At 41.9% G+C, this 144,179-nt stretch overlaps 7 protein-coding genes and 1 long non-coding RNA gene across 21 annotated transcripts; 4 read left to right on the plus strand and 4 right to left on the minus strand.

The window, feature by feature from the left end:
* The first annotated feature begins 518 nt into the window (after positions 1-518).
* On the plus strand, positions 519-5,815 carry LOC111841563 (secreted frizzled-related sequence protein 4). The gene is made up of 6 exons (XM_023807398.1): positions 519-1,420; positions 1,567-1,638; positions 1,720-1,785; positions 2,076-2,274; positions 2,615-2,678; positions 3,377-5,815. Exons 1-6 carry the CDS (start codon positions 976-978, stop codon positions 3,515-3,517), a joined length of 987 nt encoding a protein of 328 aa, XP_023663166.1. The 5' UTR covers positions 519-975; the 3' UTR covers positions 3,518-5,815.
* A 12,000-nt stretch (positions 5,816-17,815) lies between these two features.
* LOC111841589 (vacuolar protein sorting-associated protein 8 homolog) lies at positions 17,816-56,726 on the plus strand. Of its 2 annotated transcripts, XM_023807445.2 has the most exons (45): positions 17,816-17,933; positions 18,968-19,036; positions 20,706-20,875; positions 20,961-21,054; positions 21,827-21,859; positions 22,758-22,812; positions 23,439-23,563; positions 24,027-24,113; positions 24,394-24,461; positions 25,100-25,253; positions 25,341-25,391; positions 26,208-26,315; positions 26,498-26,575; positions 26,650-26,793; positions 27,120-27,191; positions 28,575-28,610; positions 28,702-28,792; positions 29,498-29,544; positions 29,690-29,779; positions 31,175-31,221; positions 31,685-31,907; positions 34,860-34,949; positions 36,036-36,081; positions 37,033-37,075; positions 37,231-37,303; positions 37,650-37,769; positions 38,580-38,648; positions 40,140-40,259; positions 40,717-40,773; positions 42,997-43,079; positions 43,605-43,689; positions 44,026-44,124; positions 44,609-44,701; positions 44,807-44,853; positions 45,102-45,249; positions 46,716-46,805; positions 47,057-47,111; positions 49,201-49,310; positions 49,448-49,529; positions 51,019-51,101; positions 51,442-51,522; positions 53,123-53,280; positions 53,387-53,537; positions 53,885-53,956; positions 55,243-56,726. In XM_023807445.2, the coding sequence occupies exons 1-45, from the start codon at positions 17,871-17,873 to the stop codon at positions 55,381-55,383; spliced, it is 4,101 nt and encodes a 1,366-aa protein (XP_023663213.1). In that variant the 5' UTR covers positions 17,816-17,870; the 3' UTR covers positions 55,384-56,726. The 2 variants fall into 2 exon arrangements, with proteins under 2 accessions (XP_023663213.1, XP_023663214.1); XM_023807446.2 differs by lacking the exons at positions 17,816-17,933; positions 18,968-19,036; positions 20,706-20,875; positions 20,961-21,054; positions 24,394-24,461 and having other exon boundaries at positions 21,828-21,859.
* A 73-nt stretch (positions 56,727-56,799) lies between these two features.
* LOC111841590 (probable G-protein coupled receptor 141) lies at positions 56,800-59,393 on the minus strand. 2 transcript variants are annotated; one of them, XM_023807448.2, is made up of 2 exons: positions 59,272-59,393; positions 56,800-57,807 (listed from the first exon to the last, which is right to left on the minus strand). In XM_023807448.2, the coding sequence occupies exon 2, from the start codon at positions 57,795-57,797 to the stop codon at positions 56,928-56,930; it is 870 nt and encodes a 289-aa protein (XP_023663216.1). In that variant the 5' UTR covers positions 57,798-57,807; positions 59,272-59,393; the 3' UTR covers positions 56,800-56,927. The 2 variants fall into 2 exon arrangements, with proteins under 2 accessions (XP_023663216.1, XP_023663215.1); XM_023807447.2 differs by having other exon boundaries at positions 56,800-57,819.
* A 5,825-nt stretch (positions 59,394-65,218) lies between these two features.
* On the plus strand, positions 65,219-67,257 carry LOC111841599 (uncharacterized; the record flags this gene model as incomplete). Its single annotated transcript, XM_072700447.1, has 2 exons — positions 65,219-66,468; positions 67,050-67,257. Coding segments are annotated over 2 exons (1,458 nt in total), but the record flags the coding sequence as incomplete, so codon positions are not given.
* A 6,751-nt stretch (positions 67,258-74,008) lies between these two features.
* On the minus strand, positions 74,009-83,134 carry mcur1 (mitochondrial calcium uniporter regulator 1). Of its 12 annotated transcripts, none has more exons than XM_023807506.2 (10): positions 82,723-83,132; positions 82,479-82,555; positions 79,520-79,624; positions 78,396-78,499; positions 77,818-77,919; positions 77,646-77,687; positions 77,465-77,536; positions 76,602-76,655; positions 75,416-75,530; positions 74,009-74,871 (listed from the first exon to the last, which is right to left on the minus strand). In XM_023807506.2, the coding sequence occupies exons 2-10, from the start codon at positions 82,534-82,536 to the stop codon at positions 74,816-74,818; spliced, it is 708 nt and encodes a 235-aa protein (XP_023663274.1). In that variant the 5' UTR covers positions 82,537-82,555; positions 82,723-83,132; the 3' UTR covers positions 74,009-74,815. The 12 variants fall into 12 exon arrangements, with proteins under 12 accessions (XP_023663274.1, XP_023663267.1, XP_023663275.1 ...); XM_023807499.2 differs by having other exon boundaries at positions 82,209-82,555; XM_023807507.2 differs by having other exon boundaries at positions 82,479-82,561.
* Positions 83,135-90,749: 7,615 nt separating this feature from the next.
* Positions 90,750-91,493, minus strand: LOC111841600 (E3 ubiquitin-protein ligase RNF182-like). The gene has a single exon (XM_023807458.1). It carries the CDS (start codon positions 91,491-91,493, stop codon positions 90,750-90,752), a length of 744 nt encoding a protein of 247 aa, XP_023663226.1.
* A 6,989-nt stretch (positions 91,494-98,482) lies between these two features.
* LOC111857343 (uncharacterized) lies at positions 98,483-100,412 on the plus strand. The gene is made up of 4 exons (XR_002841339.2): positions 98,483-98,593; positions 99,348-99,402; positions 99,519-99,633; positions 100,156-100,412. It is a non-coding gene; the product is annotated as an uncharacterized lncRNA (long non-coding RNA).
* Positions 100,413-130,322: 29,910 nt separating this feature from the next.
* Positions 130,323-132,691, minus strand: LOC111841610 (G-protein coupled receptor family C group 5 member B-like). The gene is made up of 2 exons (XM_023807479.1): positions 130,547-132,691; positions 130,323-130,456 (listed from the first exon to the last, which is right to left on the minus strand). Exons 1-2 carry the CDS (start codon positions 131,430-131,432, stop codon positions 130,422-130,424), a joined length of 921 nt encoding a protein of 306 aa, XP_023663247.1. The 5' UTR covers positions 131,433-132,691; the 3' UTR covers positions 130,323-130,421.
* Between the last annotated feature and the right edge of the window lie 11,488 nt (positions 132,692-144,179).

Genomic DNA, 144,179 nt, shown 5'->3' on the forward strand with positions numbered 1-144,179 from the left:
AATAATCTAGCAGGAACATGCTAGTTGACTTCAGTTTTATTAGCTTGGTAAAGTATAGGCCTACATGTAGAAGATATTGTGAATGTGAAAGGTATTCGGCAGCAATGAGCTACAGTTATTTTCTATAGAAGCCATACACAACAATGAATGTACACTGTACACATTAAGATTTTGCTGAGAAGAGTCAATGATTTATTAAATAAGACCTAGGCTACTTTAAAACTTGTTTGAATATTTTTCTTCCATTTAATTTTAATCTGTTACATTCTATACACATAACCTGTTAAACCCTTTGAATATACTTATTTTGAAGACATATATTACTTATTGTACGCTTTATTCTTCAGTATTGCACTTAAAATACTAGGCTATAATGCGTCATACTATATTGTATTTAAGACGACGTGTATTACAGAGTTCAGTTATTTTCCATGGCTTTGTGCGCCTGATCGGAATGACGGGAATCAGAAATACAGAGGAAAGCATGTCATGTGAAAGAGACCGCGTGTGGGAGTGGGTGACGGGCAGGGGCGTTTAAACAGTTCGTGTTTCCACCTTAAATGTTAATCCTAGCTGCAGATCTGACACATTGGTAGAAACAGGTACAGTGAGATAATCTGCAGGTCAGCGTTTACCAGAGATGATGAGAGTTTAACTTCGGACTGGTAACACTTGACAAGAGAAGGTATAAAATAACAAATTATGCAACCAAAAAGGACTGGGAAAGGACCCGCGTCACCAGTGGTGCTGGTATTCATCCCACGCTAAATCAAGTTGTGCAATTCCTGTAACAGGAGTCCTGTAAGCGCTCCCTTCAATCCAGACACATGAAATCGCCTTTATTTTACCTACAGACAATTTCGTGGGATTCATTGTAAGGGACACCCTGTACATGCGTGGACTGCATTGCGGGATCAACGAGCCTCTGACTGAAGATCCGTAGTGATTTGCTGCAGGTGACTAATCGGGATTGACATGCTGTCGATGGTGAACGCCGTTGTCTTTTTGTGGATATATGCTGGAGTGCTGTCCTACGGTGCACCCTGCGAGACCATTAATATCCCCATGTGCAAGAGCATGCCCTGGAACATAACCCGGATGCCCAATCATCTCCACCACAGTACGCAGGAAAACGCCATACTGGCGATCGGGCAGTATGAAGAGCTGGTGGACTTCAACTGCAGCCCAGCGCTGCGCTTTTTCTTGTGCGCCATGTACGCTCCAATATGCACCCTGGAGTTCCTCCACGACCCCATCCGACCATGCAAGTCGGTGTGCCAGACAGCCCGGGACGGCTGCGAGCCGGTGTTACGGCGCTATAACCACAGCTGGCCGGACAGCCTAGCTTGCGATGACTTACCTGTGTACGACCGAGGTGTCTGCATTTCACCTGAAGCCATTGTGACTGATTTACCTGAAGGTAAATCTCGTGACTTAACCGATGTAAGAAAAGACAGTATAATGATGCTTCCCAAAATCTACAAAACGTCACTCAAGACCTGTATCAAGACCTACAACAAATCGGTGATTTGATTTCTAACCGTTTTCCATACTTTCCCCCCCCAGATTTTAAATGGGTTGATTTTTCCAAGGATGGTACATTGGACCGACAACAAATTTCAGATTGCAAGAATCCCGGTGAGTTATCATCAAGTGTTGGGCCTATTAACTTTTTACGCACAATAAGTTAGATAAATAGCATGTATTGTTTTTAAACAGATCGATGCAAATGCCGAAAAATAAAAGCAACTTTAAATACATATATGGAAAAAAAGTACAATTATGGTAAGTACTCCCATTTTCTAAAGTCATAAACATATAAAATGACTCATGTGCCTGGTAGTTGGATTAAAATTACGTTTTTAAATAGTATTTCTTTATATAATTAGGCCTATGCAAAAAATAAACTATAATGAACTGAACCAGCATCCCGCGTAATGTTATTTTTGTATGACATTTCTGTATGCTTTTAATGATTAATTCAATCATAGGCGTTATTGCCCTAAATCTAGGATTACCAATGTGTGTAAATAAGTCTTCTAACGAAATGAAGCGCTATACCCTTATTCTTGCAGTTATCCGTGCAAAAGTTAAAAGTGTAACTCGAACCGGCTGCCAGGAGATTACAACAGCGGTGGAAGTGAAGGAAGTTTTCAAGTCTTCGCTCCCACTCCAGAGAGGAGACGTCCCTCTGATCACCAATTCCTCATGCTCCTGCCCGCAGCTGCAAGCCAGCCAGGAGGTTATCATCATGTGCTATGAGTTTCGCTCCAGGTAAGAGGCAGACATGCCTGCTTAAGGCTGTTTCACACGAGACGGGACACTGATTTCTCTAAACATGCAAATGACCACATTTTCTCCTTAATTCTAAGCCTCATGTTTCCTGATCTATTTCTTGAGGCAGTTGAGTTTAAAGAGTCAAAAACGAATTAAAAAAATCTGATCAGCCCTTTCAAGCGCCGCCGTCACGTTCATAAACATGTTTGCTACGTTTAGGGACGTTATTTTTCATGTTAAACTGGCCCGTTAATAAGAGTGCGGAATGCGCGCTTGAGTTGGGACCGATCATGACTGATAGTAAACTGGAGCATCCTGCGTGTCTCTGTTACTCCAGGCTGATGCTGCTGGAGGGATGTCTGGTGGAGAGGTGGAAAGACCAGCTTGTGAAAAGATACAAGGTGAGCCCTTTTTTCCACTGCAGTTTGGAAGAATGTGCAACTTCACAAGAAAATTAAGATGAATGACTGCTATAGACCTACATATCTCTTACATATACTGTACGTAGCTTATTACTGAAATTATAGTCATCAGTAGACCTGATTTTTTGAGAAAGAATTGTTTTAGTTTTGGTATAATAACCCAGTTATATGTAGCAGATATGCATCCTGAGTGTGTAGGTAAGAGGAACGAATTTCGTTTAAAGTTGATGCTTTATTGCCAGTTTTGCAATCGTTGCTTTACATGTTCTCACTATTACCCCCCTATTACCCCTAAGTACGCCTACTTAGATCGCTGCCTGCATGCCAGAATGATAGCAGCTTTTTAGTAACACTAGTGATGTGTATGGTAATATTAAACCCGGAGTGTTTTATGTGTAGCAAATAATTTAAAATGTTCCGTTTGACATAAGTCCATTTTATTGTGAATGGCCTGTAGGCAATAGATAATTCTTTGGCAAATAGTCGTTATTTTTATAATTGATGGTTGTTTTGTTGTAAATAAATGGAAAATCTTACATTTTTGTAACATTTGTAAATATTTTTAAAATAACAGTAAAACCTCACTCAACTTTAGCATTCTACATGTATAAGAATGGCTTGGAATGTCACTCAGAACAGTAATAATTGCTTGAGATTCTATTTTTCTTTCCGTGCAGCGCTGGGAACAACGACTGCAGGCGCAACATCACAAAGGCCCCAAATTCACCACGAAGGATTTGAGTCCATCCACAGGAAGCTCAGCAAAAGCCGGCAGAACAAAAAACACGCAGAAAGACGGCCGGCAGAGGAGTCCATGACTCTTTCTGGCATAGCAAGGATGAAGCCGGTATCCCCAAACATCCTTAGGCAATCTCACCGTTGCAGTAATCCCATTTATCAGCTAACAGAAGTTTGCACTATTCCTATACACTTACAATATTCATCCATAGTATATTCTTAGGTTTTGTAACGATAAGACAATGATTACTGTTACCACATAATGCTACAGTATATGTCGCCCGTGAGGGCCATTATAAACATTTCTTAACACTTATTTTTTATCATTTTTTAAATTTGATCTCTTGCTTTTAAGACAACTGTGTTGTTTAGCATTCAGACTGGTTTCTGTTGTCGACAGTAAAAAATATCGCTTATGGTTGAGCCTGAGAATACCCTACACCTTGATCTTGCAAAGCAGAAATGCACGCTTAGCACAAACTTTTCAATTTGATTGTTTATGCCTGGGCTCAGAAAATGCATATATATTTAGACTAGCTATAAAGTAAACATAGTGAAAGACAGAATGATTGTTGTTAGTGTGGTGTTTTGTACTGAATTTGTGGAAATCTCAGACCTTAACCATTTTTACCACTGTCCCTGGAGGATGCTAAAATTGTGTATAACAGCTTTTGTTATAAGCAATAATTATATTTCATTTTAAACTAGGGAATCAGAACAACCAGTCTTTGAATTAAAAATGTTCATACATATATCTATACTATTTACAATTACCTTCTGCCACATAAGGTTATAGAAATTCAGAGGCTTCAGTTTCTTCCTCAGAAGACTGAAACTATGTTTATTTTAAAAGAATACTTAGACACATTTTAAATGTGCATGAATGACATATTTCCACAAGCTAACGCAACTTGTAATTGCTACTATTTAATGCATAATTTACATTGCCTATTAACCGTGGTAAGTTTTTTTTTTGTTGTAATTATGTATTATCTATGTATTTTTATTTGCTTTTGCTGCTAAACAGTGAAGACAATGGAATTCATGTATTCCATTATGAGCATGCATTTATTTTTGTTTTCGTACTCGCGCATGTTCATTTACATATGAGCTTACAATTACCTTGATTGTTAAATAAGGTGGAGTCCTGCTAGAGTGTAATACTGGATGACTCCTGTCAGGAACAGATTAATGCAAAGGTTATCTTAGGGCAGGACTGCACTCCAGCCACCAGAAAAGACTCATACTGTTCCATTCAGACTAGTGTGGTGCTGAGGTATCACCCACCTTTATGACTGCATTCGGGTTCTCATCCCTGAGGTGGTTAGTCTTGTGGTGGGAGCAGCAGCGTGCTGGAATCAGCGTGTGATCTTTACCTCCTCCTCCTATCCCAGGGCCCTGGAACGCATCAGGGATTGATAGTTAAATCAGGAAAACCTGAGTATGCATGTTCATGTGAGATTAGAGCCCCCAGTTAAGTTAATCTACCCCCCAGATGAGTTAATGTACCCCTTACTCCAGTGCTGGCACCACATCCATATTGGCACTGCATTTTGGAGAAAATGCTTCCAGAATGATTTTTGTGAACTCAATCCAGCCACAGACAAGACAGGCTTGCTGAGCGAGCCGTCCAGCCGTGATCCTTGTGTTACGTTTGGACCTTTTGAAAAAGGGAGTTGCCATTTATTTGAACATTTAAAATGTTATGGCACATTATGCAATTCTGTTGCACAAGGAAAGATCTTCCATATGACTTTCTGATTTACATACGATGTAATACTCTGGTTCAGCTTACAGTGAAAATGGCTTATAGCAGAATGCTTAATTCCTGCTTCCATTTCAAACTCCCTGTTTTTTTTTATGAAAAATGATGCGTTTTGATTTTTTGTAATAATATAATCCACATTTGTTATACCACAAATAGACTATAAATAAAACACAGTAAATGGTATAAGCAAAATCCCATGGCAATATAATTTTTATATGCATCATAAATGACAGTTAAGGTGCCAGGATGAAATAAATGTTGACAAAATATATAAAGTCATATAAAGAGAGAAGAAGTAACTGTAACAATTCCAGTTAACTACACATGTATGCTTGTTATTTGTAATTTTAAAGAATTTTTAGCTACATTGATTTTAAAGCTGGCTTTATTGCATGCAAATGTTTTATACTTCGAACAAAACTGCTGGAACAGCTTTTTAAATGCCATTTCCCATTTTTTACAGTTTCTTGTAATTGTCTGTTGTTTCTACTAAAGTTCACATTTTTAAAAGTATGCTTGGGAAAAAAACCCTCATCTCCTCTCCTTGTTCATTCCTTCCATGGCTAAATTGGTGTAAACACTTTTGAAATAAAGCTATCTTGTATCAGTATTTGTTTTGTAACATTTTCACAGTTAAGCGAAATCAATCTGTTTCTCAAAAAGCATTTTGTCCAAGATTGTTTCTGTTGTTTCTGGATGGAGTCCTGCCAACATAAACAATGGAACCTTAAACTTCTTCAAAACGGAGACTTTGGCATAACGAATATAATTGAACACATGTGCTACTGCCGTGATTATAGACAACATACCTTAGCACCTTTGGAAGAAAGAGATATGAGGGCTCATTTTTTGGTATTCTAACCATAACCGACTTCTCAGAAGCCAGAACCATAACCATCCAGGTGCCTAAACATATAAAAATGTTTTTATAAGTCACAGAATTAAACAAAACAACGCTAAGCAAATGGGCCTCAGTGTATGAGTTTGCACTGGGATTTCCTTAGGTAGCGTATGCCGAGTTATAGATACTGTAAACAGGGAACAGCCAGGACTTTAAAAGGTACATGTATCCAGAAAAATAAGACAAAGAATGGCAAGATGCACTGCTAAACCATTGGTACTACTGAAAACTGACCATCTGAGCCTTCAGGGAACTATGATCATTGAGGCCTTACCCACAGCTGCCTCTGATTAACCCATATGACAGAACCACTATGAGTGAAGCTTTAGAATGGAAGCAGCAAGATAAAGGTTAGACTTGCAGTTCGATCTGCCAATCGCTCGTCCTGGACAGGGTAGTGGGTGTTACTGGAGCCTATTCCAGACAGCATAGGGCACAAGGCAGCATGGCATCCGGGATGCAACACCGGCCCATCACAGGGAACATACACAATATGTTATATTTAATTTAGACATTGCACTGTTTTTAACTTCTGCCATAAATAAGAAGACAAGACGAGAGAAGTGGAATGAAAGTTGGATTGTTATTGAGAATACAAAGCCTTTGTGCTTTTGTAAAGCATCTGGTTTTATTATGGGCTGGGTATGTTCTAAAGGAAAAAGGACACTGAAGTTTCTCCTAGCCTCTTTGGGAGACAGGCTGTCATGTAGATGATTAATTGGCACATTGTCAAAGACAAACTGAGCACGCAGACAGCAAATATGATTTAGGCTAGGATACAAGGCATGAACTGAAAGGCAGTATTCCAAAGACATTTAAGAAGCATAATGTCGCATAATTCATTAGTAAGTTCATTTAGGATACAGATGAACTGCACAAAAGTGTTACGGAACTAAATCTAATGAAGATGCATACAGTAACTACCAAACAATTAAGAACACGGTGTTCTATTGTAGTTTAAATATATCCATAACATTAATTGTAGCCAAATTTACTTACGCAGTTTCCTTGTTTTCCATTTAAAAAGGTCTTTTTAAAGATTTTTTTTCCTCTGAATTTTCTCTGACATTTTGGAGCCAACATATTCCTCTGTTGATGCAGTGTGTGGCTAAGTGGCTTAGCACTGACCTCCCATAACTAAGGTCATTGGTACAAATCCCGTCCATGCCAGACCGATTTCCCACAAAGGCCTTAAAATCCACTTTTTCCAGGGATTAGTTTTCTCAGTTGTACATTGCACTGGATAAGTTTATGCTAAATAGGTAACATGTCTAAGCCAGTGCTAATGCTAAAACTTAACTATTAGAATATAACATGAAAGAGGTTAATTGTGACAACGTGAAACTGCTAAAACCTTTTGCAGCACAAGCTGTCGCCATGTCATTCTATGGTGAGACCTCTGAAGATGCATTAACTGGCTCCTTGTTGAATTTTTCAGTCTCTTTCTCACAGGGGGTTTCTCTTGTGTGCATTATCTTCAGATTGGTTGACAAAGGCATTTCATCACTATGTGTATATACTTGGAAAACATTTTAAAGTATTTGTAATGTATAACATTGCTATCTGAAAGGTGTATTATTTTTTATTTATTTTATTTATTTTTTTACATTATATTTAAACTGATCATTTATATTTGGGGCTTGAAAAAATAAGTCCAGTGAAAAAAGGAAGATGATTTACCTTTACCAGATAATCCATTCCATTGCATCCATCCAGTTTTCATAACCATCAATCCAATCCCAGGATGCACAGCACATGTGGCAGAGTGCACCCTGGATGGGTTACACAGAAACACACAAGAAAAATCACTAATCTTAACGAAATCATTACATATTGGTTAAGACTGTGGGATTAAAGGGGCACCTTTCAAAGCCAATCACAAGGATCCAAGGGAAGAATGAAACCCACAGCTCAATAGATTAAATGCATCTGTCCCTGTAACATCCTATAATTGGGCACTACAGTCAAAGCAAAAGTCCAGTATGACCAAGGAGCTGACAAGCTGCAGAAAGGCCCATGGTAGCCAGAGGGTGTCTAATGCTTCTAAAGAGGGTCCATGGCCGAGACTGGAGAAAAATGCCCATGTGACAGCATCGGAACATGGATTTAGCCCAGTGCTCCTCAGTCTAGTCCTCAGGGACCACCCCCCCCCCCCCCAGACAGTCCACAGACAAAACACAACCAAACAATCAAGAACAAACCAAACAATCATGAACAAAACAAACAATCAAGAACACAAAATTCCTATCTGGGGGTCCCTGAGGGCTGAACTGCAAATTACTATATTTGCAAAAAGGGAAGTGAGAGAAAAAGTGTCTGTGGTCGAGATAAACACCCATCCATCTATCTATCTATCTATCTATCTATCTATCCATCCGTCCATCACCCATATTGCTTATCCTGTTCAGGGTTACTGGAGGCCAGGAGCAGGAAGCACAGGACACAAGGCAGGGGACACCCTGGATGGGATGCCAGTTCATCACAGGGCACAAGGCAGGGGACACCATGGATGGGATGCCAGTCCATCACAGGGCACAAGGCAGGGGACACCATGGATTGGATGCCAGTCCATCACAGGACACAAGGCAGGGGACACCATGGATGGGATGCCAGTTCATCACAGGACACAAGGCAGGGGACACCATGGATGGGATGCCAGTCCATCACAGGGCACAAGGCAGGGGACACCATGGATTGGATGCCAGTCCATCACAGGACACAAGGCAGGGGACACCATGGATTGGATGCCAGTCCATCACAGGACACAAGGCAGGGGACACCATGGATTGGATGCCAGTTCATCACAGGACACAAGGCAGGGGACACCATGGATGGGATGCCAGTCCCACAGAGGGTAAACACACACATACACACACATACACACACACACATACACACAGCTACCACACCGATGCTGTCCAACAGCAGTAAAGCTGAATCATGTGATCTAAGTGTAAAGCCTTATGTCATGTGAAACCTCCTCATCAGCAACACATCATCCAGACATTACTGTCCCTGCTGTGAAACGTGGCGTTTGCAGAATATTATATGAGGATCACTTTTATTTGTTTGGACAAACAAGGTTCCGAAACCCACAGTGGGATCAGTGTATTGAGGATGAAACAACATGAAATACTGTAAGAACAGTTATTTACAAACCATGCTTTGTCTGTCCGTCCATCCATCCATCCATTCTCTGATTGCTTGTCCTGGCCACTTTAAGGCCCCTGAGCAAGGCTCTGTGGCCCCCAAGATTGCTGTCACCTGCATATGTGTCTGTGTCTCATAGTGAGCAAGATGGGATCACTATTCTCTTCTATTCTATTCTATAATACCAGATGTGTTAGAAGATAAATACTGGTGATGTTTTCAAAACATTAAATTGATTTAAAAATCTGTTTAAATCTGGTAGCATATTACCCTAGACTTTCAAATGTAGTCAAAGACAGAACAGGCAAATATAGAACAGATAAGCACAAAAATTCCAAAGGGCTGAATATATCATACAGGCACTGCTGATTAAAAATGATTACAGGAACACACGCAAAGAAACACTGAATACAGAAAATAGGCCAGTGATCTTTGGCAAAATCGAGAAAGGGACTGCAAGAATTTACATAAAATTTAAAAACTAATGAAAATCATGAATTACGGATATCATCTTGATTTGCCTGGCTGCCCAAGTATATGACTTTAAAATGACAGGATGATAAATAGCATAGATAGACAGATTAAAAATCGCACTCACACAAGGGAACATAATCCCAAATGGATTAATGCAGAAAGGAAACACTTGTTCGTAACAAAAGTTGTCAAATCTGTTTCTTATTTAATATTGAGAGGTGGCTCACATTTGTTATGTTATGTTATGTTATATAAAGGAATTATATGTGAAAAATATATTAATAGATCATCTCTCCTTAATTCTAATCCAGAGGCAATCGTCATATAAAAGGAATGCTTAAATGCAAAAAAAAAAAAAAAAAAAACTGATTACGATGCTGTCATGTTTTGTTGCACATTCAATATTTAATGACCCGAAGAGAGCTATAAGTTGTCCAAAAACCAAAAACTTTTGCCAAGGTATTTTGAGGTATTTAGCAATAGCGTCATACATTGTTATACCAGTTTCATACTGTACACTGTTATAAGGCAATTCCAGGATTATGAAAGTGACATTCGAACTGCTATTGGCAGACAAAATGCCTCAGAGCATGGTAAAGTTTAGTATCGATGAGCCACTTTGCATATCTTTTCATGTATCCTCAAAATGCATATATTTAAATATTAGAAATACGTAACATTTTATCGGGGTAAGGATATGACATCAAACAGACCTTTGCATGGAATTGCCCTAAATTGCTTTCATTATGCTAGTAACATACCTACTTCCTTTAGCTAATCATATTTCTAACTTCTCCAATAACTGTGTTGCTGCAGAAGATTCTGGCTACATGTAAGTTGTGTCTTTGACTATGTTAACTCTGCATAATACAGTTGCTACAATGGAGCTGCTTCGGGTGTTTATCTTTAATCATACAGGAAAAGGTGTTCATGTTACACACAAACAATCATCTTCCCACCTTCCCATTCATCAATTGTGTGTAGGTGAAACTCTGACTGGGCTATTTATTAAAAGTGTGATGACAAGCCCTAACATATGAACATGTAAATAATGATAGCCCAACTTAACCACAGAGAATGCATCCCGTTGTACCATCAACTTACATTTCGTCACTTCTTCACCTTTATTTAGGGGGAGGTTTCTTCCTTGGTGGTTGGATATCTTCTAATAATACATCATCAAGTTTTATACATCCATCCATTCTCGGTACCCACTTGTCCTATTCAGGGTCATGGAGCCTATCCTGTAAGCCAAGGTTCAAAGTAGGGAGCACTGCAGGAGGGGGCAACAACCTATTACAGGGCAAACACTCACACATGCACACCTATAGACGATTCGTTAACTCCCATTAACAATAAAACATGCAGACCCCACCCACACTCAGCCAGGGCAGAGACTTGAATCCGGGTCCCAGAGGTGTGAGGTAACAACTCTAACCAGTGTCCCACTGCAACACCCTTACAAGTGTAATGGAAAGCACAATTATTGTTCAGAAAATGACAATGAATCCTTTAGGATTTTTGACAGTGACATTTCATTTTCATGTGAAAATTCAAATGCAATCTATTTACTATTTAAACAGTTAACAGCTGTTTCAGTTTTGGTGCTATAATTCCAAAAGTATTCAATGGATCTTTTTCAAGCTTTGATCTGGGGCTTATTTTATTTTGAAACAAACAGTGCTAAAATTTGAATGGCAGTTTCAGACACCCGATACATGATAACTCAAAAAGCATTTGACAGATATTTCTCAGATTTTGTACACATATTGACTGGGTGAATATCTGGAACTGGTCAAATTTTGAAACTGAATGCACCAAAACTGAAGCAGCTCCACTTAGTGGCAGCAAAGGGAAGGGAAATCAATATAGAAAACAATTTAATTGTGAACTTGAACACAGTTACTCTAAAAGTATTTGAGGGATCTTTTTCATACTTTCCAGGAACATTATATATGTGGGGTATGTTCCTTTTTGAGATAAATCATCCCAAAATTGATGCACTGAGTGGTGACACATAAAAAGATAGCTACAGAGCTAGATTTTTAATAAAAGCTTTTTTGGAGAGGTGAGTATGTATTGGGAGTAAAGACTATAGATGTTGGGGGGGGGGGGGGGGGTGTAGGAGGAGTAGTGAATTAATGGGGGGAGGGTTGATGGGGCCATTCAGGGAATACATTGTCAGTCTGATAGCAACTAATTTATAAAGCTTTCATTTTCACAGTTACATAATATCATCATTCAAACAACCTGAACTGCAATGTAGACAGGAAATGTAAAAATGCATGCATCTCCTCTTTTCTTATCTGTTTTTTTCTTTATTATTTTCTTAATACCACATTAAGAAGATTATTAAGTAATGGCACTAGAAAGAAAAATACATATAAGATTATAATTATTTAAAAAGCTGGACAAATGTAATGACTATGATTACCTTCTTGGTACGTTTTGATGGAATGATGGAGACTGTATGAGATTGTATGACCTAAGACTGCATCTTACAGCTGTTTAAAGGCGTTTATATTTGTTATATTTGTGCTGATTACTGAAAGAGAAACAGCTTTCCACGGATATTTATCTGCACTCGGTGAGATCCAGTACGGTGCAGTGAGTAGTTTGTGAATAATTAAGACCTTGGTGTAGCAAGTTAAACTTACGCAGCATATAAGAGGTGCTAGAATAAGAAACAGTAAAATTGTTAGCAGGTTTGGCTACCGATGGCATTCACACTCTGCATGCTAATTCATGAAAATGAACAATGTCATGCCAACTTCTGTGTAACATTTTCCCCCAAAGTTTCTTTGTCTTTTTGTGGATTTGGTGACCTCTATCACATGGAGACGTGCTGGTTAATAATAAGATTCTTCAAGACAAATCTGAATTGTGGTCATGGAACAGAATGAAATGTTTTCCAGAATATATGTATCACAAATGGATCAGCCTAGACAGAATAAGCAATTGGAAGATGGATAGTAACTTGCAGAAAAGCTCAACTAAGTGCATGAAAACTCTGCTAGAGGTTTTCCACGTGTTATTTTCAGATGTCAGACAGCACAAAGAGAGCACTGATGTATTAGTAAATCTGTTTGCTGTTGATGTGGATTCTCAGCTAAATGCCTTACAAATGGAGCTTGAAGTGCAAAGCCTAATTAAAAACAACATTCATAGAAAATAGCTAACATCATACAAAGCGTCTACCATCTTTCCCAAATCATCAAAATAATGGGTAAGACCATGTGTTGGTATTGAGTTATTACTGCAATGCTAAATATGTAGCTGCTCAGTCTCTGAAGCAAACATAAACAAGGTGGCCAAGCAGAACCATAACCACAGGAATCAGAAATTGATCTGGGAGGAGGCAGATTCCCTGACAACATTTTCATAATTAGATCCTGCTGGATAATTTAAAGAAACGCAGCCATGCCACAGTAATACAATCCTGCGACTAAATAAATAAGCACATTTACCAATAAAAGTATAACACTAAAGGAAATCAAGGAAAAGAGAGCTAGTGTTTTTAAAACTTGAAACAAAACGGTTAAGTCCACAAAAACAATCCTGAGAAATATGTGTGTCTATAAATCGGAGAGGTGGTTCTGAGAGATTCACACTAAGTTTAGACTTGAGATTTGAGCCGATATGAAGCACTACCAGTCAACCAACATAAAAGACAAGTATTTCAAATATATGACCTCAGACGGGACTTAGCCTTTCACATAAAACAGAACCTCCACAAATAGTCTGTTTTTTATTTGAAAAAGTGCAGAAAGACAGAAAGAGGCAAAATGTGGAAATGACCCCTTCTATGGTGGCAGAAAAAGCCAGTGTTTATGAATGAATATTTATGGACATTCAGATGTGGGGAGGCACTGAAAAAGAGGCAGGTGACTGTCGTTGTTCTCAGTCATTCGTTGCACCTGTTCACTATCCTGCTAGGCTATTTATACTGGAGCATCTGTTTTTGTTTTGTCAGTAAAAGCCATAGCAAGAGTAGGTTGTTGCTGCTACAGGCTGCCAGAACTACAAGCACTCTAGGTAGACAGCATTTTGAGTTTTGTCTAATGCCTTTGTTGTGTTTTCATTATGAATGGGGTTGTGTCCCTCTTAGAAAACAAAATAATGTTTAACAAATGGATTATGTTACAAATATTGCTGCCAATGGTAAGATTTAATACTGATGGGACATTCGGGTACAGAAAATGGATGGATGATGGGTTAAAACATAAAGTCAAATAATAAAATATACACTAAGGAGCCATAACATTAAAATCGCTGATAAGGTGAATTAAATAAAACTGATTATTGTGTTATAATGGCAACTCTGAAGGGTGCCATCATACATTAGCTAAATAAGTGAACAGTCAGTTCTTGAAGCTGATTTATTAGAAGCAGGAAGAATGGGCAAGCGTAAGGATCTGAGCGACTCTGAGAAGGGCCAGATTGTGATGACTAGACAGCTGGGTCAGAGCATCTCCAAAACGGCAGGTCTTATGGGGTGGTCCCAGTATTCAGTGGTCAGTTCCTACCAAAAGTTGTCCAAGGAAGGCCAACCAGTTAACCAGCGATAGGGTTATGGGCACCCAAAGCTCACTGATGAGCCCCATATGCATCAAGCTGCAATGCCACCTATCTATCATAGCCAGAATGAACTTTTTCAACAATTTTTACAACAGTATCTTTTCTGTGGGATCAGACCAGTCAGGCTAGCTTTCGCTATACACATGCATCAATGCATTGCGATGTGCAATACTACTAATAATGAATAATATATAGAATATGCCCATCTTTCCTTCAGAAAATATATGCATGTCCATGCATGCACGTCACCAGTTTCTCCATAGATTTCCACCAATCAGATGGTGGTGACGCAACCAACTCAGTTTAGTCACGGTTTAGGCCCTGCTTGTGTGGTTATATCTTGGGTATGACTCAGGCACAGCTCGCCTCATTTACAATGGAAAACCAATAGTTTGCATTACGGCTTGGGTACGGCTCAGTTCTTGATGGTAATGGAAAAGCACCATTACAGCCATAACTGCTCCTAATGACTTGGTGCTAGAAACCACAGGACACCTTCTGAGGTCTTGTGGAATCTATGGTATTCTGAGCATTCGTTTCAACATCCTAACCTGAACTCGTGCTTCGTTTTCAACCAGGAAGGAATATCATAATAATTGTTTGCTCATACTATTCTCACATTCGGGTATCAAAATATTGCATGTGGTAGCACAATTAAATAAATAATAATATATTTATCTAAGCCCAAAACCCAACACTTAAGTGTTGGTATCTTAAAATTAATTGGTACCTTGTGGTGGACTGCATCCCATCCAGGGTTTTCTCCTGCCTTGTGCCCTATGCTTCTTGGAAAAAGGCTTTAGGTTCACCATAACCCTGTAGCAAATAAGCAACTATGGAAAATGGGTTGGTGCTGACGTGATTATTGACATTACATTATTGTTGACATTGTTGTTGAATTACAATGGAATGAGCAGTGTTTTTTTTTCACTTGGGAACAACACAAACTTTTATCCTTCAAATCAGGCATAAACCAGCCCGAATGTCTGTTTACCACTGCAAAGTAGAGTAAGAGATCCTCAGATTCAAACTTCTGTTTCCTTTAGAAAACAAAGCAATTTGTAGAAATTGCACATGTGAAAAATCATAAACAATGTAGCATCACAGGTGACTGGGAGAGGCAGGAAGAGACATAGAGTGGATGGAAATAATGCTCTTTTATTAGTGTCTTTAAAAAGACACTTGAGTGTTCACACTGTTGTGCTTTTGCTGGCTCAGACTGAGCTCCTCAATCCTTTCACACCTCATTGTTGGACACTTATCATGTAGGTGGCCACTGCATTGGATGATGGGCAGGACGCCGGGTCAGACTTACCCAATCCAATATTTTCTTTGTGTTGTGATATTTACGAATTCAGTATCCAATAATTTGTGTAAAATGTGCAACAAAGGAGCATATTTAGTTCATGGCAAGCCATAAGGAGTTACTGTCACAGTAACAAAACAAAATGATAAACTAAAACCTTAGAACCATGCCTTCAGCATTTCAGTTACTTTTGTATATTTGTCATATTTACATATTTACAACAAACTGTATTTCATCTGGTCTTACATATTGGACTTATTTTTCAGCTTGTTTTCAAGGGTTGCATGTTTGTCTTGTGAGACTAAGCAAAACTTTTACTATCACATCACAGTACTAAACCCATTATGGTTAGCAATCATTCCAGGTTTAGACTGTATAAGACCTACACAATAAAAAAATCAAATACCTGCAAATTCGCTTTTTCCCTTTCTATTCAGCTGTAATCTGTAATGGTTAATAAACATGAGTTGTCGCATCCAGATTTCCTTTAGGGTAAACGGTCTGCCTTTTATTAGGGTAGCTGGTGTAATTTATCCTTTTAAATCTGGACCTTTTGTTTTCAATTTATTCTACATCAAAGAAACAAATGGATGTTTGGTTAATTAGGCCTAAATATATCGTTTGTTTGTAATTGACACATCTGACTGTCGATCTGGATGTCTTTTTTAACTGCCTTGATGAGAGAGAGAGAGAGAGAGAGAGAGAGAGAGAGACATTTGAATGCATTGTGCAGTGTATTTGATACACCGTTTATTTTACCATTAATTTTTTTATTGAAAATGAGAGGTGTGCTGTCAAAGGAAATGTACTGAAAGCCACACCAAAAATATTAAAACCAATCTTTTCATGATTAAGGAAGCCTAATAAGGTAACCAAGAGGTAAGAAACAAATTGGATGATAAATAATTGTTTTGAGGGTATTTCATGGCTGATTTAAGACACGGATCGGCACTGACCCGTCTAACATAAGACATAGGAACAGAAAGCTAACACAATCAGAAGGTTATCATTGAATTCAGCTATTTCATTCAGACCCATTTCCACAGGCGTATAAAATCAAGCACCAAGTGATACAGTCAGGTTTACAAACATTTGCGAATGAATTTCTGAAGTGCTCAGTGAATTCAAGCCTGCAAGCCTCACATCACCAAGTGCAATGCCAAGGGTCAGATGGAGGGGTGTAAAGCTGGGCTCTGGAGCAGTGGAAACGTGTTCTGTGGAGTGATGAATCACACTTCTGTCTGGCAGTCTGATGGACGAGTCTGGGTCTGGCGGATGCCAGGAGAACGTTACCTGCCTGACTGCATTGTGCCAACTGTAAAATTTGGTGAAGGAGGCATAATGACATGGGATTGTTTTTCTGGGGTTGGGATAGGTCCTTAGTTCCAGTCAAAGAAACTCTTAATGCTTCAGCATTTCAAGACATATGCTGTCAATTTTATGCTTCCAAACTTTGTGGGAGCAGTTTGGGGAAGAGCCCTTTACTGTTCTAGCATGATTGTGTCCCAGAGCACAGAGCAAGGTCCATAAAGACATGGTTGGGTGAGTTTGGTGTGGAAGAACTTGACTGGCCCACACAGAGGCCTGACCTCAATCCCATCGATCACCTTTGGGATGAACTAGACGAGCCAGGCCTTCACATCTAACATCAGTGCCTGAACTCACTAATGCTCTTCTGGATGAATGGGCAAAATTTCCCACAGACACACTCCAAAATCTTGTGGAAAGCCTTCCCAGAAGAGTGGCAGCTGTTATTGCTGCAGAGGGGGGATAAAATCCATATCGGTGCCTATGGATTTAGAATGGGATGTCATAAAAATACCTGTAGGTGTAATGGCCAGGTCTCCGAATACTTTTGTCCATATAATGTATATTTAAAATGGGTGCCAAGGGCGCCATGTAGAATAAACAAATCTCCTTACAGTCACACCCCCTCCACGTGCTGGTGTTCTATTGGCTGAAACAAAGGATTTTGCTCATGGCAAGGGAAAAAAAAATGCTTTGAATTACACGAATGCCAGTGAAAGATGCGAACTAATACATTAATTTAGGGAGGTTTCATTTAAGTAAATAATTTAAATAAGCTATATTCGTATAAGAGGCGAACTTCCAGCTACTTATCAGCACAGCCATCATAACATCCCGCACCAAATTTTAAAAGGTCTCTCATGGAGTCATGTGACCGCACCCAGACGGTCATGTGACCGCAAAGCGAAAGCAGCGGAAGGCGCTCGTGCACGAGACAGGCGTGTGATAATGTCGGGAATAGACGAAGAGCTGCGGCTCGTCTTGGGGACCGACTTGCCCGAAGTCCAGGAGGTAACTTAATGCCATACTGTACATTACCGCTCACCATTCTTAAAACCTCCAAAACTATCTACAACTGGAAACCCAACTTTTGGTTTTAAGTTAAGCTGGCACTGTCATTAAGTATGAACTCCAATCTAATGCTACTTCATGACAGTTTAGCGTTGAGCGCAATTAATGGACACCATTTAGGTATTGCTGAAATAGTGCCCAAACGTAAGCTAAAAGCATTATCTGAAAATAAAGAGAAGCGGGAAATCCAACTTCGCATGTAATATAGGAGAAGTGGAAAACGAAAGACATTTGCCGGATGTTTCCGCATAAAAAGTACACCATAAACAACTTAAGTGTAATTTCTAGAAAAACTACTCAGCGTTTAAGTGCTAGAATTGATATACATCACCCATATTTCACGAAGTATTTATATGTGTCATATTTATGAAAGGCCCATACGTCTGTATGTATTTGTGAGAAAAATGGCATAATCACCAATTGTGCCAGATGATTCTATATCATTATCAGGCACCACTCAGTTATTTTATTACTAATTACTGACCAGTTGTTTCCCAAAACATTACCAAGAGTGAGATATATGCAAGTTAAAACATTCTGGTGCAGCTCCCAGAATTTGCATTCTATGTAAATTGAGCAATCACTTTTTCCTTTTTGGGAACTTCTAATTCCTGCATAATTGTTATTTTGTATAGATGTAAGGTGCTTATTTTTGTATTGCGATTAATGAATGACAAGTTTATCTTAATGTAATTCTTTATTTGCATAATTAAGGAATCCTGTGTCTTGTGATCAGGGTAAGCATGATGTTTACATGCTGTTCAAAAACCTACATAAAAAGTGAGAAACTGAAATAAGCAGTCGACAATTTTATTACGGTCTACGTCTTCCTTGGGTATGGGTCATTTAAGTTGTGTGTTTTCATACAGTGCATTGTTCTCATCTAAGTGCCCGTTACAAACACAAAGTCTCAGTCATTATGTTTCAGTGCATCACACGCTTAGGACCTGGTTTGAAATTTCTGTTTCTTTCAGCTGGATGACCAGGAGTTTCAGATCCCACAAGTGGAGAATGTCCCTACCCTTGAGAGCATCTTGGATGAGGTACATTGAGCATTTTCACCAGTATAATGAAATGCACCAGACCTCCTTATGTTTTCTAATTGTGTCACTGCAGCATCACTTGGCTGTACAAAAATGAATGACGCTAAGATACAAATGATTACAGTAGTGCTGGTTTACTTTACACCAGTGTTTCTCAACCCAGTCCTCGGCACATTTTTGCTCCCTCTCATCTCCCAGTGTACCTGAACCAAACAATCAAGAGTGCCAGATACCTGGTGCAGGTGTGCTGAGGGGGAGCAGAAATGTGAACTACCTCAGTGTCCCCAAGGGTTGGGTTGAGAAACACTCGTTTACTCCATTCAAATAGGCTCATGTTTGTTCAGTGGTTAGAAGGTGCTCATAATTTACAGATATTTAATTTGCTAACAGTATTAGCCTGAGGGCAGGAGTGTTGCCTCACAAATTCAGGATGGCAGGGGTTTGAATCCTCCCATTCCTTGGTGTTCCCTTTCTCTGTTTGCCTGTTCTCTCCGTGTTACACAGGTTTCCCCTAGGGACTGCATTTCTACTAACCAAAGACATGCAGTTAGCTGAAATGGCATTCCTAAAGTGTTTGCATGTGCTTAGAATGGAATCATGTCCAGGGTTTTCCCGAGCCGTTCACTTTATGCTACTCCAGGCCCCGAGTGATCCTGCGCTAGGTTAGCGGCTGGGGGATGGATTTATGATTAGGCTGAACGTCAGAGCCAACATACCATCTCCAAAGTGGCACAGACATGCTGGCTAATTTAGGCTCTAGAGGTCATTTTGATGTACTCCTTAACTTTAGACAGATGGCAGTTATCCAAACAGACCTGCATGCATTCTTGAATATTTCTTTAAATCAGCATTTCCCAGTCACATTAAGAGCTGAGTCGTTAGGCTGCCTTGAGATGTGTGTGTGTGTGTGTGTGTGTGTGTGGTGTGTGTGTGTGTGTGTGTGTGTGTGTGTGTGTGTATGCACGCACGCATGTGTGCTCATGCACATTGTTGTAGTTGTTAGATTATGGGGGCCTGAAAGTGATTACAAACCTGTAATGTTTTATCTTGTGGGGAAATTTTTTCTCTCCCCACTAGGATAAACCTCAATTTTATAAAAATCAAAAAACTAAAAAAGCCAAAAGTCTTCTGTTTTGTTCTTTGGTTAAGGTGAGGGTAGGGGTTAAGGTTATAGTTGGGAGGAGGGTTATGCCTATAAAAATGAATGGAGAGTCCCCATAAAAATATGAATACATATACTGTGCATGTCCATGTGCTTGTAAAGGCAGTATCATTACTAAGAGTCTGCTCTGCTCAGATTTCACCAACAGCCATATTACACCCATCTGGCTTTAACCTTAGATATATTTTTCCATCTGATGTAGACTAAAACCTTGTTTCCCGTTTTTACCCGCTCATCTGTATGAGAAAACAGGAACAAAAGTGGTTATTTTGGTGCCGCATAATCACATTGATTATTGGTATATTACAATGAAAGTTACACATTTTCATGTCAATTTCATTTATTGTTCTTGATCTAATGGAACTCCATTCACTTACTTGTTTGTTTCCTTGACCTGTGGAACTTACTCTACTCAAGATAACATGATTAAACTGTGTGTGTGTGTCTGTGTTTGCACATGGCTATGGAGACATCACAAACATCTATCTCAAATCGCCCCTATGCCAGAATGCTGTCCTGGATGACGAGGCTAGCTTCTTACTGCCTGTTGACTTCACCATCCCCACACTGGATCCAGAGGAGTTGGATGCAGAGACAAAAGCTGCAGCGAAGCAGGAAAGTGATGAGGAACTTCGGGAGGAAGAGCATGGACTGATGCCCCCTTCACATTCTCAATGGTATAGGGCCGTCTCCGTCACGAGGCTTTAAGGTGTTTTTAGGGTCTTGTTTCCTAATGGTCAATCCTCATTCATTTCAAATTAGGATCAGAGATCCTTTGCTTCCAGTGGTTTCCCAGGATCCCGTGCTACAGATCAACACCCTGAGAGGCATCTCTGCCCAAATCGTCTCTGCTGTGGTGAGATCCCGTTGACCAGCTACACTTATGCTCCAAATAAGATTAATGCAGTAGTGCTGTGTAAAAGAAAACATAAATTATGTGCATCTGGATAGATTTCAGTGATAACTTGAAAAAGGAATATTTGAAGCTTGTACAGGTGCAGGTTAATTCTGATATGAGGGGTCTGTCTTGAGTAAATCCTTGGCCTCCTTGGCCTTATGAACAGATGCGTCCTTGTCTTCATTATGGAGCTGTAGACAAAGGAAGCATCCATAAAGAGTAATGTGTTAGTAAGACCTTACCTAGAACATGCAGTAAAGCATTGGCCAGCTCACCTAGCTTACCTAGAACATGAGGTAAAGCATTAGCAAGCTCACCTAACTTACCTACTGTAGAACATGCAGTAAAGCATTGGCCAGCTCACCTAGCTTACCTAGAACATGAGGTAAAGCATTAGCAAGCTCACCTAACTTACCTTGAACATGAGGTAAAGCATTGGCCAGGGAACTTACCGGGAACATGTACAGTATTGTTGATTCACCTAAAATAAAATGTTATTGTGCTGAAGAGTTGAATAGAGAGCCAGACAAGGATAGCACACAAGTACAAAAGGCACCAGGTTTGGACATAATCATAAAGTATGATTGAAAAGAAACCATCTGTGGACAAGCTGGAAATATTTACCTGCTGAGATGTTTTACGTTAGATAATGAAGTAATTATATATGTTCATCGCATGAACATGGACGGCATTCACTAAGAGGCCCGCTTTACTTTGCTCTAATTTCTAGGGCCGTTTTGATGACGGAGGGGCTTCTGCCTTGGTAAGGGCCGTCAGTGCCACAGAACGTACTCTATTCCATTTTTGATTTCTTGCATGTCACTAACACTATTTTGTCTCCCATTCATCTCATTTAAAGTCCATCATGAGTCATTCTATTTTAATTGCAAAAATTTTCAAAAAAAGTTTTTGCATCAGCATTTTTGATTTTGGTGGAATTTCACATGGGAATTATTCATACCTTACAAACCTCAGAAATGTTTTCATTTTTAAATTTCCCTTCGAGATATAGTCCCTTTTCTGTACCCCGAGTAGCAAAAAAAAAAAAAAAAGAAATAATAATAATAATTTTATTCAGTTTTCAGAGCTGTAACTTTTTTATCGTTAGTGTTGTGTCAGAATGTCTCTGTGTTTCCGATCACCAAACAAATTTAGTATAACACAAAGGACAACTTGAGTAAGCAGACAATTTTTAAAAGACCATTTGATTCACTGCAGGAAAAAAAATCCACCAACACTCATATCACCTATGTGACAAAGTAATTGCCCCCGTAAACTTAATACTTGGTTGTGCAACCTTTAGCAGCAACAATCAAAAACTTGCGGTTTCAGTGCAACACAAGAAAAAAAACAGATTGTTGCTCTGCTGGTTTCCTCTGTGTAGCTGGCACTCTGTCACCCTTGGGTTACAGTACGCCTCACTTTTCTGGGCAAGATAAGCACTTTAGTTTGACACTAATTTTGTACTGGCATAAAAATTTGCCCTTTAAATGTTTTCAATGAAGTCTTCTCCCTCTCTCTCTCTCTCACACACACACACTGTTTGTCCCTACAATGTAATGTAGACCTGTGCCACACACACATATTTGAATTAGTTTTACTTTTAAAATTGATTTATATTGTGTAGGTGGCTTCACTGTTATTTATGTTGTCTATTGTAGGCTGTCTGTGGGATTATCGCCGTGGGAACCACGACGGGACAGTTGCTGATTTTTGGTAACAGCTGCATCTTCCTGGTCGCCTAGCAGCACAAAGCTGGTTCTAAACAGTAACTCATTTTGGGGGTTATGACTGGAAATGCTGTATGTAACCCAAGGCAGAGCAGATATGTTTGCCACACACTTTTAACATTACCACACATGAATTGATAATCAGAATTGTAGAACAGTACAGAGGCAAGGAGTGAAACGGAGGCTGTGTGGCTCAGCAGGTTAGGACACTGTGCCTTTGATAGGAAGGTCACTGGTTCAAACCCCATGTTCAATGGAGCGATTTCACTGTTGGGGCCCTGAACGAGGCCCTTAACCCATATTGCTCCACAGACTGTCTGACCCTACTTTCAACTACATGTCAATTTGGATATAAAGCATCTGCTAAATAAATACATGTAAATGTAAAATGTTTAATGCAGGCAGTTTATACCTGTATATTTCAGTTTATTACCTTATCCATGCCTATGGACTCAAAAATAATTGAGGTTTGTGTGTGCATTAGATTCACAATTTAATTACTTGCTCTGATGTTAAAACTAGAATAATAATTGAGTGATGGTCCCTTGGCATCAGAGTGGGTTGCTGATACAGCACCTCAGGCTTAGGGCTCCTCTTCCCACCTGCCTTCAGATGCCAGTCAGGTGCTGAAGCTGTGCTTGGGGAGCCCGGCTCTCGGGGCGAAGCATGGAGGTGTATCAGCCCTGGGCTTTAACTCCGACAGCACCTGCATCCTCTGTGGATTTACCAAAGGACAGGTAACCCGTGTGCCTCCTCGGATCGACCAGACAGCATCCAGTAAGTTAGATAGTTATGGTCAGTTTGGAAATGCAGTCTGGTGCTCGGGGTCCCGCAGCCGGTGCACGTTTTTGCTCCCTGTCAGACAGTCCACATGTTTGCTGCAAGAATGTGAACTGTCTGTGGGTCCCCAAGGACTGTTCTGCTGCTCTACAATACCATTTCTCCACCAGTGGGGTACAACCCAAAAGGGTGGTGGTGATGTCATGGGTTGCGGTAAAAAAAACCCAAAATGTTCTATATACTCGTACTGCAGTATTTTTTGTAATTAAATTTGTTCCCAAATTTTTTTAATTTGTGTCATTACGTAATGACCAAGTACAGGTTTTCTGTAGAGTAGATGTCTATTCAGGTGTTTAGTATGTGATGTCAGGTCACATGAACCCCAACACGTCACTCAGAGTCTTGCACTAATAAATTAAGATTCTTCAATGGGACGTGGAGTCCGGAAAACTGCTGCGGAGCATCTCCAGTGTGGTTCCAGCGGGGAACGCAGTCCTTGCTGTCAAGGTGGGTCCTCCATTGCCACTTAAAAAGTTTTTTTTCTTGCTATAACAACAGCACTGCTTTGCAACAGCTGTTGATGCATGTTAGCAGGACAGTATCTTAGCGGACAGACATAGGCTCTTCCCATTGTTTCACAATGTTTATGAAGTCTAGCTTCACTTACGGAATCACTGGAGTTAAAATAGCTACCAGGGCTTTTCTGACTATTTCTGAATGGCCTGGCTCTGACACTGTGGTTGCATGGCTGTTAGCACGTAACCAAGCTGTTCCGCCCTGTGTCCAGTTCACCAGTGACCCCACCGTGGCCGTGTGCAGTGACAGTGCAGGCTCTGTGTTTGAGCTTCATTTCAAGTAGGTCCTTTTGTTTAGGGGTGGGGGGTGGGATGCATGTTGTTCAGTGCACCGTCTTCTATAGACTGCTTCTAGCGTGGGATTGCATGCATACTTGTATGTTCATCTGCGTTTGTCATTGCGAACGATTGGGATCCTGGCCATGGTGCCCCCCCTCTGCCCTTTGCGTGCCCCCCCCCCCCAATGATGGATGGATAAAAATTGGTCAACTCGCTGTTTTAGGTATTTTTGGGGCAGAGTGTAGCGATTTTTAGCTACATTCTGTCCACAAGTGGGGAAAAAAAAGAGTAAGAGTTTAGTTGTCATTCCTCTCCATCAACAATACATTCTCAGTTACACTCCGACACACACATGGACCATCCGGTTAACAGTGATAAAAACGAAAGTTGCAAACTGAGTGCATAAAATAAAGTGCTATACATAATTTATTTGTACACCATAAATACGGAAAAAAATCAGTTGCTAGCGATGATAATTCGGTTTCACCGAAACTGATCTAGAAACTCGGTCCAGTTCCTATGAGCACGATGTCTCTGGATATACTGCTGCGCTGATGCTGCTGATTCTTTATCAGAGCACTTTGTCAGAATGGCTTCAATAGACAAAATGCGGAGCTGATTATGTAGCGCCCTCTGCAGGCGGTCCTTGGGAGCGCGGACGTGGGATTCCCGCTGCTTGTTCAGCCATGAGAAGGGGACGGTGCGCTGCATCTCGCCACTGTGCCTGCGAGGTGATTTCAGCGCGCACCCTGCCGCACAGTGCCTCCTGCTGGCCATGGTGTCGCTCCGGAAGGTGGGGATGATCCTCCATCACACTATCTTCCAACCTTTTTGCGCAATTTCTGGGGTCACTGACTTTTTGCTGCCTTGTTTGCTCCAGCTTTTGATTGTCAGACAGAAGCCGGAGCTGAGTGTGATCCATGCATCTAAGGTAATGTCCAAAACACTCTCTGTGTGTCTCCCTCTTCTTTTCAGCTGTATTTTTAACTATGGAGTAGTAATAACCCTAAATTAACTGCTTTTTTTAACTTTACATGCCAAGATAAGGTAGCAATGGTCATATTTATTGATTAACCGATGACCTACACAACACACACACCACTCCATTTAATTATTTAGCCATTTTTAATATTCCACCTGCACTTTATCTGCACATTTATACTGTGGGCCCATTGCACGACTCCAGAATTACTGGCAATCCTTATGAAGATGAGTTAAACACTAATTTCGGTTTTGCAAATAGCCTGCCTCTGAAACGCAATACAACCGTGTCGTGAAAACTGTGTGAGTTTCTGCAAACTTAAATAATAATAATAAAAATAATAAGAGCAATTTATGTAAGGGGTTTTTCTACAAATTTTGAGGGAAATTTTTATTCTTATACGCATTGTTTATAAACCTCTTTGGGGTTGCCAATAATTCTGGGGTTGATTGTACTTGTTTACTCATTTTTTGTATTGCACTGCTTTATCTCACACTGACTTTCTTTGTAATCCTCCACTGTCTTGTCTTCTGTCGCACTGCTGCATCCTGATGCTGTTAATACCTGCAACTGTAGCAGAGGAATTTCACTCTGCTCCTCAGAGCATGTGATAATACTTGAAACTTGATAGCTTTGAAACTTCTAATCGTGAGCTTGCTCAGAAGGCTTAGTTTCCTGAAGAAAAGCACCATTCAGTGCGCCGTTAGGTGGTTCCCTTGCCTTTCGCTTCCCTGCTGTCTGATTGACTGACCCGATTCTTCATAGGCCCATGCTGACCGCGTCCCCAGCCTCTCCTGGCGTCTCCTGACTTTCAGAGACTCTGCGGACCCAGTGCTGGCTTTCTGCCAAGGTTGCTCTTTCTCTCTCTATCAGGTGAAACTTGGCAACTCTGATGTCGTGGCCGTTGGTGTAATGATTATGAGACTGATTTATAACTGTTAAGGATCGTAATTCAATTCAACCGAACATGTGAAATTGTTATATGCAGTGCAGGAAGCTATTAAGTAATGTCACAGAGATGTTTATTTGATTATGTTTTTCCTTTTGAAACTCAGGTCAGATTTGCTGACGAAGACCTGAAAGTGATCAAAATGATAGATTACAGTGTTCCGTTTGAAATTCTCAACTTTAAGGTGAGTGTTGGCCTGAGGGATGCTGACCTGATTGTGTGAATGAGGTTGAACGAGGTGTGGATTCCTTCTCCCAGTGGCTGAGCTCCAGCACTTTGCTGATCCTGGATACTGCCGAGAAGCTCCATGCCTTGGACAGGGAAACTGGGATGGCGCTCCAGGAGCTGCAGCTGGAGAACCTGCAGCTGGTCAGCACCTCCACAAAGCCCACAGGAGACCAGGTCAGGGTGGGAGACATTACTGGAAAACTGGCATAATTTGTATGATGCCAACAATACAGATGTTGAAATCCAACGATCTGTATTATTTTGTTGCATTTCCCAGTGTACAGATTCTCAGCAGGAAAGTACAGAGGCAATTTACCGTTGATTTCACATAATTATTTTTACTAAAACTAATACTGTAAGTCAGCAGAACAGAACATCTACACCTGCTTTTTTTGATGCTCTCTGGAGATGCATACAAGGATGCCGCCTTGCCTCTTGTTTTCTGACTTTTGTCAAATAGCTGTATGAGTTTTATTTATGAATAATTTTCTTATTTTCAGGCACAGCAAAAGCGTATAACGTACCAGTCAGTGTGCGCTCACAGTGGAAAAGTTCTCTTTCTGGGAGATAAGGTGATCTCAAAAGCCCTTTATTCTGGTGTAAACATGATATGAGGGAGGTTTTTTTTTTTCTTTTCTGACAAAAGCTGCCATTTTACTGGTTATTTCACCACCATTGTAAATTAAATCATGTTACACTCAGCCCCATAACACTTTTACAAACCCTCAGTGCATCATTCATGGAAAAAAGAGCAGAATAAAGCAGCAGGCAGAATTAGGGTTAACCCTGACTGTACTATAGATGCTTAGAATTTTGTGGATTCTGGGTGTGTAACAAGAATCACAGAGATGCGGATTATATCACTGTACAGTGAACTATATTTGTAAAATCTCACATTTTAATGTATAGTGTAAATTTGTTAATGGATTCCATATCTAATACATGCCTACACTATTTGGGGGGAACACAATCATTGAATTAAAATCGCAATTTAAAGTATCTCAAATTCTGACAATCAGCAGGGTGAATCATAGCTTCTGTTTCAGCGCTCAGACCAAAATTAGTGTCCATACAGTAATAAGTGACTTCATGTTCCTTTACTATAAAAAATACATATGAACCTATTGATCCCACTGCGAAATTCATCCATACAGTATGCAGTGCTCACAGAAATTCTTGGGACGCTTGCTTAAGTTAGTGAAACTGCAGCAAATGTATTGGTTTCATTACAAAGGTCCTTTGACAAGCAGTGTTTAATATCTGCACACACCTTCCACACAGACATTTTATTAAGTTGTCCTGATTTTTAGACTGACTCGTTTAGTTCTTTACTTGCTGTTTTGCTGCTAATTGCAGTTGTAGCCATTGACTTCCAAAGGACAGTTAACACAAATGTTTGGTGTCATTGCAGGGTTGTTACAAATTAAAAAGCCCCAAGTGAAACTGCTTATCAATGAACTCTTTAACTCGGAACAGCTCTGTTAGAACTGTAATTTGGGTTTCAATGTGTTACTATACTTGAAATTAATGTTTTTCACTTATTAACTACTAGTTCTTTCTAATGTGATATATATTTTTGTAAATGAATAAAGTAATGATTTTTATGAAACCACTAAATTTAAAATATTTTTTACAAGACTTTCCGTGAACACTATATTAACATTAAGCTGATTAGGTTGTGCACCTAAAACACCATTACAACCAATTAGATAATATAAATGTCATTGATGAGTGATTGAACGAGTCTGCAGTTTTTGACCTTTGAGGTCCCTGCGTGTGAATGTTCCGAAGAGTTTCTTCTACTTTTACCAATCTCTCTGGTACATTAATAGTAAGTTATTAGCGAATTGAAGAGAGACATAAAGTACAGCTTTCTACATCTGGTTGGTTTCATCTTTAATTTCTGATGTAGTTTTGCCCACTTGTAGCCTGATTTCAGCTTTTATCGTCAATAGGCAGCGCAGGTGGTGTCTTTGAAAACATGGGAAGAGGTAAGAGTTTCCGATTCGGCAACAGTTAAGTGTAGGTCTGTTAAGCGTGTGCTTACCTATCAGGCTACCCTTGTCCTCTCTCTTTCTTTAGAGATTGGATGATCTTGTGAGGCAGGACCGACACGGTGATTCTTTGGCTCTTGCCTGGAAGTTTTACGAAGGAAGTGCCAAGGCAGTAGTGGGTAAGTTACAAAACACTGGGTCAGCGTTGGCCTTGTTAATTAGTAAGCTGCTGTTTACACTGCCTGTTTTCATGTACAGAATGCTCAGGTCTAAGCTGGGAAATGACTACATTTAAAACAGGTCTTCCATTATGGAATTTAATTACCAATTTAGCAGAACTGTTGGTAAATATGTAACTAGCAGAAGAGAACATTTATTCAGTGTTTTATTCAGCAAAGGGAGATTGACCAGCCGTGATTTTTGGTCTGAAGGCACAATACATGCCCAACATCAGAGCATTCCTCAGATAAAAAATCATTTACAGACACAAAACTGTAGTCTTAGTTAACTTTCTTCAGTTGTAATTAAAACTCTACTGTGCAAATGTCTTAGATAGTAAAACGAAATGTTGTTTAAAGGATCTTCATGATGATGTAAAACTATGATGTCTCTCAAAGTGTGTCAACTTAGCCATTTCAAAACCTCTCCTAATGTCACCCCGGTATTTGCAGCAACCATACAATACAACACTGTATTTTTTGACTTGACCACTGCCCCACCTTAAATGGCTAATCAACACTTAATTAATTGAGTGGGTGGTGAAATTTTAACAAATACATAGAATGGCTGTGGTGCATCTGAGGAGAGGTTTGGGAACCAAAGCGGTGTTGACATAATGATTTACTGATAGTATTTTAGAAATGAATTATTCTGTCCTTTTTAAGGTCTGCCTGCAGAAACGAAACTGAAGGAGGAGGTAGTAGCATGTAAGGTAATTGTGTGTCTACCTCCCCATTTTGCTTGTTCTGGCTTTTTGTGTGATAATTATTCATCCTTTACTACATTTTGGCCTGTTCGCAATTATAGTTAGATAATATTGCCTGCTGGGGATGTGTATCGATGTGTATCTCCCTCAGGTGGGAAAGATACTGTTGAATTATGTGGAGTTCTTGCTGAGAAGATGTCCTGATCAAGGGAAGATACAGGTCATGGAGGGACACTTCCAGGTGCATTATGGGAATATTGTTTGGGAGTTCATCTTGTTTTTCTTTATGTCTGAATGTAATGCAGGATAGTCTAGAATTTGTGTTGCATAACATATTTTTCTAGATTTAAAACATAATGCAAAATGTTGGCTGCACAAATAATTATGGCGTCACATTCATGTCAAAAGTCACGAGCGCCATAAAACATACTCACAAATAAATTGTTATAATACACACGTGCATGTGTTAACTGCCCACTTGCAAGATATAAAGAAATGTTGCTTGTGTGATGTGACCTGTGCTCTCGAAGGTGAATTCTGCTCGCGCAAATCAACCTGACGTTTCACAGTTTGGGGGTGGAAACAATTCACACTCCTATGATTGGTCATACCGTTTCATCTCTAGTTCCAACCAAATTTCACAATAAGCAAATTGCTGTGTTGTGTGACAAAGCCATCTATCAGTATCACTTACATGTAAATCTTCAAGTGTCCCAGCCATTGTTCTGTCCACTGTGTTTTCAACTTCGGACTTCTTGTCAGGACTCAGATGTTTGAATTAACAAGCCTCTGGCAAAACCTTTTTTTCTTCTTTTGTTTTTGATTGTTGGAAAATTAATATTTGGTGCACTACCGTCATCTTCTGAAAGGGAGCGCAGAACAGGATGACCTCTGGCCAAACTGTATGCCTGTTCAGTTTAGGGAAGCTGTCAATCTAGGGACAAGGAGGTCCTTGTGGGTGTAATCGCATTGAAAGTGACCGATCATAGGAGGGCCAGGGTCTCCCTTGATTTCCGCCCCCAAATTCTCCAAAAGTCAGGTTAATTTGCGCAAGCAGAACTCTGCTTCGAGAGCACCGTTCACCTCGTGCAGGTGACATTTCTCACCCAGAGCTGCCTATACTGCTCTCAAATGCTGAATTTGTGCGCAAAGGACTTTCTTGCAAGTGAGCAGTTAATACCTGCATGAATTACATAATATTATTTACTCATGAGTATGTTTTATCGTGCCCTCGACTTTTGACATAAATGCAATGCCATAAATAATAATTAAGGTATAGACTTATAATAACTATTATTTAGTTTGTCTTATTTTGTGATGGACTGGCATTCCAACTAGGTTGTGCCCTGCCTCGGGGCCCATGCTTCTTATGAAGTGTTTACTCTGGCACTACACAGGATGAATGAACAACAAATCTAAAGAATGAATTAATGATTTTTACTATTGAAAAGAGACACAGCCAACACAGTAATTTTGTTATGTTTAAAATAAAAAATGTCCTAGGTGATCAGCTATGCTTAAACCTTTGCCTTTTATTTACATTCAGTACCAATTGCTTGTACAAAATCTTAAAAAAGTCTCACCTTAATGTAAAAACAGGACTTTATGTTTTGTACATTGCTTTATTTTACTTCAGAAAACACTTCCACTCTGTGTCACCTGCTGCATCAAGTTCAATAAAACGTGAGTATTCACTCTGAAATGACAAAGTACTCGCCAAGATTAAATATAATTGATAGTCAGGATTCCTGCCAGTGTAAAATAAACAGGTGCAGTATTAGTTAAATATTTAAGCAGGTCCACATCCCTTTTTATTAGTTATTTTTACACGTCAAGCTGTGTTTTATCTTCATAAATATATTTTCCATTCTCATAATAAAGTACATATTTCCTGACTGTGAGTGACAGGGGTGGGGCTACAGAGGCATTGGCCCCAGCTGAAAGCTCATTGGTCCCTGGGGTGTCCCTGCCCTTGTCACTCAATGATACAAAAAATACCATTGGCTAATGGTAAGGTTGTCCCCTCTGTATGAATTATGGACCTACTTATGCCCCCACCTTAAAAATCCTCGAATCGCCGCTGCTGTGAACTCCAAGCCTTGGGTATATTTTCTGCCTCCTTTCGCCTTACTGCGGCCTGCCTCAGGGAGGTGCTGTTCCGCGAGCTGTATGAGAAGCTGATGGACCACGTGGTGGCGCTCGGGGTGCTGTTCCAGTGTCTGGAGCCCCACATCATTTCTGGCAAGCTGAGCAGCATCCCAGCCCTTGTCATGAAGGACATGGTTGCACACTACAAAGACCATGGCATGACCGAGCTGCTGGACACGCTTATCCCTCACCTGGATGTCAGGACCCTCGACCTCCATCAGGTGAATATAGTAGACGAGTTGTGGTGGTCTAGGGTGAAGGACCCCTCCACAACTCAACCTTAACTCATACCACACCCTTTAGGACCTCAGTTGCCACAACACAGATGAGACCCACACAGCTGTTTGCTGAACTTTATTTGGGGAATTACAACTCATTTGTGGACTCTCACCTCTCACAAACTCCCCCCCCCCCCCCTCCCCCCCCAGAGACAACTTCCCACCCACTAGGCATGAAAAAGCAAAAACATGCGTCTTTAGTTTCAACCGCACACAGGTACACTTTACCACAACAAGTTCCTCCCCAGCAACAAGTAAACACCCCACTCGGCACTGCAAACCCACTCGGCACTGCAAAGCCACTCAACACTAGGTGACCTTAAGGCACTAGCAGGAAGGTATCTCCCCTTAGGGGGAGTAATCAGGTGAGCCTGTGCCCCACAAAGGATAAATATTAAAAAAAAAACATTAAATAAGGAGAAAAATCAGTTCTGGGCCACAGCTACCCTGCGTGGCTCCCAAAAATAATACATCAGAATAAACGAGTGCTGCCAAACAACACGGGCGGCCATCTTAAATACTCCAAGGCCCGCCTCTTCTCCTATCCATCACCTTGCCTCAGCCAATCACGACCAGGAGCACGCTGCAAGGTCCCACATTGCTATCCACGACACTGCCTGGGTAAAAACCAAAAAGCGCACACCACCCAAAAAAAAAACAAAATAACATAAATCCCCCCCTATTGTCGTGAGGACATGACAGAGTCACTGTCTTTTATGCCACCTTGTGTCACACACGGGTGCAGGGAGAATTTGCCAGAGGTGTAAAGAGTACCCGAAAACCATACTTGAGTAAGAGTACAGATACCTTACTGTATAAATTACTCCATTACAAGTTACAAGTCACCAATTCCAATAAGACTTGAGTAAAAGTCGTAAAGTATCCAATTTTAAAAGAACTTAAGTATTTTACTCGTACTGAATGTAGGCTCAAAGAACACCAAGAAATGTGGAAAACAAGGAACTATTTATTTATGAGGCTTTATTTCCTAATATAGACATTAAATTGAACACCTCAATGTTTCAAAATGGCAGAAGAAGAAAATAGAACAAAAAGTCAGTCTCAGTCAAACTCAAATGTTCAAAAAAAAGGTAAAACAATAAAAAAAACTAATAAAAAAACAAATTCAGAGCTGACTTTAATGGTGTTTTAAGGGCAATTCTTAAGGGCAATTCTTAAGGGCAATTCTTAAGGGCATTTCAAGCAAAAATGGAGCACTCATAGTAATAAAATAATGACTTGAATTACACCATGATAATTATCAATATCGTTTGATATGATCATGATAAAAATATATTTGCTATATCGCACAGCCTTAATGGATGCTACCACAGTGGCTTTGCTAACTAGCTAATAACTAGTAACCCATAGGAAGCAAGCTGAACAGTCGTTTGAGCAGACAGTAATATCTGATGACGCACAAAGTCTTTAAGTGTCAAGTCTTGTTAACTACATGGAAGCTATATTATCAGCAAGAAGGTCTTTATCTAGTTACCATAGTTTTGGTAGTGAGTCGGCTAGATAGTCAGCTAACTGATGGAAACGTTTAACCAGCAGCAAAACAACCACAAACAACCATGCGGGTCCCACAGTAAAATCTTTGTGCAGTAATTGACAGTCAATAGTGTGTCTAGCAGAAACATTAACAAACAAAATAATAAATAACAGATAGCACTGTTATTACACTGGGATACTAAAGATTTTTAACTTAATGACATAACAGGTACTACAACGATTCCGTTCTGCGAGTTCGCTTTGGCTTCCGCTTTAAGACGTGTTGGACAAGGGCGTGGCTTTCGCGGTACGAATGGGCCGGGTTGGATGTGGGCGGGGTTGGATGTCCAACCCCGCCCTCCTGCAGGCTGCAGCCAGACATACTTGAAGAAATTAGCCGTGGTAGATAAAGATCCTGACTTGTCGCACGCAATCACAATGTAGCGAGTAACGGTAAGCGTCCGTTCAAATGTAGTGGAGTAAAGAGTACATATATTCAGTCACAAATGTAGTGGAGTAGAGAGTAAAAGTTGCTTATATTTTTGATACTCAGTACAAGTACAAAGTAGCCAAAAAAATACTTAAGTACAGTAACGAAGTCCATTTACTCAAGTACTTTACACCACTGGAATTTGCGAATCAAAGGAAAAAATTCTCAGTATATGGGTGTGCGTCTGTGAATAATATATATATTTTTTGCAAACTGCAGCCTGGTTTTTCCCTGTTTCTCATGAGTGAAGGACTCGTTCCTTGCTTTATGTAACTTCAGTCCTGCTTCTAGGAGCCTGATATGAACTGTCCTAACAGTGCACTTCACATCTGCACTTAATGTTTCCCATTCCTTTTGAAGGTCACTTGATGGCATCCTCTGATTCTTGAGAATCTGTTGGATAAGTTAACGGTCGTCTCTGGCATTAGAAAGTTGCTTCCACCCTTTACCTGGCTGGTTTCTGGTCATTCCCAGTGTCTCCTGCTTCACCTTATCCTTCTGTACTGCTGTCTTAGAAATTGTGAACCTGGAAGCAACCTGCTGCTCAGTGTAACCTTCTGCCAGGAGAACCAGGATTAAACCAGGATTTAAAAATACAGATTTGTTTAAAAAACATAGAGTAGTTAACTTTGTTTAAATTATATTCTCATGTTATATTTATACTGCATGTACTTTTTGGTGAAATTAATTACAGACTCAGCATAAAGAAGTGATACAATTGTACATGAAGTCTGTAACACTTTTGTTATATAATGAATCTTGTCATGATTCTTTGCAAGAGTGAAACTGATCCTAAGACTGAGTCAATCATAATGTCAAAACTTGCAACCTATAGTTATACTAAATGTAAATGTGTATTAATGTGACACCCTAAGCCTTTGTGCTGACACAGTATGCTGGGTTCTTTTTAGGTTGTTAGCTTATCCCGAGAGCACAAGCTCACTGATGCTCTCATCTATGTGTTTAACAAAGGAATGAATGATTACACCACACCACTAGAGGTAAAGTATTTGCCGTCTGTTGATTCCACAATATTTTTGTGCAGTTTTCAATCTGGACAGATTGTGTTGTTGGCTGTAATCATATGTAGGGGGAGAGCGTGAGGGATGGAGCTTCTTAAAGTATGGAAAAAGTTAGGTGGGTCTCATTTGTCCCAAATAAATCTTTGCATCACTGTCCACATGTGGAATCTCGAGGTATGTCATGCTGTGGTGAAAAGCAGTTTTCCTGGATGAAACCTGTTGATACCCCTCAGTCCAGAAAAGCCCACTTCCAAGGTTTCTGGGCTGCACCACCGTTCAGTCACCATTCAATGTCTATTGCTATGCTTGGGTGACTGCCCGATATTGAAGAATCAATTAATTCTATGGAAAATTGTCAGGCCACGTCATTGTGGTGAGGTTGAGGTGCAGTTATGCAGGAGCAACAGCTTTTAAGCATTGAGATATTGTGGTAAGATTAGAATTATGAAGTTCCTGTTTATAAACCCATAATGGACACAGTTGTACCAAGAGACGAGGTACAGAGTGTGAGGAGACCTCTTTTGCATAAGGGCATATATTTCCTAGGTAAATAACCTGCGGAGGGGGTGCGTGGTTCTGTGGGTTTGGACTTGGCCTGTGAATGCAAGGTCACTGGTTCAAATCCCGAGGTTGGTAGAGTGATGTCACCCATGGGCCCTTGAGTAACGCCCTTCAGCCCAACTCCTCTAGGGACTGGGTAACCCTGCTTTCTTATGCATCACTTAGTGTAAAAGTCTTTGCTAAATAAATGTGTATTTTTCTTTTTTTTTCTTCTGAGGGTGCAGGGGGTACAATTGGTCAGATGAAAATGCTGTTTGACAATATTTAGTAAAATAAAATTTAATTATTTTAAAGTTTTATTTTTATGTGGCTTGAGTTAGTTCTATCAATGTGCAATAATAATTTATTGTAAGTGCATTTACTGTTCCTGTGGATGAATGACTGGCTAAGTTTTCTCACCTTCCACGCCCTTGGAGGAAAGCAAAATGAAAGCTGTTACAGCTCAGTCTTGTGGCTCATTTTGTGATATGTCGAGCTGAACTTGTATGGTTAACCGTTTGACAGGAGCTGATTTGCAGTATGACCCAGACATCTCACGCCGGGGCAGCAGGTAGGAGAAATGCACAAGCCGGTCACCCGTCCGCCATCATATCTCTTCGTCAGACCACTGATCTCCAAGCGCACTTTTATAGATTAGCTGTCTGCATTCTGAATGTCGCGTGGCCTGAGCATTGCAGGGAGATGGAGCAGGAAGTTGTTTACAGTTGTTTCAGTCATTGTGTTAAGTGTGTTGTGGGCTCGCCACCTGCAAGGCTCTTGTTTGTATGTATGCAGTGCATAGCAGGTCAGAGTGGCCAGCCTTCTTGGAGAATGAGGCACGGTGCTATAAAGGACCTCCTATGCACACTTGTATTACTGGGAGATTTCATTAACGCTTTACATTAACTGCACCTTCATAATGCCTTTATGATTAATTTGTAGAATATTCAGTGCACCTTCATAATGCACTCATAGAACACTGGTAAGCAGCATGTAAGTATGCCTTAATATCTTAACATAACAGCTTTAATATACGTTATTAACAAACATTATATCATTATGCAATTATAATGTTTGTTCGTATATAATGTTATTAATGTATATTAAAGCCATAATGGGTGCATTATGAAGGTGCAGTTAATGTAAAGCGTTACCCTTTAATGCAAACATGGAGAATGATGGAGATCCCTGTGCAGGCGTTATTGGGAGGAATCATTATTATATGACTTATTTGCTCCATATCTTGATTTAGTTCAAATGCAATAATTACCTGCTGTGTGTGAATTTCAAACTATGAACATCCGCTGTTGTTTTGATTAGTACATAAAGTTGATCCACAAACACACACACACACGCATGGGTTTGTAATTATATCTTTGTGGGGAAAAGTCAATGTTCCATTGAATCAAGAACAATAAGTTAAGCTGACATGAAAATGTGTAACTTTAATTTTGATCTATCTATATCAGTGTGATGATGTGACACCAAAATAACCACTTTTTGTTCTTGTTTTCTCATACAGATGAGCATGTGAAAGTGGGCAACAAGGTTTTAGTCTACATCAGGTAAAAAAAATGTATATATAAGGGTTAGAAACCATATGCACATATGGGCAGTACAGAATTTATCAGTGATATCGCCTTTACGCCCTTGTTGACATCATATTTGCTAGTATCTTCATGACTGATGGTCTGATTAGATGGCTGTCTCCCATAATTAGCTGCTGCCTGTCTGGCAAGGCCTACCCCTATGGCTTAATACTGCCCCCTATGGTGGAGACTGTAAAAACACAGGTAAGGCTAATATATTTCCGGTTATTTCCTTGTAGCTGTGTGGAATCTGCATTTAGAAGGGAGATTCTTTTCCCATACTACCAAAAATTCTTCATTAGCAAATCAAATCTGCCCGGCAGACATTCCACACAGTTTATAGCAGTAAAATAGGAAATGTTATTGATTTTAACTGATGAGAAAGCATTTTATTCTCAGTTAGAGCAGAGTCTTTGATTCTGTTTTGAAATTCAGGTGTCCGCTATAGCATGAATCTTGTGTGGCTGGCAGGTAAACAAGCTAAAACCTCTGCTAGGTTCTCAGGTCCTGTGACGGGTGCTGCTGATGTCCACAATCTTCTCCCCCCCAGGTGTTCACTTGCCTCACCAAAGTGTGGGTGAAGGATGTGGAGGCAAGCGAAGGACCATACCTGTTAATTCGGACGTTGCTTCAGCACAACACAAAGGAGTTCCTCAACGTGCTGTCGCTGGTGAGCGTGTGGCTGGGGTGGTGGGGAAATGACGTGTTTTCCAGTTTGAGTCCATGGTGCTGTGTGGTGTAGTTAAAGTACTGTATTGGCCCGATTACAAGACAACCCCAATCGTAAGACGACCCTCCACTTATTGGCAGCCATTTGAAGAAGAAAAAAATGTTTTTGGAATATCAAGCCTTACCTTAATAAAGATAAATAATGTTAGTTATTTAAATAATGTTATTTGACAAAAGCTTATAATAATCAGGAACCACAGTTTAAGAAGCAACCACAGGCAATCGCAAGTGCAATGACATTAATAATAACAATAACAGCAAAAATTCCAAAAAACAAATGCATTATTTGGGGGGGGGGGGGATGAATATTACAAGCTCCACAACCCTTGAGGTCACCCAATGTTTTCAGTGCAGCAGACCCACATGAAGAGGGTAAAAAATTGTGTTGTGGAGAAAGGTTCAGCCATATTAATAAATGACATGACAGCTCTTTTAAAATGAATGTCACTATATTTATTAACGGCCACTATCAGGGAAACCAACAATTAACACGACACTCAGTGACACACGCTACACATACACTCTGCCTGGGCTGCCAACTCCCACGCATCTAGTGTGACCCTCACGCTCACGCAAACCTATATTACAGTAAGCTTACCAAAACACTTTATATCGTATATGGCTCCATCTATTCCCTTTTTGTCTACACCCTGAATATTAGACACCACCACTTTTTCAGATGTATGTTAAGGAGAGAAAAAACATCATCTTATATTTGGGTAAACACTGTTTGTTTTTTAATGTTATCCAGGCATTTGAAGATCTGCAAGACAAGCAAGCAATTGAGTTTCATCAACGAGTGATAGACATACTTTTACAGGTGAGAATGCAAAACAAATATGTAATTCATTACTTTATTTATTACGTTTTTTTTTTCATTATCTAAGGTCTGCACATGGCCTCTAATCTGAGTAGATCTCAAACATTATAGATTTACATTTTTCCACAGTGTGTATTCAGTCATGCGTTGCTTAATGAGGGGGATGTGAGAGATGCATTTAATCAGGCAATTTCGTCATTGTGCGAACATCATTGAGTGTACTTGTACGGTCCTAGATGGTATAGCCTACTACACATCTAGCCTATATGGTATAGTTTAAATACTGATGAAAAGTGCAGTAATATGAATACCTAAACCACCAATGTAGTTTCAGTTTCAAGTATTGTGTACATAATTGTATGTGCCATGCTTTCACATGAGTGGCAGCTCCGTAGGCTTGCTTGTACTAGCATCACCACAAACATGTTATGTGGGAGATGATGTTTCTATGTGTGTTTCTATTTCTTTCAGCTCCATTGTAATATTATTGGAGCACTGTCACATACTGTATGTGGTCCATCGTTGACCAAAATCACCTGAACGTGTTAAATTTACTGTTACACAGCGGCACTGTTTAATTGTTGAATTTGATTGGCCAGAAGGATTTGGATCCAGTTTTTAGAACCACACATGCCAGCCAGGTGAATCAGGCAATTTCAAACTAATCACTTGCTTATGGTTTCGGCAATAGACAAGTAGTTCTACTAATAACTGTGTTTTTGGTTCGTAAACATGAAAATAATGCCTTTTGGTACAAATGTGTATGCCAAATGTGTGGTAACCATGGGTTAATGTCTTAATGTGCTTATATATATATATATATATATATATACACACACATACATATATACACATACATATATACACATACATATATACACATACATATACAGTATACACACAGTGGGACCTTGGTTCTTGAACTCATTAGAAACCGAATTTCTTAAAAGTCGAACCAACCAGTTCGAAAAAAAATTGCCTAGAACTCAATCTGAAACTCAGAAGTCAAACCGTGAACACCGACCTAAGATAACTTATACGCGCCGGGAAATGAGTCATGCAGCACGCCTCTCAGCGGAAACAAAGGGTAAAGCTTCAGTCTCAGCCTCGCATTAGCTGTGATAGCACCGTGCATGTTTACACTAACTGAATACATATATTTAGACAGTAAAAATACATTTAGACAATGATAGACAGTAACAGTAATTATTATTATATAATAAAATACATTTAAAAATAAATATTTCTTATTAATTATTTTAATATTAATAATAAACCATTAATACATTTAATTATAATAATATTGTCGTGCAAGCTGGGAAGGAACGGAGACAAAAGGCGCAGACATCAGGGTATCGGGGAATACGGGGTTTAATTACAGGTAAGGCATGCAAAACGCAGACGGACAATACAATGACCAGACTGGGGAAACAAACTGAAACTGCTGCCCTGACTGTTTCTCTTTGCTGAACATCTCTGGCCTTCCGGAAGGTGATGCTGGAGAGCACAGGCTTCAGTCCCTCTCAGATCGGGAGCCTTTTCACTTTCCTGGCCCGGCAGCTGGCCAAGGCCAAGGATGCCCTCTTTGTAAACCATCAGCTCTTCCATCAGGTGAGTCCTTATCCTCCCTTAATTCCTCTACTAATTGTGCATGTGATTTCCCAGGTAACCTGTATGTGTGATATTCCGATTGAGACATTTTTCGTTGTGTCGTGCATTTTTTTTAATTGTAATTGTTGTTAGATTAAAAGATTTGATTTTTTATAAATATAGTTTTGTACCTGAATTTGAAATGAAATGCACATGGATATATATAAAACATTGGTAAAATGTAGAAATTCTATGCAGGAAATATTTATTTTATAAATTATTTTATTACCTGAATATGTTATCTCATTGTTTTTAAATGTCTGGTGCATAATTCTTAGTTTTTATAATTAGTTTTTTTAGATGTGCTGTTGTCCTCAAGAATGGCAGGATGTTTTGGGTGTTCAATACCCTACTGGATAATATTCCTGAATTAAAGTTTCACACACACTATAGCACTCTGTCCTTCTTTCACACCAAGGCACTTGATTTTCTGTGTAACCCAGCGGATATGACCCAGCAAGCAGAAAGACAACAGGTAACAATAATACTCATGTTCTGCCACTTAAGCCGAGATTAAAATTACGAATGGAATCAAACACAGCTACAGTACACACATGATACTGCATGCTAAAGAATACATGGAAATTGGAATTGTAATGTGTAAAGATGTAATTACATAGGGGTGTGTGATATGGCCAAAATGTCATGTCGCAATATTTTTGGTGTGAATCACAATCCACAATATAAAGAGCAATTGTTTTTGTTTGCTTACAAACCAACCCAACTGGAATGTATTGTGACACCGCTGGGCCAGCTATTTAGACTTATCTGTTTGGCATACCGGTATGCTTCCGTGTGCGCCGTGATGAAGCCTAAATGTGCCGACCTTGTACATAGGTGCAGGTGTTTATGACTTGGTGCAGGTGTTTATGACTTGGTGCAGGTGTTTATGACTTGGTGCTGTAAATAGTACATGTTATAGCCGAGTTTTTCTTTGGAGTATATATGCTTGTTAGAGTCTGACCCCATGTGTGAGTGTCACGTTGACTCCCGTGTCTGACACGCTTCTGGTTTGACCTGGCAGTGAGCTGTCAGTAAAGGCGGAACTTTCGTTCTTAAAGAGGCGTCTCTCCATCTTAAAGCAATACTACCCATTTCTTGATAATGACCCGAAAGCTTCCCGCAGTACAGTATATAGTAATGTTAATCATTTGACCACTTAACCAACAATTCTGCCCTTGTATTATAATAATAAACGTAACTTTTGAGACCACTCTCAAAAGTCTCTGCAGTCATGTCAATTAAGTGCAGAAACTAATTTGCAGCAGAAGCAGTTTGATTTGGATCCGAAGCTGTTTGAGAGATGAATGAGTCTGGATGGTAAGATAGCAGCTCTCAATGGCACCACCATCCTTTGGCTAATGTGAACTGTGCGTGCAGCAAATCCAGCAGCTGCCGCTCAGTGCCGGCACCGGGCGTCAGTGCCTCTATTGCCCAGTGTATCAAAAGCGCTTAAGGGCTGATCCATCTAGCATTTCCAGCACTGTGTGTGGCTGTATTTTTAATTTGTTCAGTAATGATTTACCTTTTTAATCAGAATTGCACAATATCACATCACAATTATATGGTGCAGGTGGAACAATCACCAGGGCTTTAGATGACGGATGTAAACATTTGTCCGGACACTGGCTTTTCAGTACTTTACTGATGTTTCCTTACCCCCGCAATTTGGTAAGCAGAGTAGTAATGCGCTTAAAATTTTAATGTGTGTGTTGTGATGCCCAAAAGTTAGTAATCTATTTGATGTGTCCTTATGTTTAATAAACGAGTCAGACTGTAAACTGCATAAAGTACCGCCGTATCACCAATGTGTCTTTTACCTTATATACCATGTTTCTTCTTTCAAAAAATGCTGTGGCTGCTGAGCTGTCCGTTTCTTTACCGCCCATTCAGGGCTAATATATCACTTCCATGATATATGAAAGCAGTAGTACTTGGCATGCCCCAACCATCGAATTTAATAAACACAAGGAAACACCAAATTTATATTAGTTACTAACTTTTGGGCATCACAATATGCCTCTCATTAATATTTTAAGGGTACTACTAATCTGCTTACCAAATCCGTATAGTACCAAAAAGCTGGCGTCCGGACAAATGTTTATGCCACCACCTGAAGCCCTGGTGACTATTGTGCATCCGCCATACTGTATAATCGTGGTAATATCGCTATGTGATTTTGTGCAGCCCAATTTTAATATGCTTGTTGCATTTTTAGATGTTCAGCTGTTTTGTTAATCGTTTAATGGAAAGGATCAGTTGAAATATAGACTTTCTTGAAGAAAAGAGGAGGTGCTTTGCAGACTTGCGTGTTGGGCCTCCTCACACTTGTGTGCCTTGTGAATGAGGAAGCGTTTAGTTTACGTGATAAGCACAGTTGCATGGGTTTGACCTCCACAAGCAGCGGGGGCAACCTCAGTAGGCGTGCTAGATATCATCAGACCAGTGGCCCTTCTGTCCTTTTGTGACGTAAGGAGCCCAGTTCTGATCAAGCACGTGTCAGATTTCTGAGTGCTTCCAGTAACCGCTGCAGGTTTCCCTGTTAAGAAAGAGGCCGGTCCATCTTTCGAAATGGGGAAATTCCATATTAAAGTGACCTCCTGTCCCACTTGTAATGACTCAAGTTTAGGATGCATTTGCCCAGTCCTTATGGTAACTGCCACTTTTTGATCTTTGACCTTGGCTCCCGTGTGCCCAGGCTCTGCTGGACCTCCTGAGCGCCGGTGCTGCTGCCTACTTTGAGGAGTCCAAGCTGCTCTCCATGGCCGAGGCCGTGCAGTTGTGAGTGCCCTGAACTTCCTGGGTGTTTTTCTGTTAAGGCTAGAAGTAAACAGTTATTCCTTTAATATGGAGACACCAGCCCTGGATGCTCCTTTGCCAAAACCATCAGTCACACTGACTTTTTTCTTAATTTTTCTTAAAAGTTTTAGATGGTGTAAAACTTTACTTCGACTGAATTACTAGATGTATTTATTTTAGACATTTTTCCTCTTCTGGCTTCTAGTTTGATCATGTCCTTTAAAAGCTCCCCTACACATTATCTATTATAGTGCCTTATTGTACTTATTGACAAAACTGATACACAAGTACGTATTCACCAGTATAAAGGTTAAAATGCACGGTAATTTCTTGTTGTAACAGCACAAATACATACGTCTTTCAGGCGCATTCATGCTGTTATGAAAAGAAATGTCACAAATTTCTATCATTAGAGGAGTGAAAGCTGCTCTGCAGTAATGTGCGTTTCTATGTAAAAAAGCATATTCTCAGCTTTCACACTATATCACAACCTTTTTCTGTTTGTAGTTATCAGGTGTGTGAATTTCTGTATGAGCAAAAGCGCCTTTATCATCAGATCTTTGCCTGTTACCTGAAAGACCCTGCAAGAAAGGTATAGTATGCGTAAGAACTGCATTATGATGCCGTCATGTTGGTGTGCTTAACCAGGCCGTAACACATGTGGAGGATGATCATTACCTCATGTGACTTTGCATGCTGATGAACATCATGTGACAAGACAGTTTGGTTGGGTGACCTGTATAACTGCCTGTTTAAAAAGTAATGCTATTAAAATTTATTGTGGCTCTAAATATTCTGAAAAAATAGCTAACTGCTGTTAAAAATTTGGTTAAAAATGGCTTTCCTAAAGTATAGCCAGTGTAGTTTAATCAGCGTTTGTTTGTCTTGTTTTGTTTTGTTTATTTTGCTTGTTTGCTTGATTCACCAGGGTGAGACGCTACGATACTTGGATGACGTCATCAGCTCTGGTGAACTGACAGATGAGGAGAAGGTGCTTTTGCAGAATGAAATCATCTGCAACCTGCAAGTATGGCTTCTGCCCATCCGAGCTACCTTGGCTGGCTGGGTGTGTGTGTGTGTGTGTGTGTATGCGTGCGTGCCTGCGCACGTGTGCGTGCGCCCTGGGGTGGACATACTCTGCTGGATACCCAGGATGGACCTCCTTGGGCACAAGGAGATGGTTTTCAGAGAAAATATTTTCATGTTTCAGAGAAGTTTGTTATACTACTGTTAGCATTGTGTTTTTTCTGCAGTGGTCACAACAGTGTGAGTGAGCATTAGAGAATGTGCGTGAGAGAAATGGGTAAACATCTATTTTTTTCTTCACCCAGCTTCTGACTTATTTAAATCTGTTTCGTCATTTGTTCTTTTTTTTTTCTTCTTCTTCAAATACAACCCTGTAACGGTTTATCTGCTACTTGTAAAAGGGAAGGAATCGTCTGCTGTTTTGAGCACAGGTGCTCCTTGTGAACATGCCGCACGAGGCCATCCTCTGGAATCTCTGCCCACAGGAGCTGCTGGCTTTAGACCCAAGGCTCACCGCTTCCCTGGTCCTGCGACACCTCCAGAGCAGCGTCCCCCTCATCCTGGAAGTCCTGCAGCAGGTAGCTGACTCATCACTCCTTCTATACTGATTTCTTTTTGCAGCCTCGTTGTCCACCTGATTAAAACACTGCTGTCTCTTTACACTGTTATATTTTTACCCGTAGAACACCAAATCGCTTTTTGACTTTCTTCACGGACTGTTCAACCCTAGGTAGGATCCGTCCATCTGTCATATTTGCTTATCCTGTACAGGTTAATTAAATCATTAAAGTGACTTCACATCGACTCGTCTTTCTGCCGTTGTCTTTCAGGATCGCATTAATGTGATTTACTTCATATTAAAAAAAATTGTATTTTTTTTTTGGTCTTGCATTGTCTCATAATCTAAAGGGACAGTGTGAGGATCAAAATCAACCAATAAAGTATATATTTATACTTATTTCACGGTGTCTGGTACAGAGTGGATCCGTGGCCTTTTAAAGCCTCCAGCCTGCTGGACCACAGCTACCACGAGAAATACCTGGACATGCTGTGTCAGACTCAGCCAGACTGCGCCGTGGACTTCCTCAAACTGTCAGACACCTACAGGCCAGAAGAGGCAGTTGAAGTAAAACACCTAACCATCTTAGATTTTTACAAGCTATTTCTGTGCCAGTGCTCTGCTTAGAAGAGCTTTTTTTTTAGCACCATTGATCCACAGGTTGCCAGATATTTCATTTAATATTTTTCATATAATCCCTGAAGGAGGGCATTTTTACCTGGGGCAGCAAGGTGGCTGAATGGGGGCACTGTAGAATCACATCTCCGGGGTTTGAGGCCTGAATTCTGCCACTAGAGTTTGCACCTCCTCCCCTTATTTTTCTTTTGCATGGGTCCTGGGTTTGCTGCCGCATTCCACATGCAGTCACGTTAATTGGCATCTCTAAATCACCATTAATCACATGTGAGTGTGTGCAACGATGGGGATTGACATCTCTGGACTTTTCAAGGATTTTCCTCTAATTGATAGCGGAGTCTAATTAGCATTTTCATTAATTAAGTATTGTGTGCCTGCGTTGTTACCATAGTAAAAACTATGGTGAGCTGGATCCAACTTGCACAATATCCTGTTTTCGAAATTCTGTACCTTTAACCTCATCTGAGGCAGTTAAATTGACTCATGGGGGAATCCAGCTGTTACACCATAATGCAAGGTGCCAGAACATCACTAAGCTACAAGCCTTATGAAGAGCTTTGACACCCACCGACATACAGCCCACTCACAAGGCAGCCTCAAATAATTGACCTTCTCACCACGAGTCTCCCGGTATTTGGGGTGGGAGGCCCCTCTCTGCTCATAGATATCACAGTACTAGCTCACTCTTGCCTCATTTCTGAGCACCAGAATTGGCATTATGCAAATTTCTGTCTCAGTCCGGCCACTCTTCCCTTCACAGATCTTTCCTGTGTGGCCCAACCCTTTCAGGCTGTTGCGATCACGTCACGATGTAATCAGAATCATGTGGCGCATGCACAATAATCACCAGGGCTTTAGACGATGGGTGAAACATTTGTCCGGAAGGCAGCTTTTCAGTACTATACCGACATTTGGTAAGCAGTTTAGTAGTGTGCCTAAAATATTAATGAGATGCATATTGTGACGCCAAAAGTTATTAGTGATTTGTATCCTTGCGTTGTATAAACATGTCGGATTTTAAACTGCAAAAAGTGCCGCCACACCCCCATCTTTTTACCTTGTTTATCCCCAATATCTCCTCTTTCTAAAGATGCTGTGGCTTCTGAGCTGCTCCTTTCTTCACCGCCACTTCAGTCCTTATCATCTCCATTACATACTAAAACAGTAGCATGTGGCTCGCTCCGCTAACCGAATTTAATAAGCATATGTTGAATTTATACAGATTACTAACTTTTGGGCATCAGAATACACACGTCATTAATTTTTTTAGGCACAGTACTAACCTGCTTACCAAACTGAGGGCAGATTACACAGTTTGGGGGGCAGTGCGTGGCTCAGTGGGCTAAGCCTCTGATTGGATTGCAAATGGATGGATGGATATTTCCGTTTTTGCTCAGATAACTCGCAAACACAAGGTCCATGATGCACTGGCATATCTGCTGGAGAAGCAGGGAAAGACTGAAGCTGCATTCTCGGTGCTCATGGAGGTGAGGAAAGAATGTTTTAAAAAAAATAGAGGCAGGCTACTTCCTAATAAGTCAGTGTAATAATGAACTTCCATTGGGTGATGCATTGTGTTTAAGTCCTTTTCTTCCTATCAAGTCGGTCACACTAAATTAAAATAGGGGAGTTGTGCAGCTTTTATAAATTCTGTGTAGCTTTTGTGCATGTTTACAGACATAACAGTGTGTGGTTTGGGGCTTCCTGAGTCACCAGTTCTGCCTTTTTTTATCCTTAGTGTGTTAAAGTGGGTTTGCAGAACTCGCTGTGTCCTGACCTAGCGGATCGTGAAGGTGGGTCATGCCTGACGTTGCTTTACATGCTGCAGTTATTTTCATCCATGGTTGCCTGGATACTAAGTCACCTTACCTTCCTGTACAACTATATATACAAGTCTGAGGGGCTTTCATGAGTGTATGGGTAGTGCACATTTACCTGTATAAACTACATACTGATGTGTTCATGCTTATAACAATGCATATGTTAATGTTTCAAAAATCATTTTATGCTCTTCAGTACAAGTATTATACATGGGTGTGGCTTAGTTGGTTAGGCCTCTGTGCCTGTGATCAGAAGGTTGCTGGTTCGACTTCTGTCTTTGGCAGAATAGTTACATCTCCCTTAGACTCTTAAGCAAGGCCCTTAACCCCCGAAATGTCCCAGGGGATTAATGGATAAATGGCTGACCCTGCATTCAGACACCAGGCTTTGCTCTCAACTGTGTGTGTGTGTTTGTGTGTGTGTGTGTGTGTGTCTCAAAAAAGAGCATGATGGAATATGCCAAAAGAATCATTCTAATGTACCTGTACACAAATAAAGCATCATTTAATATCATAGTAAACATGGGTGTACCCCTGTACCCTGATAAAGGGTAGGGAATAGTTAGATCAACAGTAAAAGTTTAATTTTGGAACTTTAGGTTCTCAAAACTTTAGGTTCTCATAGTAGTTCTCAAGGTTTTTTTATCCCCCTGTGTCCAGGAAAACATGTTTGTGTCCTCCCCCAGCCTATGATATTGTTCCTATTGTATGCATTCTGCATACAGATTGCCAGAAATTGCCAGTGTTCATTCATATAAAAATATTTTATTTTGGTTACACTGACAAACGGTGTCATTTCACTTGAACATGATTCAAACAAGATTTCACTCCACTATGTCCAGCACTTTTTTCCCCTCAGTTTGACATTTCTCACAAAACTGAAGGTCAATGTTTATGAACAAAAAGACTGAACCTGAAGCCTATCTGGCAGATGGCTGAGAGGTTGGCCTCCGCTGGCAGGCCTCCGCTGGCAGGCCTCCGCGCCCAGTCTCGCTCACCTGAATACTAACAGCTGTGCCTCATTGTAGTTTCGCTCCTGCTTAACCAGTTTAGTCGGTTCCCTCTACATGAGGAATGAGTGATTATGTCTAGCGGTCAGTCCCCCTGCTTCCTCCCGAGTGTGAATCTACTCTTGGGTGGTCCTGTCTTCATCCATAATACACTAACATTAGGTGTATATTTGTGTTAGTCTCGTTAATCGTTTAGCCCAGTCTGCTTTTCATCACTGCCGAAAGGGATATGAATGAGTTCACATAGATTAAACATAACTATACAGAAATACGAAATGTCATAATCACTAAATTACATTGCTGTCACATGTCTAATCTATCATCCTGCAACCTGACGATCTTTAAACCAGGGAGAGTGAGAGAGTGAGAGACAGATGCTTCACCAATGTAGATGTTTCCCTTTTGTAGCAGCTTTTGCTTACTGGGGTTGTTGGCTCTGCTCTTTCACCCTTTTTGTTTGTTTTAAAACAGAATACATAAGGTCATATCTCTCATCTGCCGCCCTGCTTATCAGCTGGCAGTGGACAGTGGGCAACAGTGATTTTCATCTTCCGTCTGCTTTTCTGCATAATGCACGCAAGAGACGTGAAAGAAGTATAACTGCGGCATGTCCGCTTCATGGCGGAAATTCTTAGGGTGATGATACACGTGGCAACTGTTTTGAGCAATGTTATCAGGCAGTGTTGCTGAGCAATGTTATCAGGCAGTGTTGCTGAGCAATGTTATCAGGCAGTGTTGCTGAGCAATGTTATCAGGCAGTGTTGCTGAGCAATGTTATCAGGCAGTGTTGCTGAGCAATGTTACTTGGGCACTTTCCCATTAATATTGGGCAAACAATTGGTGGTATGATACAATACAGACAAACAATGCTAGTGGGGAGAAAGACATAGATGTTGGGTTTTAGTTTTCAAATCAAAGAGGAATCTGCTTCATTTTGCCTTTTTGTTAAAATGTGTGATGCATGGTTCTGATTCTGGAAGCCAACAGTCTTACTAAGTCAACCTTCCTGTATTTGAGTGATCCCTCAAATCATTGACCTTTGGTTCTACCAGGGAGTCTGGGTGAAGAGACTAACCCCTTTCAGGAGGTCCAGTCAGTGTTGCGTGATGTCATGGCCTTCCTACAGCGGGTGTCGGGCACTTTGGACAGCAAGCAAAGAGATGTGAGTGTCATTACAGTGTCTGAGCTTTGAGCTTCTCAAGCATGGAAATGAGACAGAAGTAATAGTGTGGTGATCATCTACCAGGCTCTTTTCATCATGGCATGTCTCCTTCAGAGTGTCGCTTGTTCTGTTTGCAGGACTTGTGGTTTTCGCTCCTCAGCTTTCTGCTGTCCCCTGCTGAGCAGGTACAGCGCCCCTTGTCGGCCGAAGTTGAGAGAGGTGAGTGGTTATACAAGGTGCAGGCTGTTTCCTGGCTGGATGTTGCAGATTTCACTCCTGCAGTGTTTTTTTGAGGGAACAGGTTATGAGACAGGCACATTTAGCATATAATTGTAATTTTCATTTAATTTAGCAGCAATTAGAATAGCATTTTGCGTAGATTTGAGCTTGGTGGTATGGTAAGAGTTTTTGCAAAAATGTAATTTTGTCCTAATCATATTCCGCAATTATTCATTAATTGTTTGATTTTCTTCCTCGGTAAATCTGAGGTCAATCCTCTAACATCCCTTAACTTCAAGCATGCTTGTTGGTACCAAGTTGGTTCATTAAGCTCTGTTCCCTAAAAACTTTCTTGGCCAAATATGTTGTCTTTGTTTGCCTTGATGATATTTTTTTTAAAGTGGTCCATAAAGTGGCACACCGCTCACACACACCTCTCACTCTCACCGCTCGCACACACCTCTCGCACACACCGCTCACTCTCACCTCTCGCACACACCGCTCACTCTCACCTCTCGCACACACCGCTCGTGCACATTGCTCACTCTCACCGCTCGCGCACACCTCTAGCGCACACCGCTCACTCTCACCGCTCACTCTCACCCGTCACACACCCATTCGCACCTCAGGGGAATTTGGTAACTTTCCTGGAGGTACATAAATCTAAATGAATAAAACAATGGCTCAATGTATATATTTACATTAGTTTTCCTCCATGGAATGTGATTAAAAACGTGTAATGCATGGCTTAATGCGCATTAACCCACACTTACGCATTTATTCATAATGACTGGCTTTTGATCTTAGCAGCTGGTAATTTCAAACTAACGGCTGGCTTATGGTTTTGGCCAAAGACTTCAGTTTAATTAAAAACATTTGCTTAGGTCTCAAATGAGAATTGTTTAATAGTAGTAGGCTTAGGCAGTTATCTTGTTTTTTGTACCATCCAGACACTATACTGCTGTATATGGTGCTTCGACAGGATTTTAAAACAATGCTATTCCAGCATTTCTACTAATAAATGTTTTTTGTTCATAAACATGAAAGTAACAGTTATCCTGTGTTCTTGGTTCTTTAGATCATGCGTCCTGGGAGCTGGGAGGGAGCAACAATACGTACTGTCTGGAGATACCCGTACACTGCATTGAGAAACACTGATCTGTAGCAAATTTGAAAGGAAATGTTTAGTATCTGTAAATTGTACCAAACCGACACATCATTAATAGTATAGATTGTCAGATGCTGTACCCTAATTCAGTGTTTCTCAGCCCAGTGTTTGGGGCCCGCCAGATGGTCTATGTTTTTGCTCTCTCCCAGCTCCCTGCCAGACAGTGTAAGATTTTGCTCCTTCCCAGCTCCCGGAAGCAATATGTGGATTGTCTGGGGGTGCCTGAGGACTGGGTTGGAGAACACTGCCCTAAGTCCTTGTCATGACCTTTGGGGGCAGGGACAGTTTACTATGTTATATTCTGTTCTCTTTGACCCACAGGCATTAAAAACCTCACCAAGGAGGTGATAGAAAGCATGACTTCCTATATCCCTCTAATGGACATCCTCCAGCAACTTATGCAGGTACTGTTTCTATGGGCAGCTTAGCCCACCATCTAACTGGGCTTTCTGGTTTCGCTAAATATTAAGGATGTGTTTGGGCCCTTTCTGTTACAGAGGAGTGAGGGGGTTTATAACTGTTATTATTGGATAATCCAAAGTCTGCTCTGCTTATGCTGACTTACATAGACCCTGGTATAAATGCCATGTTTGAATACTAAATGGATATGTACATACGATGATCCAGTTATTATTTTAAAGCAGTTGTAGTTGTGCATATTTTAACAACTCACACTGCCTCTGTGTGAAACTTACTGCACTGTAACAGACACATGTGGTCTTATCTGATCTGATTTGTTCTTAGGATTCGCTTCACAACGTCGGCAGCTACGGGGAAATGAAGACGTTGATTTCTGGCATAATTGATGCTTACGTCTATGAGAAAGTAAGCCAGTACCAGTTTGATAAAACTCTCAGCTTAAATGCCTCAGGCATGGGGGGTGTGCTTTCTCAAAACTTGTCTTTTTAGGTAATGGCATCTTATAATTAAACTAAATATATTGCTTGTTCCTTTGGGAACTGAAGATCCAGATTGAATGTTCTGGAAGAATGCTACCTCTATGTGATGTTGACTTGACAACATCTGATAATTATTCTTTATCAGATGCTGCAGACATGTTTGTTATTTTTCACATTGTCCTCGTTCAGTGGGCTGCTTGTTCAGGGTAAATATTTTAAAGAATTTTGCCTTCCATAAGTAGTTTATTAGCAGATGTCCTTAACTTCACCCAGACCTAGAAGTATGTATTGTCTGTTACTGAATTAGCTAACGGTCATGTTTGGTCACTAATTTAAATTTACCGATATCAGGGTAACTTAAATGAACATATTTACATTAGTCGCTACAAATATATTTGCAAATTTCCCCCTGGGATCACTAAAGTGTATCTTATCTTACAGAGGAAATGTGCCGGTATGTGAAAAAAAATATATTTAAACAACATTTGCAAGATGCAAAGCTGTCTTATGTAAATGGATTTGCGTTTGTCAGACAACCTTTATTTTATGAAGCAGTTTTTTCCTGTTTAAAAGACCAAATACTTTTTCCGTGTAGTGTGTTTCGGTTTCGACCATGTCAGGAAATGTATTCTTCTATTTTGTATATTCTGAACTGAAAATGATGTAAGTGAACCGCACATGATGAATATACAGTCAAGCCCAGAATTATTCATACCCCTGGCAAATTTTGACTTAAAGTTACTTTTATTCAACCAGCAAGTTTCTTCTTGATTGGAAATGATACAGGTATCTCCCAGAAAATAACAAGACGATGTACAAGAGGCATCATTGTGGGGAAAAAATATTTCTCAGGTTTTATTTACATTTGAACAAAAAGTGGCATGTCCAAAATTATTCAGACGCCTGTATCATTTCCAATCAAGAAGAAACTTGCTAGTTGAATAAAAGTAACTTTAAGTCAAAATTTGCCAGGGGTATGAATAATTCTGGGCTTGACTGTATGTACCATTACAACCCAAAAAAAGCCTGTGCCAACCACGTCCTTCGAAGTGTGCAGCCCCTAAATTGCTCCATAGCTATTTTGTCGTTCCTTAGCGAATATCTTTTCAAATGGTAGTACCGCTTATAATTCCACTCCATAATTTTTTCAACAATGTTCGCCTGGGATCGGTAAAGTTTGATTTCATTAAAGTTTATCTCCTTTTTATCTTATTCTTTTGTATAGTAATAATAGTAATAATAATAATAATAATAATAATAATAATAATTAATATGGTCTGGGTCATACTGTTATAAACTAAATAAGTCTTGGTCGGCCTGAAAATTTCATATGGCCATTTCCGTGATTGAGTTTGTCACCCTTTTTCTAGAATGTAAGTTGGAAAACATGGCATATCATCTGTAATAAAATGCTGTCTTCCCTCTGATGTACAACATTATCTCCCCTTTGTTTGAGAACATTACTTCACCTCTGTTGGAGAACAATACCATTTTCCTACCATCTTTTGTGTTTCCTGTGTATGTAGACCCTCATGGAGGCCACCAGTAGCCTTTACAGCCAGGACTTGCACTGGTATCTTTGCAGCCTGCGATCTGCGGTTTCACGTGGCCTTTCCCCTGCCCATCAGCGGTGTGGGGTGTGCACTCAGAGGTACAGCTGGGGGGCCCGGCTCATCGTTTTCAGGTGAGGCGACCGCAACCCACTGTTGACTTAGGCCAGCGTTTCTCATGCGACGTCACTCTGTGAAAGATCAGCCGATCTTTCATTCTGCCCCCATGCGCCGATGTAGCTGCGGCCATGTTTACCACTATGGCTGCCTTCAGAGCAGCCTGAGGCAGCAGGAGGCTCAGACGGAGCCGGAGTGGGCCTGTTTCAAGTGCCAGTCGCCTAAGAGGAAGTGGTTTCCCATCACAACTGAGAAGGCTGAACAAGAGTCTGAGGTATGTACACACTCATTGCAGTTAGTTCCCTTTTAAATTCTGATTACTCTCATTATGTAAAGAGGCCTAGCTGAATGGCTGAGAAAGTTACTGAAGCAGTTTCTAAAAGAGCTTATTAGACCGTTTGCACACATCGAAGACAAACTCAGAGTTGGTCTTTTATTTTTACCCATTAAATGGCTAGTATATCTTCTTTAAAGATGATCTTGGCACAAGTCTATCTAAAGCAGTTCAAATGATAATGTTATCAGTAGACTCTAATAAAAGTTTGTGTATTACCACTGTTTAAGGAGAAACACTCACCAGGCGTCGTTCTGCATTAAGCAATATCCTTTAACTTTGCTCAGATAACAGAGCTGGATCATGCTCAGATTGCAGCTTCGGATTCTCTGAAGAGAGCCTTCAAAAACCCTTCTCGGGTACGTCACATTTTCCAACCGTTTACTCCAAGCTTGAGTAGTTGTGCTTTATCTACCCTTAAAACCTAAGAAAATATGATGATGTTATTCCTCCATGAACTCCTTTCTCATATGTGAAGAATTGCACAATATATTTTTGTCAGGGTTAAAGGTCAGCTGAATGACATAGTTGTGCGTAGCAGGTGTCATTGCAGAAATAGCGACAAGGCGAGAGTCTGTTTCGGTCAGGTGTCTGGTAGGTCACTCAGTATAGTGTAATTTTTTGAAAAACAGGTATGTGATTTACATTTTTTTAGATATTAATAATGATAATAATAATAGTGATGGCATTACTCTTGTTGCTTGAAGCGTTGCAGCTAATTTCCATTATGCTCACACTACATGACTTTTGCTCAAATTTTCCACTCACCAACAATTTTTGGAGACGAAACCCCCAGATCGGAGGCAAATTGGTGTGCGATCTGTGCTGGCAAACTTGCGCTCAATCGCTTTGTATAAACTGTTTAAAGACCCGACCCAATGGAATCGCAGATGCCCATCAGATATTTAGCGTGCCAAATATCTTATTGCTGTAAGATTTTTATCATGCCTGATTATTATTATTATTATTATTATTATTATTATTATTATTATATATATCTTACTACTACTGTAGTGTGAAAAGTGTGACTGGCAATGAGTGCTGCGACGAGCAATAGCTACTGAAAGCGCGAGACATGGGGTAACGTGAAACCCAAGGGTTAATTTGCCGTGCATTTGTAAATGGCGTGCATATGTGTTGCCATCTAATTAAAATGTTTTAACAGTTTGTAACATGTTGACATTAGAATTGTGATTTTACAGTGTCATTCACATGTGTGGATTTGTGACAAAACATAATTTAGAGACCAGACTGACTCATCAGCGATTCCTCCCGGTGAACTACCTTGTAGTTTGTGAGCCCTGTCATTGATCAGTCATGTATGTGTAAACCACATCTTCAAGATTCCTGATTACAAAATGACAAGTTGTGTAGTGTGAATAGCGGTATAGTGATCTGATAACTTGGAAAATCATGGAGTGTAAACTTAGCTTAGCTAAACTTAGCCTTAGCAAGTTTTCATTTTTATTTTTTTTTTATTGAAAGGGGTCAGTCGCATGAATTGACTGATGTTTTTAGGGGATCTCAAAAAGTTTGAGAACCACTGCTGAAGAAAGTTTAATTTGTATATGTATCTGCCAAAGCCTGTGTTTCCTGATTTGTAAGACCTTTTACTTTTTTGTTTTTTGTTTTAACAAAACAACAGATTTCCATTTTGATGGAACTCACCGGACGAGAGATGTCTAGCCGGGATTCCTTCAAACAAAAGCCCGGCATCTTCCAACCTGGGATTAAAGAGCTGCCTGAATTCAAGCTGAATCTGGCTCCACCACCTTTGATAGACTAGGCTGGCAATATGTGGTGTGTTTTGGACCAGCAATATGGGAGACGTATATCAATTATGAGACATTTAATCCCTCTCTGTTTTGTAACACTAATGAGTTTAAGTGCCATATTGTAAAAAGAAAATGAAAATGATGTGTTTACAATAATAAAGTATCCATTTGTAGTACTATTTTTAAGGATCAGTTTATAATAGATTATATAGTTTATAAATTGTGGTCTACGAAGAAATGTAAAAACATGTAATGTGAAACATTTTCTTAGTAAAATGTGACAAGTGACCAAGTGGCACATAAAACAGATTAATTAATATGGAAATGAGAAGCAGGTATTGGACATTGTACAGTAATTTTAAACTGTATTTTAAATGTTGGTGACCTTAGCGTGATAAACAAAGAAAAATGTTTGAATATCCAAACACAGTTTAAACTAAAAAGTATTTAAATCAAAGTAAACATTTGCTTGTTAATTTAAGAGAAATTACACCAGTGACGATATGCAAAAATGTATGTAATAATTTATCAGTCTATAGGTCAGCAATGATGTGCTGGTCACGCCGCATGCCATAGGCAAATCAGCTTGGACCAGACTTCATTTTGGGTTCCCCATTATAGAAGAAAGGGTGCAGGTACTCGACAGGGGCAACTTCAATAATCTTCCATTTTGGCATGGCTGGTGGGTGTGCTAGCTGTGCATGTGTCCTCTGAAATGGGAGATGTTCCCCTGTCACATATAACACCATCACGAATACACAAAACTACATGCTTCTGTTTCAAAGTACTCTGCATTCCAAAGTATTGTGCAAAAAAAGTGATTAGTTATTTGAATCTTGCAATCCTTGCATTAGTATATGGAGCACAAAACATTCATAAGTAGTATAAAATGAGCTGCATGCATTGTTTTTCAAATCAGGCTTTTTATACATTCTTTTAAAAATAGTATGCTGAATGTGCTTAACATTAGGGAAATACGTTAATGAGGCAGATCACTGGCTTAACGACTGTTTCTAAGCTGTAGACTAAGGCACATACAGCAAGACCATTTGTCATATGAACATTTGTTGGTTTACCGTTTGCACTACGAAACGCCACCCTCCACATTCAAACAGACATCTTTTTGTATCATATTTACTACACAGTTACTTTTGTGGCACCTGAAGTTTACAGTGTAAAACACCGTTGTTTTGACATCCAAGATAAAAAAGCAGGACATTTGAACAGCATAACCTGTGGAAAAAAATAAACATTGCAAGGCACAAGATTTCTATCCATTAATACACAGAAAATAATAGTAATGATTGATTGTTCATGCCTTTTAATGTCAATAAAGTCATTGTTTCACTGCAGAGTGAAGTCTAGTTCATGGATCGTTCTAAAATGTTCCGCATTTATAGCAAGTGTTTGATGATGGATTATCCAGATGCAGCGCTGAATACTAGTTCTCACTACCTTAACCAGGATAAACGATTAGAAGATGGATGTATGTATGGAAGCTGATTTTCTTCAGTGTCCGTTTCTTGACGGCGGAATAAATGAGAGATATAATCCTTCACCTTTTAATTATAACAAACGTCAGCAGATCCCAGCAGCACAATGACGTAATGGCCAAATATACCTCATTTTTGTTTGCTAAAGTTTTATCGCTGTGTACGTGCAACACGTAATAGATCCGGAAGATGTGATAGGGCAGGAAACAAATAAACATGATGGCAATGAACCTTATGTTGTTTATTTGTGCCCGAAACTCCTGGTTGGAGAAGAGATTCCCATGGTTTGACCTTGCAATCTTCATTAGTACCAATAACAGGATGACTAGGGCAGCACAGCTAGTAGCTATTATGACGACAGCCATTATGATGTTGACAGTTATGACATAATCCTTGATATCCGACTCAAACTTGAAGCATTTTCCTTCAAATTCATTATTTTTCTGGTTTTTTCCATAGTGTATCCAGAGAGGTGGAAATATGCTAAGGAAGAAGAACAGCCAGACAGTCGCGCTGGCGAGAAATGCTATTAACGGCCGGTTGAAGCCCATCGGCTTTCTTCCTATGACAGGTAAGAACCGCACCACCAAGATGGCCAAGTAGAAGAAAAAGGAGAGGTACAGGTGTGTGTGGATAATGATGCTTACAAGCTTGCATAACTCAAAGGTGATAGTCCATGTTTCGGTAGCAAAGTAATGGATCCGGAAGGGCACCGAGAGCAGGAACGTGCCGTGAACCACCACCAAGTTGATGATGGAGATGTTTGTGATGGAAAGCTTGTCCTTCTGCCGATTCAGGATGAAGCTCATGAAGATGATCCCCACGATCCCGCCGATTAGTGTCAGACTGTAGATCCACACCAGTGCGGCAGAGCTGGTTCTATCCAGAGGCAGAGGATTGGTGGTGTTGGAAGTATTGTTCTGATTCGTCATCTCCGGGCACCTGATGGAACAGCTAGGAAGTGAAAATTAAAAACAGCATAAATATCTGATCTGTCATAGATAGAAATTTCCTTAAAGGTCTCAGTGCAGGCAGTCCCCAGGTTACGAACGAGTTCCACTCCCTAAGTCTGTCTTTAAGTCTAATTTATAGGTAAGTTGGAAAAATAATAGTGTAGTACATAATAATAATAATGATAATTTTATTATTATACAGTAATAATAAACGTAACTACTACTGTACATCAAGCTGATAAACCGCTGAAGCCGTGCACTGTTTTCAGGAGCATCACAAAGTAGTGTGATTGTTTGTTATTAGGAACCATTATATTATATTTTATAAGTTTTTAAATATAATAAGCTTTCTGGAAACCCATTCATAAGTACGAGTTGTCCGTATTCTTAACCCAGGGACTGTTTGTATTTCCTAAATATATTTGCTTTTTAAAATAATTATTAACATAGTGTGATTTGTATTTTCTTTTTTCCAGGTGTCTGTGTGTGTCGGTTCACACCAGCAGGTTTTGCCGTTCAGATCCTGCCTCTGCTCTCTGCATGTGCCGCTCGCATGTGCCGATAGCATGTGCAGATAGCATGTGCTCCCCATGTCACATACTAAATCCCGCAGACCAAAGACATGTAGTTTACTCTCTGCATACATAGACGTAACTGTTCGGCAGTATTTTTCATGGTATGTAAAGTGCTTATCGAATTAAACCATATATATTCAAAAGGATAGCAGAACTAGTTATAGTAGATCAAGCATTTCATATTCATAATAGTCCATATTTGCACTAAAATTAACGCAAACGAAGCAAGTAAAATAATGAAGTTTTAGGTATCTTGGCTTAATATAAAAAATTTAATTTAAGACATCACAAGTATTAAAAGAGCACAAAATAAAATCTGTAATGGTGTTTTAATAAAATCGCAATTCTTTCATAAAATAAGTTAGGATTTACATTTTATTTAGTAAACCTTTATATTCATATCCAAAGTGACATACATTTTTGAGAAAGCAGAGTCAGTAATTGGGGGTTAGGGTTAGGGGCTTTGCTCTGAGACACAGTGATTAATTCACTCTGCTGATGCTGGGATTTGAACCAGCAAAGGTACAGTGTCCTATCCTATTGAGCCACACACCATCCTCCCCAAAGGCTCAATGTGCACATTTAACATTTTTTAAATTGTTCAGCAGACCCTGTTGTCCAAAGTGACACTTTTTTGGAGAAAGCTGGGTCAGACAGTCCCTGGAGCAACTGGCACTGAAGGCCTTGCTCAAGGGGCCCAGCAGAGGAACGTACTCTGCCTGCCACAGGATTTGAATCAACAAATTTCTGGTCAGAGGCTGCAAAAAGTCCTAACCCCACTGAGCCTATTTAGTTTCATTAAATTGCCCAGAGTGTGTGTCGGTGCATGTATGTGTATGCATGTAAAGCAAAGTAAGAGAACAGGATGTTTACGTTACCTGCGGGGTCAGACGGCTGTGATTTTCTGAGGGACGTGGCTCCACTGTCCTTCAAACTGGGGGTAAATGTGTTGTGCTTGTTGGATGTATGTGTCCAGCAGACTCAAGGGGAAGTGAGCTGCTGTTTTTCTGCTTTTTCACATTTGGCATGAAGGCGAGACAGGGGAGGGGCCGAGAGGGGAAGTGGTGTGGCTGAACGGCGCAGCTGCAGCATAAGCACAAGCTCGATATAGATGCAAACTGCATCAGCTCATGGGACAAGATATCTGCATGGCTATTCCCCTACTACTTTATCACTCTCCTAATAACACCAATCACTACAGACAAGCCAAACATCCGTAATACACCTTGACATGCACCCCATACCAGCTTTTCTTCATGGTTGAGCATTCAATGTAGTTAGGAAGATACCAGACACTGGATCCTTCTCTGAAATGTGTTCCACTGAAGAAACGGTATCCATCTGTCAGCTCCCAACCACAAATTGTTTGAGGTCTGCAGCATCTAAGAGTAAGATGTATTGAGAAATAGCGTCTCAGTTTACAAAATTGCTCAGAAAAAAAAAATCACATTGCAAAATCTTGTGCTTTTTGTGCAAATCGACTGTTTCTCAAGGGCTCAGGGGGTAACGCTGTATGTCCACACCTTCTGGGGTTTTCGACCGGTCACTGCACCTGTTATTCTACATAGAAGTGCACAAATTATGGAGGGTGCTGTACAGCTAATCAAGTTAGACTGCAGAGACTCTAACACCTACACATAGTCATGGTTCCCCCATAGGGGCTGTCTTGTGTGCAGAATCAATTCCAACACTCTGAAGAACACAATTGGACCCTTAACTCCCAGCGACTGCAGGGGCTGGCTGACTCTGCTTTTTCAAATGTGTGTCACTTTGGATTAAAGTATCTGCAAAATACTTAAATGTAATGGAGTTCATAAAAGACCCTTCCTTTCTTTGGGTGAGGCTGCCCTGTACTCTGCTGTTATCTTTTCAGCCGTGTCTTCTGTTCGCTCTGCCTTCACACTTTGTTACATTTTTCCTAACCATTAAGCTGCCGGCACATGATTACTTCCATGTTAATGCTTCTATCAAGCAGTTGTACTGAGAGGCTGCACACATACAGAAATATCACTGTACTTTTTAGCAGTTCTTGCTCTTCTGAAATTGCATTATATGCAGAGTCACCTCTTGGCTAAGAGTAGCTCGTGCACAACAATAACAGCTGCACAGGCAAACAGCACAAATGCACAAGTGAAGTTCACAGTAAAGTACGAGTTTAGCTTTTGATTCCTCGTTTCCTGCATTTTGAGTGATGTGGCCTTTCAAAAGAACTTGTGAATTTTGTTATGGAATTATTGCTGGTGGCATTCTGTGACATGTTGTGCGAACAGTGCATGGTGACATGTGTTTAAGGTTTGAGTGTGAGGAGCAAGTTAGTAAGACACAGTTAGGGTTTCACACTAGTGGTTTTGAGAGAGCAGAAGTGAACACCATGTTTTTAGGTCAAAAACATGAGTTTCTTTAATGACACTCTGATCCCTGCAGACAAATTCTCTTTTCCTCTACCCCATCTTGCTCTCCATGACACACATAGCCACATATTTACAGGGGTTGGACTATGAAACGGAAACACCTGCTTTTAGACCACAATAATTATTTAGTATGGTGTAGGGCCTCCTTTTGCAGCCAATACAGCATTCAAGTCTTTCACAGTGACCAGATTGTGAGCCATTCCTCTTCCAGAATAGTGGCCAGGTCACCCTGTGATGCTCATGGAGGAAAACGTTTCCTGACTCGCTCCTCCAAAACACCTCAAAGTGGCTCAATAATATTTCGATTTGTTGGCTGTGCAGGCCATGGGAGATGTTCAGCTTCACTTTCATGTTCATCAAACCATTTTGTCACCAGTCTTGCTGTGTGTATTGGTGCAGTATCACCCTGATACACAGCCTACCTTCAGGGTACAATGTTTGAGCCATTTGTGAGCTAGCCCAGTGCACTGAGTTAGCCAGCCCCTGTTATACCTCCGCAAAGCAGGAGAACAGCAGGTGGTTTAGCGGTGCAAAGCTCCAGGCTGACATTCTTTGTTGGGCGAAAGAGAGACTTCCTGGACTGGACTTCAGAAAGGGTCGTGTCACTTTTCTTTTTGGTTTGACTCTCCCAGAGCAGCCATGCGATTCTTCAGGTTACTATGTGACCAAGGAGCTGTGCAGGATTGATTCTTCTGCTTTGTACCTTTTTTCATCTTACATTTTAAATTATTGCTGATTATAGGTTTGAGTTAAAACAAATTGTTATTTTTGTATGAAATTTACAGAGTGATTTTTCCATTGGAGAACGGACTGTACTTTAACGGACATTTTTGTTGATAAGTGCATTTTGCATATATGAAAAACCGTTTCACAGTACCAGTTTAATTCAATTCTACATTCATTTGTGTATACATTCTGTGTACTACAAGTAAATAGTTTGTATGTTTTGCAATACTTGGGTGATTGTGTTTCTTTGGTTAGCAAGCTTAGTACTTAATTGTTAATACCGCAGCTGTCTATTAATATAAAGGTGGTGATGCCTGTTGTCATTTAACTGTTTAAGCTAAGAGGTGTACTTTAGCCTTACTCATAGACTTAACATATAGGTAAATTAGTGTATCGTAACGCATTCTTGAGGAACCAATTTAATTGACATAGACTTTTAATTAAAAACAATCAAATTAATTGAGGTAAAAAAAACTCAGGGCATCGCCTCCTGACATTAATGGAGACTTGGGGGCGCTACATATAGATTTAGGTTATACTAAAATATACCTAATGTATTCATAATAGTCATGTACACTATATGGACAAAGGTATTGGGACATACCCCTTAATCATTGAATTTAGGTGTTTCATTCAGACCTATACCAATACCAATTTATTTATAAAGCACTTATAAAAACAACCACTTGGCTGACCAAAGTGCTGTACATCATATAACAAATACAAATATAAACATACAAAAAAAAACACAAAAACAAATAAAAGCTAAAGAATAATCAAACACGAAAGAAAAAAGGAAAAGATGAGTCTCAGTCACCACAACACACTGAACCGAAAGCCAGTAAGAGTAAAAATGGGTTTTTAAGCGAGATTTAAAAACAACAAGAGATGGAGCTTGCCTCACATGCAATGGCAAATCGTTCCAGAGTTTTGGTGCAACTACTGCTAAAGCTCTATCGCCCCTTAGTTTACGATTTGCCTTTGGTACGGATAGAAGCAGCTGGTCTGCTGATCTACGTGACCGAGATGGAGCATATGGGTGAAGCAGTTCTGCTAAATAAGGAGGGGCACAGCTGCTAAGGCACTTAAATACAAATAAAAGAATTTTAAACTGGATTCGAAACAGGACAGGAAGCCAGTGAAGTGAGGCTAAAATTGGAGTAATACTGTATGCTTGCGCGTACTAGTGCCAGTTAAAAAACGTGCAGAGGCACCAACTGTAAACGCGCAATCGAGTTCTGACTAGTTGAGTTTATTATTATTATCATATGTACAGAGTACAAAGCACAATGAAATTATTACTTGAGTACCATCTCTACAGATAAAACATATAAGACTTCAGACAAAACATAGAAGACATAATAGTGCATATGACATAAAGTGTCAGTGCCATGTAAAGTGTTGTGTGCTACAGCACTGCACATGGTATGAGGAGACGGAATCTTTATTTCCCGGAGAAAAAGAGAGAAAGAAAAGCCTCTCATGTTACTGTGTTACTGGGTGTTGAACAGTCTTACAGCACTGGGATAAAAGCTGTTCCTGAATCGTGATATGTGTGTATATATTGTCCTGATTCTCGTGCCAGATGGCAGAAAAGTGAGAAATGGCAGTGCAGGGTGGCTACAGTCCTCCATGATGCGCTTTGTCTTTCTGAGACGGCGCGTGGTGTAAATGTCCTTTATCGCAGAAAGTGGTGTGCCGATGATCCTCTGCGCTGTCTTCACCACTCTCTGCAAGGCCTCTCTGTCTTGTGCAGTGCAGCCACCATACCAGGATGTGATGATCCCCGTGAGGATGGACTCCACAGCACACCTGTAGAAGCTTATGAGGACTGAGCTAGACATCCTAGCTTTCTTCAGACGTCTGAGGAAGTAAAGACGTTGGTGGGCCTTTTTGGTGACAGCTGCTGCATGCTCTGTGAACTTGAGGCTGGCGCTGAGGGTGACCCCAAGAAACCTGAAGCTGCTGACCCTCTCCACAGCATCTCCTCCGACGTAGATGGGGGAATGAGCCGCATTCTGCTTCCTGAAGTCCATTACCAACTCCTTAGTTTTGCTGATGCTGAGGAAGAGGTTGTTCTCCAAGCACCACTCTGTCAAGAGTCTCACCTCCTCACTAATTCCCATAAGAAGCGAGTTACAAAAATCAAGACGTGAAGTCACAAAAGCATGTATCACAGTTTCAAGTTTTCTTTTCAACAAAAAGGGCTTGATTTTTGACAACCTTCTAATTTGAAAGAAACATGATTTTATCACTGTGTTAACATGAACATGCAGTTTTAGGGCAGGATCCATTTTCACACCCATATTTGATAAAAATTGATTTCTCAAGATGTGCAAGAAAGACAAGTCAAAAGGGGGGGAAGTAATGGTGCTGCTGGGTTTAAATAGCATAACCTCTGTCTTTTTCTCGTTAAAACTGAAATTGAAAAGCCATCCAACACCTAATTTCAGCGAGGCAGTCAATAAGACCTTTATTCAGCTATTGCCACAGGTGAATAAAATCAAACACCTAGGCATTCAGTCAGGTTTACAAACATGAAAGAATTAGTCATTCTAAAGAGCTCAGTGAATTCAACCATGGTATTGTAACAGGATGCCACCTTTGCAATAAGTCAGTTTGAGAAATTTCTTTCCTGCTAGATATTCCACGGTCAAGTGTAATGCTACATTCACACTGCGAGCAGCGAGAGCGTCAAAGCGACTGGAAGTCATTCATTCTCTATGGGAGGGAGCGTCGGGAGGCATCGAGGAGCGGCGCGTCGCGATCTGGGCGGCGGGAGCGTCAGAAGTTGAATCCCAGTCAACTTTATGGTAATGAGCTGTGACGCGGGGAATGGGAATGTAGAGATGCTCCGCTAAAGAGAGCGCCGCAGAACATAAGCGTGTAAACTTTTGTTCCGACCCAACCGTTCCTAGGCACAATGGAGAAGAGACTTATTATTGCTGTGGCCGGGTACCCAGTTATATATGATGTGTCTCTGCATACAGGGACATAAATAAAAAAAATGAGGCATGGACCAGAGTGTCCGAAACAATCGGTGTTCCAGGTGAGATGGTGAAGTGCATAATATATTTTTTTGTAGTAATTTTGGCGCCATAGCAGAGAAAACAGTGCAAATTGTCGGTAATGTTAAACCTATTTATAGTATTAGTGTTTGTCAAAACATAATTATGTGTTTTAGTAGAACTGTCGTTAAAAAGTTCTCAGAGCCTGGCATTCTGAGTGGCCTTGTCCCCACCCACTCTATGACGTCAGAGAGCGTCTCCGGCGTTGGCTAGCGTCGCGTTCAGGGCGGCGGGAGCGACGGCTGGCGTCTTTGACGCTTGCGGTGTGAACGTAGCATTAGTGGTACCTATCAGGGGTGCTGTTTCAGATTTTGGGTCCCCAAACCAGAGCAATCCAAATGAATTTCAAATTGTTTAGGGCCCTCATCACTCTGGGGCCTCATCCTATGTGAGTATGGAGTTTGCATGTTCTCCTCATTTCATGATTTTCTTCCTCAGTCCAAAGTCTTGTAGTTAGGCTACTTGGTGTCTCTAATAATACCCCCTAATGTATGATTGTAAGGGTGATTCTGAATGTACACTCAGGTGGACTTGAACCCCAGACAGCAGTTGACTCCAAACCAGATCTGCCTCCAAGCCAGCAGATCCGTGTCACAGTCACATCCATCTTAGTCCCATGATGCAAACAAGGTGCAACGCCTGCACGTGAGGCGCCGACGCTGGCTCCTATCACTGACCTGCCTGACTCACCAGCGCCACCTGTCCTGCCCGTCCTGCTTGTTCCGGTGGCCGCCGTACCGCCCAGTGAGGCTCCGGTTGTTGCGCCGCCCCCTGCTGGCCACGAGTTGGCGGTGCCTGCCGTGGTGCCCCCTGCTGGCCACGCGTTTCTGGACACTGCTGCATTGCCCCCTGCTGGCCATGAGTCGGCCCCGCCTGCTACCACCGCTCTGCCCGAGGCGGCCCCTGCTGCGGCTCCGCCCGTCCTGCCTGTCTCGCCGGCTCCGCCCGCTGCTCTGCCTGAGCCTCCACCCGCAGCTGCACCCGGGGCTCCTGCGACGGCCCCGCCTCCTGCTGCACCCAAAGCACCTGTTACAGCCTTGCCTCCACTCGCGCTGAAGGTCCCGGCGCTGCTTGCAGCTCCGCCCGCGCCCGACGCTCCACTCGTGGTTCCACCTGCTACTCCGTCTGAGGTCCCGGCGCCGCCTGCAGCTCCGCCCACGCCAGAGGTCCCGGCTACACCCGTGGTCCCTGCTACGGCTTCGCCCGAGGCCCTGGCTCCTGCTCCGGCTCTGCCTGCGCCTGATTTCCAGGCTCCGCCCTTGCCTGATGCCCCGGCCCAGTCTCTTCCTGTCCCAGTCCCTGCTCCAGTCCCCCCAGCACTGGTCCCAGTCCCCGAGGAGGTCCCAGACAGTCTGACCACCACTCCTTCCTCCTTGGAGGAGGAGGAGCTCGAGTGGGATCCCTTGGGGACCTCCCTAATGACTCCTTTGCCCTTGCCCCAGCGACGCCGACACCCGCCAAGACCCCATCTTTCGGTGTCCCAAAAGGGGAGAGGACACAAGCACAGGGCCGGGGCCCCTCCCGCCCTGCCCCCTGGCTCGCCCTGGCCCGCCCTGCCCCCTAGCCCGCCCTGCCCCCTGGCTCACCCTCGCTTGTCTTGGCTGGGGCTTGGAGGGCGCCTGGATTGCCCATTGCCTGCGGGTCCCTCTCCGATGCCTCTTCGCCTGGCCTCGGTCCCGCCTCCGACTCCTCGTCTGTCACCTGCGGGTCCCCCTGCTCCGGTGCGTCGCTGGATGGCACCTTTGCCAGCTGTGACTGCGCCGTTGCTTGCTGCGGCTTCCCCCTCCTCCTTGCCTTCACCGGTGCCCCCTCAGACTCCCTCCTTGTCCCCTTCGTCTGTCCCTCAGCTCGTCTCCTTGCCCCCTGCGTGGTCCCCTCCTGCTCCTGCCTCCCTGTCGCCTGCGGCCCCTCCATTTACCATTTAATTAATACAGATGGTATGAGGTGTGAACCGCCAGGCTGGTATGGCATGTTAGGTTGGAAAATCACTCCTGATTCCAAATCTGGTCAGTGGTTACCATGAAACTGTATATATCAAAAGTTACACCAGGTTAATGAAAATCATCAGTAAAGGGGAATCAGTCTGGTCATAAATCCCAAAAGGACTGCCACAGACCCCCCTTCAAAAGCCCGCCAAATGGATGGTCAGCCATTGGTTCAGGTGTCGAATTCCTGGTCATCCCTATTCATGAACATTAGACCATAAAACCTGGCACCTCAGAACAAAGTGGGAAGAACATCAGCCCAGGAGGAGAAGAGAAGCCCCGGGAGAAGAGCAGCTCATGAGAAACCCTCCTGAAGCCTGCCGGTGAAGACCTGCTACCCAACAGAGAACTGCAACCAAGACAAAGTCTTTCACCTTAAAGCTTCACAAGGAGGAAGAATCCAAGGGGTTCCACTCTAACAACCGCTGCAAACGCCACACCTTCCTGAGTTCCATCATCCCATCAGCTCATCAGCCTCTGCAACCAACAGTTTGGTGGTGGGACAGTTGTCTAGGTCCGTCATTGTGCACCAGAACAGACTGGCCCCATACCACCCAAAGGATACCCAGTCCCCAGTGCCCGCTGAGAGCCCAGCACCCGCCAGCAACTCAGCACCTGGCCACAGCGTTATGTCCAGACCTCTGGGACTTTGTATGGGAGTGAGGTGGGACTAATTGTGGTGGTCACCGAGACGGTTGACCATTGGGGGGAGGGGGAGGGGCTAGATAGTGTCTGACCTTCACATAGCAGAGCTCATTTACATCTCCCAGCATGCTCAGCAGCACTGTAGATAACCCTTGTTTGTCTACTGTTGTAAATTATTGTGTTGCGCACCAAAAGTTGTGTTGTGTACTTACCTGTGTGGGTCATAATACTTGCCCAATCATCACATGTCTCCGGCTGTTTTGTTAAACCCAGCCACCATGTGTGTGACCTGCTGCTTGCAATGTGTCCACCCCGTCATTTCTCCCATTGTGTGCCTGTACAGTAAGGTTTGCTTTTGCTCAGTTGCAAAGAATCTTTTTTCAGGGCTATTAATGAAACAGTAAAATTAAAGCTCCCTTTGCATTTTTGTCACTGTGACATCTGAGTCTGCATTACACTAGGTTTGCATCTGTAGCTATATCTGTTCAACCAACAAAATTATCTGTATCTGTATCCAGACAGAACCTGACAACCAGAAGTGGGTACAGTATGGTTCACACCAAAAGCCCTGCTAAAATTATTTTGTGACCTAATATTCATTGGCAATGCAATTGCTGTGCCTTAACTAAAGTTTTATGAACTGTCTGAAACCACACCAGGGGATACTGAACAATCAAAAATTGGAAAAAAAATGTTTTGCAAATTGAAAGATTCAGTTTTACATTGGAAATGGAATCAATTTAACACAGTAAAGATATATCACCAAAAAAATCATTCAGGGAATAATCTTAAATTCCAATGAACTGGAAGAACCTCTGTGTTCTTCCCAGTGGTTTCTGGGGTTTTTCAGCAGCATGTTCTTGCCCCGACTCTGTTCAGTGCTTGGGCAGGATCAAAGCCAAGATCCAGGCCTTTAATGACACACAGACTCCCAGAATCCACAGCTGAAATAAAACTGTCAGGTAGCATCTCAGGGGGAAACTGATGGAGGCAAAAGGTGAAGAATCATTGTTACTTGGTTGATTTTAAAACATTGACAAACAGCTCACAGGTTAAAAATATTTTAAAAGTGGGTCAACAAGCCACCCATACCACTTATACTGACAACGCACTTATACTGCCCAACGTGCATATTAGGAGTAAGCAGGGCAACGGGCACGGTGGGCACTGTGAGTGCATTGTCAGTACAAGTACAAATATGCATGGTGGGCACACACACACGCACACACTACACATGACATAACACAGCACATTTACCTACAACACAAACAACTATGTAGAACTATTTACAGGCCTGGGTAGTCCCAAAGGTGCTCCAGGCACTGGCGAGTTCTCTGCAGTCACAGGCCCCCCAGTCCTCCGTCGTCCTTATCAGTCCCTGTTGCTGGAATACTCACCACTGGTCCTGGTGATGGCTGCTCCGAGTGAGTCAGGGGCTGGTACGGCACCAAGCAGTTGTGGTGCAGCACAACAGTCCTGTACCTCTCAGGCATCTGCACCCTGTACACCACCTCGGAGATCCACTCCGGGACCTCCCCAAGGCCCCTCCAGTAGCTGTCGAGCTTAGGTGACCGCCCCTTCTTCCTGATGGGGTAGTACACCCAAACAGGGTCTCTGGGTTGGAAAGCCTGTCCCCATCAGCGGACATCATACACCATCTTTTGTCTGGCCGTGACTGCACCTTGATGGTCCCTGGCTAGCTCGTGCACAACGAGAATGCGTTCCCAGAGCTGGCAAAGGTAGTCCAGTCCTGTTGTTGCCAGCAGCTCCGGCTCAGGGGGATGAGCCGAATACCAGCTTCACCGGGGTCCGCAGCTCACGGGCAAACTTGAGGGTGGCAGGGGTACAGCCAATGCTCTCCTGTACTGCCGTGCGATACGCCCACAGGACCAGGGGAAGGTGGACATCCCAGTCATGCTGATGCTAGTCCACAAGGACCACCAGTTGCGTGGCTAGGGTACAGTGAAACCGCTCCACCAGCCCGTCGCTCTGGGGGTGGTGCGGGACTTATAGATACTTTATTGATCCCCGTGGGGAAATTGTTTTTACGCCTCCCTCAACTTGCGCTTTGTAGAGCAAGTTGTCCGCGAAGGGCAGCCACCCGTAGCGGCGCCCTTCATGATCTGCAGTGCTTGCACACTTGTACCACGGCCAGTAGTTCCTGTCAGGTCATGCAATAGTTGTGCTCCTGCCAGCTAAGTGTCTGGCTGAAGTATGAAACCGCACGCTCCACCTTCGGGTCCCGCCTGCAACAGCACAGCACCCAGCCCCATGTTACTAGCATCCATATCCAGGGTGAAAGGGAAACTGGATCCAGACACGTTAGCACAGAGGCATCGGTGAGCACCGTGCGAAGCTAGTTGAAAGCCGTAGCGCAGGCATCCATCTATGCGAAACCACTTCCCTTCTCTGTAAGGTGGTGCAGCAGTTTCACAATTCTGCCGAAGTCCTTGACAAAGGGTCAGTAGTAAGATGCCAGCCCCAGGAAGGGACGGAGCTCTTTCACTCCCACACTGGTGCCGTCTTTTCTGAGTCGGTGGTCAGTGACATGGCCCAGGTAGGGCATCCGGCGCTGAAGAAGAGAGCACTTCAGCAGTAACCGTGCCTGCCAGGTCACCAAGAACACGGTCTTAAGGTTCTGGATTGCTCCAACAAAGTGAGACCAGGAGATTGTCAAGGTAGGCGATACACATCCATTTCCGGGACATATGACAAGATTCACTCCATGAGCCTCTCGAAAGTGGTCGGGGCGTTGCACAGGCCGAATGGCATCAGCTGGAAGTGCCATTGTCTGTGGCTGATGGAGAAAGTGGTCTTAGGGCGAGCTTCCGGGGCCAGTTTGGCCTGCTAGTAGCTAGTTTGGAGGTCCAGGGTGGTAAACCACGTTGACCCAGCGATATAGTCCCATGCGTCATTGATGCATGGCAGTGGATAGGAGTCTTCCCTTGTCACCATGTTCAGCTGTCGGTAGTTGACACAGAACTGCCATGTCCTGTCATTTTTAGTGACAAAACCATGTGATCACAGGTTGTCAGGCAGCTTTATGATTCTTGCTGCTGCCATCACTCTGATCCTCTGCTCTGCCACTTGTTGCAGGTGGACCAGGGTGATGGTGGACCCCATGTCCACCAGAGCTCAACAAGTTTCGGTGACCAGGCAGTTGAGGTACAGACCCATAGCCCGGCCCACTCTAGGTACAGCTATTGGGGTTAAACTGGCGTGCATTGCGGGTGGCACCCCTCTCACAGCGCCACCCGCCTGGCATTTCTTGGTTGCTGTTCGGGGCAAGGGCATGGCGGTTGTGGGCAAAGTGCCTAATCTCTCTGCAGCGGTGGCAGGGGGCAGCTGCTAGCCATGGCTTGGTGCAGGTCACATGCACGTACTGTCCCTCCTTACTGAAGGAGTTCTTGGGCGCTCAAGTGTAGCTACTGCATGGTGTGGCTGTTGACCGGCGTGATGTTGCAGGCGGGTACAGAACAACACATTTTAGAGCTGTAATTGTGTGAAAGGGTTTTATGTCAAGGCTGCTTTATTGGGCCCATTTAACACAGATAGAGGCATCTGTTTTTGTCTTTATTTTGAGACTTCTGTTTGCAGTAATGCGAAATATCTGCACTGAATAGTTTTAGTTGTATAATTTAAAACATGGAAGGAAAACCTGTGCAGGATTGCCAAACTCCCACGCATCTGGTGTGACACTCGCTTTCAGACTCGCTCACTCCCGCAAGAAATATTACCGCAAACCTATATTATTCAGTTATAAACCTAAAATTAGCTGCATCAAAATCACTGGAGTAGTTTGCAAACCCTACAGACTGAGGTAATAAAACTGTTACATACATAAAAAGACATGTGCAGACAAGTTTCAAATTGAAAATCTCACTCCAGCCAGCTGACCAAATTTGGCAACCCTGGCAGTATTTGCATTTAATTTTGAGCACATTGGTTAAATTAAAGTATTTGTGACATCTCACATATGGCTTTCACTTAAAACATTTAGCCCACTTCATAGAAAATATTGATATATTGTGCATTGGTAATCTACCTAAAAATATCTAGATGTGGTTTTTGCCCCCCCATGAATATCTTGGACCCGTCTGTATGATTTTTTTCTGGTGCCGGTACTGAGCTGAGTTTTTTCCGAAGAACACGGGACCAGACACCGGCAAGACTAGAGACACAGAGCAGACAAAAGGAAGACCATGGACCCAAGGGACAACAGACATGTTGTATACAGTACAAAAACACACCAAGGGGAATTGGATGTTGCCAAATTGTCCGTAGGTGTGACTGTGTGTGAATGGTATGTGTACCCTTATTCCCTGCTATGCACCCATAGCTTCTGGGATTGGCTCCACCGATATGACATTTTTTAGCTGTATATACTCCAGGACTTTGCTCATGTACAATGCTGCCCCCTGTAGTTGTCAGATACAGTAGCCCAGAGAGGACCCTCATCAATTTTTTTCTTCCCATTATCTCAAGATCTCTTGCTTATTTTTCACGTAATCTTGACATAACAAAAGCTGTTATCACAAGATCACAAGATATTTTTCTTGTGATCTTGACATAACAATAGTTGTCTCAACATCATAACTTTTTTGTTTTCCTGATGTGGTGACGTACACACCTTGCGCTCACTGTGCGAGCCATAGCATCAGTACACATGACAACATTGTTGAATAAACTCCCTATTTGGGGAGGGATGAAGCCAAATTAAATATACTAAACCCTGTAGGGAAAGTTAACTATCTAGAAGAGATCTAATGAGCAGTAATCATTAGGCTACTTAGCTCTGTGATTGTGTCCTCTCGATTACGATCATTGTACAATCGTTATGATCATTCCCATTGTAATGTTCCCTTTTATAGGAAAATTAATTCAAAGCTGTGATTTAATTGTCTTTTTTTCTCAAGGGACAAACACAAATATGATAATTGTCTAGCAGTGACAGACATACTGCTATTTAGCTTGTGTTAGTCCATTATCAAAGTATTATGAAATACATTGATCCATGATGATGATTTGTAGCCAACTAAGCTGCTAAACCTGTCACGAGATCACGGGTGAAAATAAAATTTAATTAACTTAAGTTTAACTTAATAATGAACTTTAAGTTATCTCGAGATCACAAGAAAAATACGTCGTGATTCCAAGACAACGGGAAGAAAAAAATGCCCTGTGTGTTCTCTATGGACTTCTGTAGTCAGATTATCGTTACACTTTGCAGATTTACTTTTTTTCTGCATGTTGTCATGTGCCCTCTGCTGGCACTGTAACATACGACAACTGGCTAAAGCGCTTTAGGTACACTGCTAAACTGGTTTTGAGGAGTTTTGGACTTTTGAGCAGGACCATGACCATATCTCTCACCTGGCTGTCCTGGTGTATGGTTCAGCAACCTTATGTGCACTGGACATATCAGCTGTCGATGGACTGAGCACTGGGAACACTGGGAGCAGGGATGGCCTTCCTCCAAGGTGTAGCTCAGTGAGTTAGAACGCTATACATCTGTTTAGATGGTTACTGGTTCAAATCCTAGAAAGTGATTCCACTATTGGGTCCTTAACTCCCAATTACTCCAGGAATTGTTGACTCGGCTTTCTCCAAAAAATGTATTTTGCTTTGGATGAAAGTGCTAAATAAATAAAATGTAAAGTGTGCACCCAAGTTGTTCAGCACAACTGAGAGTGAGGCTGACACAGTCATACAGTTACCTTGCAGTATGCAGTGGCACTGGAGAAAACCGCACTCTGGCGTTCTTTGCGTTCTTCACGGGCTGGTAGAAGTGAGCCTCACCACTCAGTATAAATACATTTTCACAGATTTATGTCACCCAGCATATTTTTTATCAAAAATTCTGTTCTTATTTTGATTAATACTTTTATTAATAAAATATTATTTAAATGATAAATTATATAAACTATAGATCCAGACAGAAGTTTAGAGGGCCATGAATAACCCAAGTTAGATGTTTGGAAGCCAGACATATTAAAATGTAATCATATTAAAACTTCTTGCCTGGGTAATTACTGGACAGAATAAAGTAATAATAATTGATACTTTATTGATCCCCGGGGGGAAATTGTCTTTACGGCGACCTCAACTTGCTCTTTTCATTTTTTTTTTTTTTTTGAGTAAGCTGTCTGCAAAGGGCAGCCACCTGATGGGGCACGCAGGGAGCTGGGGGTTAAGCACCTTGCTCAAGGACCTGCAGACATGCTGAGGCTGGGTTTGAACCTTGTGATTAGAAGAACACAAGCTTAGCCCACTGAGCCACACACTGCCCCTAAAGATGCAGATTGAAACTGCCACCCACCAAGCTGGCCAAAACTGCTCATTGATTTCACATGTATATAAGTATGCTGACTGATTTAAATGGTGAACATTGCATACATCGTATTTCAAACTCATTGGTGTGTGTACGCCCTGAAATGGGTTGGCCCCCAGTTCTGGGTTCTTCCCTGCCTTGTGCCCATTGGTTGCAAGATAGGCTCCAGACCCCCACATCCCTGCACAGGACAACCGTTTATAGAAAATGGATGGATGGATATTTTAAACTCATTTCAAATTAATTTTTAAAAGGGGAAAAAAAGTTTTACACTGAATAACACAGGTATGAATAGTACATGTTGGAAAAATAAACCGACTATATAAAGTAATGTACAGCTAATTAAAGAATTTCATATATAATGTCTGCATTGTAATAGTGCAGTTGTCCATAATGCAGGTGACATCAAATCAGAATGAACAGATACAAAAATTCCAGGATGACAACAGTTGAGAAGTAACCAGTCAATTTTAAATCTTATATTTATTCCAAATTAAGGCTACTTGAAAATTTGCATAAATTAAATCTAAACTAAACCATATACAAAATATGAAATACGATTATAAATGTGATTATTTTGCATTGATTTCTAGCTAGCTATATGCTGCATTTCCTGTATAATGTGAGAAAACGCTACTATCATGGTATGTTTTGCTTGGCATGGTTTACATCTCACCAAGATCAAAGGCCACCAGTGTTTCTCCCACAAGCTTCTTAGTGGATTGTCAGCTGAGACAATGGATTGCCTTGACCTTGCTGACAGTCATCTCAAGTGAACGACATGCATTCTGCTGAATGTTCCACCCCATGTTGGCCAGGATGGGCCTTTAAAATTGAAGCCAGAAGAGTAATAGTCTGGGTGGTCAAAGTTAAAGAGAAAAGGTTGCATTTTTTATGGGGATACTTCAAATGGACTGCTTAAGGCACAATTACAAATTCTTGGAAAAACGTTACAAGGTAGCAAATGTTAAATAAAAATGATAAACAGCCTGTTATATATCAATCGGTAGACATGGCAATTATTCAATGAGTGGTCCATAATTTAAAATAAATAGATACATTTATTAGAAAAGCCCAAAATGGTTTGAACCTCGACCCAGTTAACCCCTTGTTTATGACGCTCATGTCAGATATGAAACCCCTAACTGTGGACGACCTCTCCCATTCAGCACTTTGTACCTGAGATAACTAAAAACTTAAGCGCTAACTACAGTAATGAGGAACCAGAAACATGAAGGCTGCAGTCTGCCTGACTGTCACATCCATATTCGGTAAAATCCCAGAACTACCGTGAGACACGTGAAAACCGATCCTGCAAGGAAAACAAACAGAAGCACTAATCACTAAAAAAAAATTTTTATTTTTAACTCCTGCTTCCTTAAATATAAATCTTTCAGAACTATTTCATTATCCTGGAATTATCTGGAGTTCACCAAGTTAGTTAGCCTGGCTAATTGAAGAGCAGATTCAAAACTCACTCAAGTTTCACGTTCTATTGTGACACGTGTTCCGAATAATAGTGTAAATCTTGAGCTACAACTGCAGGGTAATGGACCAGTCCAAGGGATGTTTTAGAGAAAATTTCTGTGGACTTGCGAGTTTTGAATATTTAATGAAAGTTCTTCGCCGAATTACATGACGACTATCACATGAGTGAGTTTTGGTAATTTGCTCTTCAAATATCGCAGGAGCAAAAGAGTCTCAAAACCAAATTACTAGAAATATTGATTACTAAAAAAGATTATTAGTTTTAGCTTAATTTAATATTTAAACCACAGCATTAAATATTCCAAACGCTTTAAACAGGATAACAAAATTATTCCATTGACAAACTGCAGTGATTGACAGATGTTTACCTGCAAGGTACTTTACAGTGTCGAGCTTGTGAGACTCCAACAAGGTTTTCAGTCCTGCCACTTCAGTGTCTATCTTCATGTTGGTCTGGGTTATCTGACGATCCTGCTCTGAATTCTAGGGGCAAGAACAGGATTCTTAATGAAGACTCCATAACAAACCTCCGTCAAAGGGAAACTTGGGCTATTTGCTTATTGCACCTAATATTTACTGTAGCAATCCAATCTATTTGCAGTTAAATGCATTCATCATCCAACCAGCTATCCCCTACTAGGTTTTAGGGTTTATTATAGTACAAGAACATAGAAATCATCAAAATAAACATGTAGTTTTGGACAGGACTTGAAAATCAATGGTCACAACATCATTTTAGAAGACATATATTTAAAAAGCAAGAAAACAGATTAACTGCAAATAAAATGACATACTGTACAAAAGAAATTTACTTTGAAAGCTGTTTATCTGGGCAGTAAGTGTGTATTTGCTCAGAAAAAAATAATACAATAAAAAGTATAAGAATGTCTTAAGCTCTCTCCTAAAAATTACTCATGTCCTGTTGGATGGCTAGATGAACACTGTTTCAGTTCCCAAACCTCTCCTCAGGGGCACCTCAGCCATTCCATGTTTTCATTAAATCTCACCACCAGCTAAGTTAGTTAACTTCCTGACTAGACACGGTATGCTAGTGTGTGAGATCAGCCAAAACACGGATATATTAGAAGGTTTCTGCAAATAATGGGGTGACTTTAGGAGAGGTTTCAAAATGGCTCAGCTGATACTCTGACAGACATAAAATTATGGTTTTATATCAATATACATTATTTTCAATGGCAGCCAAAGGCTTTTGCACAGTAGTGTACACTTAATTATCCACAAGAGGGAGACAATGAGTTGACTAGTCCTACATCATTTTTTTGTTATTCCAAGAACCTGTGATAAAATACAGGAGCGGATGTACATATGGATTGATGGAACTTTTGGAATCAAATCATGACTTAATATTTACAGGACGCACAAGGGGAACATGTCCCCATCAAAGCTGAGGGATTTATAACACGGCCAATTTGAAAGAAGGTGGAGGACAAAGGTGACAAAGGTTATGATAAACACAATCAATTTATCAGCAAGACCTCATGACCTCAAGAAGAGGTGGACAGCACGATGTATCTGCTGGTCATTCATACATACCATCTCCATCATTTGTGTTCGTGCTGCCAGCACTTTTCTTTCATTTTCTGTTCTCTGCAATCAAAGTTTACAGAATTAGAAACAATAAAACAATTGTGAAATCAATAAACAAAAAACCTTGATAATGACTCAAGTCTGTCCATTATTGCTATTCTTTATTGAAGTGGTTTGTCTGTGTGAAGCTTTTGTTCAGTATTGTGTATTTTTTAATTATGACATTGTACATTGCTACAATGTTCTCAGACTTTGATCAATTAGAATTTGTCCACTCCCCTAGTAAGATTCTCACCCACTGATTGATATATCTGCATTGATTAACACATCAGCTGCTACATAAAGAACATTTTAATCTCTAAGAAAATCATGCTATATATAGCCCATTCATCTGATTATTCTGAACAGGGTCATTATAAGAGGGGGGGGGGGGGGGGGGGGGGGGGGCGATGGAGCCTATCCCTGGAAGCACAGGGCATGTTATAGTGCATTCCGTCTTCATATTAATACCCCTGGTTTCGGAATGAGATGTCGGTCAAGCCGGCATCTGCATATCTACATGTACATGTGTTATTTAAATAATTTATACACAATTGTAATTCTCACAAAACAACAGCACTTTCTGGCTGGTTTGTTAAAATGTGGAAATATATAACCTCACACGTGCAAACAAATAATAATAACAGGCTTAGCCCACTGAGCCATACGCTGCCCCCTAAAGCGAAAGACCGCCATGTTTCCACTCAGTTTCGAACCGAGGACCTTTCGTGTGAGAGATGAATGTGATAACCACTACATATGGAAACAACAGAAAACTAGAAGCTATACAACATACCCACAGACACCAGCCCCCACACAATGGACTTTACCATTTCCTTCACTCTGCTTTTTTCCAGGTTCATCTCCAAAATAGTATCTGAACGCACTTTGTTCATCACATCCTAAAACAGAACACAAAGTTTCTTTGTTTATTTTGATTTAGTGATTTATGAATTTCAAACTTTTGCCAAAAGGACTAGTACATTACAGGATGAATAGTTTCATACTCACATTCAACTGCACTTTCAACTGAAGGACCTCAATCTTGACTTTCTATAATAAATATATATATATTTAACACGTAATATCCTATAGCAGAATGTCTTTCAGTGTTTACAGATCAGACATCTATAACGCCATTCCTCCAACTCCAATTCCTGCACATGCAATGCACTCGTCTCACCTCGTTCTCAGTCAGCAGGGTGGAGAACTCACTCCTCTCCAGTATTACCATGTCTTTCTTTACAGCGGCAATGTGGGACATCACTGTCTGAAGCATGATTTCCTACACCAGGCCAACAGAAAACCTGCATGCTCACATTCAGTAAATCAACCTGTGCATGACACCTCTTGGTTTCAAGCGTTTTATATATTTGATTAGTCGTGGTTATTTTCAGATAATAGTTACACAGCACTTAAAATTATTGTACCGTTTGCATAAAAATGTATGTGCTGTATGACCAACAAACCAAAAATTCATCGGAATCAGAACTTTATCTGCTAAGGACATTTACAAGTCCAAGGAATTTGTTTTATGGAGTTGGAACAAAAACGCATTATAGTAACTACAGTACAGTATACAATGCTCTATGTGCATCAGAATATACTTCATTATTGCATAATTTAATATACACAATACATTTCATACGGTAAATAGAACACAAACAAAGGAAGAATTGCCACATAAATCACGTCACTAAAGGGCCCGAGGTATGAAACACATGCAGACCTGTTTAACAGCAAGGAAACAGCCCAACATACCTGCTGAACTTTGGTCACCATGTCCTTATAGATGACGTCCATGTTGGAATTTGTGGTTCTCATTAAGGCGCTCACGACGACCTCTGCCTGCTGCGAGTTGAACCCTGAAAAAGTATCGGTATGATAAAAAAAAAAAAGCTGTCAAAGTCTTACTTTCTAAAATCAACACTTTGGATTGTGTTTCATTTACAAACTATTCTCCAGTAACTTATTACAGACCAGTGGGTTGTACTATAAAGCAAGCTTCACAATCCTGGAGTTAATGCGAATCGGTTTAACTAACACTGATTGTCACAACCAGTAGTAAATGGCACTACAATGGTGGTTATCAAATTGGTAAGTTGACTTGAGATTTCTTAATCAGAATCTGTGTGTGTTGACATTCAAGGGCTGGTTTTGGTGACAGCAACTTATGAAGCAAACTACGAGTCACCTACTGATTGCCAAAAAAAAAGGTTAATATTCAACTTTCTCTGCAAACTTCATTTTCAGCACCGCTGTCACATTTAGGGTGTACTCACACTGCCTTGTACCGCGCTTGAGCACGACTCAAACTTCCAGCAAACACTACACCTCTCCCATAAACCAAAGCGATCCCTTGGCCACAATGTTTGTCGCTACCCAACCTGTACAGCCTACCCAATCCGTTCCTTCCGGGCCCAGTTCATGTATAGTGTACATGGGCACACCATGTACCAGTCGCACCATTGACGTCATGTCTGTGTTTCGTGCTTGGGCGCGGATAGCAATCACACGAGATGCGTACCGTGCTCTAGTCCAACTGAATTTTGCCCAAGCAGGCCCAGGTACAGTATGGAGCGATCACACTAGTCCGGATCGCCTAGTGTGAATGCACCCTTAATCCGCCCCTGTACACAGGCCACATTAATTTGATGAAAGGGCAGGATTTATGTCTGTTTTAAACTGAAAGCCTGCACTTAAACCTGCTCGGAACAGGTTAGGCAGCTCATTTACCATGGCAAATACCCCATTTTAAAAGTGCGTTTGTAGTACCCAAAACTTGGAAGTCTCAAGAAACCACACTAAGCCATTAAATTCACTTCATAGTACACCCCTCAGAGGGATTACACATAAAATGTTGTAGAAGTCATTGTGTGGCTAACCATTGTTTTCCAGCAGACGAACCACAGCGTGGGTGTCAAAGAAGAACTTCCTGTTCTCCGACTTGGCCGTTTCAGACTGCAAGGTTCTGATTGAGGTACTCAATTCTGTAATGAAGAGGACAGGTAGACAAGGTCAGCTTCAGCACACTGCCAGGTTAAACATGAAGGACTGCTCATTGGCATCCCACACATGACACCCCCCCACCCCCCCCCAAGGAGCAGGAAGTGCTCATGGCCTGCTCTGATGACAGGCCACTACTGAAGATGCTCCAGTGTTCCTGGTTGATTTGAATAAGGACACAGTCAGCAAATGATAATGATGAAGGGGGAAGTCAGGGAGAAAATTAGGCTTTCATCTGACACCAAAGGTGATAAGGATGTTAATGAATTAGCATTTGTTGGGAAGCTGGTCAATATGCCAGGCCAGCATCCTGTCCTGCCTTATACCCGCCTCAGGCTCGTCACACCCCAGGAGGTCACCCTTTATACTCAGTCTTATGGTGAATGAAGGGGGGTGCAGAGTAGGCTGGGCGACATGGACCAAATACCATATCTCCATATTTTTAGGCAGAACGGACAAACATGGTATATAAATCAATGTTCTATAGAGACGCAACATTTCACTCCACTATGTCCACCAACAAACTCTTTTTCTCAGTTTATGAGGCTGCTCTCAGAGCATAGTGAACAAAAAAAAACTAAATCTAAAGAGCCGTTTGGCAATGTTTTAAAGTGAAACTGAACCAAGCGACAATGATTCCATGCTTTTCCCCCCGTCTAACTTCTGCCTGAAACCTTAACCTTTTAACCTTTATTTTAGCCATGTATTCTGGGATTCTGTACAACATCACGACTGAAGCTCTCGTGAAGTTAGCAACCAGGACAGAATACTATTGGTCTCCATTAAATATCTTTAACAAAGCCATAATTTTAACCACAAAAAAAGTATATCTACATAAACAGTATTGTGCTATCCTATATCCCATTTTGAAAATAAATTGATATACTGTAGAAATTTGGTATACTGCCCAGGCCAAATACAGACCTGTCCTTATCTAATTTTGAGCTGCCTCTTGTGTATATCTACACTGTTTCACATGAATTATTTCACTGAAACTGTGCTGCTGAGACTTCACAAGTGGGATTCTTACACCACTGGCGACACAGATCAGTCACAAACCTGTAATATCCAGGCCATAGGAAGCAGCTAGATTTTCTAGATGAGCTTGATTACTCAGTGAACTACAGTACTGGAGAAGCCTATGTATATCCATTTCCATAAGGAAATTGTTTATACTGATAAGCTGCAGTGTATGTTAAGATGCAGTGCCAGTTACACACTTTAAAGCTCTTTTATATCTTTATTTGCTAGTCCCTGGTTTCAGGAAGACTGGAAATCCTGCTTACTAGGATGTGTACAGTCTGCAGCTTTTAACTAGAGTGTTTTGTGAATTCACATTACATGGGTGACTGACAGAGATGCCAGACTAACAGTAACAATCTTTTTTCTTTGAGTTTTGTTTTTGGTTAATAGATCTATCGTGATGATATATGTAATACCACATATGTACACTCATATTGAGAAACACTGAAAACAAGACGTAATTATATTATAATTGCTCAAAAACAATTTTAAAAGTGATTATTGGCTAAGCATTTGAAATGGCTAAGCTGACACACTTTGACAGACATAATACTGCAGTTTTACACCAACATGAAAACGACAGCAGCATTTTCTTTGACTGCCTAAGACTTTTACACAGTACTGTATATTGGAATACCTGGGATTAGTCACAAGTAAGCCTACTTAAGATTTTCCCTGTGTATGTAGTGTGTGTGTGTGTGTGTGTGTGTGTGTGTGTGTGTGTGTGTGTGTGTACACAAACACATGTGATATTCTACAGTTCGAAAAGGTCACCGATATTTTCACTGTAAACAATGTGGTTTACACTACAATAATACCGACATACTTTATACATAACGTAACATTTAACATATATTTAACATTATTGACGCCTTATATTCACAGTAACAACTCGATTTATGTTTACTAAAATGACTTGGCGACTTATAAACAGTACGAAGAGATATTATTCGTAGAAGTGTGAACTGAAACAGCTGGAGTGTATATTTCATTGACAATCAAACCAAAATTATCTGAGGTGAAGTAGGCGGTCTAAGAAACTACACTTATCGATCAAGGACTGAAGGATGTTTGCATATTCATAGGCAATATTTCAAAAGCAGCAGTAAAACGCTGGTACGAACTGAAGAATAATCGCTTAAAGACCTGGGGTTATATTTTCAAACTTACTGCTACATAAAGCAAAACGGATTTCGTATAGTACACGAATTATCAGATAATATCCATAATAGCATATGCCTTCAAAGACTGTTCCACTGATGACCGACCCCAGATCAGTTTCGGTTTTCCATGGGAACCGGATCACCGGCGCAATTGCAGGTCCAGAAACAGGGCTTGGTGATGTACAATATACTGAAACCAGGAAGTGCATAAGAAACAGATACTCCCATTTTACCCAAGACTTAAACTTTGGACAGTACATAAATCAGACTCACTGCATTCATGTATTGGATGTGATGGCGTCACCATCTGGCTGCCTTTGATGGATTTTCGCAACCAGCTTTGTAACAGAGTCTATAAGATGCTTCAAAAGGCTTCTCCTACCTCGGGCAATTAAAACTGTGCGCTTCAGAAGCGACAGTGGGGCTCCGATCCCCGTGTAAAGCTCGTTTCTGCACCAGCGTCGCACACAGAAAGTTCCGTAGCCCAAGCCGGCGAGTGCTCCCGCTCTTCCCCGCCGTAAGTATGAGCCAGACGTAGGGGCAGGACCGGAGGGATCTGGCCGAGAAGCCCTGCGGCTGATGTGTCTGCCAAGGTCTTCGGGCTGCGGAGAGTCAGCGGCCGCGGTGACACAGCGTTTCGGGCACGACGTACCGCGAAGTGCGGCGGGGAGACCCTGACGCGTCCCGAGCCTCACGGCGATCATGTCCATCTCCTCAAAGGCGGGCCATCTGGAGCTCAGGGTGAAACGCAGTCACATAAATATTAAGAGAAAAAGTGAGACGCATTCACTTAAATAAGTGTTAAAAAAAAGCAGGATCTGTCTATGGAACCTTGATTAAATGATTCACAGACACGGAGCCCTCTGGTCGCCGGGGTAAGGAGCTGCACCCTTTACCTCACTGTTCGGCTTCCTCCGGACGTCAGCGTGGTACCTCCTGCAGGGGGCGTACCTCATGCATGACCATTATTTCTTTACTTTCGTTTTACGCCTACAGGGGGCGTACCTTATGCATGACCATCATTTCTTTACTTTCGCTTTAGGCCTACAGGGGGCGTACCTCACGCATAACCACCGTTTTTCGTTTCTCTCGTTCGTCTCCATACTTGTTCTGCCAAGCGACAAAAGCGAAATGTATGATAATAACATAAAAAATAGTTCTGCAAAGCATTAGAACTCTGCACAGAGTTTCTCAATGGAAAAAATAACTAATTTAGTTTATAATCTATGGTGTCCGCCTGTATCGGGAACTGCAGGTTCGACACGCGTTTACAGATACAAGTGACCTTGTTGACAGATACAAAGACGATCGGAGACCCCATTTGACCTAAAGAGGAAAATGGAACTCAGCGTCCACGCCACATTTGGTGCACTATGGGAAATGTAGTGGCTTTGCGCTAGTGAATTATGCGGTCTTGATGTCTGTGTAGTTTAATCCAACAATTAAAATGTAAATAAAAAGCTTTTGGCTTACTTATTGCTTTTCCTGTTATTACAGGGTGCACGTGACCTCAAAATAGCAATAACAATGCCCTTGAAATAGAATAAGAATAGGATAAGGAATAAATAAAAGCAGGAAGAAAGGCTGCAGTGACTCTTCACACACCTCTGTGATTTAAGCCCAAAAAGCACTCCCTAAAACGTACGGCCGAATTATAATGGATAATGGTTAGTCACAAAGTAAAAGGCAGACCATCAAGCAGATCATGGTTAACCACAAGTGATCAGTAATAAATCCCCCAATTATAAATGATTATTCTTCAAATTAATTATATAAAATTAATGATTCCTTTTGTGCTTCTAGGAATACTACCCACTACAGAAACAGAAAGAGAAAACAAAACAAAATGTGAAATGTATTTCTTGATATAAAATCAAAAGATCATATGAGGAACATATAGCAACAATGCTTTTAAAGCATAATACAAATAGATTTTTTTTAAATGTTACCTGTGGTTTATTGATTAAATAATATTTTAAATGTCATACTTTTCCTTATACATATTATCAAGTAAATGTCCGTGGTATGTCTGGAACCTAAAATCAGTTAATGGTTGCATTTTTCTTTCTTCAGTCCACATTGAAAGATTCATATCTTGCTACAGAAGCACGTAAATACAGAAATAAAACAAACTTCTTCTCCTGTGTGTTCTCTTTTATTTCCTCTTGGGTTCAGTGGGTGTCACTGAGAGCCTTCTGGCAAGTTTCCATGTGATGGTTTGCTTATTAGATTAGATGTGTCTGTTTATAGCCATTTAAGTTATTTATTTAACTATTTTGAGCATGGGCAGCATGATGGCTTAATGCTTACAACTGTAACCTCATACCTTAATGGTACATTGGTAACAGTATCGATATAGCGTCACAATTATTTTTTTATCCATCTTTGAGATGCCTATTCACTTTAAAGCAGTGCTTTAAGTGGTGAAAAACATGTGCTGGTACTCCCCTTGTTATTCAGTACCGGGTGTCAGTTCTCCCCTTGTTATTCAGCACGAGGTGCAGGTACTCCCCTTGTTATTCAGCACCGGGTGTCAGTTCTCCCCTTGTTATTCAGCACGAGGTGCAGGTACTCCCCTTGTTATTCAGCACCGGGTGTCAGTTCTCCCCTTGTTATTCAGCACGAGGTGCAGGTACTCCCCTTGTTATTCAGCACCGGGTGTCAATTCTCCCCTTGTTATTCAGCACCGGGTGTCTGTACTCCCCTTGTTATTCAGTACCGGATGTCGGTTCTCCCCTTGTTATTCAGCACAAGGTGCCGGTACTGCCCTTGTTATTCAGCACCAGGTGTCGGTACTCCCCTTGTTATCCAGTAGCAGGTGACAGTACTCCCTTTGTTATTCATGTCAACAGATACGACAGGTGCTGGTACTCTGAAAAGAAAAACAAAGAGGTGCTGGTACTGTGTACTGGTGAGTACCAGCACAGTTCAAGCACATACTGAAAACAAATGGAAGGTACTGAAGCCCATCCCAGCCAGCAAAGGGTATGAGGAAACCTGGCACTGGTGCCAGTCCATTCAGAAATGAGACTAAATCACATGTGTTTGAGCCACAGGAGGAAGCCAATGTAATGGAGGAAATATATAATCTGTGGCAGATAAGGTTCAAACCCACAACCCAGATGAGGTGGAAAATTCAGGTCCCAAATTGGTACCACCAACACGATGAGTACAAGCCATATAATCAAATCCAGAGTTGGATAGTTCAGGTCCAGAAAGTACGAATCCTGACCAAGGTTTTGGTTCAACCAACCAGTTGAGCACTGTGACTGTGACTCAACTGGATGGTTGAAACAAAACCTTGGTCTGGATTTGTACTTTCTGGACCTGCTTCCAAAAACCAATACAGCTCAAATGAGTTGATGTCTATGTCCATCATCACTTTTAAGGGAAGTATTGATCTATGGTGCCGCGTAAGTCAGGCGAAGCTGAAAGAATATGTATATTTACATAAAACCCAAGTTCCTTTTCAACTGGGTTGAAGCATGATGAGTTGATGTCTTATTTTTAGCTTTACAATTTCACTAAAACAAACGAATAACCTCATACACACTCATAAATTCTCAAGAAATAAATTTATTAATTATGATATCATTTAAGGATACAGATACAGTATTTGGGACCATATCAGCATCTACTGGAAAAAACCTGAAATGGCACCAAATGTAATGGAAGGATTTAACTGAGCTGTACCTCACAGTCTTAAATATATTTTTCCCGGAAGCTAGATTGACAGCTAAGCTATCTAGGCCTGCCCTCCACATAATTTTGAAAAATTAAAGAAAATCCTGGAGTGTAAGAAATTCTCTTCTGTCCTACAAAGCCTAGACGGGCATCAACAGAACAAAAGAAGGCTTAGAGGATAGAACTGGCAGCAGCATTATAAAAGTAAATGAAATAAATTATAGAACAGTCAGTCAGTACCTGGCACTGGAGTGTAATAGGAAGTTGCAGAGTGCTTTCACTTCCTTGACAGTTTTTGGTTCCTGAGGTGTAGTAATTGCTGAATGTCAATGTAAACATGATTGTAATTTTCTGGGTGCAGAATTTTTTTTTTTTCTGTGGTATTTCTCGTCTTTCTTTCTTTAGAAGATCTATAGTTTTACTGAAACACTAGGCACAATTTCACATGCAGCATTCAAAGTGTGATGGTTGTTTTTTGTGTCCATTTGAACCCATATTCTCTGCTGACCTCAACATAGCATGTTGTCTGTACAGAAGAATACATTAGACTGATTGGAAATGGCTATAAATGCATAATATATCATGGGGAAAGGAAACATGATGATTTTTTTTTTTTTTTTCTGAAGACCATTTTTCTGTTTTCGGGGATACGGGCATGGAGGATTCACACAAAAATATGAACATTACTAGCTGGGATTGAACACCGATTTGTCACTTGTCTTGTTAAGCAAGGTCTGAGCAGATACCACATAGCTAGCAGAGGGCATCCTATATATACAGAACTATGCAGAAGTCTGAGGCTGTCAAAAGAAACGTTTAAAGCTGTTTGGCTGGGTAGTAAGAACAAAAACGCCATTTAAGCATTAGAACATATGCAAATTAGGAATAGCACAATAAAAACTAGTAAGGCTTTCTTCTGTTCTCCAAAATGTTCCTGATGTCTTGCTGGATAGCGAGATGATCACTGCTTCAGGTTCCAAACCTCTCCTCAGGGGCACCTCAGCCATTCCATGTATTTGGTAAATTTCACCACCAGCTCACTCAATTAATTTAATTAGTTAAAAAAGTCAATGAGATATTGATTAGCTATAATCAGTGCTAGTGGCCAAGTCAAAAAATACATGGATGTATTGGATGGTTGCTACAAATGCTGGAGTGACATTAGGAGAGGTTTTCAAATGGCTAAGCTGACACACTTTGACAGGCATACTATCATAGTTTTACAGCAACATAAAGATCATTTAAACATCATTTTCTTTTGGCTGCCTAAGACTTCCGCACAGTACTGTATATCATAATGGTAACACAGGAAGGTAAAGGTAATTCCATGACTACTTAACATTTCACTTATGTGAAATAATAATTTAAAACCTGACTGCGTATAATATCATTAAAAGAAGTGTGGACCAATCATGGAAAAACCTGCTGAGTTTTATTCTAAAACCAAGGTCAGGGTAATGGCAGATTTCTGGGATAAAACTGCAGTGATACTTATTTGTAGGGCTAGGGCAGTGATTATCAGTCACTATCAAACAGTACTGTAAACAAACAAACAAACAGTTTGAAATAAAACCCCAAATCAGGATGCTGCTGAAAAGTGCTGAATGATGTCCACCAGGGGGCATCCATCTGGCCCATGTGATACTTGGAGTTACATAACCTTACTGTGTATATGATATTTTCAAGACTGCACTGCAATGTGATTTGCTATTAAAACTATATTCTAAATTATACTGAGTGTCACACCCCGATCGTCCGCTCCTCTCATGTGCCACGCCCCCTCATTAACCCCATGTGGATTCCCCGTGTTTACATGGGGTTAACGAGGGGGCGTGGCACACGAGAGGAGCGGACGATCGGGGTGTGACACCGACGGCACAAACTTAAGCATATTATCCATATATACCACATGATATAGAAATAAAAAATTCAAAATGTATACATTAATCACCAGAAAGCTCAACTCATATTTGAATCTGTATCTTTTGGTTCCTAAATCTCATATTATTGTCAGTTTCTGCTTTTCCAGATCAATCTTTGTAAGTCTGTGCATCAGAAAAAGGGACATGGAAGCCCATTGTAAAATTAATGGAGTGAAGACTTGTGATATTTCCTTGTATAATACTGATTTTGCGTTCAGTATCTTGCTGTTTTGGTAGTGTATAACCGATTGCTTTTAGACATATTTGTATTTAGGAATGCTAAACGTTGTACTACAATACAATATTTAATGTGAGATCAAATTACAAAAATGTCTACAGTATTGACACTAAACGTAAATAGTACGTGAAATCCTAAAGGTTTCCAGGTAAAAGTCAGTCCCTGACCAGGTTCTTCTATAGGACCTTACTTATCTGGCATGGTCTCAGCTGTTTTAAACATTCATGGCTCTACACAGTGTAACCTGAAACAGACTTCTCTGCTTACTATTTCATTTACTAATTGTTATTCCACACTTTTACCAAGCATTAGCTTCCTGGAATGGGAAAGTAAATATCTCAGGAGCGTGTCAAATCAAAACTTGCTGTTCTACGAATAAAATTCATGGCATAAAATTGCCACTGTAAATATCTGCCTCATAGATGTGTGGCTGATTAGCGAGCCATTCCGTAGAATGATACATTTTATTTTCTTCTGGTACAATTTTAGAACAGCAAATGATCGATTCATCACAAATAATTTCAAAGAATGCCCTATTTCCCATGACACATTTATACAAAGTGTGCCAAGAGCATTGTTTAAGGTATTGAAAGCATACATTATTGAACGTGTATGTTATTGAAGTGTATAGACAGTCTTATATTTCTAATGAAACCTCACAAGAGACACATTTTTCTCTTATTTGATTTTCTCTGCTTTTTAACTGTGTCCAGTGCTGTTTTATACTCAGTTGCCAGCTGCCTGAAATCAAAATCCATCTGGCACCTGCTCCTCTAGTTCTCATCCCTGCTGCTCCCACACAAATCACTTGTGCTGTCCTACGTGCTGCAGGAGATGGATGTGCGGCCAGGGGTTCGAAAAGCAGCCACCTGCAGCAGCTGGAGGAAGGACTCCCCAGCAGATTTTATACACCACCTCAATTCTGCGACACTATAGATTATTTTATAATTATGAAAGTGGGTCCCAACAAGATAAGTCGCACAAACAAGAACTGAGCATAAATATTTCTACAATGTCTCTATTGTAGTTATTCTGTGGATTAATTAGTATCCAGGAAATACTAACATGTTTTAGTATTTAGTGCTTTATAGTCATCAGTTGTCCCTGATTTCTCATTAGTGAAATGGACAAAACCCTAATCCCAACCCTAACCCCCACCCAGCTCTAACCTTAACCATAAGTAACCAAACAAAAAACAAGACTTTTGGCATTTTTAGTTTTTTGATTGCAGTGAAGGACTTTTATAAAATTGAATCTCCCCTTGTGGGGGCTGAAAAAAATGGTCCCCACAATGTCAAAATAATAGGTTTTAATCACATTATGGGGACATTCGGTCCCCACGATGTAATGTATACCTGGACCACACACACACACACACACACACACACACACACAAGGTAGCTATATCCATATTTAATGTGTTATTATTATTTTCCTATAAATATAGCATTAACATAATTATATATATATATATATATATATATATATATATACTTATGTTTAATATGAAATGTTTATTCATTTATATTTTTTTGTCCATTGATAGATTAGACATTGGCCCAGCGTAATAAAATACACAGTAACACACAGTCACAAATAGACATAACAGTTCAGCAGTATATTTTGTGTTATAAGTAGTTATAGCATCGAACATATACACCAATCAGCCATAACTTTAAAACTACCTGCCTAATACTATGTAGGTCCCCCTCGTGCCGCCAAAACAGCTCTGACCCACTGAGGCATGGACTCCTCAAGACCTCAGAAGGTGTCCTGTGGTTTCTGGCACCAAGTCGTTAGCAGCAGATCCTTTAAGTCCTGGAAGTTGTGAGGTGGGGGCGGCATGGATGGGACTTATTGTCCAGCACATCCCACAGATGCTCCATCGGACTGAGATCTGGGGAATTTGGAGACCAAGTCAACACTTTGAACTCTTTTTCGTGTCCCTCAATCCATTCTAGAACAGTTTTTTCAGTGTGGCAGGGAGCATTAACCTGTTTAAAAACACCACTGCCACTGGGGAATATACTGGGGTATGCTTGGTCTGCAAGGTAGGTGGTACGTGTCAAAATAGCACCCACATGAATGCCTGGAGCCAAGGTTTCCCAGCAAAACATTGTCCAGAGCATCAGACAGCCTCCGTCAGCTTGCCTTCTTCCCATAGTGGATCCTGGTGCCATCGCTTCCATTATTCCAAGGTCCAGTTCTGACCCTTACATGGCCAGTATAGGTGTATTGCATTGTAGGCGCTTTTGGCGGTGGACAGGGGTCAGCATGGGCCCTCTGACCGGTCTGCAGCTATGCAGCTCCATATACAGCAAGCTGTGATGCACTGTGTGTTCTGGCACCTTTCTATCATAAACAGCATTAACTTTTTCAGCAATTTGTGCTACAGTGGCTCTCCTGTGGGATCAGACCAAATGGTATATACATATATTCAGCATTTCATTATGAATGTATGACAGGACATTTTTTCCCGTGGTTTGGGAAATTTATTTATACAAAAGGGGGAAGTAAAATTACGAGGTCTTTAAATATTTTGGCAATTTTTTTCTTAATCGAAGCGCAAAAAATAAAATTTCTAATGGGTTTTAATATAATCATAAATCTTTTATTTTGTATGGTCATCTTGAACTGGGAATTATGTTTTATATATTTTTCTATCCAAAGCAAGCTACTAATGGGAAGGCAAAGTCAACCTGATCTTGCAGCAGTTCTGGGTTAAGGGACTTTCACTGGGGCCCTATGGTCAAACGTCAGCTTGGGGGTTTGAACCAGCAACTTTCAGATCAAAGGGACAGCCTCCCTATCTTTACAGGGGGGTTCTAACTCCCGCAATAATCAAAACCGGCTGATACAAAGCCCCCAATAATAATGTCTCCCTCTAAATGGGTGGAGACCTCAAGCCCCCAGTGTTCAAACCAAAGCAACGCCCTTGGTGATTATCCTCCACTGGTCACCAAGTCCATAATTCCAAATATGATAATCATGATGTTATTATCAACTCCAACATGATACAATGACCACAGTCAGTAGTTTCTCATTGTCACGCTGTCATGCACATATTTATTGTATGGTGTTAGGATGATATGCAGTCCCAGAACCTCTGACACAAGTCCTGGCACAGACCATAAACCATGAAGATCACCAGGCTTGTAGGCACTAAGCTGACCAAAAGGATCCCCAGCATTGTCTCCTGCATTATGAGCAGGTAGACACCTAGAGGAAGGGAGCTGATGTAGAACAGGCCAAACAGCCAGACCAGTGCCTTGGCTGAGGTTTGGCAGATGATGGAAGCCCAGTCTAACGTGGACCTGCGTTGGTAGACAGTGGTTGTAGACTCGGGACTGGGAGAGCTATAGTCTGGGTTAGGGGTTAGTGGATTGCGATGGGGACTTGCTGGCTCTTGGGTAGTCTCCATCATAGTGATGACCAGGCAGTTGGAGGAGCTGTGCGAAATGGGAGTGTTAACCTGTGAGCCGAGGTGCCTGGGGCTGAGGAGGAGCTCAGCAGTGGAGTTCTGGCTGAGGTTCCGTCTATCGCGTCTCAGAATGGTCAGGGCTGCCACCAGGTTGCTGTCATCTGGGATGCCTCTCACAGCTTCCTCCGGCAAGGTGGTGGGGTAGCGGCAGAAGGGGCAGGTGATGGACCGTCCCTCTGCCATATCAAGTATCTTAGTCAAGCATTTGGTGCACAGTCGGTGACAGCAGTCCAGCACCTTAGGCCGTCGGCTTCCCAGGGTGTAGACGCAAAAGCAGATCTTGCACTCCAGTTCTTCCATGCCGAAGCCGTCTGTGACATCCTCCAACATCTGCCCCATCATTTCAAGTAGCCACAGTTTGGGTTCAGTTAGACAAGATACCAGAACGGTTATGGAGAGCTTGAGCTGAAACTATCGTCTGGCATCTCCATCTCCCTTAGTGTGGTGGTAGAACATCATCTTGCTCTCCATTGCCACCATGTAAAATCCATCCTGTTGAACGAAAAGGAGAAATATGTTTCTCAAAAATCTGAATTGACTCTACTGGGATGTTGAAGTCTCTATGAGAGGAGGATCATAAATACGTTCGAGGCACGCTAACAGAGAGAAATCTCGCAGACTGTGAAAGTCTTACTTGAAAATGAAAGTAATAATCATTAATGCAACATCAAACACTGTCTGGCGTTTAACTATATTATTACAACTATATTACAATGATTGAACTATTGATAATGTACAACACTGCAAATTTGACATGTTCTAAGTTCTAACCATATATCTAGAACTTGTACAATGCAGAACCTGTTAACCTCCACTATCGTGTTGTGGATCTATGGTAGGACTGTAGAGATGCATTGATGCATTGTGATAAAAGGATTACTAAGGTTGTGATTGAACTGCATCAATGCACGATTTTTTTTGGGAGGGGGGGGGGATTACTGCTACTTCAGGGTTGTGTGCTTTTGTGCTCGCATGCAGGAAGATATGCAAAGTAGCAGAACGCTACAGTACGCAAATTTCCAAAAAAAAATACAGGGGAAGCCTCATTAATATTCAAAAAGGAAGCACTACTTGATGATTTTTGCACTAAGACTCTTTTGATAAACTCGCCCCTGTTTTGTAGTGCAGAGCCCTTCCTCTGTTGGTTAAGATAATCTTTGCGGTATGATGCTTTTGGGAACTGGCCCTCTTTTGTAGCACAAAAAAGTCATTATTTTTGCTAGCTACAGCAGCAATGATAACTCAGTGGTAGCAAACTAGCTAGCTAATAAAAAATTAATGTTAGCCTTAAAGATGGACAATATATTGGTTAATATATCGGTATTGGCTGAAATTCATTGAAAATCAAGATACTGGCATCTGTTCAATCATGGACGTTTATTTTTCATCAATATTAAAACATTATCAGAATTCAAAGTTAGCAGAACCCGAATTAAAGACACAACTGCTAAAATAATTGTGATGACTGCATTGGATGATCATCCATTTTCTGTAATGGATGACGGAGGATTTCATTGGTTCATTCACCACTTACAAGAGGTTTATAATTAATTTTGAAATCTAGCCCATAGATCGATCATTTTCCACAGAATAAAAAAGATGTAACGTCATTCCACTACTCCAGCTCAACAAGTTTCACCGCCGGCAAATTTCCACATCCGAGCATTACTACAGGTAGTTAGCCTAGGTGAAAGCAGCCAATCAAAGCAGTGCAAAAAAAAAGGTTCGAATTTAGGTTTGGTTATCAAAATAATCAAATAATTGATTAACTGAATTATTGAATGATCATTATCAAATCGAATTACCTTGGGGCCAGTGATTTACACCCCAACTCTACAATTGTTAAGCCACAGGCAATCCAGCACCCAAGAGTACACTTCATCTCATTTATAAAATTTTATAGCCGAAGGTATGATACAATTTCATTAAATTAACTAATCTCCGAAGGCCTGGCTTTTTATGATCAGTAATTTTACAGATAAAAATATTTTCTACACAGACGTTATCTCATATAATGTGCAGCAACGTTTAAGTGCAAATAAAATTATATATGTCAGCTCTGCAAGCATTGTGTTACAGGTTTTAGCACCTATATTCTGTTAAAAACAGATGTGGTCACATGTATATAACTAGATCAGATTTATGATACGGAAATGCGAGTTGCGTTACCTCTTGGCGGTGATCCAGGAGACATGGTTGATGTCCGTCCCCCAGACTCATTAGGAGCCACATTTCCAGCTGCACATATTCTCTTCCAGCTGTTTCTCGGCTGTACCTCATCTGTTAGCGACTTGTGTTGTCTGTCCCCTCCGCCATGGACTCTAATGGATATCTAATACACTTCTGCGTATGGGACACCAACTTGTCTGTGCTATTTAAACCCCTACCTGAGTTTCAGTGGCAAGGAAACAGGGTAAACAGACTTTATCCGACTTCAAACAGGTAACGTGACTCTTACCTGTAAGAGCTACCTGGCTGAGGGATTTGACACTGGTTACTGCATCTTGGCTGGGCCGCTGACATCGACACCCACAAAACCCTCTATTTAATGACAAGACCCAGTACAGTGCTGCATTATTGCACTGGAGTAGTTTCTCTGGGATAGATGAAAGACGACTTATCGCACATATTATCTTAGCCTTTTAAACTTCTTTTCTGATCTAACAGAATTTAGTTTTGGTTGTCTAATTTGTGAGTAGCTACCAAAAACTTCCTTGTGGCTGCAAACCAACTGAATACAGACACATCGATCAGCAAGAAAACCAAGAAAAACACTTCACTTAAGGCCATGTTTTGCGTAATTTATAAACTCATTCATAACAAATAATAATGCATTCATAAAGCATTATAAACATGGCTCTAAATATTTATCAAAAGGCATAACACATTACAGCCATGTGTATTATGCATTATGACTGCCTTAAGAAGCTCTCGTCAATAATGTACTATATATACCATTTTAATGCATTTAAATGGTTGTTATAAGCATTAAGGATGCTTTGTACTGCATTGTAAATGTATCATGTTTATTATGCTTTATGAATGCATTATGAATGTGTTTGTAAATTACTAAAAAACATGGCCTTAAGTAAAATGTTACCAGAAAAAAATAGGGTTAAGATGAACTTAATTGATTCCAGGGGGAAATTCGGGAAAAATGTAAGTCCTTCGAATGAGATTCAGACGAGCAGATGAGAATTTCAGTACCATCCCAGTTACCAGTCCAAGCTGATTTTTTCCCACTTGTTTCGGAATGAAATTCATAGGAAGAATGATTTTGAGAGCAGTTTTTGAACCGTGATTAGTGTGAATCATCAGCGTAATGGGTGTTATGTTTATCTCCACATGGCACCATCCTGGGGCGAATACCCAGAATAGCTCCTTCGGAGGCATCCTTACAAGCCGAGACATCCTTACAGCCAGGTGGCGCCGTGACGAGATGTCAGACCCGGCTTAGCTGACTCCTCAGCATTCAAAGGAGCCCTGCCTCTAATTTGAAATCCCTCCCCATCACCAAACTTCACATTAGCGAATAGCAGGTATGTTACTCGGTATGAGGGAGTGAGAGTTTTTCCAGAGGTGGGAGTGTCTTTGGGACGGGCCAGGGCTGCAAGCGTTTGAAATTGAAATGAATTAGCCAACACCAGAGATGGCTTCACCTGTTTTTGAACTTCGGTTGAGAGCACAGAGTGATGAGTCATTTTGACCATTGAGGTTATAGTGTCACATTACTTCTTATAATGATGAAAGTATCAAATTATAATTAGTTCACTTTGGTTATCTATTTTGGTGAAAGATCTGTTAATATTAAAAGTAAAAATATGCCAAATATCATACAAGGCTAATATTTTCCCCAGCCCAAAAAACAAAAATGAGGAGTTAATTGATTGGAAGTCTCTAAGCTCTCCTTACTGTTTGACTCTGTGTAATTGCATTTGTGTCCTGTGACAGCTGAAGGGACACATCATTAATTTGAAGGTGATAGGCACCCTTAGGTACCTTTGCGGTCCTGGGCCTGTTTTCGTGATTTGATCTAGGTTCACCAAGAACTGCTACTAGAGAAGTGGCTTGAAGATGAATGATTCGACTGATGTACATTAAGTGAGGCAAATGAAGTGAAAACAAAATGTGGCCCTACACCGTAGGCAGATGGTGGAGACATATGCAGAAGGCATACTAAACAGCACAAAGTTAATGAAGGTCCCATGGAAGTAAAACACAGAACCTCACAGTTCTGACTTGAAAATCATGTCACATAATGAAAAAGTGAAGCACAATAATGCAAAGTTCCACAGCACTTCATCATTTAAATAATTCAACATTTACTTATTGGTGCATTGCAATGTCATTAGCAGTATCTGTATTTGTTCAACCAACAAAATTATCTCTCTCTCTCTGTCTGTATTTGGACAGAAGACTAGAAGTGGGGGGGTGGTTAATATAAAAGATCATATTAAAATTGTGGTTTCCAATCTAATATTCATTGGCAATACAATTGTTATTCCTTAACTACACTAAGTTTTATGAACTATCTGATGAAAAGATATATAAATCAAAAATTCAGTTTTGCATTGGAAATAGTAGTTATATAGAAAAATACCCTTCAGTTGGTTGGTGATAATCTTAAATTCTAATGATGTGATATTTGTGATATTATGTTTATATTAATGTTACTGTGCAGTTTGCTAGGAGAACATGAATTATTACTGTACAACACTAATTAGTTACTTTTATAGGGTCAGGCAGGACAGGACATGACACCGAGAGTGACACCCGGGAAAGGTCAGCTCTCAGGCCGGCGTCTGTTACCTTGGTGGATCAGCTGCAGAATATAGCGATTCCTTTTTAAAAAAATTGTGGTGACTGAAATGAGTAGTTAGTGAAATCAAAGGCCATCCACGCTGGAATGAATAATTTTGAAGAAACATAGAAATGCCAGTCATTGACATTTTGTTGACTTTTTACAACTAATATCGTAAAAGTTCAGGTAGAAAAAATATCTGATTGAAACAAATTATCTGTGCGTTTCTGAATAATGTATCCATATGCATCCCTAATGTTTACTGTACTATTCACAGTGATACCCACAGTAGTGACAATGAAGCTTAATATCTGCCCTGCTCAAAGGTCATATGAGCGTAATTGGGATGTAGATTTTCTATTGTTGCTGACAGCCAGGAGAAAACTTGATCTTAAGACCCAAAGGAAAAGACTTGGGTCTGCACCAGTCTGCAAACCCAAGGAAGCATCCTACTTCAGCATTCTTGGAATAAAAAGAGAATTGTTATTCACACTACCACTAACTGCTTCCAAGGCCTTTGTGGTGGGGTGTGAGTACATCCACATGCACGCAACAGACACCTCACAAGAAGTAGCCCAGAGAGGCTGGTGTTTAATAAATAATGAAGGTTATACAATCCAGTGAAAAGGAGGATTAGGGGCCCCAGGGATAAGTGCTGGCGTAGTCAGGCCGGGGGGAGTTTGGGGATAGGTGCTGGCGTAGTGAGGCCAGGGGGAGTTTGGGGATAGGTGCTGACGTAGTCAGGCCGGGGGGAGTTTGGGGATAGGCGCTGGCGTAGTCAGGCCGGGGGGAGTTTGGGGATAGGCGCTGGCGTAGTCAGGCCGGGGGGAGTTTGGGGATAGGCACTGGCGTAGTCAGGCCAGGGCGAGCTTGGGGATAGGCACTGGCGTAGTCAGGCCAGGGCGAGCTTGGGGATAGGCGCTGGCGTAGTCAGGCCGGGGGGAGTTTGGGGATAGGCGCTGGCGTAGTCAGGCCGGGGGGAGTTTGGGGATAGGCACTGGCGTAGTCAGGCCAGGGCGAGCTTGGGGATAGGCACTGGCGTAGTCAGGCCAGGGCGAGCTTGGGGATAGGCGCTGGCGTAGTCAGGCCGGGGGGAGTTTGGGGATAGGCACTGGCGTAGTCAGGCCAGGGGGAGTTTGGGGATAGGCACTGGCGTAGTCAGGCCGGGGGGAGTTTGGGGATAGGCGCTGGCGTAGTCAGGCCGGGGGGAGTTTGGGGATAGGTGCTGGCGTAGTCAGGCCGGGGGGAGTTTGGGGATAGGCGCTGGCGTAGTCAGGCCGGGGGGAGTTTGGGGATAGGTGCTGGCGTAGTCAGGCCGGGGGGAGTTTGGGGATAGGTGCTGGCGTAGTCAGGCCGGGGGGAGTTTGGGGATAGGTGCTGGCGTAGTCAGGAAGAGGGGAAGCTCAGGGAAGCTGGCCAGCTTCTTTACTCCCCTCCCTTCCTCCATTGCTGAGCTTCCTCTCTCTGTAATGGAGCTGCCATCCTTCTCAGTTGCTCCCAGGTCTGGCCTTATTGCAAAGGGGAAGCATTTGGGAACAACAGAAACTCAGCCACATAGTGGCAGACCACATAAAGTAAAATAATGGGGTTGCAGAGTACTGAGGCACATAGTACATAAAAATCGGCAACTATCTGTTGACTCAAGGACTGCACAATAAAAGCACAAAAACTGTGAGCTGGGAGCTTGATGGAATGGGCTTCCATGGCTAAACAGCTACATGCAAGCCTCGCATCACCAAGCACAATGCCAAGTGTCGGATGCAGTGGTGTGAAGCGCGACGCCACTGGACTCTGTAGCAGTATAAACATGTTCTGTGGGGGGATGAATCACACTTCTCTGTCTAGCAGTCTGATGGATGAGTCTGGGTATTAGTGGGTGCCAGGAGAATGTTACCTGTCTGATTGCATTTGGTGGAATATAAAACATAACCCACATCCAGTTAAAGGCAGTTAGTGGAAATAAAATGGTTACAACTTTCAGGAAATTCAACAGAAGATCCATGATTAATCTCTGGAACCACAATGTGATTCAGACGCTGTGGAACAGCTAGCTAAGCTTCATGTTACTGAGACTGGGAAATGCTTACCATGTCCTGCAAGCTTCAAGGGTAGAAATGCTTGAATAACTCCTTACATGTACCAATGTCAAAAACTTTTGTGTGAAGAAATGTGATTTTAGAGTTTTTACGAGCAAAAAGGCTCGGGAGATAGAGATACCGGAAAACCCCCAACTGGGTAAGTTTATTAGAAAAAAGACAGAACAAAAAGTAATACAAATATGGGGGTTTAAGCCTGGGGGCAGTCATCCTCAAATATTGCCTAAAGAAAGCAAGTTCACTAACATTATTAGCAGAACCATTCCTTCTCTCGTCTCTCTCAAGGTTCTTCTCTGCATGGGCTTTACGCCTCACCAAGGAGGACTGCTTCACCCCCTGGTGGGGGCAATCATGGGCCGCCAGCCTTGTCCTGTTATCGCCCCTTAAGGCCAATGATGAAGAAAGGATGGTTATGGTTGCCGTGTGTTGCTGAGTGCTCCCCATGGTGCTAAGTGGCATATTTATGGCCAGCCATCAAATCATTGTGTACCTCAGATCCTTTCCATGTACTGATTGGGGAAGCTCTGCAAACTTCAAATAACATTGTGAGTTATTGGGAATATGTTACCGGCTCTCATTTTTTGTTTATTTCTAATTACTCTTCCAATGGTCAAGAAGCGCTAATGCATTGAATGCAGAGAATTTGACAATTCACATCAGATATGCATGAAATATGCTTCAGATATTACAAGTGGTACACTGTGATTTTGACATGCAATGTTTAAAATTATGTTGTGGTTTCAACACAAGCGTGGTTACCACGGTTGTGAACTTTTCACTTAATTTTGATATTTGTGTAACAGGTTCGTATGATTTGTTTCTGCAGTCTGTTTTGTAGTTATGTCTAAAGGTTCTTCTAAGTAGTATTTAAGAGTACATTTCCTCAGTGAAATCTATGAGGGGTTTCATTTCTTATATCAATACAATTTAGGAATGCATTCTTGAGGTGAAAACAACACTATTTGTGCTTTTTTTCTGCAGTCAGGTATTCTGATAAGGTTCGAGAGGCTCAGTGTTACGGAAATCAGAAACTTGGTCCTTACTCCTAATTCTTTGTTACCAGAAGTAATGATAACTGAACCATCCACCCACAAGCTCAGCCATGCTAATGAGCCAATGCTTCATCTGTTGTAGAGATGGTAACTCCACTCCTGCAGGGCAGGGGCCTGTTCATATTTTTTGGATGAATTTTTAATAATATTCCAATTAAGACCTTGAAACTAGCTGAGGGTATCCCCAAGCTCCAATGTACTCCTTTAAATTAATTTGCTTTGGTGGAATGAAAGCTGGCATCCACAGGAAACCTTCCGGGACGAGGCTTTCCTCTGAACTGATCTACACAGAGCAGCCTTGAGTGAGTTTAGTTTCATTAGCTTTTTGTGATTCGCTGTTAAACAGACACTGGAGCTTACCTAGATTTCTGCACTTTGAAGATCTCTCCTTAACTGACGCCATCGATCCTTCTTCCAGCAGGGTCCCCTAGTCGTGGTCATGGGGGTCAGTTAGCTGGGATGATGGACAGGACGTTAGTCCATCACAAGGCACATAAGCTACGGGCAATTTGGAGACACCAATCAGCCTGACCGTAAGTCTTTGTACCATGAGAATAAACTGGAGGAAACCATCACAGCAGATGGGGAGAACATGCATGAACTCCACACACACAATTTCTGGACACAACTCTTTGCGGCAATCATAATAACTTTGAACCAGGGGCAGAATAATGTATAGGCTATCCCAGGCTACTGTCTCAGGGAAAAAAAGAACAGCTTCTTAACTTGTGTTAGGATCTGTCTCCATCTGTTCAGTCCTGACCAGCTAGCAGAAATCCAGTGTCTTCCCCTCTTCTTCCTAATTATCCTAACCTGTTCCCCATTACATTCCTAGTGTTTAGTTATTGTTATGTTCTGCACCTGTTGCTCATGTTTAGTGTATATATGTGCTTTATCTACGCCTTTGTTAGTGTTAGTGCTCTGTGTTGGTTCCCACTCATGACTAGTTAGTGTTAGTATGCTCTGTGTTAGGGGCTTCTTGATGCCCCTTGGGATATTCCCTCCCTCCTTTTGCCCCTGTTTAGTAATTTGTTTGTTATCTATGTGTGTTCCAGTCTTTCAGTGAAGTCCCACTTGGTTACTCCTACCTGCATTTGGATCATCATTCCTTCCCCATTCGTGACAACTAGCAATAACTGAGTGTTCATACCGATCTCAGTTTAGGGAACCTAGATAAGTTAATCCACCCCTGTTTCAAACCCTTGACCTTCAAGGCGTGTGGCAGCAGTGCTGTCTTCGGAGCCACCATGCCACACTGTTAAGCTAATAACCTTCAGTCATTTTACTGAAAATATGGCATATCTGACTATAGATTTTTTTCTTGGACATTGATATCTTCAATGCCTGCGTATTGAATAAAAGAGCATGACAGTTCTTGAAGCAGTGCTGCTCATACATATTGTATTGGAAATACATGAACCCTTGTGAATTAAGAACTGAAAGCTGACTCTGAGGTCTGATTTATAAATCCATCCATCCATTAACCTTTTACCTGATTATCCAGTGGGGGTGGAGCCTGGCAGCATAGGCCACAAGGCAGGGGGGGCACTCAGAATGACGGTCCGTCCCATGACACACATGCTCATACGCTATGGGCAATTTAGAGATTACACTTAACCTGCCTGCATATCTGTGGACCATGGGAGGAACTTTGTGTCACCGAGGGGGAACATGCATGCGGTGCCCCCCAGCAGGGATGGACTACAAACTCCCAACCCTGCATGGGCGATGCAATGGTGCTACGAAGTGCATCCCCCTGACTTATAAATGTTATTAAATGTGTATAAAATTATCACTACTAATATTAGATGGCATGCTATCCATCCACCGGTTTTCTGTAACTGCTTGTCCTATTCTTGGTCACGGGGGGGTTGAGCTTATGGGCACAAGGCAGGGAACGACCCAGGACGGGGTGCCAACCCATCACACTCACACCTATGGGCAATTTGGTAACTCCAGTTAACCTTAGTGTGTTTTTTTGGACTGAAGGGGGTTTGGGGGGGGCTGGAGTAATACAAATCCCACACATATGGAACCTTATTTTTTCCTTTTTAAATAGCACACCAGTGTTGCACCCTACTAGTCGATTTACCTTTTCTGCCCCCTTGTGATTATTTTTGTAATGACTTTTCCTTCACTCCCTCCAATTACACGCACATGGACATATTATTAATTCACTGAATCAGACGTGTTTTCCAGGGTCCTTTAGATGGCACCAGCTACACACACCCAGAGACCACGTCATTCTCAGTATTACAGAGCTCTGATGGCACCAGCTACACACACCCAGAGACCACGTCATTCTCAGTATTACAGAGCTCTGATGGCACCAGCTACACACACCCAGAGACCACGTCATTCTCAGTATTACAGAGCTCTGAAGCTCCTGTCCTTCGGGACCAAAGATTATTCGGGTTTTTGCTTTGCATCAGCTGTTACTATAGCGGGGTAATTATTTAGATGACAAGCCACCTCACCTTGTGTTTCAAGTGTAAATGAGGTGCTCCACTGTTGCATCTCTTGAGGATGAGAGTTTCTGGCTTCTGTCAGGTGTTTTCAAGGGTATAACAGAACCAAGGCTGAAACTCTGAAGGAGTCAAGATACATTTGTTAAAACCTAATTAGCATTATGATTGCTACGTTAATCAAATAACAAGTGGATTTTAGGGTTTAAAAGGGGGCATGGGGTTGCTGTGGTTATCAGCGTTCACTCACAGCTCTGGAGACCTGGGTGTGATTCTCCAGCCAGACTTTATGCATGGGGAGTTTGCCTGCTCCGCTGGCACCGTTGCAATGGGTTGGCACCTCATCCTGGGTTATTCCCCGCCTTGCATCCATTGTGTCTGGGATATAAGCTCTGGACCCTGGCATCCCTGTATAGGACAAGTGGTACTGAAGATTGATGAATGCCTTACATATTTAATGAATAGATAATGATCACTAATCCATCTTTCATAACCACTGAAATGATCAGAGGGAGACTTGAGGCTGAATCTCAGCATTCAGTGGGCATAAGGTGGGGGGATGGGATGGCAGTCACTCAGTCTTCTATAATGAATGGGAAAATATGCAGCAACAAAGGTGAGTCAGAGCAGGGTGAATGCTAATTAGCGGTCTGTGGAAGAGGCCTGACCATCAGCACGCTGGAGTTTTCAAAATAAAGTGAGTCAACTAACAAGGTTCCCGGTGCCTAAATTGCAGTTGCACTGGTCACAAAAAATATGCCAAACATGAACACACTGCATGAGAAAAGAGAAGCACTGCTTGCCAGTGAAACCTCACTGAAATATATATGAATAAGGAGTACAATATGAGCTGCAAAGATGTAATAATGATTAATTCACCATTTTATCTGTTCTCACGAGTGCTTGGATTCTTGCATTTACTGGACAAATTAATCACCTAATAGTGAGACGGAATCCTGAGGGGCTAGTTCACTCTCCACCCTGAACACTCCGCATAGGTGGACCACAAACTCGACCTGCGCTAGGAAGATTATGTGGTCCATACCTTCTTCTGATTTCTCTGACGAGTGTCACTCATGCATGGGTTTATGAGCAGTATAAGCAGCTGAAGGATAACCAGCAGAAGACTCCTTCCCTGAAGCGTTAAATTTAATAGCCTCTTGGCAAATGAATCCTATGGGCGGCTAGCAAGTCTTACTGTTTTCATGCAGCTGCATTGCTCTTCTTCTTTTCCCCTATGAATGAGGGTTTCTATGGTTACCGGTATGCTGTACCTTTGAAGGATCAGCATGTCTACACTTTAGCTTAGTAATAACAATATTAATATCCCAAACGCAATTTTTGTATATAATAGTTGCCCACAAATCTAAGCCATAAGCAACAAAGTGATCATTTTAATAATCTGCTTTAGGACAAGTCTCTATTTACCCTCAAGTAAAACTGAATAAATGGCAAATAGGCAGATGGCAAATGTTTATTTTGTGGCAGTGACCAATCAGGTGCAAGAGTAGTTCTGGCTATGGTGCATTGTCACTGATTACTAATTAAAACGATCCCTAGATCTTCAAAGCATTCCCATACGGCAACTTTACAAGACAGCAATCAGAGCGTCCCCCAAAATACCACTCCAGCAGCGCTTGGCATGATTCCTCGCAATAGCGACGAGCAGTTTTCACATCCGTGTGGTTAAATGAGAACCTGCACCATGGGAATAAGGTGTTACCTTGGAGATGTGACTAATCTACCAGCAGGGGATCGTCAGAATGGTAGAGTAGGACAGGAAAGGGAGGGAAGCCGGTAGAAGGAAGCTGAAAATGCCAAATGAGTCATTGCAGACAGCAGTGATTGATCCACAAAAAGCCCCCGAGGAGGATGTGAAGGCCCCCTGCCGCTCATGATTGTGTACAAGGACCATAGAGTGAGCAAATGCATTATTCCAAGTTCATGCCATGATATTCTATTTTTAGATCAATGACAATGGTTTTCAGGCAACTGATGGTTACATTATTTAGACTATTGTTTACTTAAAAATTGACCAGATCACAATCCATCCATCCATCCATCCAATTTCTATACCCGCTTGTCCATGCAGGGGTGTGGGAGTATGGAGTCTATCGGCCAGGAATTATTATTCTAGGATTATTAAAGTCAAAATAGGTTTAAGAGGAAAACTACAACTGAAATCTTTTTTTCCTGAATACTTAGAACAGGCAACAAATTTTTCAGTCATAAATCCATCGATATTCATTTTGAAGAATCAGCAACAGCGGCATTAGCCTCAGTATTACGGTATTCTCAGCACATTAGCACGTACATAGAACGTCTCTTGCTGCTTCAGGTCTTGATGAACATAGAGCAGGGGAGGGCAATCTTATCCAGAAAGGGCCACAGTGCATGCAGGTGTTTGCTGTAACTCCATAATTAGAGGACTGATTGGCTGAAGAGTCCTTACACCCGGGTTTGAACAGTTGACCTAAAGTTATCCCAAAAGCCTGCATACACACCAGCCCTTTGTGTATATGATTGCCCTCCCCTGCTCTATGTTCATCAAGACCTGAAGCAGCAAGAGACGTTCACACCCCCCCCCCCCCCCCCTATTAAAGAAGTAAAATACAGTGGCTGGTGCATTTTGATGCCATCGTGAATTTGTAGAGTAAATATGTTTGAGGTTCCACTGCCTTCTCTACCTGCATTTGATGTTTAGAATGAAAAAGTTTACTGGCAAAGCTTAACTTTATATGACCATGATATCTATTATTTAATAATTCAGCAGCAATACTGGGTAACAAAATATCCAGCATTTCATACAAAAATTTGGCACAGCTTTTTCCAGCCGTTCCACTGAAAATTAAATACAGCACATTTTTTTCAAAAGTTTATTAAATACACTCCAAAAATATGTCATTATTCAAGTAAACACAAATATTAACATTATATCCAACCAAGCAATAGCTGAGCATTTCTGCAAGTACGAAACAATTACACTATAACATACAACACAGATGAGACCTCCATTCAAGCATACCATAAAACATTTAAACATCATTAAAATCACATAAGCAAGGGGTTACGATAACATACATAATTCAAGAAGTGAGCTGATGCAAAGATACATTATTCTCATATTTCTGTCACTGTTATGTTTGTAGACATTTTTGTTGATATCAAAACAATGGAGACAGGGAACCTCCCCCCAAACCTCTCGTGCATAATTTTGCGGTTATTTCATACTTCTTGCATATGAGTGTCAGGGTCAGTCCCTGTGGTCCTACCGTGTCCCTTCCCCATTTGACCAGCAGGTGTCGCTGGTCATCCCGTCCTTCATGTTAGTCTTTGTTCTCCCCTGTTACCTGTCTGGTCATGTGACTCAATGTGTTGAGCATGTGGTTGTCTGTGTACCCTTCTGTCCTGAGTACCCTTCTGTCCTGTGTTTGAATCCCACCTCCTCTGTTTTTGTATTTTGCTCCCTAGTGTTTCATTTTACTTTCTTTAGTTCTTGTGTCTGATTTTGTAGTTGGGTTTGGTATTGTTCCTTGTGCCCCTGCTTGTGTCTTTACCTGTTTAATTCCCTAGTGTTGGTTTCTGTTTCCCTGTGTCCTTGGTTAGTTCTTAGTTTCCCTGTTTTTTAGTTCCTTTGAGTTTATTAGTTTCACTTGTGCCCTGTTTCCCTGGTCTTTGTTAATTAGCCTCACCTGTCCTGTGTTAGTCTCGTTAGCCCTTAGTATTTTAGTTCCTGCTTCTGTTCAGTTCCCCAGTGGTTCATTGTTGTTGTTCGATGGTTGTGATGTTTGATGGTTTTGATATTTTCAGTGTTCAACGAGTATTTGGTTTTTGTTATTTAGCCTTGTTTAATCCCCTTCAGTTTTTGAACCCTTGTGGTCCTTTTGGTTTCGTTGTGTTTGTAGTGTTTTCTGTTTTATTTAATAAACCCTATTTTTTTGTTCTCGGAGCCGCCAGTGGGTCGTCCACCCTTTTTGTGCCCGATGCCACGTCCTCGTGCCCGAGCTGCCCGGATCCGTGACAATGAGTGGTTCTACACACACCCAGGTCCATATTTCAGAAGTGCTGAGTATAATCTTAAAAAATGTAAAAATTTCTGTCAATGTTTGGAAATCATCCACCGCAGCAGTGGCTGCTGGGAAAAGGTCATTTCTGAAACAACTGCCATGACTGGTGTGATCTCATGTGTCGTCTCTTTTACATGTGTAAGCTTTTTCAGTGATTAATCTGCTCCTCGGTGTATTAAAATAGGATCAGCACAACCCAGGACTATGACAAAGCATCAATCCTTCAGTCACACGAACAATGCATACAATCCTTGCTGGTGTCAGCAGATTTCTGTTATTCAGTTTGGTCACATGTCATGTCAAAGAAAAATCTAGGCATCAAAGAACCGTTCCTCTAAATAAAATCTAGAAGACCAATGCTGTCAACGGATGCTCCACGACTTGCAATGGGGTTAGGTGGGTGGATGTTGCCATCACTTGGCATCAATAGATAGTATCGTACAGCATGTCGCTAGCCCGGGAACAAATCAAAATTAAAAGTTTGACTACTGATGCGCATCACCTCAGCACTACTGTAAAGTCAAAATATCATCCTAAAGCAAGGAGAATTTTAAATGAAAGTTTTCTGGTCATCAAAAATACCATCATCTTTGGGTGAAGAGAGCAATAACAGGGAGGAAACATCCGCTAGTTGTTGAGCCACGATGGCCCCATAATCCCACTTCGATGTGTATTCGATGGTGATGTGGGTTAGATATGCTGACCTAAGAGTTAAGCTAAGCCAATAAAAATTGCTCTGTGGAGTCGATATTTATCTGCGCTATCAATTATCTTAGGGTGGCTAAATACCAAAACAAAAAAAAATATTAGTAAACATGGTTTTATCCCAAGGCAGAAAATGTAAAGCCATCTTCTTAAATCCTTCAGTTTTCAGGTTATCCATCATACGATGGACTATATACACCCCCCCCACCCTCTCCCTCACCAGACCACATCCATACCTCACAGAAAGGAAAACCTGCCATAAAGATTTCTTTTTATAACTTTCCTCAAACCCCCATTGCAATGCCAATCACATATCCGTACAACAGAGACCCTCCAAATACCCCTAAATCCCACAGAATGTAATGCCTTAAGACTCGTCTGCTGCTGAGAGTCAGCAGTGAGGCTACATAGTGGAGTTAATTCCAGCCTCTGGCTTCCGTCTTCCTCTCCCTAATTCCAGCTGTCACAGAAGCACCATCTGGATCCCTCCAGGCAGCACAGCAGCTCCAGCTGCACTCTGCACCAGTAACTCACTTTCCCACACTCTGCCAGTCTGTTCAGCCATGCTGTCAGCACCATAGTCAACAAAATCATATTGCCTTATAGACTTATGTTTCGACAGGGCATTTGTCACTGGCAGCTAATCAAGGCTAGAATTCCCATTCCCATGCTCTACAGATAGATAGATAGACAGACAGATAGATAGATACACGCACACACAGGTTTGTAATTATATCTTTGTGGGGACTCTCCATTTATTTCGTTCCCTACATGACAATCTTAAACCCTGCACAGGCCTAACCTTAACCATAAGAAACCAAACCAAATAAAAAACTTTTGACATTTTCAGTTGTTTGGTTGCATTCAGGCATGGTGGGTGAGGTGGTCAGCACTGTCGCCTTGTACCTCTGGGACTCGGCTTAGGGTCTTTGCCGGGGTTCAGTTTGTGTGACGTTTACCTGTTCTCCCTGTCTCATTGGAGGGTTTCCTTTCCGACGCCCCCCCCCCCCCCCCCCTCCTTGTGCGCCTAACCTATGGGATAGGACCCCCCATGACCCTAAACAGGACAAGCGGTTTCCGAAAATGTATGGATGAGTGCATTCCCAGACCTGAAAAAGGTCCCCACAATATCAAAGTGACAGGTTTTTATTACATTTTGGGGGACATTTGGTCCCCACAATATAATGTACTGTACATGTAATCCACAGACACACACACACACCATTTATGGTATGTATAGTATATGACACATTGTGTAATTGTATATACACTTACTGGTTAGTGGGGAATTGTGCATTTGAAAGGCTTAAAATTGTACATTTGAAATTTAATCAAAAGACGCTTAAATGTCCATTCAGATTTATGAAAAGACATCGACTACATTGTCTTCTCTATACTGCTCATCCATTATAGGGTCACAGTGAGCGTGGGGTAAGCACAGGGTCCATAGAAACAAAACAGCCAATTTAAAAATGTTGTTGCTTCTAATTGCATGTTTGAGCACTGCGGGAGAGGACCAGAATAGCCAGAGAACCTGCTGGGAGAGCATTCAAACAGCACATACGCAGGTCTGGGGTGGGACTGGAACCCACAACCCTGGTTATTTGCAGATCCATCATGTCAGTCAGGAACATGCCAGCCAATAACATTTACATTTCAGATGAGTGGTATGGCTTTTAATTATATAAAATTATTTTTTATAGCTTTATATATATTCCAAAACGTAGAATTTGCAACAAACAACATGAAGATCAAAAACAACTAAAATGTTCAGCTTTCTCAAAACAGGTATATTCTCTAATATATTTATTAGAAGTCCATTATAAAAGTCCTTTAAGTTAAAGCAGCTGTGAATGAGATTCAGCAGTACCTTCTATTATCAAAGGTAAAGTGTTGTTGCCTTAGTGCAGACTTTAAGTTATGATTATAGAAAAATAGTGAAACATATCCTTGATATTTTGAGAGATGTTCAGTTCCAACCCCAAGCCATCGTCCACACACAGGGATAGATCAGGAACAGATGTGTGCACTTACACATGCTTTGCAGATCTGCCCTTTCCCTACAAACATCACATATAAAACACTGAATAGTAATTAGCATTAAGCTAAATTAGCATGGAGGACACACTTCTGTTTGCACCTCAAGAGCATTCTGAATAAGGTTTTATTTTCTCCTGTTAGCTTGAAGCTGCTGTAAGGATTTGACAGCATGTGTTTGAGCCACACACATCACTAATAAGGCTTGCTGTTGACAGGCAGTGTGTTTGCATTGACCACTTAAACGTCCTTAGCACAAATACAAGATACTAGAGTGGTATCTTAACCCTATTTGTCTATAGGTTTAGCATGAGCTATAATTATAATGTCCAGACTAATAATTAGAACATCAAAGCTGTATTTAAAAGAAATATTTTCTTTTATTGAAGAACTACTCCACTTAATAGCAGATGCATTAAAAAGCCGCTTTGATATTTAATTTCTAAAAACAAACAAACAAATAAATAAATGCTACACGTTAAATGCTAAAATGAGCAAACAGGGTTGCCTTTAGGAAAATGGTTTGTCTTGAAAACTCAACCACATCCGTCCCTCGATGTCTGGCTGCTCGAAAGCTGGATCATCGCTCTCTCTGAAGATAAACCGACCTTAACTCTACATTAAAATAACCTGACCAATTATCAGTCATAGTTAACAGCTCATTTTAGCTCAAAATTAAGGTTTCCGCTTTTTGTTATCAAGATACATCATGACAATGTGAGATCATATAATCCTTCTGTACAGCAGCGACATTAAATGAGTGTTGTTAGAAAAATACAAGCGCTTGTTCGTCTCTGAAGCCGCAGGTAAAGAAAGATGTTATAGAAAATACCATAGAAAATACTGTGATTGGTAATTGGGCTCCTTCCTGTATGCTGCACCTTGGCCTTGAACTATCTCTCTGTTCTCTTGTAAGCCTGTCTCTTACCTTTAAGGGCCTTTGCTCCTATTTCCCTGAACTGGCTCACAGTGTCCTTTTCACTTATTGTGTTTCCTCTTTACTCCTGCTGAGGAATGAGAAGCACGTCTCCTCCAAATTGAAGGAAAGCCCAATCGAGTCTTTCTCATCACAACCTTCTGAGCATTGGTGGGCTTTAAGCACCACCCCCAAGAAAAAGTGTCACTCCAGAAATGAGCTGAGGCAGTTTGTAGTTTGCTGTGCTGAGCAAATATACTCGATAAACTGTGTGCTAATTAATTTATTGAAGTTGTGTACTGTGTACAGTTGCCATATACATGTGGTCAGCATGCATATATCCTGTAATATACAGTATAATAATCTTCTTTACATCTGGGTCTCTTTCACACCTTCTGATTGATGGTAATTCTGTGCAATGACTGCCTATAAAAAATATCCACCCACTGATTAACTGAAGCCATTAAAATTGAGCAATAGCAGAATAATAAACAGAACTGTCACGATCGGGTGTAAGGCGAGCAGGGAAACAGGCGAAAGCAGCCAGGAAGTCAGGTAAATGGGGTTTATTCCACGACAGACGGACATCCACGGACAATACAATGACGGATCTGGCATACATGGGGAGACGCGGACTCATATACACAAGACTAGGCAAACGAAACAGGAAACAGCTGGGCACAATCGGGGAAGCACACGTGGATAATGAGGGGGCGTGGCACACACTAGGAGCGGACGGAGCGGGGCGTGACATAACCCCCCCCCAAAGGCGCGCACACCGGGCGCGCCCGAGAGGAGGCGACGGACGGGACGAAACCGGGGAACAGGACCTGGAAGACAAAAGGCAAAACATCAACCAAAAACAGGGAACAAGACAGAGACACAAAACAGAAACAGGGACCAGAAGAACGACAAGACACGACAAAGAACAGGAAACGCAGACAGGCAAACAGAGAAGGGGGACACAGAGGGAACACCCACAGGCGACACGAAGGGGCCAGGAGCGAACAGAGGAGACACAGAGGGCAGAGGAGCAGAGACAGGAGGCAGAAAGGGAAAGGGAGGAGGAGCAAGGGGAGCACGAGGGAGCCCAGGCGGGCGACAGGCAGCGGCCGGAGGGGCCGCAGGGGAGAGGGAGAAGGGAGCAGGAGGGGACCACCCAGGGGCCAAGGGAACGGGACGAGGGAGTGACGGAGGGGACACGGAGGGAGCAGGAGGGAAACCCAGTGAAGGCAGGCAGGAGGGGGAAGCCGCGGCAGGCGGAGGCACAGCCGGAGCCGGCAAAGGCGCCGTCCGACGCTCAGCCGGAGCAGGGGGGCCCGGAGGCGGCCGACATGGACCCGGAGGCGGGACCGAGGACCGGCACCGAGGATCCAGGGGGGGACCCGGCGGCGACCGCCGACCCCGAGCCGGAGGACCCGCAGGCAGCCACCGAGCCACAGCCAGGGGCCGAACGGGCGAGCCAGGGGGCAGGGCGGGCGGGACACAGAGGGAGTCAGAGCCTCCCTGGGGGCAACAGGCGTGGCCGTAGGCGGGGCAGCCAGGGCCGCGGGCAGGTTGGAAGAGGCGGCCTCGGACAGGGCCGCGGGCAGGACGGGAGAGGCGGCCTCGGACAGGGCCGCGGGCAGGACGGGAGAGGCGGCCTCGGACAGGGCCGCGGGCAGGACGGGAGAGGCGGCCTCGGACAGGGCCGCGGACAGGTGGCCAGCAGGGGGCGCCCCGGCAGGCACGTCAGTCGTGCGGCCAGCAGGGGGCGCCTCGGCGGGCAGAGCTGAGGCAGCTGTAGGCGTGCGACCAGCAGGGGGTGCCTCAGCGGGCGCCGCCGTCACGTGGTCAGCAGGGGTCGCCTGGGTAGGCGCCTTGGGCATACAGTCAGCAGGGGGCGCCTCGGCGGGCAGAGCTGAGGCAGCTGTAGGCGTGCGACCAGCAGGGGGTGCCTCAGCGGGCGCCGCCGTCACGTGGTCAGCAGGGGTCGCCTGGGTAGGCGCCTTGGGCATACAGTCAGCAGGGGGCGCCTCGGCGGGCGCCTCCGGCGTCCGGTCAGCAGGGGGTGCCTCGGCGGGCGCCACCAGCACGCGACCAGCAGGGGGCGCAACCGCGGCCACCTCACGCAGCTCAGGCGCCGGCCGGACAGGCAGTTCAGGAGTCGGCAGGACAGGCGAGACAGGCAGTTCAGGAGCCGGCAGGACAGGCGAGACAGGCAGTTCAGGAGCCGGCAGGACAGGCGAGACAGGCAGTTCTGGTGCCGGCAGGACGGGCGCCGCCACCACGCGGCCAGCAGGGGGCACCGCGGCGGGTGCCGCCATCACGCGGCCAGCAGGGGGCGCCGCGGCGGGTGCCGCAGCCAGAGTGGTGGCAGCTGCAGGGACTGCAGGCAGAGCAGGCAGGACAGGCGGGTCAAGCAGGACAGGCGGAGCAGCCCGCCAGGCAGGTAGCGGCGGTGTCATCCCAGGCAAGCGGGGAGCTCACTTGCCAATCGGCTGCTTCCCGGGCGGGGAGCAGAGAGCAAGCTCCCAGGAAGAGCAGTGGGGCTTCTTCCCTCTGTTCTCTGCTCCGCTTCTCCCAGTTGCTCTTCAGGCGCTGGTTCAGGCGGCAAAGGCATTTCCGGGCTCTTGTCAGCGGGTATTGTTGTCCGGGTGGGCGATCCTCTGATAGGAGGTCCGCGCCCTGGTGAGCCAGCTCCAGGGCTGTAGGGTCCTCCAGGACCTCGGGCTGGGTTCGCCAATACACAAAATCCTGCAGCAGACCGAGCCGAACGTGCTCGGTCTGCTGCTTTGTGCTTTCACGGAGAGATCCGTCATTCTGTCACGTTCGGGTGTAAGGCGAGCAGGGAAGCAGGCGAAAGCAGCCAGGAAGTCAGGTAAATGGGGTTTATTCCACGACAGACGGACATCCACAGACAATACAATGACGGATCTGGCATACATGGGGAGACGCGGACTCATATACACAAGACTAGGCAAACGAAACAGGAAACAGCTGGGCACAATCGGGGAAGCACACGTGGATAATGAGGGGGCGTGGCACACACTAGGAGCGGACGGAGCGGGGCGTGACAAGAACTGTGTGTGTGTGTATATATATATATATATATATATATATATATATATATATATATTCTTTCTGTTAAACTTTGACATACTCATCTTTCACATGTTTTCCATGATTAAAAAGAAGATCCAGCTGTGTTCCAACTGTTTATTTGGTCAGAGAGTCGGAGTGGAGCTCGAGCCTGTATCAAGCAGCATAGAGCAGAACTCAGGGGACGGGTTTTATTTTGCAAAGGCAGTCAAAATAATCTGGCAAAAGAACTCTAAAAACATTAAATTACCAATACTTTCTATCACTGGGACTTACTACCACTGGAAATGTCACAAGAACTGCCACATGGAATGCCATTAGGACCATTCCTGGGTCTGCCACTGGATATGTTCCTGGGATTCCCACTGGGTCAGTCACTGGGATTCCCACTGCTTTCCACCAATCTCACACTCCCCAACCCTAACCCCCTCCCCCCAGCTGACCTTATTTGAACCCTGGTGATTCCAGCAGCCTAATCTGAGTTGGCTGAGTTTCATTAGCAGAAGCACCTGGTAATATCATTGATCCATCTAATCCATACCAAGCCTGTCTCCTTTTATCACTGATTGAGTGTCATTGGCAATATGGCCTTGCACTTTCATGACTGTGGGTTTGATACCCAACCTTGGAGGCTGTGTCAGTATGTGACTTTGCATGTTCTCCCCAGGGCTGTAGAACTTTCCTCCAGGTTCTCCACTTTCTTTCTGCAGTCCAAAGACATGGTTAGAATAATCAGTGCCTCTCAATTTCTCATAGTGCAAGAGTGCTTGTTGCCCTGTGATGGGCTGATGACCCAACTAGGATGCTTTGTGCTTCTTGAAATGCTCTAGGCTTACTCCAGTGCTGCCTTGGATGACTAGGTATTGAAATTGCTGTACCTCATATGTTTCCTTGACTGTAATCAATGGTGTATTAAATCCCTTACATTTAAGTGAAAATGCACCTAAATGTGCTCATGTGTATCAGTTTAATCAGACATTGCAAGTATTTTAATATATTTCATCCATGCATCCTCCACAAGCATTTTCTGTAACTGCTTGTCCTATTTAGGGTAACAGAAATATATTTCATGTTGAAGCCAATGAACAGGTATGCATGAGACAGTTTGCAAGGAAATCCAAAAATGTGGTATGTTTAGGGGCTATTTATGGACACTTGTATGCTTGTTCTGTGATTATATGAGAATTTAATAGTAGTGAAAACAACAATAACAACAACAATCATGATACCACATGCTTTGTGCCATCTACTTGGATGGCACATGAATGGATGGATATCATGCCACTCACCCATAATTTCTCCCTGGTTGACTGCGGATATCACAGTTTCATCCAATATTCTGGGATGCCAAATAAACATTGAACTTAGTTCAAATCTTTTCATTGAGTAAACCATATTATATTATATTCAAATCTAGGAATTGTTGATCTGTCAATGATTAAGTTTAAACGTATTCTAAAATAATAAGGTCTAGGACAGGAAAATACAATTCCCCTTAGGAATATCAAAATACTTCAGCGCTGTAAAGTCACCACTCAGAGCTGCTCTTAAAGGAAACCAAACCTACATTTCTCTGTTATGAATAAGTGAAGGACTTGCAATGTGGTGCAGTATGGTGGTGCAGTGGTTTGCACTGGCAGTACTAAGGTGGCTTACATACTGTAATAACTCTATTAACTGGTCCCGCTCGAGAATGGGCGACCGCTGCGTGGGAAGCCGGGGTGTCTTTTTGCGCCAGTTTTTCCGATTTCACTGCTGAAATGAGGCAGGTATTTGACCGATCAACCCATGGCAGAGAAGCAGCCCACAAATTGCTCCAGCTAAGACAAGGCGACCGCACCGTTTCTGATTTTGCCATATCTTTTCAGACCCTAGCATTATCTCCTGGCTGGGATCGGCAGGCTCAATACAATGCCTATTATAATGGGCTTTCTGAGGGAATAAAGGATGAATTATCCACCAGAGAGTTGCCCGCTACCTTTGAGGAATTAGTCAATCTCGCTGTACAAGTGGACAACTGCCTCCGTCAGTGCCAACAGGAATGTCACAGAGAGTCTGCCGTTTCGAGAGTCTTTGACTCGGCTGGAGGGCATTCTGTACCACCACCAGTTGAACCTATGCAGGTGTACCGGACCCAGTTATCCCCCGCCGAACGGCAACATCGATGGGCTACCAACGCGTGTTTATACTGTGGACAGTTGGGACATTACATCAGGAACTGTCCAGTAAAAGGACGCACTCAATTTGGAAGACTTTTTTGCCTGCGCTACTATCTTATGGAGATATCCAGCAGCCCTTAGCCGGCCTCGTCAACTCAGGAACTGATGACAGTTTCATGGACACCACGCTGGTCCACCAGTGGGGACTGCCCACCGCACCCGTGCAGACACAGCTGGACACCCACGCTCTGGTTGGGGGTCGTATGTCCACCATCACCCGTGCTACACTTCCGGTTAGTCTTGCCATAGGGGGAAATCACGTGGAAGAGATGTCTTTTTTTGTCATTCACTCCCCTCAAGCACCTATAGTGTTGGGCCACTCTTAGCTCATTAAACATAACCCCCACCTAGATTAGAAGACGGGTTCAGTCATGGGTTCATGAAGCTCTCCCTTTTCAAATACAGTATGCATACATCCTGTTGTTCCGGAGGAAAGAGAGGAGTTTCCTGACCTGTCTGCAGTTCCTGCAGAATACCTGGATTTAAAACAGATATTCAGTAAGTCCCAGGCTTCCTCTCTTCCTCCACATTGCCCTTTCGATTGCACCATAGACCTCCTACCTAGCACCTCGCCTCCTAGGGGTCGTCTATACTCCCTGTCTGTACCTGAAAGAAAGGCTATGGAGGACAATATCAGCAGTGCTTTAGCACTGGGAAAAATTCGGCTGTCATCATCTCTGGCAGGCGGCGGTTTCTTTTTTGTGGAGAAGGATGGGTCCCTGCGGCCATGTATTGATTATCGTGGCCTGAACCAGATCACGGTCAAGAACCGCTACCCTCTACCCCTGTTGCCTTCGGTCCTTGATTTAATACAGAGGGCTAGGTGGTTCACTAAACTAGACTTACAGAGCGCCTATCATTTGGTTAGAGTCCGCGAGGGGATGAGTGCAAGACTGCCTTTAATACGCCCTCTGGTCATTATGAGTACCTGGTTATGCCTTTTGGGTTAACCAATGCACCGGCCGTATTCCAAGGACTGATAAGCGACGTCCTTCGGGACATGTTGGACAAGTTCATCTTCGTATACCTAGATGACATTCTGTTTTTTTCCCCATCTAAACAGGATCACATCCTACATGTTTATGAGGTGCTCCAACAACTGCTAGTTAATAAGTTGTATGTCAAGGCGGAGAAATGTGAGTTTCACCGACAGTCAATATCCTTCCTCGGGTTCATTCTCTGGGAGGGGTCAGTCCGGATGGATCCATAGAAGATCTGAGCTGTCATGGAGTGGCCCCAACCTTGCAACCGGAGGGAGGTTCAGCGTTTCCTGGGTTTTGCAAACTTTTACTGGCATTTTCTTCGGGGTTATAGTACCATTGTTGCTCCTCTCACAGCACTCACCTCCACTAAGGTCTTTTCAGTGGTCCCAGGCAGCACAATAGGCATTCCAGAAACTTTGCAGTAGTTTCACCTCAGCTCCTGATCCCTCTCAACAGTTTGTAGTGGAGGTGGATGCTTCGGGTACTGGAGTGGGGGCTGTTCTTTCCCAGAGGCATGTTTCGGACAATAAGCTGCATCCGTGTGCTTTTTTTCCCATAAGTTAAGCCCAGCTGAAAGGAACTGCGATATTGACAATCTTGAGTTGCTGGCAGTCCGTCTGGCTTTGGAGGAGTGGTAGCAGTGGCTTGAAGGCCCTAAGGATCCATTTCTGATTGTAACAGACCAGAAGAATCTGGAGTATCTACAGTTGGCTAAGCAACTCAATGCCCGCCAGGCTAGATGCTCACTTTTTTTGTGGTTTCAACTTTCTCATCTCTTTCAGACCAGGCTCCAAGAACCGCAAACCAGACGCTCTGTCGTGCCAGTTCGGAGAGGAGGATCAAGAGGAATGCCTTGGACCAATCCTGCCTAACAGTCATTTCATTGGGGTGGTGACCTGGGGTGTTGAGGAGGCAGTTCAGGCCATGCAACAGTTTGTCCAGGCTCCAGACGGCTGTCCGCCTAATCTAATGTTTTTCCCCGATTTTTTACGCTCATGGGTCCTCCATTGGGGACATGACTCTCTTTTAGCTTGTCACCCAGGGGTACATTGCACCCGAGCACGCCTAGGACAGCGCTTCTGGTGGCCTACTATGCTACAGGACATCAGGGGATGCCGCTACATGCCCAACAAGAACCTGTCCTGCACTCCAGCAGGCCTGTTGCAGCCTCTTGAGATTCCCCGACGCCCCTGGTCTCACGTATCGTTAGATTTTGTGACTGGTCTTCCTCTCTCCTGAGAATTCATTGGGGTCCTAACTATTGTTGACCGCTTCTCTAAAGCCATGCATTTTGTCCCTGTTCCCTGGCTCCCCTCAGCTAAGGAGACGGCACTGTTACTGGTGGACCATGTCTTCAAGTTGCATAGTCTGCCATCTGACATTGTGCCGGACAGGGGTCCGCAATTTTACTTATGCATTTTTTATGCTTTTAAAAGCTGTTATAAAAATAGTTGCAGTTTATTAGTAATATACCTCTAGATAGTAATTAAAACATTTTCTTTAATCCAGTTTCTGGGCAGAATGACAAGCCTAATTACAGGCAAAAAGTAAATGTCAAATATTACAGAGCTGACTGAGAAATAACACTGGAACCGTAATTTTAACCAGAAACATCATCTAAGAAACAACTATCTTGTCACTCACAAGTTTTAACCTTCATTTCAATGCATGACACTTAGTGATGATATGAATAATAACCAATTATGCAGAATGAGTCATCATTTGCAGTTACATATGAGGTCTTGAACAAGGAGAAAGAGGGCATTAAGCACATTATAGAGGAGCAACTTAAGGATAAGAACCAGATGTTTCCTTTGAAATTGTGTGTCATTGATCACATTGCAAAGTTATCTGCCTCACTTTTATGTCACTTTGAAAAAAGGGGAAAAAGCATCTCCTAAATAAATACATGCCATGTAAATGGGGAACTAGCTCATCTGACTAAAGACCAGCTGCATTTTCACCTACCATCCATTGGTTATGGTCAGCATAGATGCTCTTGGATTCTGCACTTGTCTCATAGGAACTTGGGAGCCTCATTTACAAAGGCTTTGTATAAACAAAATAGCCGCAAAACATTTGTACTCACATTTATACAAAGTTTATCAGTTTTATAAAGACACAATATAAACAAAACTAACCCTGAAAAAGTCTGCATATTTACAGATAGTCTGGAGCAGTCAAACATTTTGGAGGAAACAGAAAAAAGAGACATGTATAGTTCAGATTTATACCCAATTAAATACAAATTCTAAGTTGCTTTTAGTTAGTTTTAGGACTTAAATGCATGTTTATAAATACAGAAACATTTTTATTATATCTAATATACAACAAAAATTCAGCATTTTGAGTCAACATATGAATCAAGATATGAATTAGTGGAAATGAAGATGCAATACACACCAATATATTCATTGCATGCAATCCATATTACAGGTGGGCATACTGAAAAATGAATAGGAGTAGGCACCGACACGTATGCACCCTCACGTATACATAAAAAACCCTGTGTGTAAGTAGCTCACCCGCAGCATCATGGCACATTTAGCCTTGCTAGAGGATATTACGTGGGCAATGAGTGGTCAGAGATTGGTAGGATTATTTTGCCAATGATGATTGGATCGTTTTAGACTGCCAAGAGCGATTCTGATGCACTTGTGTGATGAGTTGCCCCCGGCCCGGCAACAAACTACATAATGGAATCATGTTCCTGTCCAGCTCTAAGTACTGACAACACTTGGATTTCTGGTGAGGGGAACATAAAAATGGCAACTGGCTGACAGAGCAGGGAAATCCCAGTCCTCACCGACTCACATTATTGATCAAGTTGTCCTGGTATTAACAGACTGTCAAGACAGTATATTAAGTTTCCCTATGGCATAGATGTACTGTATAGCCAAACATTAAAACACAATTTCCAGCAATGTCCGGCTTTCTAATGTGGTCGGCACTATTGGCTGCACACACATTGCAATAAAAGCACCATCAGAGAATGAAGCTGCCTTTGCGAACAGAAAGCAGTTACATCCCATCAATGTGCAACTCGTCTGCGATGCCAACATGGTTTTAACAAATTTTGTTGCACGTTTGCCTGGATCCAAGCATGATGCTTTTATTTTTCAGAACAGCAATGCAGGACGTAATCTTGGGGCTGGGACACTTACAAATGGATGGCTTATTGGTATGTTGAATATACACATATATGTAACATGAGGTGTATGCCAGAGGACTGACATGTGCAGGCATCAACCTACCAGTGACAGTGCTTACCCACTGAAATGTTGACTGAGGACCTCATATCACCACTCATGCGGCAAGATGGAATACTGGTTCAATGGGGCGCACAGAGTGGCGCATTCAGTGGTAGAGCATACCATAGTTTGTCTGAAGAACAGTTGCCAGAGTTTGGACAGGTCGAGTGGTGTTCTGTTATACCACTGAGCAAAAGCATGCAACACCATACTCACATCCTGCACAACATAGCCCAATGTCTCAACCTACCTCCCCATGAACCACTAATTGTCAAAAAGGATGATATCGTTGCCCAGCCCCTATCTGAACCAGCTGACCTCTCCGCTGTGAGACTGAGGGAGTATGTAAGCTGAAGAATCCAATACAGAAGCAGATATATTTTTAAGTGTTTCTTTTAATACAGCGCACATCTCATCCAAAGCCTCTCTGATTCCCTCCAGGTGTGAATTCATGGTCCTTAGCCCTTTGAAGTCTGGCCCTGTGGGTCCATCTTGGCATTGGTGAGGACATGCCCATGTGTGGTCAATGTGGCTTACTGGACCGGAGCTGCAGGACTGGCTGGCGTTCTGCATGGTCTGGCGACATCCTCGGCCATCCCAATCATTACATATAAGAATAAAATGATTGCCATGATGGACATCTCTTCAATTTGCATTTCACTGGGGGACTTTACCCGACTCCGTTGTGTCTGTGTCCCATGCCGTGTCCATATCTCCATGGGGGATAATTCCTGACAGGGATGAGTCTCCAATAGCTACACCCAATTGGGCATCCAAATCAGATCTCTGTCAAGAGTCCCACACCAGTGGCTGGTGTTTGGAAATACGTTTTTTTACATTTAGCTTCCAATTTGAGGTTCGCCCATTTTTTATTTCTGTCATTGTTCGGCTTGTGGAGGTGACCGCATATACAGTGGCAGTCGCATGCTGCCAGTTGACAATTTTTTGTTTGTCGCACCGACAGAAGAACTACTGAATAGTGGTTTGGCATTCCTCTACATTGGACAGTAAATTCTGCAGTTCACTTTCAGAGAAGTTTCACTTCTTTCCTCTACTCACTGTCTCCATTGTTGCAGACATGGCATGTGTGTGTTTATGTAGATGTGGCTAATCTGCATTGAAAATGTACGGTAATTAGTGGGCGGGAACAGCCCAGCCTGTAAAATGCAGCAACATGTGAATGTTTCTCCAATACTGTACATGGGATGTATAACCTATATGTTTCGTATTGCGGTTTATGCACCTTTTTTATAAATGCGACTTACATTTCATATTTTATAAATGAGGCCCCTGATTCGCTAGGTGTTTTGATCACCTTTGATGTTATGTTCCTAGAATGTTTTGTAGCATACCAAAAGTAAGAGCCTCTTAGCCTGGGCCCGCTATTTGAAAATAGCACAAGCGATTAGGCTTTCACAAAATAAATTGCTGAAAACACCCAAACAACTTGCAAAAACATGTTAAAATTTTGTTCTAGTTTAACATTTACAAGATGCTAACCAAACATAAACCAATTTCCAAAAGTTTTATTTAAATGAATAAACTCCAATTGTTAACAATCTTGTGCTCAAAGACATACTAATGTGAGTTTCCCTTGGCATTACATGCATTTTGAAGACAATATTATAAGCCTTGCACCTCATAAATATCATGTAGTTTGTATGTGTACACATGTATATGTACGTTGTACTGTACTGCTCTTGTTTTTCTTACTTACGGGCATTTCTTACTTACTTACCCTTCAGCCCCATTCTGCCCGGATACGGGAGGTTTAGCTATAATTCATAAGAACATAATTGGGGACTTTCTACTCCCATAATATTTCTGCTAATATTTTTGCTCTTCAGATGTGGGTCATCAATTGCCAAATACACAGGATTACAGGGTGACTCAACACTAACTTTCATTCATTAGTTATTATATGACCATTATATGACAAGCTCAAGCCACACCCCCTAGTTTTACTCTACTGCACCCCCATGCTCCACATTTCAAAATAAAAGTCTGTTTCAAAATTAAAGTCTGAAAACTCGGGTTACACTTATAAACACTCAGGCATAGTAATATGCACATCTGTAACATCAGCTTTTCCTGGGAAAAGTCATAATTTGAAATGAGCATTAGTTATCCTGACCATGTAGCTCAACACTTGCATTATTTCTGGCTGTTTTATGCCTGAAATTGTAGGAATACCTGCATTTGATTAGGATACAGTACTCTGCAGTTCATTTAGATGATTGTTGTCAGTAAGGTTTACACTTTTCAAACCACCTGAAAAATTAGATTTGTATATTTAATAAAATCAATGTCAGAAAAACAATTACCTAAAAGGTCAGGATTAAAGTGATATGCAGTATGAGTTTCACAGCTCAGCCATATGACTGATCCAGATGGATTGGAGGAAGTTCATCGGTTGGTCCTGGAGGAACAGAAGAAATTACATGCAATGAAGATGTCACAGACCTGTAGCAGGATGCCCTCTGACCTTTGACATAATAAAATCTGTAGCTCACAATAGCACAAATATCTCCTTGCCAAGATTTACACTCACCCTGAGCCTGAGATGCTTATATATGTCATAAAGAGAATGCTAGTGGATCACGTTAGCCTACCTAGTTTACTTCATTGTTGGTTGTGTGACCCCATGAATTACAAATAATCTGATAACACAACAAAGATGGGTTAATTGAAAGTGCACTCATTGTCAGTGTATGTTACACCTGGACACCCTACAGCTATTGTGAGAAAGTGTGTCGATAAAAGTGAATAACAGCTGTGATGAATTTTAATATATGAAAATATTTAAAAATCAAAACAATGAAACATGTATGGCAATTCTATGGGAAAACAATCAGTGAACAACTTCAATTAAGGTAGGCTCACTGGTCTTTAAAGGGGATCTGGGAACAGCCATATCACATGCTTTAAGACAATGCTGTAGTGGGTAGGTTACCTTGAGAAGATTTGTATATAAAAGGCAGAAGAATCCTGAAGTTATGGATCTACCTGATGCATAGTCTCTCAATTTAAACAATTATTGTAGAAATCTTTTTAATGTGAAGTTATTTATATCACGCCCCCTTTGCTGAAGTGATTTGAAAGTTACACAGAGAAAGAAAATCTAAGCTATAAAAAGGACCATTTGTAAAATATGAGTATAAGATGAAATGAAAAACTGTACCAAAATAATTGGAACATTATTATCTTTCCAACTCAAAAACCATTCTCAAATTGTATGTTCTACAAGTATTTCAGTGCTGGTGATTTTTTTAAACTAATTTTTCAACAAGTTTTTGTAAACTTAGGAGGAACCTGAACTAACCTGCATGAGGGCGAGTCAGAACCACAGATTGTGTTGCTATGGTTACCATGTAAAACCAGCAAATCCTAAGTGTTATGTTTAGTGTGTTTGGAATTGCCAGATTAGATAACACAAAGGTTGTAACACTTTTTTCACGTGCGGAGTAAGAGAAAAATGAGTGATAACTGAATGTCTATTGATTGAAAAATGATTTTCAAAAAGGCAATGTCTTTAAAGTACTCAGGCACTGGTTGGAAGAAGATTCTTTCTGCAACCTTTTATTGAACAAACCGCATAGGTTTGCAAACCATACAAAAGAAAAATCCACTATTTAGTCTCTTTTCAACCAATCAAAACTCATTCAACAATTTATACTAAAATCATCTTGCATAATTAAGGAGATTCACCTTCTATCGACAGCACAGTTTTAGCTTGGGCCATTGGAATCTTTGTCCTACGCAAGGATGAATTTTTCTAACAACTTTTACATTCAAAATATGCTCAGGTGGGGTTTACTGGGCAGCACTATGGCTTCTTGCCTGCAGGGCTGGAGGTTCTTCCTGCATTGCACAGGTCTTACATCTCCATATTGCCTGTAGTTGCAAAGCAGGTATGTGTACGTGTCCTGAAATGAACTGGCACCCTCTCCGGGGTGTAGCCTTGCCTTTTTCCCAAGGATGATTAGGAAAGGCACCAGGTTCTAGACTATGAGCTGAGGCAAGCAAATTAGGAAGATGGATGGATATATTTAATTCATTTTCACCTCAGTATTTCTGTAGTACTTTGAAGGAACAACATTACCATGATTGGAGGTGGTTAATCATACCAACAAGCTAGTTTTGTTAAACATGTGACAGCAGTCAGTGTGGTATAAATGTGTCCAGGGCACCTACAGTAGAATGAGAACAAAGCAGGCAAACAAAAGTTTGTACATTGTAAAATATTGGCTATATATTAAAACATGATGAAATGGGGGAAAAAGCTCATGTGATCAATTATTTAGGGACACACATTACGAAACTGGAATTTTCAATAATCAGTATTTTATTAAATAAAATACCACAATACTGAAGAAATTATATCTCTATTATATATTTATTTTTGTTTTTATAGAACTCTGGCAGCACAGTCATTGTAAGATGTGATTCAGTGGAGAAAGGACATTATAAAATAGATAAAACCCTGACCCTTCTTCATCTCTGCAGGAAAAGTACAATTTAAAATAATAAAAGAAAAACTCTATTCCACTAAAAAATGCATAATAATCTTCAGTCTGGTGGGTCCAATGTAGTCATATTCAGGCTTTGAACTTGCAAACTCTGCAGATGACCTCACTGTGGCTATACAGAAAAAGACATAGTCAATGTACATACAGATAAAATGAAAGTCTCCATATGTCAGTAAAAAAAATAAAAACAAAATATTCTTAGAGACATATGCAAATTCCATGCTAAAAAGCATTTTCTGAAATAAACTGGGCAGTGACCTTTTAAGTATTAATGTACTCTCATCTAAACACAATTTTAAATAGTAGCTGACCTCTATATATAAAAGCTGAAAAAAGTATTTATCAATATCCTGAACTTTAAACAAAAAGTTCCCAAAGGTTAAATATGACAATATAATGCAAATCTGCCAAAATGAGTATCAGGTATATGTTCTGAAAGGTCAGTATGTTTTCTCTTCTGTGCTGATTCACTGTCCAGGGAAGGAGAACTCCTTCCTAATCCCATCTAATATAATTCTTAATAAGGCTGAATTCCTCCAGGCTGTTTGGGGATAGACAGCGGGCAGCACTCATTCAGGCTCATTTGTAAGTTCACTTTCCACATCTTGCAGCACTTGCCATTACATTTTCAAAGGTGTTAGGAAACACTTGACACTTTAGATTCAGCAGCAAAACAAAAGGTCTCATTGACCCTGTTTTCAGGTGATTGATTTCCCATAAACACACTCAGGGTGCAGTCTAGTGGTTTATACTGAACAGTCATCCTGTGGAACAGAAGAGAAGAACAGGCATCGCATGGATGGCATGATGGCTACTTGGGTATCATTTAGTCACGGTGAACGATCCAAAAACAAACCTGTATTTTCAATTCAGTGTTTGGGTTGCCTCAGTGTGTGTGTGTGTGTGTATGTGTGTGTGTGTGTGTGTGTATATGTGCGTTTGTGTGTGAGGTCTGCACTCACTGCTCCCACATTCATGATCGTGATCTCAGTAGGCTGGTTATCGTGCTACAGCAGACAGGCTTGCATAGTCTCACACCCACGTGCACCCGAGATAGTTAACAAGCCCAAATGAATGTATGAATGATAGATCGTTCAAATGAGTCGGAAAGCGTGTAAAACGAGAGCGGTGTTTTTTTGATCTTGTAAAATATTTTCAATCGCATCCGTGTGAAATGTTCTGCACAAATAACCGTATCTTGTCTTAGCTATTTTACCAATAAACTTTCAAAGTAGATAGTGACTAAACATGATATAAAAATATCTTACAGTTCATATTATTGATTGATCATATGATTTTTTTTTTCAATTTCAGTCATTGCATTTCATGTTTGACCGTTGTAATATGGATATGCTTTTATTTTTATTATTTTGGAATTAATTAGAATGCTGAGACGTGATTTTTATAGGCTTTATTATATTTACAGACAGTCCTCTACTCATGAACTTTCAACTTACGAAGTTTCAGAGATACGAACGAAATTGCGTTTGTTAGGCTCCCGTCTCCTGTCTGCAACATCAAAGTTTGTTCTGCTGCCAATTCCACCTAGTAGGAATGGCCGCTACTCCCGCAGTGCAACAGTGTAGCTTGCGTACTGCCAACATCCCAGTTCTTTGTACTTGCGTATCGGTAAGACGTGCTCTCTTGAGATCAAAGTTTACTTTGTTTTTATTGCAAAATATTCTGTGCTTCCATTATCCATTTTGTTTTATGTATCATTAGTAACGTGTTTTAGGATAAGGAAACATGTATTGACTTTATATATTACTGTCATGCCCCGGTCGCCCAATACTCCCATGTGCCACGCCCCCTCATTTACCTCGTGTGGAATCCCTGTGTTACCAGCTGTTTCAAATCATGATTGTTGCTGTGTATTTAAGTCCGCGTTAGAGTATGCTTCCCCAGTCCGGTCATTAATGTCTTGAAGTCATTTTCATGTTCCTGAGTGTGTTTCCCGAAATAAACCCTGTGTTCACCTGTGTTCACCGGCTCCTATGCTGCTTCCATGTGCCAAATGCATGATAGAATGACTGGACTCGGGAAACATACTCTAACATGGATTTAAATACACAAGACTAATTAACTCAACTAGAAACAGCTGATGACACGGGCATTCCACACGAGGTAGTGAGGGAGCGTGGCACACAGGAGGATCGGCGTAAGCAGGGCATGACACATACTTACTTATGCATGTAGATTTGAGTACCCTTAAAATGATGTTGAATAACAACTTGCAAACATTTCAAGTTACGAACGGCCGTTCGGAACGTAGCTTGTTCGTAAGTAGAGGAGTGTCTGTATTACATGACATGAGTAGTGAGAGCGCGGAATTTCGCCAGACAGAACGATCTTTTTGGAATCTGTTCCCACACGTCGGACGTTCTTTGAGACAATGCTTAACAAAGTGAGACAGTTAAACTGGGGCCTATACTACGAAGCGGGTTACTGGCTTATCGGGGTTGCTGGTTGGATTTAAGGTAGTCTGGGCAAAATATAAGTGAACGAATATGAAGTCCATTTAAACTGTGGTACCTTAAATCCGACAAGTTACCCCCGATAAGCCAGTAACCCCGCTTCGTAGTACAGTGGCCTGTAAATGTAAAAAAAGCTGAATGTAAACTTTTTCATACTCACAAAACACACTCCTTTTTAAAACATTCATAAATGTGGTGAATGGTGGGGGAGGCAACCACTCTTAACAAGCTGATGAGTTGCACCTGCAAAGGAAGCGGGGGAAGCGAGTTTAAAGGCTAACAAGTGCTGCACTTAGGAAACAGTTTTCTGAAAGGGGTGGCAAAGGACTACAGTGAAGGAAATACTTATTTGAGCCCCTGCTGAATTCTTAAATTGACCCATTAATAAAGGAATGAGAAGTCTATAACTTCACTGGTAGGTTTATTTTAACAGCAAAAGATAGATAGATCAACAAAACAAGCCAGAAAAATCATCATGTAACAGTTACAAACCAATTTGTCATTTATCTAGGGAAATAAGTATTTGATACCTTGGAACACATGTATGCTTTAGTACTTGGTGGAGTAACCATTGTTGGGAAGCACAACTGTCAGATGTTTCTTGTAGCTGGTCACCAGGTTTGCACACAGCTCAGCAGGAATTTTCCTCCACTCCTCTTTGCAGATGTCCTCCAAATCTTTAAGGTTTTTAGGCTGTCACTTGGATACACAAAGCTTGAGTTCCCTCCATAGGTTTTCTATGGGATTAAGGTCCAGAGACTGGCTAGGGCACTCCATGTTGTCTTGCTGGAAGACCCACCCACAATGCATTCTCAGTGCCCTGGCTGAAGGAAGGAGGTTCTCTTCCAAGATTTTACGCTACATGGCCCCATCCATCTTTCCTTCAATGCAGTGCAGCCGCCCTGTACCCTTGGCAGAAAAACACCCCCAAAGCATAATGCTTCCACCTCTGTGTTTGACAGTAGGGATGGTGTTCCTGGGGTTACAGTCAGCATTCTTTTCTCTCCAAACACAGTGAGTAGAGTTGATGCCAAACAGCTTGATTTTGGTCTCATCTGACCACATCACATTCTCCCAAGGCTCATTGGAATTATTCCGGTGTTTACTGGCATATTTCAGATGGGTCTGAACATGGGCCCTCATGAACAGGGGTACTTTGTGAGCACTGCAGGATTTCAAACTATAACTGCATACTGTGTTACCAATGGTTTTCTTGGCAACCGAGGTCTCTGCTGCTTTGAGATCATTAACGAGCTCCTCCTGTGTAGTTCTGGGGGTAGCCTTTACTGTTCTTAAGATCAATGATAAAAAACAAGACAAAATCTTCCTTTGGGCCCGAGATCCAGGGTGATTGACACGTATTCTGTCTTTCTTCAATTTGCAAATAATTCCACCAACAGGCCCATTCCACCTTTATCAAGGTCAACAATTTTGTCTCTGACATCCTTAGACAGCTTTCTAGTGTCTCTCGTGGTGATAAGATTGAAGATCTAGAAAGGTTAGTGACCAAAGAATACTCTTTAAACAAAATAATGCCATTAAATGTGAATGCTGGCTTGGTATCTGTTAATAATTAAGTACAACTTGTGTTGTGTTAATGTGTTAATTTCTTGCTGACTTGTAGGGGATCCAATACTTATTTCCCTAAATAAATGACAAATTGATTTGTACCCGTTACATAATGATTTTTTCTTGTTTGTTTTGTTGAAAATCTATCTTCAGATGTTGAAATAAACATAATATTGAAATTATAGACTTCTCATTTCTTTATAAATGGGTGAACTTAGGAATTCAATGGGGGGTCAAATAATTATTTCCCTCATTGTATGTGCGGATTTTGCTGGGAGTGGGGGTGTGATCATCATCTCAGAAAGACTGCCCCTATGTGGGGGGAAACTCCCAGGGGTGGGCATGGTAGGCTGAGTACCCTGTCCCCTGTAGTGAGTTTATGTGGTCGGGGGGTTTTTGCATATGTTTGAGTGGGGGGGTTTGATGATGGACCAGTATGACATTATGGTAGTGAGGGTAGTATTTCACATTTAAAATGATGTGGGCCCTGTTTGGGTTATAAATGTGACTGAGGAGGAGCACCAGCTCCATCGGGGAGTGAAGGTAGGCTCGGTGGTGACCACTATTGAAGTGGGGCATGCAGCAGTATGAGTATGTGATGCTGATGAGGGGTTCAGACAGTAGTGAACCAATTAACTTTTCCAGCAGCTTATCCTCGAGAAAGGGGAGCTCATCAACTCTCAGATAAGCACTGCCTGGGCGTTGTTGCAATATCATGCCACTGTGTGTAGCAAGAGTGAGACAGATTTGGGGAGAGTGCATCTGACAAGGCAAAATTGATACTGGTGATGCTTGACCTATTAAAATGCTGGCACTGCGGGTATCTCTGTAGCTCCATGAGAAAGTGAGTGAGCACATAAAGAGTATGTTGAAGTATGGTATTATTCCGCCTTCTCGCAGTTCTGCAGCGAAGCGGATGGACCTGGAAGACACAGCCGAGACCAAGACAGGCTCAACGTGTGTGATGGGGCCCTCACCAGGGTAGAACACGGGGCTCCAAAAGGCTAGCTGTGATGCGCTAGCAGGCGAGTCTGCAGCTTTCGCTGCATCTAGAACTGCAAGCAGAAACAGGACAGAGTTTTCTGGATAGAGCCAGAGTGGTATCGGACTCAAGGTCGGGCCGCTTCTTCATTCTCCGCCTCCCATGACAGCAGCTGCTGGAGGGCTTTGGTGAGTCCGCGGCTCAATCGCAGGTGAACAGCGGAGATTGAGGTGAAGGATCCTCAACCCCAGGGGTTGAGGGATGCCCACTGCTGAAGGCTCTCATCATCGCTCTAGGGTGAGCAAAGCACTCCCCCAATGCTTCACCTCCCAGCCCGGCCATTGCTCAGCCAGCCTTGTCATTGCTTTGGTTTTGTGTATATTGTAGCTTTTATTAAGTGCTTGCATGGTATTTTTGTAACTGTACATTTTTACATAAGTGTTTTCTATACCTTTGGTCATAGCTTTGTCAATGAAAAACATTTTATGAATGAAAGCACGTCTCCTCTCTCATAGTATAATGAACCTGACTGCCTTTTTCAGTCATGCATACTGGGTCAAAGTAAATAGATTAAAGAAGCCCTACTCACTCACAAAGACTGTACAACACCTGAATAAAATGCAATGATCACTTGTTGTCTTGGGCAAACTCTCTTACCATCTTTGACTTTCACCACAAATTAACAGGCAAGCAACTAATAGGCTATGTCAGTGAAAACTATGTCGTCAAAAACATATTTTGATGAATGACAGACCAAAGCATCACGACCATGACGGCAAATGAAGAGGAGGCTTATTTAAGGGAGAACAGCGCCCTTTTATTGCAGTCCTTAACAGGATTATAACACTCACCCAACTAACACCGAACCGATTACAACAATGGAAACACAAGGTGGTCAGACGCCAAACTGTAAGGTACACACATGGTGGGAGTTTTATACAAGCTGAGTACACGTGAGGATCGGACAGGGTTCACATAAGACACGTGCAAACACACATGCCACAATTGGGAATACAAGTATTAACCATAACATGGACAATACAAGAGCCATTTACAATGACATACACGGGGCTATATACACACGCTTGTGAGGTATGCTGGGATGCGCTAATCCCACCGGCGCTACTCTTGTTTGGGGCGGTAACTAGCGAATGTGAGGTTAGCCAAATATAGTTACATTCATTGTAATCAGGTGTATTAACATGGTAGCAGTGCAGTTAACTGTACGTAATCATGAACAGAGGTAATATGTAAATATTAAACACATTTACTGTCTATATTGTTTGTGAGACAAAGTCAACATCTGTTAATTGTTTTACAAAGTTTTTATTGTTTTTAAAACCCCAAAACAATCCTCTGGGTATTCTCCCTCAGTCCAAAGACATGTCATTAGGCTAAATGGTATCTCTAAATTGCCTGTAGTTTCTATGCAGGTGTGTGCACGTGTCCAATAATGATGTGGCATCCCCACCACGGCGTAGCCTTGCCTAGTTCCTAATGGTGATTGGGAAAGAGCCGAAAGACACCAGGTTCATGCCAAGGGCTGGGCTAAGCAAGTTAGGAAGATGGTTAGATGGATATATTTCATTAATTTTCACCTCAGTATTTCTGTAGTACTTTGAAGGAACAACACTTCCATGATTGTAGCTGGTAAACCAACAAGGTTCTTCGGTTTAACATGTGACAGTAGTCAGTGTGGTAGGAATGTGTCCAGGGTAACTTGATAGCGAACAAAGCAAGCAAACTAAAGTTTGAACATTGTGAAATACTGGTTATATATTAAAATGATTAAATGGAGGGAAAAAAGCTCATTTAATTACTTAGTGACATACATAACAAAACTGTCAGTTCTCACTATTTTACTAAATATAATACTATAATAAAATAAGAAACAATGTCTATAATATATTTTTATTAATATAAAATTCTTGCAGTACAGTCATTGAAAGATTTCATTCATTGTGGATATGACATTACAAAAAAAGAAATAATCCTTCACAGAACTCTGGTCATCATGCTACAGCAGGCAGCGCTGGGCCCTGTTCATACGCTGCCATTCTGCTGACTTCCAGAAGGAGCTGCACATGTGGGGGAGAGGAAATAATTTGGGCTATTCTCTCTCTCAAACACTCAGAGCAGGTCAAAGCGATAAATAGAAAGTACCGTACCTGAGGTGCTGTGAAGGATTGGCACGCCCTGGGACACGGTTAGGTGGGGCAGAGGAATACCCTCCTCAATGGTGGCCTCCCTGATGCGGAGTGGGGACTGCAAGGTGGCGTGGGCCTCGGGAGCGGCGTGCAGCAGAAGCAGCAGCCAGGACTGTGCCACCAGCACCACCGCCTGTGCCCGGTCATCCCAGATGGAGGACAGGCCAAGCTCCGCACTTCCATACAGGAAAAAGGTGAGCCAGGCGGCCCACAGCAGGGCAGAGGCCAGGCAGGTGAGGAGTAGCCACACAGCGCTGCGTCTCAACTGCGGCTGCCCTCTGCACAGACCATAGGCCGCACCCACCAGCGCCGATAGGAGGAGGACCAGCACGTAGGTACAAGCCACTGTCAGGTCCAGTGGCTTGTACTGGCAGGCCTCCAGACCCTGAGGCATCTCAGTCAGTGTCATCCACTCAGGGTCCAGTACAGCCAAGGCCACCGCTAGCCCCACCAAGGCACCGCCACTGGGGCTACGAGCACCCCGTGCCAGTCTGTGCAGCCGCACACACTGGGCCACCAGGCATGCAAAAGACAGGGAGGACAGCACTCCCCAGAAGGCACGCCGGGCGATGCAGAGGGGTTCATTGCGCTCAATAAGGAACGCAATGCTAAGGCCGCAGAGCCCGATGACAGCAGCAAGGAGCAGGAGCAGTGGCGCCACCCTGCTGTGATCCTGCATGATCTTTCGCAGGCGGCACAGCAGCACCAGCGCCAGAATCATTGAGGCCAGGGCTGCCCCGCCAGCCGCCGACGCCACCGCCACACCCCACACTGCGTCCAAGTCACAAAGGGCCGTGTAAGGCCTCTTTATAAGGGAGCCGCACCCACGAGGAGAAGTCTCATCCATCGCAATACTGCTGCCGACCAGGGAGATGATTAGGACAGGACTGCCTCAGTTTTATCTAGCTCTGTATTTATACGTCATCATTGTACTTTTATGTTCTAGATCGCGGAACTTTTTAAACGTCATGCTTTCTAGTTTGTTTTGTTTTGAAAAACTCACGTATTGCATTAAGAAAAAAACACGGATGTATCGGTTTGCATTAAATTATTTTTACGTAATTTCTTTGTCAGTGTAGTTGCACAGAATCCCAGAATTCACAGCTAAAATAAAAACAATTGGCTTCTGACGGAGAAGCTGATGCATGGACTAGATGAAGAGTCATTGTTTGGTTTATTTCACTATAAACAATTACCAGGCGGACGCGTAAATAGGATTCACATATAATTTGCAGCATTTGTTTTTAAAGGCCAATAAACCTACCCTAAAATGAGAATCTTTGCAGTTAAGTGTGCTTTCAGTGGTTGTTAGGCTTTTGATTTTACAGCTATTTGGTGTAACAAATTCCAGTGCACAAAGCTATGAGGTCCACGTACAGGCCACAATAAAATTTTCCCTATGCGGGTGGAAAATTACATGGCTGTAATATGGTGTAACGGTTCACAAAATTAACACTCTGGTACAGACCTCGGTTTTTGGGTACACGGTACAGCAGGGAAAGCATGAAATCGGTTATTGCTTGTAGCGATAGGCAGGCTATGCCTATACCCGTAATAATTAAGTTTTATCTTGGTCTGAATTTCCTGGTGAATACGCCTTACAAAGCAATATTAGGCCTACTTGGTAAATTGTATGTAAGTTTCAAAGTATGAACAAATGAGTAAAAGGTTTAAGAAAAAGGTTAAACCCCTTCCGTAACAGCCAATGAGGTATATGTGTGTTCATTAACTTTAGTAGAGTTTTAAGTGTATTTATCTGTGTAAATGCTGACAGAGGTTCGCGTTAGCTTAGCGAATTAATATACAGGTATCTTCACTGATATTTTATGTTTATATTTCATTTGAATTTCAGTATTTGTTAGCTAATATCGCAAGTAAATTCGCATGGAGTTGTTTCTTTTAAATGAATGTAATAAGCTGACCAATGGCTCAACGTTTATTTCCGTTCATTTGTATAACTTTATATAGCCTAGACGGCAAATGTTTAACGGCAAATTTAGACAAGGAACAAACGGATGTGTAGGTTTACAGGCCTATGTTATTTCGTATTTAGTTCTCTCGTGTGCCATTGATGGTGACAATGACGAAGGTGATCCTGCTTTCCGAATAAACCATCAATCAGTTAAACCCAAGGAACCCATGCATGGCCATGAGGCATAAGTCTCAGCTGATGTGCTGATGCCTTGAGGGGTGTTAGACCAAAGGGATGCGGGAAGTCATGCAGATTTTGTGGCAGCGCTTGTCAGCAAACTCGAACTGGCTTTCAGCACGGCTCGGGTTAATCTGGCAGAGGCACATGAGAGACAGAAATTGTACCACGATGAAGTGGTTATTATTATAAATAAATAATAATAAATTTATTATTAATATAAAGCTAGCCGAACCCGGAGGCTTGGTCACAGTATAATGAACCTTTTTCAGTCATGCATATTGATCAAAGTTAATAGAGTAAAGAAGCCCTACTCACTCACAAGCTTGAATAAAACGCAATGACTGTATACTTGTTTTGGGGCAATCTCCCTCATCATGTTTGATGTTCACCACAAATTAACTGACGATCAACCGATAAACTATATCAGTGAAATGTATTTAACCAAAAACATATTCTTGTTTAGCGAGCTAACTACCTAATATGCGGTTAGCTGAATATAGTCACATTAATTGTAATCAGATGGCAGCAGTGCAGTTATCGGTAATCATGAATCCATTGGTATCCAGGGGTGCATATCCCGTACAAATATGTAAGTTAGCATTAACAATGTATGACATGGATAATAATCCAACTATGTTAGTTCAAATTAATAACCGAAGCACAACTATTTCCCGACACCATCATACTTTAATTGTTAGTACCACAGAGGTTTAAACCACGTTAGTTCAGACCACCATGGTTCGAACTACAATGGGTCCAGAGGTCGATCATTGCATGGTCTGACTCTCACGGCGGGTTACTTGCAAAGCAAATAAACCGCGTGATATTATTTATAGATACAACAGTTGTGCCGATAGCACATTATTAATGTATTGTGTCAGTCATGTAACACCAATAAAAGTATTCAAAAATAGCAATAACGTTATAATGTAATACTTGTATGATGCTTCATGTATTGGAAAAAAAGAACTACAATGCATTTAGTGTCATCGGCTCTCTGTAATTACGTTTATTTTACTTTTGATTTTATTATTTTATCACACTATAAACACTTAAAAATTGCTGATCCATCCCTATTCTTACAGCCTTATAGTAGCTCATATAGGGATTGCTGGGTCTGTGAAACCCCCATGCAAACAGCAATTGTCATGATCCGCTCCGTCCGCTCCTGATGTGTGCCACGCCCACCTCGTTACCTCGTGTTCAGCCCTGATTGTGATCACCTGAGTCCTGTTATGTCTAGCTTGTCTTCTGTATTTAGTCCGCGTCTGAGTACGTTACCCCAGATCCGTCATTGTATTGTCCGTGGATGTCCGTGCCTGTTCGTCGTTCGTGTAATAAAACCCCTTTACCGGACTTCCTGGCTGCTCTCGTCTGCTTCCCTGCTCACCTGCCCGCCGAGACGTGACAGCAATACGAAATAAAACTGAAGGCGGTGGAAATAAAGGAGTCACCAATTGCTAGATACCTTTTAAAAATGAGGCATGAATACATGGGTTTTATGTTTTGGGAACGGAAAATATTTTAGACATTTTAAAGAAACTACATATAAAATAAAATTAGAGGTGCATCGATCCGATATTCGGGATCGGTATCGGCGCCAATTCATCTCTATTATATACAGGGGCGTCAGAAGCATTTTAAATGTGGAGGGGACACACTGGCATAAAACGAATATTTTATGTTAAATGTGGGGGGTCCAAGCGAATAATTATGAAATGTGAGGGGGACACGTCCCTTCAGATTTAATGACGGCGACGCCCATGATTATATCGGGTATAGACCATATGTGATCGATCCACGTCTGATACGTACTTGTTCAGTTTTCGGCAGTCCGTAAAAAGATAGCTCCTACTTCTTGGTAAATCGATTTGTACAATCAATCGCCTGACAGCTCCGTCCCATTTTAGATATGTTTTTGCGGCATCCAAGCTGAACGCTAACGCTGCCACTGAGTGGGTGGAGCAGAGTGACTTCCGCCTGCTGTGGCGTCATGCGCATACCTTTTGCAGTACGAGGAGCAGAAGAACTGTATCTGGAAGTATTTTACACTTTTGACAACTAGTAGCACAGTTATTTGCAATCTTTGTAAAAAAAATATTTAAAAAAAAGCTTTGAGAGGTGGAAGTAGCGTTTACTGGAATATCGCACACGATTATGCGAGACAACGTGAGTAATATAAAAACAGCAATGGATGATTTGGAAGTCAATGCAATGGATGATTTTTGCGGGCTCGCTGCATCTTGTGATACAGGGGTGACTGCTATCGCAAACAAGTTGTAGGTTATTTTAACCATTCGCCACTTGTGTATAGTCTTTTGGAAGATATTCTAATTGAACTGCAAGTGCTACAAAAGTGCTTATAACAAGTTGTACAAACGAGGTGGAACTTTACGTCATGTATGTTTATGATTGACTAATTAAAGATTTTTTGGCTTACATTTTTATTCATTTGTATTTACTTGTTTAAAAATATTAATATAAATTAAGTATAAATCTAGTATCTTACAACAAAATCAGCAAAACCTCTTGGTTTTCCAGGTTTCTTCATGGGTGAATTTTAATATTTCAGTGTTTACAGTTGCACTTCACACTTGATAGCTGTCTTGCCTACAGTCACTGGAGATGATTAGACACAGTGCAATTATGAATAAATACGTATAAATACATAATCTGATAATTAAATGATGTGCACTGTACTGTGTCCATTCAAAGCACAAATGGGTGAAATTAATGGACTAATAACAATAAAACTAAATAGCTGTCATTCGCTTCCAGTCATTGGTAGTGAATGGACACAGCATAATTATTAATAAAAACATTGGGTTTGGTCCCTTTGGGTAACAAAAGTAATGACTACAGCACCGGTGTCAGACCCCAGTCCTGGGGGGGCCAGAGCCCTGCACATTTTTGGGTTTCCCCTCATTTAACACACCTGATTCAACTCCTTGTGCTAATTACAACACAGCTCTTGAGCTGAATCATTTGTGTGAGAACAGGGAAAGAGCTAAGCTACACAGGGCTCCGGCCCCCCAGGACTGCAGTTTGACACCCCTGGACTACAGCATGTTGACTACACGACAGTTTCAGGTGGGCACACAAAAGTTTGTGGAAGTGGGCATGAAAAAGTAAATGGTGAACATGTTGGAAGTGTGAGCTTTTTAATTTGTTGCACAGATCCCGTAAGGGGCTCCGTAGATTTATGTTGTCAATTTGTTTTAAATCTATATGTGCCTGGACATTATTTTTTAACCCAAATGCTTAACCGTAACCAACTTTAACTTCTATACAAAAATGCACCCATCACAACCTACAAACAAATCAGCTAATCCTGAATGACAAAGTCCCTGAAACAAACTGGCTGTCTCAAAATTCTACATCTTCCAGAACGAGAGACAGCCTGTTGTGGCTCAGTTTCCTGTAACCTGCACAGCCTCTGTGCTACCAGCGACCAGTGACTCCTCAGCCCTGCAGTCCCCCTCTGATGACCCCTCATCCTGTAGTGTTGAAGCATGAAAGGGAGACGGCTGGGAGCTACTCGAAAAACCAGAAGGCACCAGCAATATGTAAGGTTTTAGTCTATCGTAATGCACCTTCTCCTGTCTGTTAGTCCAAGTATTACCAATATGATATGTGAGTTCAGGTTCTCCCTGAGAGTCCAACACAGCCAGGACCATGTAGGGTTCCTTCCAGTGGGGAGCAAGTTTCATATGGACCTCCTTAGGGTTATGCCATACAAGAAACCCTATGGCATACAGTTGATGACTGACTGCTGCATCATAATACAGCATGCTGCCTAGCACCACTAAAAGCAGTCTCTAGGCTCTCCGCCAAGCTCTCTGTATGGTGGAAAGGTAAGTTGGGCTGTACTATTGAATATGGCACTAACCCATCTGCAATGGTATGGTGGACAAACTTGCATTTTTGTATTTGTTTTGTTTGAGGACTTTTACTCGATGTTATTGGTCTTCCATATGGAGGAGTTGGGTCAGCTGATGTGATGTGATTGGACAGGGTGGAGTGGGAGGCTTGTCTTCGTCATCCAATTATGTTGGGCCTAAAACAAGGAGGTGAAGCAGAAGTGTGGTATGCTTGGTGCTCGGCCGTGCTGTCGCTTGTGTGTGGAGGCTGGAGTTGGTAAGCCGTAGCTTTTATTGAATGATATTTAAATGATTTTTAAATGTCTGGTTTTTATCAGTAAACAGAGTGGCTAGCGGTTGAAGTATTGACCAGATGAATAATAATAATACATTTTATTTATATAGCACTTTTCAAGATCTCAAAGATACATGGAATAGAGTAAACATAAGACAATGACAAAAGATATGGGTAGGGAAGGTTATATGGTTGAGCAAACAAAAAGGCTTTTAGGTTGATCTTGAATCCTGAGACCGAGATCAACTGAGGAATAGCCGTACGGAGGGAGATCAAAAGTGGGGGAGCTAAATGGGAAAATGCGCGGTCACCATAGCTGTGGAGTTTGGAAGGGGGGATGAGGAGAGAGCCAGAAGAGGAGGATGTAAGAGTGCAGGGAGGCCGGTAGGGGAGAAGCAGTTCAGAAAGGTATGATGGGGCTTGGTCATTATGAGCTTTAAATGTCAGGAGAAGTATTTTAAAGTGGATGTGTTCTTCTTGAGGGAGCCAGTGAAGGCTCTGAAGTATGGACGTGATGTGCTGGTAAGAGTGAGTGTGGGTGACGAGACGGAGAGCAGAGATCTGTACTATTTGGAGTTTATGGAGAGATTTGCCAGTAATATCAGGTGAGTTGCAGTAGTCAAGAAGGCTAGAGGTAAAAGTGTGAATGTAGTTGGCCACATTCGTTGTGTAATTTCAGACCTCCAAATTAATTATTTCATTTTAAACAAATTTGTTATTTCTAAATGCAGTATGCTGTTACCACAGCCTATAGTCTATAGCCTACAGGGGTGGCGATGTCGTTGGCTCGTTCACGGCTGTAGAGTGAGACTACAGACTACAAACAGACCGGGCACTATTGCACAGCTGGTCAGTCCTAATAATAAAGAATATCCCCTTTTTTGTTGTTTTACAGGTAAGCAGGTAAGGATTATACTGCTGGTTCTTTTTTCATGTAATGCCCAGTATAATAACCATGTTTGGTACACAGGTTTTGGTTATTAGAGCCGTTAATTAATTTTGCAAGTGCGTTTAAGTAGCTCGTGTTCACGCAGCAAGAGTTTGAACCGCGGGTAAACGTGGCGCGATAATGTGCCGTTTTAATAAGTGAATTACTTTATTGTTGTTAAAGAAAAGTGAATACAATTCATGTGCCTATTATTGAGGGTTTCGTTTTATTTTGCATTTTGTCAAAGGGAGCTGGGTTTATATTATTTCCATGTATACTGCTGCGTAACCAGTCACGTGAAATCGGTATATTTGCGGCTGGCGAGTGAGACCAGAGAGCACGAACTGTAACGCCTGTCCCAATAATAAATACCCCGTTTTATTTTTTCAATTAAACGTTGTGGCTCCAAAATCCACTTCTGCATGTGTGCAACACAAACAGCCTATTTTCTCAATACAAAACACTATCCTTATCCTCTTGTGACTCATTGTTCCATATTGTAATGCATTGTAACTTACTGTACAATGCTGTATTCAAACCTGCCTTGAGTGAATTTAAAATGATTGACTGCATTTTGTAAGATTACTAGATTTGAATGTGGACAGATGGATGGATGGATAGATGGACAGTAAGTACGACGGGACATTATACCTCTATACCAAATCTCTTGGTGAGGTCATATCCTCTAATGGCTTCTCTTACCACTGCTATGCAGATGACACTCAACTCATCCTCTCCTTCTCTCCTTCAGACACTCATGTCTCCACTAAGATATCTGCATGTCTAGCAGATATCTCATCTTGGATGACCGCTCACCAACTGAAACTCAACCCTAGTAAAACGGAACTGCTGTACATCCCCGCTGACTCATCCCCCCTCCTGGACCTTGCGATCTTCCTCGACAACTCCCTGATCCGTCCTTCGGTTACTGCTCGCAACCTTGGGGTTACCATGGACAATCATCTGTCCTTTTCCTCACATACTGTATCGCCAACGTTTCCCGCTTTTGTCGGTTTCTCCTGTTTAATATCAGAAGGATACGTCCATTTCTTTCCACACATGCTACCCAGATACTCGTTCAGTCCCTCGTCATCTCCCGCCTTGACTACTACAACTCGCTCCTAGCGGGTTTACCACTGAGCGTCATTCGTCCCTTCCAACTGATTCAGAATGCTGCTGCTCGACTTGTTTTCAACCTTCCCAAGTTCTCCCACACCACTCCTTTGCTACGCTCCCTACACTGGCTTCCTGTGGTTGCCCGCATCAGATTCAAAACACTGATGCTCGCATACAAAGCCAAAAATGATCTGGCTCCATCCTACCTAAAAGACCTCATCACACCCCGCACTGCACCACGATCTCTCCGATCTTCCAGCACTGCTCGACTGGTCCCACCACCCCTCAAGGCACAAGGAAGACACACCTTCCGGCTCTTCTCTGTTCTGGCACCAAGTTGGTGGAATGAACTCCCCCTAGATGTCCGAACAGCTGAGTCACTGAATGTCTTCAAAAGACGACTTAAAACACACCTTTTCCAGAAATACCTGAATTAGCACTTCTGGCATTATACTCAGTTTTTTCCTTTTATATATAATAATAAAAAAAAACGCACTTTCCCAACAGAGTATTAGATCGATGGTATTCATAGCCTTGGTTTTATTGAGCTAGTATCGGGAAAAATTCATTGTAGAGTCTTAAAGCACTTATGTAAGTCGCTCTGGCTAAGGGCGTCTGCCAAATGCTGTAAATGTAAATGTACATTATGATTAACGTTGATGAAGCTTTGTTCTATTAGTGTAATTCTTAGGGAGTTAGGCCTCTGTGCCCGTCATTGGAACATTGCTGATTCCAATCCCATGTTTAGAAAGGTGGTCACATGTCTCTCGGGCCCTTGAGCAAAGCTCTTAACACAACATAAATGGCTAAGCTTGCATTCCGCGTGTATGTGTATATATGTCTAAAAGGAGAGCAAGATGGGATATGTAAAAACAAAAGAATCACTATATACCTGCATGTCCTGATGCAAATTACGAATAAAATGTCTTGTCAAAAAGGATTTGTTTGCACTACGTGTAGTCTTTGCCCTTTGTCTGTTTGGCACTGCATCTTTGCTCATTTGTGCACTATGTTCTCGTTGCTGTGTTCACCAGAATTTCCCCCTGGGATCAATGAAGTCCATCTTAATCTTAAGAAGCATGACCACACTTTAACCCAAGTGCATTGCATATACCACAAACCTATTGGCTCTGCCCCATTTTGTGTACTTGCCTTCAACACATAACCACATCCTCTATGGGCAGGATCAATTTAGACGCTGAACAGCAGCAGAGCTCCACTGGAAATCCAGGGGTTGCTATGGCAATGAAATGCAGCAATCAAGCTCAGAGCAAGCCCAGATATATGTGCAGTAGCTTACGCTGGCTGCTGAAATAGACTTCAGACAAAAAACCGTAATTAAATCAGACTATTCTTATCCAGACAAAAAACTTCTATTTTCACATTGGCAGCTGAAAGAAAAGGAAAATGTGCTTCCACTGGAGGGAAGGTACAGGGCAGGGAATGGATTTTCACCCGAAATGTTAACAGAATATTTTGTTTACAAGTTATTATACTACTAAAAATATTCACTGAGTTACATAGATGGGTAGTGTAACAGAGTCTGACAGTACACAACACAAAGAGCATTGGAGGCTGCTGCTGACAGTGTCGTGAGGCATTTTGCAGTATCATCTCCCAGCATTTCTCTCAGGGGAAATGCCAAAACCAGGAGACACAACTTATTTCATTCCTGGAAAACAGCAAAGTCTACTGCAGCATATTTTCAAGATGTCAGGCCAGCCTACATCTGGAATTGCAGGAAGGCCCACGCCCTAACCCCAACCCCCTAACCCTAACCCCCTAACCCTAACCTCCTAACCCTAACCCTAACCCCCTAACCCCCTAACCCCCTAACCCCCTAACCCCTCCAGTATGACAGAGGACGCAAGTGAGGGAGAATGTCTTTGCTATCTGAACGATTCGTGTTGGCTTTTGTTCATGCCATAAATTTAATTGTAAGAATTCCAGATAGGACGGCATTGTGGCTGGGTTGCGAGTTTTACTACTGCTGCAGCTCTGCATGTCTCCCATGCTGCAGCTCTGCATGTCTCCCATGCTGCAGCTCTGCATGTCTCCCATGCATTTCTAACAGTAATATCTAACATATTCCCATCACCCTTCCTGGGGTGTAGCCCAGCTGTCTAGGATAGGCCTCAGGTTCCCCACAAGCCAGTTGGAAGGCGCATGGATGGATATATTCCTATCAATATGATGGTGTAAGCTCTTGTATTAATGATTATAATACCATACAATAGTTTATTTACTTCCTTTATGCTTTAAAACAATCATTATCATCAGTGTTTCCCCTAGGTTTACAGCTTGGGGGCAGACAGACACCGACAGGATTCATGGTGCTTATGTGTTTCTTTTAATGACAGCAGTCAATATAACAACTGAACTAAACATCAGAACATTTCATTTTATGACAATTACCCACAAAGTGTGCAGCGTTTGTCACTGCAGTGTATCTTTCTGGGCTTCTGGAAGAACATTTCTAGAGCCTCTTGATATGGGAAGTCAGAAACGTCTGACCCATTTACTGAGATCCGCATGCAGACTGCAAGATGATCTCCTTGCAGCCTATTGCAGATGTTTGTCTTGATCTGCAAATACATTAACTATTAGGCTTTAAAAGTGATAGCTGATAGCTTAAAATAGTGATAGTTTAAAGCAGAAAATCCCATTGTGAGACGTATTTATTACCCTGTTCATGGTTGAGTCCGAGTCCCTCTCACAGTTTACACTGCTGACCGGGTGGTTGGCGCGACATATTTTCCTCTCTGTCCGCTGGTGGGAGTGTGCTCACCTGTGTGTGCGCGCACGTGTCTGTGCACGCGCATCAGGGCGGAACTCCACCATGCGTGATACAGAGAGCAGAGGAGAATTGTAAACGCGCGACTGTGTAGAGACAAAAATGACAAGCTGTTGTGTAAATAAGATAAATAACATAAGGCTATTTAGTTTGTTTAATAAAAGGACAATGTATAGACCTGTTCTGTAGGAAAGATAACCTTAAATGACTTCTGATTTGGCACTATATAGAAAATAAAATTAAATTAACTTGACCTTCGGGAGGTTCGTCAGGGGGGCGTGGCACCCCCCTAATATAATGGTAGGGGAAACACTGTTCATTGTTGTACTACTGAAACTTTATTCGGTTTGTTCAGTTGAGTAAGACGTCTGCCAAAGGGGAAGTACAGAGCTTGTGTAGTAAATTTGATCAGTAACAAGCAAAACAAAATCACACTGAAGCTCTTTACCAAAAGATCTCTCAGTACCCGAGTATCCTTTGGAATAAACCCAGGGGGTTTTACTTACACTGCTAGAGAAAGCCAGACATCATTATCCGAGATCATGAAATCCATTCCCTTGCTGCCACCCCATTCAAAACCCCCTCCCCCTACATATTCTGTAACTGCACCACTTTGAATGACTCTGCAAGCAAACCAGCTACTGCCAGGAGCTAGTTCCCCAAACTCACCACCCCAGGCATCATCTCTATCCCCTCCACCACCTCAAGGTTTTCAGATAATTCCCTTAAAGTTCTTTCCCAACTAATCCCCACTGTTTTCATCCTGCTATTCCACTAGCATCTTTCAGGTTCTCCTTTATGCTGTCATCCTGTTCTTGGATCTGATAGCAGCAGCATTTCTAACTGAAAATGATCAGATCTTGTTTTTGTCACTAGCCAGGCTGTGTGAAAGACGAAGTGCTGTTAGTGGCATGTTGTCCTTTCCTCCTAGAACAGACTGTCCTGGTAAGACTCTCTCCACACCATGCAGTCCCATGGCTGTTAGTGTTATCTTGTCCACGTTAGCCCTCTTATGACCCTGTAATTAGCTCCCGTTGCTTCTCACTTCACAGCCTCATGACTAATACCACTGCATGTTCCCTGGATGTTCTTCATGTTTCACTTCCTGCTGACTGGATAGTTGTCTTATTAGCTCTGTTTGCAGGATGTTGTGTAGCCCTTGCTGTTATACTCCTCCCACCTGTACCTGCACATTCACTGGCAGCTCAGTCTAGCTGCACCTATACCGAGTTAGGCTCCCTTACTGCTGTATGTTTATAATGTGATGTGTGCTTCAGATGTGCATCCCTCTGAGAAAAGCATCTGCTAAAAAAATGTAAATGGTAGGTGTGGAGGTGAGAAACGGTCCCTGCTTCCTGCTGTATGGATCCTGGGGGAGAGAATGCTCTTATAAACGAGGGGGCCTGAATAGTCACTGCTGCTCAGTTGTGGTGGGGGGTGGGAGGTCACTCGTAATATGGACCCCAGCCATCCCGGCCAAACACTGTTTTCAGTCCTGCCATCAGAAAAATTGTATTGAAGCATCGGCTCACAGACGAACAGACTTCATAACTGCTTCTACCTTCAGACAGTAAGGCCACTTAGAAGCTGATCAGGCTCTCAGTATGGACAATTTGCACATTTTACTATTTTATGTATTTATCTTTTATTAACCTTACTTGTTACCTTAGTAATATATGTTGTGCTGTTGTGCATTGATACATAAACTGTGTTTTGATTTGATTTCTTCTTCAGATCCTCTTTGATTTCCACTCCCAAAACTCCGGGGGTTCTTCTGGTCCTTCAGAGATAAGAGTCTGGTTCATAATTGCTTCATATATAATTAGAGCATCATCTTCCATTCATATCTGTTCTTTTTAAGCCTGTTCATTCTTCGCCCCAACATAATTTTTCAGCTTACAGCTCAACAACATTGTCAGAGAAGGGTGATTTATTTAAAACTCCAAACATGAAAATACTCAGAGATTTTATGTTTTATGTTTCATGTTTATTTTATAGCTATTTCAGGTAGAGTTGGCCAGGAGTGCAGAAGATTCCTTTGAAATTATTGTTTTTCTGACAACTTTATTCTCAAATAGCTGAACTTGGTAAAGCTCTATACTTCCAGCGATGTTGAATATTAATATTTAGACTTTTGGGTTTTTTTTTGGGGGGGGGCTTGAGCTATTTGTACTTGCTCTGCCAGTTATGCAAAGCATTTGTCATTATGCTGCATAAACAGAAGCTTTGATGATTTATTTTAGAATTTAAATTGCCAAACTTGCTGACCTTAGAAGTCAATCATATAATATTAGCTGTAGTGTTATCGTGAAGTATTGATGAAGTTTTGGGAGGGGAGCAGGAGTGAGCCTCATATTTCTAACACTATCTCTGAAAAGGGAGATAGTGACAGCGTCGTGACTTGGGGGTGGGTGGGGGGTGAACAGCCAGGGAGGATGATGAGGAAGTA

The sequence above is a fragment of the Paramormyrops kingsleyae genome, chromosome 1 (genome assembly GCF_048594095.1).
Source record: "Paramormyrops kingsleyae isolate MSU_618 chromosome 1, PKINGS_0.4, whole genome shotgun sequence".
In the NCBI taxonomy this organism is placed as follows: domain Eukaryota; kingdom Metazoa; phylum Chordata; class Actinopteri; order Osteoglossiformes; family Mormyridae; genus Paramormyrops; species Paramormyrops kingsleyae.

Excerpts from the sequence above, each read along its gene's own strand:
- LOC111841563 (XM_023807398.1), top strand. The coding sequence starts at position 976 with ATGCTGTCGATGGTGAACGCCGTTGTCTTTTTGTGGATATATGCTGGA. Across the intron at positions 1,786-2,075 it reads GGAAAAAAAGTACAATTATG|TTATCCGTGCAAAAGTTAAA; the intron begins GTAAGTACTCCC and ends TTATTCTTGCAG. Across the intron at positions 2,275-2,614 it reads TGCTATGAGTTTCGCTCCAG|GCTGATGCTGCTGGAGGGAT; the intron begins GTAAGAGGCAGA and ends CTGTTACTCCAG.
- LOC111841590 (XM_023807448.2), bottom strand. The coding sequence starts at position 57,797 with ATGACGAATCAGAACAATACTTCCAACACCACCAATCCTCTGCCTCTG.
- LOC111841600 (XM_023807458.1), bottom strand. The coding sequence starts at position 91,493 with ATGATGGGGCAGATGTTGGAGGATGTCACAGACGGCTTCGGCATGGAA.
- LOC111841589 (XM_023807445.2), top strand. The coding sequence starts at position 17,871 with ATGTCGGGAATAGACGAAGAGCTGCGGCTCGTCTTGGGGACCGACTTG. Across the intron at positions 24,114-24,393 it reads ACGCAGTCCTTGCTGTCAAG|TTCACCAGTGACCCCACCGT; the intron begins GTGGGTCCTCCA and ends CCCTGTGTCCAG. Across the intron at positions 49,311-49,447 it reads TGGACAGCAAGCAAAGAGAT|GACTTGTGGTTTTCGCTCCT; the intron begins GTGAGTGTCATT and ends TTCTGTTTGCAG.
- mcur1 (XM_023807499.2), bottom strand. The coding sequence starts at position 82,536 with ATGGACATGATCGCCGTGAGGCTCGGGACGCGTCAGGGTCTCCCCGCC. Across the intron at positions 79,625-82,208 it reads CACAGTTTTAATTGCCCGAG|AATTGAGTACCTCAATCAGA; the intron begins GTAGGAGAAGCC and ends TCTTCATTACAG. Across the intron at positions 77,688-77,817 it reads CCCTGCTGACTGAGAACGAG|AAAGTCAAGATTGAGGTCCT; the intron begins GTGAGACGAGTG and ends TATTTATTATAG.
- LOC111841610 (XM_023807479.1), bottom strand. The coding sequence starts at position 131,432 with ATGGATGAGACTTCTCCTCGTGGGTGCGGCTCCCTTATAAAGAGGCCT. Across the intron at positions 130,457-130,546 it reads AATCCTTCACAGCACCTCAG|CTCCTTCTGGAAGTCAGCAG; the intron begins GTACGGTACTTT and ends CCACATGTGCAG.